At 40.2% G+C, this 121,896-nt stretch overlaps 3 protein-coding genes across 16 annotated transcripts; 2 read left to right on the top strand and 1 right to left on the bottom strand.

Moving 5' to 3' along the window:
* Positions 1-1,086: 1,086 nt before the first annotated feature.
* Positions 1,087-42,873, top strand: SCYL3 (SCY1 like pseudokinase 3). 6 transcript variants are annotated; one of them, XM_036097972.2, is made up of 14 exons: positions 1,087-1,324; positions 6,182-6,396; positions 15,346-15,531; positions 17,474-17,587; positions 19,505-19,561; positions 20,740-20,842; positions 22,056-22,167; positions 23,978-24,055; positions 26,410-26,549; positions 27,922-28,106; positions 37,317-37,488; positions 39,956-40,114; positions 40,998-41,695; positions 42,221-42,873. In XM_036097972.2, exons 2-14 carry the CDS (start codon positions 6,232-6,234, stop codon positions 42,278-42,280), a joined length of 2,229 nt encoding a protein of 742 aa, XP_035953865.1. In that variant the 5' UTR covers positions 1,087-1,324; positions 6,182-6,231; the 3' UTR covers positions 42,281-42,873. The 6 variants fall into 6 exon arrangements, with proteins under 6 accessions (XP_035953865.1, XP_077934065.1, XP_035953863.1 ...); XM_078077939.1 differs by having other exon boundaries at positions 1,087-1,456; XM_036097970.2 differs by having other exon boundaries at positions 1,088-1,542.
* Positions 42,874-91,726, bottom strand: FIRRM (FIGNL1 interacting regulator of recombination and mitosis). Of its 6 annotated transcripts, none has more exons than XM_036097964.2 (24): positions 91,516-91,721; positions 89,354-89,393; positions 87,545-87,633; positions 85,564-85,668; positions 84,931-85,071; positions 83,346-83,511; positions 81,733-81,817; positions 79,487-79,625; positions 74,301-74,381; positions 72,748-72,812; positions 69,179-69,327; positions 68,786-68,915; positions 67,481-67,667; positions 66,666-66,748; positions 66,263-66,314; positions 64,898-64,987; positions 59,593-59,778; positions 57,439-57,561; positions 56,262-56,357; positions 54,470-54,583; positions 52,609-52,713; positions 51,848-51,928; positions 50,739-50,858; positions 42,874-43,207 (listed from the first exon to the last, which is right to left on the bottom strand). In XM_036097964.2, the coding sequence occupies exons 1-24, from the start codon at positions 91,624-91,626 to the stop codon at positions 43,019-43,021; spliced, it is 2,727 nt and encodes a 908-aa protein (XP_035953857.1). In that variant the 5' UTR covers positions 91,627-91,721; the 3' UTR covers positions 42,874-43,018. The 6 variants fall into 6 exon arrangements, 5 of the variants coding, with proteins under 5 accessions (XP_035953857.1, XP_035953859.1, XP_035953860.1 ...); XM_036097966.2 differs by lacking the exon at positions 91,516-91,721 and adding an exon at positions 91,066-91,433 and having other exon boundaries at positions 89,354-89,381; XM_036097967.2 differs by lacking the exon at positions 66,666-66,748 and having other exon boundaries at positions 67,575-67,667.
* On the top strand, positions 91,705-94,344 carry METTL18 (methyltransferase 18, RPL3 N3(tau)-histidine). 4 transcript variants are annotated; one of them, XM_036097977.2, is made up of 2 exons: positions 91,705-91,826; positions 92,990-94,344. In XM_036097977.2, exon 2 carries the CDS (start codon positions 93,179-93,181, stop codon positions 94,289-94,291), a length of 1,113 nt encoding a protein of 370 aa, XP_035953870.1. In that variant the 5' UTR covers positions 91,705-91,826; positions 92,990-93,178; the 3' UTR covers positions 94,292-94,344. The 4 variants fall into 4 exon arrangements, with proteins under 4 accessions (XP_035953870.1, XP_035953869.1, XP_035953871.1 ...); XM_036097976.2 differs by having other exon boundaries at positions 91,729-91,915; XM_036097978.1 differs by lacking the exon at positions 91,705-91,826 and adding an exon at positions 91,835-92,197.
* Positions 94,345-121,896: the final 27,552 nt, after the last annotated feature.

Here is a 121,896-nt window from a genome sequence, read left to right as displayed (position 1 = left end):
TGAGGCTGCGTCCCTAATGGTGCTAGCTCTACCACTGGTCTGGAAGATTTCTGGTTGCCAGATACTGACTACACTGATAACAGAATCCTGCCTCTGGAGCACTGCTCTTCTGGTTCTCAACTTTCTAGTGCAAGGTGGTGGTCACTCTGCCCAGAACTGTATTCTACCCACAAGTGACTACAGAGCATTAAAATATGGTTAGTCCAAATTGTAAAAAAATACATTATCAGATTTGAAGACAGTACCAAAGTGTAAAATATCTCAACAATTTTTCATATTGAATGCATGTTTAAATGACACTCTTCTGGATAGATTGTGTTTAAATGTGTTAATAAAATTAACTTTACCTCATTTTTTTTTCTTTTACTGTTTTTAATGTGGCTACTAAAAATTTAAAGTTACATAATGTGGCTTGAATTCAATTTCTATAGGACAGTCCTGACCCAGAACAGAGCGCTCAGCCTTTGTCAAGCTTATCCAGCGGATTAAATACCGTATGTCGGCTTCCTAATAAACATTTGTTCAATACATTTCTGAATAAGGAGCAAAATTTGGCCTATTTTCACTTAACCGCATGAAGAAACTGTGGGATGCTTATCCATCTTAAACCTTTTCAGCTACCAGAAACCTTTCAGCTACCAGAAAGAACCTAAAAGTTTGGGATGATCAAATTATTTAGGTCAGCCGTCAACAGTGAGGTTGTAGAGCATTAAGTAGTAGCGATGAGAACAGGGAAAACTCAGTTTACTTTGAGTCAAGTCGTTTCAGAACTATTAGGTATATTCGCTTTATTCTCACAACATCCTATTAAGTAGAAACCATTAATATTACTAATAAGTACTATTAATATGATTAGTCCCAATTTACTCTTCGCTGAATTAAGCGTAACTTCAAACTTCCCGTCTCAATGGCTTAAGCCGGAACAACCTCCACCACCGCCAGCTTCGGGCGGCGTTCCGCACGACTTCGGCCCACGCAGCGCAACCAATCGCGGCCGCGGGGGTGAGCGACGTCACTCTCCTAAAGGTCCAGGCCAATTTCCATACTTCTCTTCTGCGCCCCGCCCCTTTACTATTTGTTAGAGGCGACAGCGGCCATTTTAGGTTCGGGCGGATATCAAATTAGAACTGCGCGTCTAAAGGCCTAAAAATTGAAATCAAAACAAACTTGCGAGTTCAACTGAAACGCCAAGAAAGGAAACAGCGTCACAGACAGACCAGGCCGCTGGGAGCAGGGAGTCAAGCCGCGACCGGCCCCCCGCGCCCACACGCAAGATGGCTTCGGCCTGAGAGTCACCTATGCGGCCGCTCTATCTCGGTTCCGGGTTCGTTCACCTCAGTGGTGGCGTCGGAGGGCTGGAGGCTGGCGTTCTGTCCGGTTTCCGGACCCATCTCTATGGTGTCGGAGGGAGCATACCCCCCGAAGATTGTGGGTGTAGTGGCTACAGCCTCACAGGGTAGGCGAGGGTGGTTGGTGTCAACAGGCGGCGAAGAGGGGACCGGAGCCAAGACCCTCGGCCGCCTCCCCGCCGCCCTCCCGCAGGTAACAGGGAGCCCTGCGCCGCTTCCTTCGTCAGTGCGGGACCGGGCCGCGGGGGAGGGGCCGGGCCGGGAGCGGAGGCGGTGGGCGCGCGCCCCACTCGCGGATCCGCGCTCGGCGCGGCGCCGCTGCCGGTTGAGCTGTGCCCTCCGCCTCCGCTCAGTCTTCCCCTGCTTGTTACGGGGCGCCCTTCGGAACTGGGCTTGGCGGGCGACCCCCGCCCGGCGCGTTCTTGGCCGCCGGAGCTAGCGAAGGAAGCCGCGGAGCCGGGCCTCGCGGGCAGGTGTGGAAGGTGAGGGGCCAGCGGGCGGGAGCGCCGCCCCCGCCCACCCCCGCCCTCCCGCGGCGGTCGCGGTGGGACCCCGTTGGCCCCCGGGCCGCCCTCCCCGCCGCGGGTCGGGCGAGTGTGCGCGGCGAGACGGAGCCGGGCGGCGCTGCCGCCCTGGTGGGAACCGGGGGGCGCACCCGCCCCGGGAAGCCGCCGGCGTTCTTGCTCCAGGACGAGTACCGGGCCCCCGGAGGCCGAGCTGGCTCTGTGCTTGCATAGTGCTTTTTATTTAGAATAAAGATGAAACATTTCTTGGAAGAGTGTGTTTAGGAAACCATGTGAATACTGAGTCGGGTCCTGAATTCCGGAATCACCGTTCGCTGTAGTTAAGGACTTGTGTGCATATCCACGTAACATCTCAAATCCTAGCTGAAATCATACTTAGTTCTTTTGGTCCATAAAGGCTTCATTATGTATTGCTGGTCAGCTAGCAGTGCTGGACTGAGTTCAATACAGGGAATATGTACTTGAAACAGATCAAAGTAAAGGGCCAGGGTAACGTTATCACCAGGTAACAAAATATCAATCAGTATAGGGTGTCCTTAGAACTCACAGTGCAAGCCATTGTCTTTGGAACCTCCAAGCAGACACTGCTAGAACCAAGATCATCTCGATTAAATTTTGAGGAAGAAGAGTTCCCCAGATGACATGGATTTCTTAGTTGAGTGTGAGTTGCCCGGTGACCTAGACAAGGGCTTGCATAATCCACAGGTGGCCCAGAAATGTGATGTGCTGCCCAAGTAAGCAAAAGGATGGAGGAAGATAGGTGAAGCAGTTTTTAAAGAGAAGACCTTGATGCCTATTCAAGTCGGAAACTGCCTACCCAACATTTTATTATAGAGAGTGGGGATGGTAAATTCTACAAAATAACCATGCTGAGATCACAATATTAGACTATCCTTTTCTGTGTTTTTGTGAATTTTTTTCTTGTGACTTTTTTATTTCAAAGCAGTCAACACATCTTTTTATTGTCACCTAATAAAGTTTGCAATGGACGTAGGCTGTAATCCCTTCTACTCTGAGAGCATTGCACTCCTGGTACGGGTAGACTTCTGTCAAGGTTAATCGTGCTTTCAAAACAGTAAAATGGCATCCTTTCTCTGAAGAAAGGGAGTCATTTCTTTCTTTTTTTAAGTTGTATTTCTTAGTGTCTTAAGCCCAAAATATACACTGCTAAGAAAAATTACTGGTTTGAACCTCGTAAAGCTTTCGTAACTCTAGATGTTGAAAAGCCCAGTGTTTCTACAAGGATGTATTTTGCTATTTAGAAATGACTAAGTTGGGCGCCTGGGTGGCTCAGTCGGTTAAGCGTCTGCCTTCAGCTCAGGTCATGATCCCAGGACCCTGGGATGAGCCCTGCATGGAGCCCATATTGGGCTCCCTGCTTCGGTGTGTGTGTGTGGGGGGGCTGCTTCTCCCTCTCCCTCTGCCACGCCCCCTGCTTGTGTGCTTGTGTGTGCTCTCTCTGTGTCAAAAAAAAATAAAATCTTAAAAAAAAATGACTAAGTAAATGTCCATTGCTCTACCTCTGCTGACTTCCATTCATTCCGCCAGAGCATCACTCCTCAATCCTGGTGACCATCTTATCTCCTTTGGGGACTAATATTAAAATTAAACAAACACCATGATATTCTGCCAAGAGGATTTTCATTTTCTTGCAGTTCCTTATGTGTTGATTTTGGAGAGCTGTATTTTGTGGCAAAGAGAGAACGAAGTTAGACTAGCCTCAGGTACACACTTTTCAAAGTAACCCTTCTCTGACTAATTCCTCTAGTCTGACTGGTTTTACAGACGCAGGAGTTATAGAGTAGATTTTTCTGCTGCTGAAATGGCAGTTGGTTTCAAAGAACATTGACCCTTTCGAGCTACCTCGGGTGGACCTCTGGCTCCCCCTGATTGTAGGGGTGTCAACGAAGCAGGGAGGAAATGGATTTGCAGCTTTGCGTCCCGAAGCCTCAAGATGGAGGGTAGTAATGTGCCCCTATAAATCTGACTAACCTGCTCCCAGCCTTGGCTTTTCCTTCTGCTGTCAGCTGCCTTCCTCTGCTTGCCAAGCTTCTGCTTCTTCGTGGCTTTGGCTCACCATAGCCCTGACTCTACCTCATGGCATCCTTTTACCTTCAGCTAATGGAGTATCTCGTTCATTCAGATTCCTGAGGCAGGCAAGGATCTGGCCATTAGCTCTTCATCCAGGCCATGGGTCCTAGGGATGGCTCATGTGTGCATTGACTGGCCTTTGGCCCAAGGAAGGCGCCTGACCCATTAACTGTGCCCTAGAGGAGAGGAGCAAGACCCAAGTACTGACCGTGACCCTCGCAGTTCAGCGGGGGGATTGTCACCGTAGGGCAGGCACCACACCATCTCCAGAACAGGGGACTTAACAGTAGTTGCTTTTCCCCGTGAGCCTACATTAACACTAATTTTATTTATTTGTAGTCCTAATAGAGACTGGGACATATAGTTGAGATACATGGCATTTTTAATACTGTTTTTTTCCTCCTACTGTTCTTAAATTGCAGAGTAGGTAGCAGCTCAGCAGGTTTGTTACAAAGACGACTTAGTTCTTATCCTCAGAAGTATTCTTGGATTTTGAATAATTTCAATTTTAGATAGCTTTAGCCCTCGTACGTTTGTGTTCCTTATACAGCGATGTATGTGGGTCTGTAGGCACTTGGAATTCTCTGTGTTAAGTATGTGTCTTGAGCAGCATTTCATACTTTGGTAACACAGAGTGTTGTGTGGAACTTCACTAAAGTGGAAAAAAAATCTCAGTAGCGGGTCTGTGTATGATTGTTGGGTGTATATTTATTTAAAGGATGGGATTTGTTTAACTGAAATTTTTAAAGCTCTTTGTAGAATGTTTGGCCGTGTTATTTAGAACTAGCAACTTCTTGCTACATTGCCAGTTATTTAAGAACCCTCTTTAAGTTTTATTTTTTTACGCTATGGTAAAGCCAGAACACATTTTGTAAACATACATAGTTTGGCCTCTACAGGTTTAAAAACATTTGACCCAACATTGAAAAATAGGGAAATTTCCACGTAAATCTTCAGGCTCTTGGATCCTTACGGTAAATGGCATGGCCTGGCAGCGCTGTTCGGAACCTGGGAGGCTGCGCGTCCTCCTTAGGTGCCTGCCACCCTCAGTGGGCAGCCCTGTGCTATTCTACGGACGCCGCGTCCGCAGTCCTGCCGTAACCATGGGAATTTGTATCCCCCTTGCAGAGAAAGATATGTTTTTGTTGTAATAGACTGGGGAGGTGCAGGCACGTGTCTGTCTGTCTGCCTGGAAATTGCCCGTGATCTGACACCTACCGCAAACCTCTATTAATACTTGAGCATGTTTTTTCAAGGCTTTCTGTGTATGTATCTGTATGTATCTATGTAGATACTTGCATAGATGGAGACATAGATCTATAACATTTCTTTTTGAAACAGAGTTATTGAGGTGTAATTGATACATAATAAACCAATTTTGTAAGTTTTGGTATTTATAATCACCCTTTACCATAATCAAGATAATGACTGTTCCCCCCAAAGTTTCCTTATGTCCCTCCGCAACCCTCTCCTCTTCCCCGGTCCCTCTACCTGGGGCCCCACCCCAGGCAACCACTGATCTATTCTCTGTCGTTGTAGGGTAGTTTGCATTTTCTAGAATTTCATGCATGTGTGGGTTTTTTAGCATTTGGGATGATACAGTTTTGCACTGTCCCCTTTGTACTTAGCGCGAGCGTGAGGAGCAGTGAGGGTGTACTCTCTGTTATGGTCACTGCCCTTTGTGTTCAGTGAGTTGTCTCTTTCCTTTCCTCTTGTTCTGCTGGTGTTCGCACTGCTTTGCTTGGCCTGTATGAGCTCTGCACTTGTTAACATGTTTTTCCTCATTGTTAGAAATACTCTCTAGGTTGTAATGTTCTTTTTATAATTTTAAGCTATTGTTTTATGTATTATTATACAGAAGTTTTCTCACTGATGAATTATCAGATTTTGTAACCCTTTCCTGTGAGGCAGGGTATGTGCGTGGGTTAGGGAGCATAGATGATCTTACCCTGGTTTTGATCGCCCTCGCACTCTGGAAGGGTCTCCGTGGGAGGGGAGGGGGGTGTTTAAGTGCATTTTCTCTAGAGCTGTTGGTGGTTCCTTGACAAGCATGGCTGCCAACTGGCTGAGCATTTGCCATTTTTATTGCCAAATGGCCTAGTTGATGAGGGTCGGAGAAACAAGTGGGTTTGAGTGGCCGGGTCTGGGTCCCTGGGATTTCCAGCACGTGTTGCAGACAGAGACTCATGTTGGACGGTGTTTTCTGATTCCTTTCAGCTCTGCTTGGCTTTGTGAAGGAGCTGCAGCACCACCTCACTGCGTAAGGGATGGGATCAGAGAGCAGTGCTCTGAAGAGCTATGCGCTGAAGGAGCCACCTTTCACCTTACCCTCTGGGCTTGCCGTTTACCCCGCTGTTCTGCAAGATGGCAGATGCGCTTCCGTCTTCGTGTATAAGAGAGAAAACGAAGACAAAGTTAACAAAGCTGCCAAGGTACCGTGATGGGTGACGGCTTCATAGTTAGAGCTTTCTACCCTCTCGTTTTCTATTAAAAAATACGAAATTGAAATTACTAAAGGTCAGAGGAGGAAGATCATAAGGAATACTGTTTTTATTCATATCCTTTAAGAACATAGTTGTCCGTCCTTCATGGGATAATCTCCCAATTTGCGTGACACAGTCAGATACCACAGATATAGCCAAAAGGCTTCATAAAACTCAGTGTGGTAACTTTTATCATCATTTTTTTTTTAGTGAGAAGTTCAGAAGGTAATTTTCCATGGCTAATATGAGGTAAAGGAAGTTACTCTAGCTTAGCAAAAACCTCTGAGTATTGACATTCTGGGAAGTATATTTTTTAATTTGCAAGATCTATTCTTTTATTTATTTTAATTTTTAACTTTTTAATTTTTGTATTTTAGTTTTTAAATTTGAATGTAGTTGACACACAATGTTACATTAGTTTCAGGTGTACAACATAGTGATTCGACTTCTCTGTGCGGTATGCTGTGCTCACCATTAGTATATTGATGATGGACCTAGAAATAAAATATTTTAGAAACTGTGACTACTGTTTTTTCTTCTCCCGAGGTACTGTGAGTCCCCAGAAAGATTGTTGAGCTGGAGTGTTGGGCTGGACACCCCAGAAAGAACGTTGGGCCTGGGCTCTAGTTCTTGCTGAGGGGCCTTAGTCAGATCATTCACTTTTAGAGGCTTCAGTTTCCTCTTCAGGGAAGAGGTCCTCCCAGCTTGCACCTTCTGGCCGCTGCTCCTGGAAGGGCACCGTCAGGGGACCCCAGCCTTTGTACCTTGGAATATAATTCAATAGAGCAATCCTAAGTGTCATTTTGAATTAGAGAAAACAAAGGCATTAGTTGGTATTTCCTTGGATATTGAGCCATTCAGATTATCTTCGGGAAGGTTCTTCAGGGGACACAGAGTTGTGGCTGTTCATTGTTAACGGCAGGCACGCTATTTACAGATGGACCTAGAGCTTTGTTTTGTTAGAGTTATGATCTGTATTACCGTGAGTCCCTTCGTGCTAGCAATAAGTAGGAGACAGGGATATCTATTTCATAGGTCTTTTTAAATGGCTTTTACCTTTTTTAATGATTATAAAGGGTTTTAGTATGTATCTCTATTAGTAATACAATTTCAGCATTTTATTGGTCACATCAGTTCATTATTTGATGTTATGTCTTTGATCAGGCATGAAGTTAACAGTTATGGTGCCTAAGGAAAATGTTCCCCTTGGGATGCATTTTCTGTTAATTGTGGTAAAAAAGATAGCTGGCTATTTCATTGCTAAGTAATTTTGCTTTTTGGTAAGACCATGTTTTGTCTTTTCCATCCCATCCAGGTACTATTAATACTTTTTATTGTGATTTTGCAAAAGATAAAATGCTTTGCTTCCCTGCCATATTCTTATATGCAATTCATATCTGACATACTTCCAGCTATTTTCATTTAATGAGATTGCACGTTTTTTTAAGTAAAAGAATTAGAGTGATTAGGATGATTATTGCTAGTGAAATACTAGAGATTTATCATCTTTCTTAGTTTTTTTTTGTAAGACCATAAGATTTTTTAATATTATATTACTCTTTATGGTGTATGTACCAAGAAAGTTTGAAAAACCCAGATCATAAAGTTTTTTTGTTTTGTTTTTTAAGTAGGCTCTGCGCCCAGCATGGAGCCCAGCACAAGGCTTGATCTCACGACCCTGAGATCAAGACCTGAGCTGTGATCAAGAGTCAGATGCTTAACCAACTGGGCCACCCAGGCGCCCCCAGGTCATAAAGTTCTTAAAGGAAAAAAAGATCTGTCAGTGTTTGAGGACTTCTGGGCAGGAGGAATTTCAGAGCTTGAGAAGGAACATTTTTTCCCCCCTTAGTACCTACTCTTCTAAACCATGGCTGAGTCTTTTCCAGTAGTTCTTACTTGTCTCTTATGTTCTGCAGGCCATATTGTGGCTTTGAATACCTGCTACATGAATCTGAGGAATTTGAAATGGCAACAAAACGATACGGAGTTTTGAGTTAGATCCCAGTACTTGAAAAAATATATCACGTTTCATCAGGTTTTAGGACCTTGATTTTCCTAGATACCTGAAATATTAAAACAGTATAGTTAGCTCACCTCAGTTTCTCTAGAGTTGAGGCTCCCTAGTCCTCCCTCTGATAGTTTTAATGACCACTTCAAGAGGATATACAATGTTTTCCTTGCAAATATTGTTAGGTTGTAAATGTGCTCTTCCTCTAGTGTTACAAATAAAAAACAACAGTCACAGTGCCCTGTGACCTCTGGAATAAGACGAAACGCAGGCATAACCTTTGGCCACAAAACAGTATTAGAAATTCTTCGAGTCCCATCAGATCTTCTCGTTTTATCTTGAATTCATTAGCTATAATAGTAAGTTTTCTCCCTGGTGGTTATGACTCATTTCTAATGAAGAGTCAATAAGGAATGGTAACTCCTAAATCAGAATTTGGTTACTGTGGTTTGCTGTCATCTGAGTGCTTCGTTAGGGCCTCACGGGAAGGACAGACTCACAGACTGACTCCTGACTGTCTTCATGCTACCAAGGCAGCCACACTGACTGCAGGAATACGAATGTGGATGCTGTGCACCTGCCTTGGGAGAAGGATGCTCTTCTTCATGATGGATTCAGCTGCTTTCTGGAAGGGCCAAGCAGCATTTTTGAGAATGCACATTGTGTGGTGATGAGCAGAGAAGAGATGACTGCTTGCATTAATCACTTGTGGAGTGCTCTACCGCTCTTCCTTCTGTTGACGTGTTCTTTTTGTTCCTCTCCTCCTGAGGCCTTTTCTGTGCTATTTACAACCCTTATTCCGGTAAATCAACTTCCCTATATTGTCAGCTTTAAAAAAAATAATAATAATTCCTTCCCGTATAATCAAAATCTGGTTCTCTTATAAGTCCCCTGAGTATTATCCACTCAGAACTTCAGAAGTACCCCCTCCCCCATCCCTCAGGTATGTTGGGCCACCTCCAGATGGCGCAGGCCCCTTCCCAGCCCCCACAAGTTTTCAGACTTCATTTTCTCCTCCTTTCCCTCTAGTGCTTACAACCGTCTGGCCTTCTGCCCCAAGTGAAATATCTGCCGAAAACTTCTTCTCTGAGCTCCAGATCCACATTCTCACTTGCCTGTGGAAATCTCAGCCTGGATATTTCATCAGCACCTCAAATGCGGGCTTTCCAACATAGGATCTTTTATCCCTTTCCCTTCCTGCATTTTATTCCTTGTTTCTCATATAACCTCTAGGTGTTGGCATTTAGAGACAATGTACTTCCATCGTTTCTCAGGTTTGCATCTTAAGAGAAGAGGGAAGAATATTTCTCCCTGAAAATTCTTGCTCTTAGTTTAGGCATCTTGATTATTTTGTCATATTTCTTCAACAGAGTGAAATTATGGCTTGCTTCCTGTCTAAAAACTTGCAAGTGAATTTGAGCTAAATAATGAGTATGTTGTGTAGTTCTCAAAGTGAAAGAGCAAACCGAGGTAGAATGGTAATGAAAAGCTAAGCCCCTAAGGCTTGAATTACTCTGCTATAGCTGAGTCATAACCCATTCCTGAAAACTAGAGTTTATATTCAAGACTTGACTTTCACACTTAACATCTCTGTGTGGGCATGGATAAGTACAAATATGGACAGATTATCCAGTGCTACTCATTTTTTTTCCTGAAGATTTTATTTATTTATTTGACAGAGAGAGGGACCACAAGCAGGGGGAGTGAGAGAGGGAGAAGCAGACTCCACTGAGCAGGGAGCCCGATGTGGGGCTTGATCCCAGGACCCTGGGATCATGACCTGAGCTGAAAGCAGAAGCTTAACTGACTGAGCCACCCAGGCGTCCCTAGGACAGATGATACTTTCAAGGCACTCCTTCCACAAAGTCCCCCTTCTCCACCAGAACAAGAGTCATTTATCTCTTTGGTTGATGTTAGTGAGAAAAATCTCCTCGTTAAATTTAGCAGGTGCATCTTGTCACGCTAATTTTCCTGTGAATCTGTATGCATAATTTATGCAAAATATTGTGCGTGCTGAAGGGGAGTAACAAATGAAGTTATTGCTGCTAAGTTAAGTGCCTTGTTCAGAATCATGCAATGAGTTATTCCTTCCTTTCTTCTTCATTAAACAAACAAGGCACTGTGGACCAAGAATTCTGCTGGGAATGTAGGGTTAAAAAAATAAGCTAAATGAAATTTATTATTTCATTTTTTAATGGGGTGAAATTTACAACTCTGTATTTTATGCCAGTACTCAACCAGGTAGTATTTCTCCTGATTTACTAGTCTGCCCTGAGTATTAGAGGAATAAAAGAAGGCACATAAAACCCAAGGAAAATAATTAGAGCCCTAAGAAATAAAAGCTGAATGAATATTTTTTTTCCTGAGCAGGCAAAAGTGAAAAGTTAAAAAGTATTTGATTTTTGTTTGCAAATTATTTAAAATGATTCTTAAAATGCAAAAATATGAAAGAGGCTGCATAATTTTACTCAGAAACCATAGCTCAAAAGATACTTGAAAGAAGTTCTCTCCACTTAACTCTAGTCATTCAGCCAGCTCACTAGCACAACTCATGGCTCCTCTGGGTCTTTGCTGTATTTATATGCATAAGTATGGATTATTTTAAAGGCATATGCACAGATTATTAGTTCAGAATTGCTAAAGAATTTTCTTAATTATTTTTTATTAGAGTAACCCAGGGGAGGGTAACAGCTTTCTTCTTAAGAACAAACAAAAAATCCTATTGAAGCTATTCCTAGAGTTGTCAAAGTTTGAGATTATTTTAAGAAAAGAAACTAAACAAATCCATCTCCTCAGAAGATTCTCCTATAGTTTTACCTAATAGACAAGTTTGAAGCGACTGATAGAAAACTTGTATCAGTGCTGTGTTATGGGCTCTTGTACGATCTCATATTCTTCCAAGAAGGTATTTTGGAATGTTCCATACTGAGTGCTTATTTGTGAAAATGAAACCTGATGTTATATTGAGGATTTTTCTCCAAGTGAAATCTTCATTGGTCCCCCAGTTTGATGATTGATTTACAAGGCTTCCGCAGTGTCCAGTGGATTGTGCAGGACAGACTCCAGAGATTTAAGGCCATGTAATTTCTTTTAGAAAAACTGGGTGATTTGTAAGGAAAACCATCATTCTGGCATTTTAAATTTTGTTGTAAATAAATGATACAGTTATTACTACCTGGGTTGGGAATTGTGGACTATCAGTCTAATTGGAAAGTCTGCATCTGATAGGGCTGTTACAAAACCAAGCGAGGTAGGAAAGAAACCCCGCAGATTTAACCTCTCATAGACACAACATTGTCATGTGTTTGTCATCCACCTTTGTATACTCTGTGTCTGGTTAGAGAACAGGATGATGAGAAGAGGTATGTATGGGGAAAATACTGTATGTTAGGGATTTCTAAAGTGGAACATCCATAACCTCGGGATTGTGCAACATGATTCATTGCAGTTTTGGGGGAGAAAATCAAGAATATCTGTTTAAATTCACTTTTAATCTTTTCTTTCGGCACGTTCTATTTTATGGGGGTTTTATGGTATTTGTATTTAATTTATATATGTAAATGAAAAATGTGTATTATAGATACATATATGAGCTACTTATCTAATGTTTCTACTGGTGTGAAGCGTGTGAACAAAAACATTTAATGCTAACTTTTCTAGATTAATAAAATGGTAGCAGTTGTAAAGATGGTGAAACATTTTTAAGGAGATTAAGTTCTTGATAAAGAGGTAAATGTAAGAAAACAAGATCAACAAAAGACATCTAAGGTACTCATCCATTTAAAATGACTTTATGGCCCAGCGTAGAGTCTGTTTCTGGGATTCTTTCTCCTGTGAAGAGTGTGTTCTGCAGTCACTGGGTCTAGTGTTTTCCAAATGTCAGTTTGATTAGGTTTCCTGTGCTTTCATTTATTTTTTGTTTGTTTGCTGTTGCTAGTTCTGTTGGTTGCTGAAAGAGGAGTTTTAAAATCTCCACCTGTGATCCTGGAATCGTGGAATTGTTTCTCCCTTTCATTTTTGCTCCATGCATATTTTGAGGCTCTGCTGTTAGGATCTTCCACTTCATAGTTGTGATGTCTTTTTAATGAATTGTCCTTTTATTCTTTAAGAAATGTCCCATTTAATCTCTTGCAGTACTCTGTCTTGAAGTATATTTTCTCTGATAAGAATATATTCACTCTAGCCTTCTTATGCTTACTGTCTTAATGGTATATCCTATTCTGTCCATTCAGTTTCTATCCATTTACCTATCTCTGTCTTTATATTTAAAGTCAGTCTCATAGGCAGCATATTGTGGTCTTCCTCTTTTCTTAATTGGAATGTTTAGATATTAACATTTCATGTAATTATTAGTGTTGTTGACTTTATTTGTTATTTGTTTTCTATTTGCTCCCTTTTGAATTTTGTTCTTCTGTTCCCCTTCTCTTTTTTTTTGGTTTATTTAAATAGCTCTTAGTATTTCATTTTACCTTCATTTTTCAGCTACATTTCTTTATACTTTTTAATGGTTGCACTAAGGATTTCAGTTTAATAACTAGCTCTTAATCATCTATCTGTGGTTAGTATTGTACCAATCACATAAAACGTAGATGTCTCCAGCCCCAGCCCTACTGTCCTTTTGTTACATACACATCAACTGTCTACACACACAGATACACGGTTAACCCTTGACCAACACTGGGGTTAGGGGTACTGATTCCCCGCAAAATTGGAAATTTGTGTATAAGTTTTGACTCCCCCAAAACTTAACTACTAATAACCTACTGTTGACTGGAAGACTTGTTGATAATATAAACAGTCAATTAACACATCTAATGTGATACGTATTATATACTGTATTTTTACAGTAAGGGTAAAGAAAATGTTATTAAGAAAGTCATAAGGAAAATCCATTTACAGCACTGTGCAGTGTTTATTGAAAAAAATCTGCATAGAAGTAGATACACAGTTTAAACCTGTGTTGTTCAGGGTCACCGGTACATCACACACATTATAAACCTCACTCAGCAGTGTTGTGGTGTCTGCTCTAAATAGTCATACATCTTTTAAATAAGAAGTAAAAATGTAGCCTTCGAATCGATCCTGATATTTACCATTTCTAATGCTCTTCCTTCATTTCTGGAGATCCACATTTCCCTTTGGTATCATTTCCTATTCAGCTTGAAGAGCTTCCTTTAGCATTTTTTAGAGAGCAGGTCTTCTGGCAATAAAACTTTTCTGTTTTCCATGATCAAAAATGCTTTTTTTTTACTTTTTTTTTTTCCTGTAGGATATTTTTGCTACATTATTCAGGGTTGATACTGTTTTTTCTGCCAGTGCTTTAAAGGTGCTCCCCTTTGTCTTTTGGCCTCTGTGTTTTCTGATGAGAGATTGTCATTCCCCTCCACATAATATGGTTTTTTTCTCTAGCTGCCTCTGAGATTTTTTATTTATCTGATTTTCTCCAGTTTGATGATAATGTGTATAGATGTAGTTTTCTTTGATTTATCCTGTTTGGTGTTCAGTGAACTTCTTAAATCTGTAAACTTAAGTATTTGGCTGAATTTGGAAAGTTCTCAGCCATTACATTTTTTATGTCCCGGTTCTTTTCTTCTCTTTCTTGGGACTCCAGTTATATATGTTAGACCTTTTGTTATTGTCACACAGTTTCTTGATGCTATGATCACTTAAAAAAAATAAAGAACTTTTTCTCTTTGTTCTTCAGATTGGTTAACATAGCCAGGTTCACTGACGCTTGCCTCTACCATCTGCATTCTGTTATTGAGTGCATTCATTGAATTAGTTTCTAATATTTTATTTTTCCTTCCTAAGACTTCCACTTATTTTAAATAACATTTCTTTCTCTGCTGAGAGCTTCTTTCTATTTATTTCCTGTTTTCCTTTACCCCTAGGGAAGAATGGTTATAATATAATGGTTAAGCTGCTTTAAATTTTTTCTAATAATTCTAATAGCTTGTCAATCTTGGGATTGATATTTGTCAATCTTTTCACTTTTTTATGGTTCTTTGTTGAGTAAAACTATTTTGGATTGCATCCTGGACATTTTGAATGTCACGTTGCATAGACTCTTGGTTCTGTTAAAATCTTCTGGAGATTATTGATGTTTTTGATTTAGCAGGCGGTTGATCCCCTTTGCTTCAGGCTTCAAGTTTTCTAACTACTCTCCTCCCACCCTTCCTTCCTGAGCGTGGTAGTTCAAACCTCAGTTCATTTCTCAAAAGTTTGCTCCGCTGGTTTGGGTCTGTTTTGTCCAAGCTTCCTTGGTTCAGGAGTTAGTCTGAGACCTGTGTGGGTATACAGATAACCAGAGCATCTCCTTCTCCAGTTCTTTCGCCTCTGGGATATCCTCATACTCAGGCTTGTCTTGGCTCCTTTCTGTCCTTCTTCTGGCCAGAAGGATGGCAAGGTCTCTGTCAGAGTTTTAGCCATCTTTGCTACCCTGCTCTGCGAGTGGGGCCTGCCTTCAGTTCACAACTGTGAGAAGGGCCAACCTGACACCAGAACACGTACTCCCACTGCTGTCTCTTCTCCTAACTTTGACTCCGCTGCGTAATCTGCGTGCTTTTTTTACTTTGCCAAGTTCTCGGGTCATTGTTTTTGGTACTTTGTTCAGAGTGTATGGCAGTAATCATTGGGAGGCCTGGGCTCCTAGGGGCTTACACTGTCGTAAGGGAACCGGAAGTCTCTGTAGATTTATTTAAATGTTGGTAAAGTGAATGAAGTCAGAACAGGTCGTAGATTTTCCTGTGCCTTATTTGAAGTTTAGGGGGGTAGGTGAGGAGCTGGGAGGGACCTTGAATGCAAGTATACATGTTCAGACTCTGACCGCGATATGTTAGTCTGGTTCTGAGTCATTAACTCTACCAACCCTTCCATTTGTATTTTTAAAGCATTTGAAGACACTTCGTCACCCTTGCTTGCTAAGATTTTTATCTTGCACTGTGGAGGCAGCTGGGATTCATCTAGTCACTGAGCGAGTGCAGCCTCTGGAAGTGGCTTTAGAAACGCTGTCTTCCGCAGAGGTCTGTGCCGGGATCTACGACATACTGCTGGCTCTCATCTTCCTTCATGACCGAGTAAGTAACCCGGACACTGTCTGCCTCACCAGCCTTGCTACAGACCGGAGGGTTGATGTGTGTGGTAGTGCTTTTAAGGTATGGGAGGTACAGAAATCATAAGTTGCTATTCTTACTTGAGTCTTCCGGAGGAAAACAAGCACCTTGGAAGGCACCAGAAGGGCTCCAGACAGGTGGTTTGTGGAATGGGCAGGGGCTTCTCCAACCCTGGGCAGTTTTTTATAGAACTTTATTTCGGTTTACTATTGTCTCCCTCTAGTTTGGGGGAGTCTTTACCTAAAAATACCTGCAGCTGGTATTACTGTTCTTAAGACAAAGATAAAGCCTTGACACTGATGTTGCTGTGGACCAGAGTTCCTATTTGGTCCCAGTTTTGTTACATTTTAGATTTTGAAGGAAGAAATGACCATTTCTTAGAAAAAGGCAGAGCTTCACACACCCCTTCTCATTTGAGTGGGTGGTGCTACTGAGGGCAGCGTCTTTTTTTTTTTTTTTTTTTTTAAGGTTATTTATTTATTTGAGGGAGAGAGAGCGAGCACTAGTGGGGGGAGGAGCAGTGAGAGAGAGAGCAGCAGGAAGCTCCATGCGGGGCTGGATCCTGGAACCCCAGGGTCACGACCTGAGCCACCCAGGCGTCCCAAGAGACAGCCTCGTAACACTGTGGTCAGGTTTGCTCTTAAGGGGTAAGGGTAGAGTGCCTGTGTTTACTTCTGGCCCATTTCTTGACAGTATTATTGAGCTATTTCTTAATGGAGTACTAAGGCCTTTGGCAGCCCTCCAAGATTAAAAATTACTGGTCACAAGTTAGAAACACTTGCATTTGACCCATCTCAGTGTATGTTTTTTTTTTGTTGTTGTTGTTTTTAACTTTTTCTATTAATGGGAGACCGATTCCAAATATCACTTTGGATTTATTGTCTCTTAAAAGTATGTCTAAGATTCATACAAAGAAGAATTAGTGCTTCACATGGAGGACTATTTTCCTTGTTGGAGAAAGTACACGCACATGGTAGAAAGTTTGACTAGTGTGAGAGTGCATGTAGGGAAGAGTAAGCCCCCCACCCTGAATCCAGCACCCCACCTCTCTCCAGAAGCAACCATGGTGATCAGCCTATTAGTCCAGAGATGGTCGGTGTGCATATAAACCAAATGTCCCTGTGCTTATTCTCCTTTGTTTTTTCTCAAATGTAAAAACACCATACATACTATTCTGAACCTTACTTTAGAATATATGTATATATATACAATATATATATATTGGAGTGTTTCCTATCAAAATTTGTACATACTTGATCTAATGAGTAGAATATTTAAAATGCCCTTGTCTACTGAAATGATTTCTGGTTCAGGAAAAAAACACACTTCAATCCTATTCTCATTTTCTTCTTTCTTCTCATTTATTTGACTATTATTTTTTATAGTTTTAAATTTTGGCACTTCTGTGGTCTGTGGGGTATTTCTGGTGGTCCTTATTCCATTTTCCTCTTCTCTGGGCAGGATTTTTAAATGCCTACTGACAAGATTTCAGGTGAAGTGGATCTGGGTTCGTGATAGAATGTAGGTGAGGAAGAATTTAGAGGAGAAAAGTAATACAATAACCTATGGGAGCAAAGGTAAACTTTATCTTTTAAAGGATGGAAGCAAACGATGTAGGCTATAAAGACTTGTAACCTCACACTTAAGGAACTGTCGGTTCTCCTGATACCCATGGAAGCGGGGATGTGCAGCCAAGGAAGAGCCCTTTCATTACACTTCCCTGTTCTCCAACCTCATAATGCTTAAGCAGGCTTATTCAGTCTGTCATTCCTTAAAGTTGTACTTCCATTTATCATGCCACGAGTGGGATGACTTGTCCTATCTCTTTTTGGTGTTCAGTATTTAGTTTTTTAAAACTCCTGCTTCAAAATTTCTAGTGGCAGCCTCCTCCTGTTCTTTTTTCCAGGGACACCTAACACACAACAATGTCTGCTTATCATCTGTGTTTGTGAGTGAAGATGGGCACTGGAAGCTCGGAGGAATGGAAACCGTCTGTAAAGTTCCTCAGGCCACGCCCGAGGTAAGCCAGGGGATGGGCCCCCTGTGTCATGCAGAATTTTTGATAGCATTTTGGTATGTGGTTTTTACCTGGGGATTTTCCTTCAGTGTTAGAGTGATCTTAGATTTGGAGACTTGACTTTTTTGTCAGTGCTCATATTCGCAGAACGGTAGGGGTTTATTCTTCAGAGGGGCCCCAGCCTTCATTTCTTCTTGTCTCCTCATTTGGTAGCTGAGGAACTTGAGACTGAGAGGTAACCTGGCTCGGTCAAATTTTTAATTAAATGTTCCTGCCTTCTGCTCCTCTACTACCCTGTACTTAATCACACCACTTAATGTTTAATATTGAAATTACCTTTGTGTGTCTATTTTTTTTACCACTGTTTGACTTCGTGAGGGTGTGAGAGTCTCTTATATTTGTATCTTTACATCTCTCCCTAGAATAGTGCCTGGCATGCATCAGGTACTGAAGAAACGTTCATAACAACCGTCACGTTGTCCAAAGTCACACGCTGTGTCCTGACAGCTGGAGTTAGGACCCGTGCAGCTTATTAACTCCTCCCAGTGGGCTGTGTTGTTGCTGCCTCTGTACCCCGAACTGGTTTTGTCTGACCAAGATCTACAAATTTCCCTCCTAGGTTGATGAACCTTCCTCTTCTGTTTTGTTTCTTGTTTTCACCATTTTGCATGTTGCCACTAGACTTGCTCTTTCTGAAAAACAGAACAAAACAAAACCAACCCCATCCCGGCAGCTCTACTGAAGTGGCAGCTCGCGACCTGCTGGCTCTGTCTGGTTTCCCCTGTTCTCTTGTGGGGCTTCCACACATGGGCCATGTTAAGTGTGCACCTTCCTGGGCTCTTGCCCAGTTCAAATGCTACTTCCACCACAGAGATGCTCCTGTGGTAATATTTCTGCCCTAGTCGATCCCTTTCTTCTCAGAATTCACCTTACATCTAATTAGTATAACAGCACGTAATTCATCCTGTGACCAGTGTTCCAAATTCTTTACCATGGCGTGGAAGGCCTTCCGCAAGCTCTTCCCCAGCCTCCCTTCAGCGTCACGTACCACTTCCAGTTACTGAGCTGCACTCTGGTCTCCCCGAGTTCTCGCAGGGGTGGTTCTCCCATGCCCTCTTCTTCCCTTGTGTGCCCTTCTGTTGCTGGGATGCCTCGCTTCCCCCGGGCTCTCCGGAGAGTGGAAGATGAGCTGAAGTCTCAGATCTAGCTAAGTCTCTTTGTGAAGCCCTCCTCGGGGTATTCCCTACCCAACGAAATTCGTCCCTCCTTCTGTGCTGCCATGGCACTCAGCACATCACTGAAATTCTTAATTTACGTTCTAGGTTGTGAGCACCCGGCTGGGGGCAGGGAATTTACCATATTCCTTTTGTATTTCTCGTGCCGTAAGTGGTGTTTGGGACATAGAAGCTCTTGAAAAATAATCTTTGAATCAGTGAATGAATGTCCTTGATCTGTGGATGTCATCTCTGTAGCTAATAAGGTCCTCAACTTTGGTATCTCACGTGGCAGTGAGCCTTAAGATTGACTTGATTCAGTCGGAAGATTAATAATAGATTTGTTCTATGCTAGAAAAGCCTTTTATTTGTTAATAACTAGGCAGGATGAGAAAGACGTATTCCTAAGTACTAGTGGAGGGAAGTGAGACGCAGAGATGCCTCTGAACAGCAGAGGGCGCCCTACCCGGCTGAAGGGGAGAGGCAGGGAACTAACCTGTCTTCCACTGAGCCTCCTGCTGTGCCAGGTACTGTATTCACGTTTTTTAATGAGCAAGATTTCCCATGTGCGTATTTAACATGTGGCATTGGTGTGAAGGCTTCATGCTGCTGTTTCCATTGCTGGTTGCTTCTGTAACTTGCTGTAAGAGATTGGTTCACCAGACCTGTGTATGAATTATTTTCCTTAATTTATTTCTCTGTCTAGTTTCTGAGGAGTATTCAGTCAGTCAGAGACCCAGCATCTATCCCTCCTGAAGAGATGGTAAGATGACATGCTTCAGCTGTAACGAAGGCTTCTTTGTGTAACTGAGTGTGCAACTTAAAAGAACCTTTCGTCTGCCCCCTCTTTCTTGGCCAAGCTGCGGACGCCTCAGAATGCCTTTGGCTGGACAGCTTCTCAGATTAATCTTATCACCACAGCAGGGAGCCTTTTCCCTGACAGTCCGCTTACATTTTTGGTGGTACGGACACCTAGGATACCGTGTAAAGACAGGGTTGGTGCTTCAGACCCATTTCAGGGTCTTTGTATTTTGCTGGAAGCCCGAAGAGCTGGGGACGCAACACTCCAGCCCTTCCTTTGCTTCCCCGAAGCCATTCATCGGCCTGTCGGTTATTGGTTAGGACGCCACGAGACCTAGAAGAGTGATGATTGGCATTAATAATCTTGAGTGACAAAGGTTCCATCCACAAATTTCCCTGGTAGGTCGATGAACCTTTCTATTCTGTTTTGTTTCTTGCCTTCACCACCAGCTGCTGGTGAAGATTGTATTTACCAGTAAATACGAAAGAAGTTGCTCCCTCTAAATTTGTTTTTATAACTGCTGGAAACAGACTGCGATCCCCAAAGACATATTTAATGTGCTTTACAGGAAATACAAACCCAACTACAAACTTGAGTCTAGACCTAAGACTTGAAATAAATCCTGTTGATCCAAATCAGCACTATGTGTATGTATTAGTGTTTTTCAGACGGATTTGTGGTTTTAAATCAAGTTGTTAGAGGTTCTGACAAGCATTTTGAGAAAAAGGAGTAAAATAGAAAATATCATTAAGTGCTGTAGGTAGTAAGGCTAAGTATTGTTTTATGAAACTTTTGTTTCTGTTACGTGGGTCTTTATGCATATGTGTGTATATTACCCCCACTAACAGTAATCATAATAATAAACGTTTTAAAAATCTGGTTGCAGTCAAAAATATTTTTGAAAGCCACAGACATATATCCTATTTAGGCCTTTTGTTTTCTTTTTGCCCTTGTTTGATATTTTTAAATCTTTGGTAAATTCCATTCACTCATAGTGTAGAAGCCTGTAAGCGAGTGGATGGTACTGTGAGGTTAGCTTGGAGTCTCATAAATGCAAACATGGGAGAGTGCTTCAGAGAAAACTTAGATCTGGTTTATAAGGCAGATTCTCTAGGTTTAATGATCTTTCCTGCTTTCAGTCTCCAGAATTCACAACCCTGCCTGAGTCACACGGACATGCCCGGGACGCCTTTGCGTTTGGGACATTGGTGGAAAGTTTGCTCACAATCTTAAGTGAACAGGGTGAGTCGGAGTTGTACTATTGCATCCACAGAATAAGTAGGAAGGTCATTCGCAGCCTGTTCTGTGTGGATTCAAAGGACCGCAGTCTTTGATCACAATAAGGAATCTGTTGCTTACCACATAACTTGTCTAGGGCAGATCTTAACAGCAGTGAGGAAAGAAGCTCTGATTTCTTTATTAAAAGCATTTTAAGTAGGAACCACCTTCAGCTCTGACTCTTAAGTATCCCAGGTTACTCTCGTGATACTTACTGGGATTGGTTCTTGTGGTCTGAAGCCTCTGTTCCTTAGTCAGCCACGTAAATGAACACTGTTAACTGATTGATGTGGAACCATCTGAAGGAAAGAGGAGGATTCAACATTTTTTATTAATCTAAATCAAGCTTAGCATTTCTTTGTCTTTATTCTTTCCAAGTCCTTTTGATATTTTTCTTCTTAATATAATGTACTTATTGCCTTTTCTTTTGTTGCCCCGGAGAGCCCAGGCTACTGAGCACATTGTTTTCTTCTCTTTTGAGCTCTCCAGAGGCACGCCTGGAGCCTGCTTCACTCTGCTCCAGCACCGCCAGCCTTCAGGTGCCCGCCTGCCGCCTGGCCGGGGGTGCCTGCCCCGTGAGGCCCCTTGCTGCCCGGGATCGCACTGGGCCCAGGCTTCGTGCAGCTCTAATGCAGTTTCTTTCACCAGGTGTCTGCAGTGTTCTGAAGTTACAAGCATCATTCAGCTGCTGGCTCTAAATTGTCTCAGCCTAAAAATACTTGAGAATTACACCCTTAAGGCCCTAAGGCCGCCCTTGTGGGGATGAACTTACTACCCAACTGTGTCTGGAATGGTGGCAATTATGTACCATCCTTGGGAGATTAGAAAATACAGTCATTCCGATAACTTTTCGTTCTATGGATGAGGAACCCTGGTGGGAGAGGCCCGCAGACCTGCCACCTATTCAGCCGTCTTTAGGCCTGAGCTGAGCTAACCCGGACAGCCGGCCTGGACGTGAGGTGGCTCCGCAGGGCAGCCCCGGGGGGTGGGGGGGTCGGCTGTGTGAGCAGGTGAGTTTTCTACACCTGCCTTGGAGTCTGGCTTCTGCTTAGCAACAGCCAGGGCTTTGTTTGTTTGGGCTTTTACAGGTTGGTTTTTGCTCTCGTCAGTCTCCAGCTATAGAGGTCCTGGAAAGAGGGAGAAGGCATTGGAAACTAACTGTAGCTCTGGATTTCAGTTTCAGCGGATGTTCTCTCCAGCTTTCAACAGACCTTGCACTCAACCTTGCTGAATCCCATTCCAAAATGTCGGCCAGCGCTCTGCACCTTACTGTCCCATGACTTCTTCAGGTGAGGGCATCTGGCGGCCTTGGCTGGCTGTTTCCCTGCGGCTGGCCTGCTCTCGGACCTGGCGTTCCAGCCGTGGGGTTTGGGGGCCCCGGTCACGCGGTCCCTCCTGTGGTTGCCGTTCCCTGTCAGGAGAGGTTTAAATCACGTCCACGTGGGAAAACAGAGGGCAAAACTGGGCTGCCTCGGGTTCTTCTCACAGGAAGTTTGAGAAATCTTTAACTCTGGTGAAGGCTTGAGTTTAGAAGTTACAGCCAGGTCCCCTTAGGACTTGGGTTGGCTAGCGGTTTGCAGCTGTAAAGGAATTGAGAAACTCTCTACTGCCATCGTGTTCTTGATAAGAATTTGTCATTGTTGAAAATTTTTCTTGCTGTGGGGAAAGGAGCTCATTTTTCTTCAGGCAGAAGATTGTCTTCTTGGTTTAGTAATACATGATGGAAGAGAAGCACAGAAGTCTAAAGGGAGGGCACGATAGAATGGTAATACTGTCGCTGGATTCAGAGATGTTTTTGAACCTCTCTTCAAGGTCAGTTTTAATTATGTGTCCTCCACCTTTTCATTTCCACGACCCAAAGGTTAATTTCACAGTCGCAACTTTTATTAGCACAATTGATCTTATGTCCATTTTGAAACGAAAGACCCTTACTTGTTTGCAGTTGGAGAGCTGAGAAAAACCAGAGTGGAGGGAAAGCTAACGTTCTCCTTGGAGGGGGTGAATTACCTCTAGGGTAGGACAAGGGGCCATATTATTAAACAGGGCAGAGAGGTAGTTTCACTATAGCTATTAGGATTTTATTTGTCATTTACATTTCAAAGAAACTGTTCAAAACCTTGCCCATTACAAGATTCTTCTAACCAAGGCATTTCTGTGTCCTTTTGGATAATATCGTACCAGTATTTTATTTACCTTGATATAAGATCTCTACAAAGAACAACCCTTTACAGTAAGTAGATTATCTCATCACTGTGTGGTAAGAGTTCTTTAGTAAGAATTGTACTTTAAGCAGAGATGGGAGAGAAAGCCAAAGCCCACACCAGCTACCTCTTCCTGAACTCTGATGGTTACCTGTGAGACAACTTGATTAGACGTCAGTTAAGACATTTGTGTTTTTTCTCTGCTGCTAAGCCAGAGGGAAAGAAAGGGGTGTCTATGTAAGATGTGGAGACTCGGGGGGCTGCGTGCGGATGGCCCAGCAGCCTCGTCCTGTAGGACGGGAGCACGGGAGCAGCACTCCCTTGGAGCTGAGCAGTGTGCAGCCTCACAGGCCCTGTGGGGAACCCACAGCCCCTCCCCCTCCCCCCTGCCTGGCTGAGAAAATGGCTTCACGGCTTCGGGCAGGAGCAATGGGAAGATTCCAGTGACTGGCACGAGAGATGCCTCTTTCTCCAACCCTCTCAGAGTTCTTACTTCACTAGAGCAGACTGGAGATTTCAACGACTGTTTGCAGTGCTTGATCACCCCAATACCACTGCTCCCAGGACAGTTCATTTCACCACATCCTGTTGCAACAAAAGCTCAGACGACTCTTGATTGCTCAAACCACCGGGTTTGTGGGTGTCTGTTTACACACCGTGTGCGTTGAAGCATGTATCCTCTTCACAGATCTCTTTGCTGTTCTTAAAATGCTGGTTTCTCTGGCTGGTTCATAGCATTTGTCTCATGAGCTACTTAGTTATAATAGTCTTCTAAGCGGCCCGGGAGAATGTTTCCTTGAATATTAGCATAGTGTGGTCTGTGCTTTTGGCTTCAGTATTTAACATGCCTTCTCTAATCTATTGTCCTGCATATTTTTTTTTTCTCTTTGGCATTTAGGAATGATTTTCTAGAAGTTGTGAATTTCTTGAAAAGTTTAACATTGAAGAGTGAAGAGGAAAAAACTGAATTTTTCAAGTAAGTTCACAAAGTGAAGGGCTTAAAATTCAGTAACTTGGATTAAGTCTGTGTAATCACTTCGGGTGTTCTGGAGAGATGAGTCAGACGTTTACTTTCTCGGGCCAAGGTTATTGGATGTTTACTGTGTGTTGGCTTTCTGCTAGGCCCTGGGATGGACAGATGGTTCTGGTGGGGGAAACATGCAGACTGGTAGTCCTTAAATGGTGATAGAGCTTGCAGGGGGCGTCCTGAGACCCCAGAGGAGATAGAGGAGGTATTCTAGGCAGTGGGAACGAATGCACAGAGGCAGGGCGCGGTGCGTGCTGAGCCTGGCACACCTGGCAGCTGGGTCCTGTTGGAGGGCAGACTCCAAGGCAGGGGTGGGTGAGAGGTGGGCTCCCTCGGGTGGGGCAGTGAGAACCAGTGACACTGTTGGTAGGCAGTGGGCTTCAGGCATCGAAGCCGTGGCAGCGGGCTGTGAAATGGTTAAATCTGCCGAGGCGGATCGCTCTGTGGTCTGTGGAGGGCACGGATTGATTTCTTAGGGACCTGGATTGGTTGGTAGACCGTGGCAGGCGTCGATGGTACAGCGAAGACACAGACCAGAAGGACTTCCACCGTCAGATTGGCAGGCCCTTAGGGTGATCCCAAGAGCGTTAGAGAATCCTGGAGGAGAGGCCCCAGCGCGCCCGGAACGTGAAGAGTTTGGGGTCAGGGTGTCCCTGCCCAGTGTGCGGGGGGCTGTAGACGGACATGTGCACGGGCATTTGGCCGGGTGGGCCTGAGGCCCGGGAGAGACAGCGGCGGCCACGGAGCCAGCAGTGAGGACCAGGGTGCACAGCCTGCCGTCGGCGACAGTTTCCCAGAGCAAGCGGAGGCGTGGGGAAGACCGAGCGCCCAGACTGTAACCCTGGGGCCGCCGCCCAACCTCGTCCGGGGGTGGCTGACCAGTGAGACAGCAGTGGTGGTGACGGGAGGTTCGGAGAATGCCCGGAAGCCTGGTGGTCCCGGCAGAGGCACGTTCGGAAAGGTCGGGGGAATCCCTGTTCACTGAGGAGTTGGGGGAGCAGCGGCGGCCTCATCTGAGGAGGAGCCGTTGGAGCGGAGGGAGCCAGGCCGCAGTGAGCTCAGAAGTGAACGGAAGGTGAGAAAGTGGACTGGGTAAAACCTCCTGAGAAGTTCGGAGAAGAGAGAACACAGAATAGCCGAAGAAGGGAGTGGAGATGGTAAGGACGTGTTTAGGACGCAAGAGATGTGAGCAGGGGTGTAGGCTGAGGGAGCAGGGCTTGGGGAAGAGAGCTGTGGCCCCGGAAGAGGTCGGGCTGTGGGGTGACAGTGGCTGGGCGCAGTGGGAAGTACGAGGAGGCCCCGCGTCCCGGGGACCTGGGGAGGAGGCGGGGACGTAGACCCGTTAGGTCACGGTGGCCTGTTTGCTCAGGCAGTAGGAGGCAGGACGGCCTGCTAACGGCGACCGTGTAGGGGGAGGTTACCACTGTTACTTCTAACACCTGGGTCTTTTTTTCTTTTTTTTTTTTTGGAGAGAGAGAGAGACAGAGAGCAGGGGTTGGGGCAGAGGGAAAGGGAGAGAATCCGAAGCAGACCCCCGCCCTGCAATGCAGAGCCTGACACGGGGATCTGTCTCATGACCCCGAAATCATGACCTGAGCCGAAATCAAGAGTCAGCTGCTTATCCAACTGAGCCATCCAGGGGTCCCAAATATCTGTGTATTCTTTTTTTTTTTTTAAAGATTTTATTTATTTATTTGACAGAGAGAGACACAGCGAGAGAGGGAACACAAGCAGGGGGAGTGGGAGAGGGAGAAGCAGGCTTCCCGCGGAGCAGGGAGCCCGATGCGGGGCTCGATCCCAGGACCCTGGGATCACGACCCGAGCCGAAGGCAGATACGTAACAGCTGAGCCACCCAGGTGCCCCCATCTGTGTATTCTTAACAGAATGCTCTTACATGTGTTATTTTAGGAAGTTTAGTAACAAAAGCCTGTATTTTTTTTACTGTGGGAACTCTAGATAATCTTATATCCTACATTTTTTTAAATTTGAAGTAAGTCCTTTTAACTGACTAGGAAGCTTCTGGCTTATTGGGGAAAAGGAGGACACTGGTGCTGCAAATAAGGGGCAATTTGTTGAAACCTTTCATAACTCAGATCGGAGCTTGTCTGTGTGCTGGCAGCCTGGTCTCACACCCGCTGCATTTTTCCTAAAAACCTTGGAACCACCTGTTCACCTTCCCTGGCCACATTCCACAGTGCCTCACTGTGACAGAAGTCGGAGAGGGCTGTGTGTGTCTGAAGTGTACAAGGAAGCGGATACAGTGTCACCACCAGGTTCCCAGGCTCTTCTTCTGTGCCCTCAGATTCCTGCTGGACAGAGTCAGCTGCTTGTCAGAGGAGTTAATAGCCTCACGGTTGGTGCCTCTTCTGCTTAATCAGTTGGTGTTTGCAGAGCCGGTAGCAGTTAAGAGTTTTCTTCCTCATCTGCTTGGCCCCAAAAAAGGTGAATTTTTTTCAAAGGATTATTGGTCATTAAGGAGTTTGGGCATTATTAGTCCTTATTTGAGCCGAGTGAGATTACTGCCTGGTGTAGTTAGATATGTCTCTAAAAACAATTGTTGGCCCCTCAGGTGATCATTTTGACTCAGACCTGGTACCAGAGCCCACTGGGTAAATAAGGAGCATCTCCTGGAGAGTCAGATTTACTGTAGAAGGGTAGCATATTGAAAAATACACACACACACACACACACACACACACAGGTAGGACTAGAATAGGAGATGCACATGATGGAGTTTTAGGATAAGGAATCCATCTTCACAGGACTTGCATTTGCAGTTAGGCCTGTGCTTTCTGACTTCCCAAGAGCAACCCATTTATTTTGTATTTTCAGTGGAAAGATTGAAAAGCATGGAGATCACTTTCCTACTTAGAACTTCTGTTTTTTTCTGAATGTGAAATGAGGTTGTTATTCTGATACTCTAACTTTATAAGCACTGCAGATGGTAACACCTCAGGCTAGACAGGACAGCATTAACAGTCTGTAGGATCTCGTGTTAGGTGGAATTCTGCCTTCAGAACTTTTCTTTGAAGATCTTGATCCAACAAAGAAGCATTATAGGTAACTATTTTACAACATAGAATTTCCTTATATTCTTTGTCATTCCCCGACTTGTTTTTTTTCATCGACGTATAGTTGACAGCGTTACGTTAGTTTCAGGTGCACAGCACACTGTCCAGTCCCTGAATTTTTCTTTATAGCTCAGTCATTCTCTTACTCAGTAGATCTTAGAGGGGGTGCTTCTGAATCACCTGGGGAGCTTTTTACAAATTTTGCCTGCATGACTCTGGTAGCGGGACAGAGCCAGGGCAGGACTCTATCGATATATATTTGTAAGGGTCCCCAAATGATTATGGTGGGTGTCTCTGATAACCACCGCCATAACTAGCAGGAAGAGAGGATCACCCAGCTTCAAGTCCCGTTGTGACACTTACCACCTCCTGGTTTAGCAGATAAAATTGAAGCAGCAGTATTGATCTAATCTAGTGTATGAAATTCCTCATTGACTAAACAGAAACATATACAGAGTTACTGATTCAGGAGTCTATTAAAATATAAGCTTTCTTTGTTGCTGATTAAGTCTGGTAGAGTATTTCAAAAATATTTCTACAAGGTCCAGTGTATTGAAGATAATTGAGCCTTGAGTAATTGGGGTCAACCAAAAAGGTTTCCTTTGGTTTGGGGCATAAGAATTTAGAAGAGTACTTAGACTGTGTGTCAAGCTGTGGGCTCAGTTTATGAATTATCCTTTGTGCTCCTTTCATGGAAATGACAGTTTGCCTTTTCATCTGTAACTACCTCTGATCTGGGGTAGACAGCGCACGGGGAGACACCCCTTGCCTGCTGTCGCCGGCCCTGTTCCAGTCGCGGGTGATCCCTGTGCTGCTGCAGCTGTTTGAGGTGCACGAGGAGCACGTGCGGCTGGTGCTGCTGTCTCACCTGGAGGCCTACGTGGAGCACTTCACTCAGGAGCAGCTGAAGAAAATCATCTTGCCACAGGTCAGAGATGGCCGGCGAGGAGGGCTGGGGAGAGCGGGCACGGCTAACGTGGGGGCTGAAAGGAAGCCAAGGGTTTGGAGCAGGAAGATCCTCGCTTCGGAGGCTCTGAGCAGCAGCTGGGTTTCAAAGCTCCTGGCACACAAAGGGCTGGAATCAGATTGCATTTCCATTCCCCTCACACAGGCAAATCAACTGAACTAACATATTTGGTCTTAACCTGGGAAAACTAATTCTGTTTGCTAATTCTTTGGGGAAAAGGAACAGGAATCCTTTGTGGATGCTTTGTGACAGAAACTGTTAAGTGTCCACAATTAAATACCATAAAATAAATTATAACTGGGGAGCATGAGATGATTCGGACTCGTGGTTTCCAGCCTATTTCTTAGCCGCTGGGGAACTGTGTAATGATTCCCCCGCGCGGGGGATCCAGCTTTATACTGGTTTGCTGGGACTCATAGAACAAATTACCACAAACTGCCTGGCTGAAAACAATAGAAATCTGTTCTCTCCGGGTTCTGGAGGCCGGAAGTCTGAAATAACCGTGTCTGCGGGACTGTGCTTCCTCTGAAACCTCTAGGGGAGAAGCCATCCTTGCTTTCTTCCCCCTTCCTGGGAGCTCCCGGCAGTCCTTGACTTGGCTTGTAACTGTGGGTCATGCCAATCTGCCTCTGTTGTCATGTGGCCTTTTCCCCTCTGTGTCTTCACTTGGCCTTTTTAAAAAGACACAAGTCATTGGATTTAGGACCCACTCTAACCCAGTGCAACCTCATTTTAAGGTCACATTTTGGGTGGATGTGAATATTTAGGAGACAGTATTCAACTCAGTAGAAGGTTTTAAAAGATTTTGTCAGCCGTGTAGTAACTTTCAAATAATTTGTTTGCCTATGAGATTAATTGATTTGCAAATTATTCGTAAGACCTGGTTTTATGCCACGTCTTATGCTTGGGTCCTGGGGCCATAGAGGTCTATAACACCTTGCTTTCAAGGAGCTAGGAGGTGGGAAAGATAGGTGTTTGTTATCTGTTGCTGTGTCACAGACCACCCCAAAACTTAGTGCCTGAAATCAACAGTCATTTTTGTCTCACAGTTCTTTGGATTGACGGGCTCAGTTTGGGGATTCTTTCGTTGCACATGATGTCAGCTGACGAGCAGTCCCCTGGCACCTTGGAGGGGATGGCTGAAAGGCTAGGTTTAGCCGGGCCTCTCTTTCCATGTAGTCTCAGGACGTGTCAGGGCCTCTGTTCCCCTTTGTCATATCTCTAACAGTGTAGGTGGACTTCATACCCGGCTGCCCAGGGCTACGGGAAGCGCCAGAGCGGCCTTTCTGAGGCACAGGTTAGGAATGGACAGTGTCACTTCTGTTCCAGTCTCTTGGTTCAAGTGAGTCGTGCAAGTCAGCCCAGGTTCGTTAGGTGCTGGTTTACACAAGCACATGGGTACTAGGGGGACCATAGAGCGGAGGGGCTGGCTTTAGGGCCAAGCAACCACAAGATAGCACGTTGTGTTACTGTTACCCTGATGTAGTTGTGTCTGAAAATGTCGAAGAGAGACGGAGCACTCTCACTCTGAAATGGAGTTCTCGTAGGTCTCCGAATTGACACTGAGCTGAGCCCAAAGATTGAGTCAGCAGTGTGTGAAAGACAACGAAGGCTCTCCTCTGTAGGGGAATAACTTGGCCAATTTTTAAAAAAAATATTCTGTTTGAGAGAGAGAGAGAGAGTGCGGGCGCAAGTGGGGACGGGCAGGGAGAGAGAATCTGAAGCAAACTCCACACTGAGCGTGGAACCTGACCTGGGGCTCGATCCGACAACTGCAAGATCACGACCTGAGCCAAAACCAAGAGTGAGATGCTCGACTGACTGAGCCACTAGGCGCCCCACTGGGCCAATATTTACGTGCTACAAAGTTCACTTTGGTAGCAGTGTGGAAGATGGACTGTAGAAAGGGAGATCAGGTAGGAAACTATTAGAACAGTCCAGCTAAGAGAAGGCAAAGTCTGGGGAGGATGTGGGACAGTGGTTATGGGAGAGGGACATAAAAAGGGTAGAAGGGTAGGACTCAGCTTCTCATGAGAGAGGCAAGGTTTGAGGATGACTCTTGGATTTGTGGCTTGGGTGGTTTGTTATTTTATAATTACCTTAGTGGTTGGAATTCTAATCATTTTCGAAAGAAACACACTTTATTTGTACAGCTTTGTTTTGAGAAAGTGCCTGATTTGTTAGCATTGGACCTGATAATTATCTTATTGAGTCTTGTTGGAAATCTTGATCTTAGATAAATGAGGTAACTAGACCAGAAAAATTAAGTGATGAGTCAAGTCATAATGAGAATTCCTAGAAGGAGCTGGCGCCAGCACCCAGGATTCCTGGTGCCCATGATGCCATGCTCCCGCCACTGGGGGGGCCGGTTACCCTGGCCCTCTGTCTGTCTGGCCGGTGCAGGTGCTTTGCACGCCATCTTCCTCACACAGGTCTTTGCCGGTTCAGAGCAAAGCTTCTCCTGAGACCTGCAAGTGACTTGTCGTAGTTCAGTTTCTTTTGGTTGCAAGTAACTGAAGCCCACTTAAACGAGCTAAAGCAAAAAAAAAAGACTTTAATAAAAGGATGTCAGAACTGCCTTACATGGAAATCAAGTGCAGCTGGGACTCAGCCACATGCTCTTCATTCCTTTCCTTTCTCTTTTGATCTGTCCCACTTTTGACTTTCCGAAGACTAGCTTTCATTGTTTGATGTACACATGGCCAAACATGGTTGTCCCCATAGCTTCCAAGTTTATTGTCCATAATTATAGCAAGCCACAGGTAACCAGTTTCTCCACATTCCAGTTAATGCTGGAAAGAGATCATAGTTGGCTCAGTTTGGGCAGGTGTTATGTGCATCAGATACAAAGACAGTTTTCCAAGTCCTATCCTTTTGCATGTGTAAAGCTGGGAAGAGGGGCAGGGGCTAGGGACGTAAGCGTGAGGGACGTAGACAAGTGGTTCTAAGTGTGCTCAGTAGACACCGCCGCCTGTCTCTGAACTGTGTTTATGGTCCTGCAATGACGTGCGTACAGATAAGGAGAATGAACATGTAAAGCGGTCTTTTAATTGAGATATAATTTACATATAACCTATTAGTTTCAGGTGTACCACATGATTCAGTATTCGTACATATTGTGAAATGATCACCACAGTAAGACTTGTTAGCATTTGTCACCATACATAGTTTACTAAATTCCTTTTTCTTTGATGAGAACTTTTAAGATTTATGTTCTTAGCAACTTTATGCAATACAGTAATATTAGTGATAGTCACTATGCTGTATATTCCATGCCCATGACTTTTTTTTTTTTAAGATTTATTTATTTACTTGAGAGAGAGAGTGAACACGGGGAGGGGCAGAGGGAGAGATTGGCTTTAGCGGACTCTGCTGAGCGTGGAGCCTGACACGGAGCTAGATCTCACAACCCTGAGATCATGACCTGAGCCGAAACCAAGAGTCAGACACTTAACCGACTCTGCCACCCAGGGACCCCTGACTTATTTATTTCATAACTGAAAATTTGTACCTTTTAACCCCTTCACCCATTTTGGCCCCTCCTTACCATCCTCCTTCCTGTCTCTGGCACCACCAGTGTGTTCTCTCTATGAGCTTGTTTTGTTGTTCTGTTATTTTATTTTTATTTTTAAAGATTTTTAAATTTTGGGGGCGCCTGGGTGGCTCAGATGGTTAAGCGTCTGCCTTCAGCTCAAGTCCTGATATTGAGCCCTGCGTTGGGGCTCCCTGCTTAGCTGGGAGTCTACTTCTCCCTCTGCCCACTGCGCCCCCTCCCTCAGCTCATGCTCGCTCGCTCTCAAATGAATAAATACAATCTTTTTTTAAAAAAGATTTTAAAATTTTAATTAAGTAATCTCCACACCCAACATAGGGCTTGAACCCACAACCCTGAGATCAAAAGTCGCACGCTCCACTGATTGAGCCAGCTAGGTGCCCCTGTTTTGTTCTTTTTACATTCCACGTATAAGTGAGATCATATGGTATTTGTCTTTCTCTCACTTATTTCACTCAGCATAATGCTCTCAAAGTCTATCCATGTTGTCGCAAATGGCAAGATTTTGTTTTTTATATGGCTCAGTGATACTCCTGTATGTATGTGTGTATAAAATCACATTTTCGTTATTCCTTCGTCCATTGATGGATACTTAGGTGTCCATATCTCAACTGTTGTAAATAATGCTGCAGGGAACATGGTGGGGGGGGTGTTAAGTGTAAATTAAGTATAAGTTAGTGTTTATGTTTTCTTTGGATAAAATCCCAGAAGTGGAATTGCTGGATCTTATGGTAGTTCTTTTCCTTTCTTTTCTCTTTCTTTCTTTCTTTCTTTTTTTTTTTACTTCTTGAGGAACCTCCATGTTGTTTTCACAGTGGCTGCACCGGGGCTCCCTCTTCCCACATCCTCACCAGCACTGTTACCTCTTGTCTTTTTGATAAAAGCCATTCTCATAGGTATGAGGTGATAGCTCATTTGTCCTGATACATCACTTTGACAATATCATTGACTGTACTCCGCATGCAGTGCCTGTTATTTCCATGACTTACTCAGGCCGTAATTGGAAGCCTGAGCCTCCCACTGGCCTTCCCCCCTTGTGCCCAACCTTGTTCGCCCTCCCCTCTGGCAACCATCAGTTTGTTCTCTGTATTTACAGGTCTGATCCTGCTTTTAGTTTGCTTATTCATTTGTGTGTTTTTTATTTTTTTATTTATTTTTAAAGATTTTATTTATTTATTAGAGAGAAAGAGTTCAAGCAGGGGGAGCAGCAGGGAGAGGGAGAAGCAGGCTCCCCACTGAGCAGGGAGCCCAACGTGGGCTGGATCCCAGGACCTTGAGATCATGGCCTGAGCCGAAGGCAGATGCTTAACCGACTGAGCCACCCAGGCATCCCTGTTTTGTTTTTTAGATTCCACTCATGAGTGAAATCACATGGTGTTTGGCTTTCTTAGTCTGACTTATTTCACTTAGCATAATCCCCTTTAGGTCCATCCATGTTGTCACAAATGGCATATCTCATCTTTTGTTATGGCTGAGTAGTATTTATATATGCTGCATCTTTCTTACCATTTGTCTCTTGATGGACACTTAGGTTGTTTCCCTGTCTTGGCTATTGTAAATAACATTGCAGTAAGCATGGGTCAAATTAGTGTTTGGTATTATTTCTTCTTTGAATGTTTAGGTATAATTCACTTGTGAAACCGTCTGATCCTGGACTTTTGTTTGTTGGGAGTTTTTGGATTATTCGGTCTCCTTACTAATAATCAGCCTGTTCAGATTTTCTGTTCCTTTATGATTCAGTCTTAGTAGGTTGTATGTTTCTAGGAATTTATCCATTTCTTCTATTTTTCTAATTTGTTGGCATGTAATTATTCATAGTAGTCTCTTATCCTTTGTATTTCAGTGGTATCGATTGTAACATTCATTTCTGATTTTATTTGCGTCCTCCTTTTTTCTTGATGTGTTTAGGTAAGGTTTGTCAATTTTGTTTATCTTTTCAAAGAACCAGCTCTTGGTTTTGAATTTTTTTCTTTTGTTTTTTAGTTTCTATTTCGTTTTTTCATTTATTCTTTTTCTAGTTCTTTGAGGTATAAAGTTAATGTTTGAAATTTTTTTGTTTCTTGAGGTAGGCATTTATCACAGCGAATTCCCCTCTTAGAACTGCTCTTGCTGCATCCCATAAATTTTGGTGTGTTGTTTTTCCATTTTCATTTATCTCATAAGGTTTTTTTTTTCTCCTTTGATTTCTTCTTTGACCCATGGGTTGTTTAGTAGCATGTTTAATCTCTATGTAGTTGTGAATTTCCCAGTTTTCTTCTTATAATTGATTTCTAGTTTTATACCATTGTGGTTGGAAAAGATGCTTTGATATGGTTTCAGTCTTCTAAATGTATTGAGACTTGTTTTGTGGCCTAACATGTGATCTGTCCTGGAAAATGTCCCGTGTGCACCTGAAAAGAATGTGTTTTCTGTGTTTGGATGGAGTGTTCTGTGTGTATCTGTTAGGTCCATCTGGTCTAATGTGTCATTCAAAGCCCTTGTTTCCTTGTTGATTTTATGTCTGATTTATCCATTGATGTAGGTGGGGTGTTGAAGTAACCTACGATTACTGTTACTGTCAGTTTCTCTAGGTCTGTTAATACTTCTCTATGTATGTGGGCACTCCTGTGGTGGGTACATAGGTATTTATTAATTATTATATCCTCTTGTTGGATTGATCCCTTTATCATTATGTAGTGTTCTTCTTTGTCTCCTGCTGCAGTCTTTGTTTTAAAGTCTATTTTGTCTGATACAAAGTATTGCCTCCTCAGCTTTTCTTCACTTCGAGGTGCATTGAATATCTTTTTTTAGTCCCTTCCCTTTCAGTTAGTATCTGTCTCTAGGTCTGAGTGTGTCTCTTGTAGGCAGCATATTGTGGGGTCTTGTTTTTTATCTATTCAGTCACCCTGCCCCTTTTGATTAGAGCATTTAGTCCATTCACATTTAAAGTAATTATTGATAGGGCGCCTGGGTGGCTCAGTTGGTTAAGCGACTGCCTTCGGCTCAGGTCATGATCCTGGAGTCCCTGGATCGAGTCCCGCATCGGGCTCCCTGCTCGGCGAGGAGCCTGCTTCTCCCTCTAACCCTCCCCCCTCTCATGTACTCTCTCTCTCTCTCATTCTCGCTCTCTCAAATAAATAAATAAATCTTTAAAAAAAAAATAATAATAAAGTAATTATTGATAGATATGTACTCACGGCCATTTTTAAAATTGTTTTCTGGTTGTTTTTATAGTTCTTCTCTGTTCCTTTCTTCTCTTGCTCTCTCCTGTTGTGGTTTGATGGTTTTCTAGTGTTGTGCTTGGATTCCTTTCTCTTTTACTTTTTCTGTATCTATTACAGGTGTTTGATTTGTGGTTACCATTAGGTTCACATATAAAATCTTATGTGCATAGCAGCCTATGCTAAGTTGATGGTCACTTCAGTGCTTTCTTTAGAACGTTAAGTTTGAACTTAATTTTTACTCCCCTTTTATGTATATGAGGTCATATTTTACATCTTTTTTTGTGTGTTCCTTGACTGATTTTTGTAGATCATATTTGATTTTACTTCTTTTGTGTCTTAACCTCCACATTGGCTTAAAAGTGATTAATCTACTGCTTTTACTATATATTTGCTTTTACCTGTGAAATTTTTTCCTTTCATAATTTTCTTTTTTCTTTTTTTTTTTAAGATTTTATTTATTTATTTGACAGAGAAATAGAGAGCACAAGTAGGCAGAGTGGCAGGCAGAGGGAGAGGGAGAAGCAGGCTCTCCGCTGAGCAGGGAGCCGGACGTGGGGGTCGATTCCAGGACCCCAGGATCATGACCTGAGCCGAAGGCAGCTGCTTAACCAACTGAGCCACCCAGGCGCCCCCCTTTCATAAGTTTCTTACTATGGATTATGTCCTTTTCTTTCCACTCAAATAACTCCTTTTAACATTTCCTTTAGTAGGAAATGTAAAAGGCCAGTTTAGTAGTGATGAACTCCTTTAACTTTTGTCTGGGAAACTCTGTCTCTCCTCCTATTCTGAAAGATAACCTTGCTGGGTAGAGTATTCTTGGTGGCAGGTTTTTTCCTTTCAGTATTTTGATTATCATGCCATTCCCCCTGGCCTGCAGAGTTTCTGCTGAAAAATAAGCTCATAGCCTTATGGGATTTTACTTGTCTGTAACTGTTTGCTTTTTTCTTGTTGCTTTTAAAATTCTCTCTTGATCATTACTTTTTGTCATTTTAATTATAATGTGTCTAGGCATGGATCTTCTTAGGTTAATCTTGTTAGAGGGCCTCTTTGCTTCTTGGACCTGGATGTCTGTTTCCTTCCCCAGATTAAGGATGTCTTCAGCTATTATTTCTTCAAATAGGTTTTCTGCTTCCTTTTCTCCCCTCCTGTGGGATTCATGTAATGCCAGTGTTACTATGCCTGATGATGTCACTGAATTCCTTTAACCTATTCTCATTTTTTATTATTTTTTTCTTCTTGCTGTTCAGTTTGGGTGCTTTCCATTACCCTGTCATCCAGGTCACTGATCTGTTCTTCTGCATTCACTAATCAGCTGATATTTCCATTAGTATATTTTTTATTTACTGAATTCTTCATCTCTGATTTTTTTTTTTATATTTTCTACCTCTTTGTTGAAATTCTGCATTCATCCATTCTTTTCTCAAGTCCAGTGAGTATCTTTATGACCATTACTTCGAGTAAGGCATTTTGCTTATCTCCATTTCATTTAGCTCTTTGGTTGTGACTTTGTTCTTTCATTTGGGACATAATCCTTTGTTTCTTCATTTTCTCTCTCTTTCTACATATTAGCGTAGTCAGCTACATCTTGAAGGTAGTGGCCTTGTGTGGAAGAGGTCCTGTGGTGCCTTGAAGTGCATTCCCTGCCAGGTCATCGGTCGCAGGCGCTCCAGGGGTGTCTCCTGTGTGGGCTGTGTGTACCCTACTGTCGTGGCTGAGCCATGTCTGCCTTTAGCCCAGTCAGCTCTAGTGACCCACTTTGCCTGCTGTGGGCACACTGGACAGTGCGGTCCCTGCACTGTTGAGAGGCCGGAAGCTGCTGTGGGCTCATTGGTAGGTAGGGCCAGCGGTCAGACTACGTATCTGCAGTTAGCCCCTCTGCCACAGGTATAGGCTCTTGTCACTCTGTCTTTCGATTGGAGTATTTAGATTCTCCAAGAATTTGGAGAGTCCTCTACAGCCATAGCATCCTGAACCACCCTGTCTCAGCTGATCCGACACTAAGCTGGGTCAGGCCCGGTTAGTAGTTGCTGGGAGGTCTCCTCGGAATACTGGATGCTGTCAGCTTAAAAGAGCTGAGATCTCCAGAGCGCTCAGCTGCCTTTGGTCCTGGGGCAGGAGCAGACCAGCATCATGGACAAGTCTAGAACCTTTTATAGCAGTTTAACAGTAATTTTGTTATTTCCAGTGTATTTATTTTTGTTACTGTATCTTCAACAATGTATCAGACCGTGATTGATTGGGAGGGGAAAATACTGGTTCTTGACCACAGACAGATGGAGAGCTACTGACCTTGGACACCTATGTAAGAAACAAAGTCATCTGAGCAAGCAGTCTGATCGCAGCCCAGCCGCTTGTTTATGGGGAAAGAAGACAGGCAGCATGGCTGTGTACACTTACTACCTGATTTGCTCCTAGGTGTTACTGGGCTTGCGTGATACCAGCGATTCCATTGTGGCAATTACTCTTCACAGCCTAGCAGTGCTGGTGTCTTTGCTTGGACCAGAGGTGGTTGTGGGAGGAGAAAGAACCAAGATCTTCAAACGCACTGCCCCAGGTTTTACGAAAACGGTCGACCTTTCCCCAGAAGGTAAAAATGATTAAAAAGTATAGCTTTTTATTTTAAATGTTTAGATTTTTGACATTATACAAATAATGCAGGTGGGTTGTCTTCAGTCAAATGATACAGAGAATGGTAAAGAGTAATTTCCCTCTCCCAGTTCCTTCTGGGTGTGTAAGGTAACCAGTTTTAATAGTTTAGTGGCAATCTTTTCTTCCCTTTTTCTTCCCCACAAAGACACACAGATGTATCTTTATACACACATGCCCATATATAGGATTTTTTAACAAAACAATGAGAAAATACTATGTGCAATTCTGCAACTTAATTTTTTTGTGTAGTGGCTTATCAGGGACTTGTCTCCAGGTCAATACATAGAAACAACACCTTTTTTGACAGCTGCCTAATATTTCATTGAATTCATTCAGTGGTATCCCTATTGATGGATATTGCTTTCATTTCTGGATGTTACATTGCTGCAGTAGAGGTCTTTTATGTACCTGTATCTTTATGTAGTTTGGCTTTTATTGCTAGAGGATAAAATCCCAGAAGTAGACCTACCAGGTCAAAGGGTATATATTTAAAATTTTAATAGATACCATCTGGCACGTTCTAAAAAGTTTGTAGCAACTTGTAACACTAGACGTTTAAGTTTTTCTGATGTTGATGGCCTTTTAGGTAAAAAGCTGTTGATTTTTAAGTACTTCAAGAAATCCTGATTTCTGGTCTGTTCTCATTGGATGTTACATGGGATGGAGCAGTGATTTCTGGTCTTTGTAGGCTGTAAAAGTCAAGAATAAGAATTTTATATCAGAGTCATTGCTTCCTTGGTCCTTGGTTTAACCCTGACTAGGATGGTGACCTTGTTAGGAAACGCAGATCTTGGATTCAGTTCTCATGGACGGTGAATTTGATAGCACAGAAACAGTCACAGTAGAAAAGAACTATCAGACTTTTCCCTAATTTTGATCCCAGGAGAGTCTTTAAAGCAACACTGGCTTCCTGAAGTTTTGATGAGTCCAGTTCTTCTTGGTGCTAATGAAGTCAGTGTCAGTCAGGAGCTTGAAGAGGGTGAAGAAGAAGCTGTGCCCCCTCTCCGACCAGGCTATGTTCATACTACATTGAGTGAATGAAGTCTGTGTGTGACTGGTTTTTCTCGTAGCAGAGTACACCAAACAGCAAATGAGAGATGTATTTATATTTCATACCAGAGGAATTTGGGGGGGGATGGTAGTAGTGGTATGTGTAGTTTTGAGATAAGACTGGGGAGTCCATCTCTGCGGGCGGCTTTGCATGTTGAGTTAGCAAGAACCCTGCTCCTCATACCTGTTGTATTTATTGGATGCAGTTTCCTAGTTCTGGACATTTTATATACTGTTGACCTATAATCTTAGTAAGAAACCAAAAGACACCAAAGCAGGAGTACCAAATGAATTTTTATTAAAATAGATGTTCCTGAAGACTTTATAAGACAGAATAAGGTCTAATCCCACTGACTTCCCAAATTAGTTAAGCTCTTCATCCAAGATGGCTGTTGAGCCCTGGCGGCAGCCTGCACTTCCCAGTTCCCAGTTAAGAGTGGCCCTTCTTCTGAGGGATGTGGGAGAATGCTGGGGAGGGGGCACGTATACAGGAGGGTACCCTTGGACTTTTTTTTTCTCCTTCTATTCTTCTGCAGTTTACCTATATGGTCAGACTTAATATGGGATAATACTAAAGCTTATGAAAAGGGTACCTCAGGGAAATAAGTCTGCGTGGAAGAGCATTGGAGAAGGGGACACTGGATAAGAGACATCGGTAGGCCCTCGGCAGGGAGGATGGTGGCAGAGCAAGCACGAGGGTGCAGGGCTTGCAGAGGTCAGGCCGTGGAGGGCAGGCAAGGCCTCCCTGTGATGATGTACCCCAGGCAGAGGAAGTATTAAGCCAAAAATTTTGCTGGAATGTTTTTGACCAAAGCCCACTGTTGAGTATAAGCTTTCTGGTAAACCATTAAAGACAACATTTTTTTTTTTTTTTGAAACAATTTCCCCCCCAGCTGGGAGTTAAACATCTGCTATAACATAAAATTTATCAATTTTTAACTGTACCGTTTGTGGCATTAAGTACATTCACATTGGTGTGCTTGTACTCTTAGACTTTTTATTCTTAAAAGTAGAATCAATTATGATTTTAAATTGCCAAAATGTTCAAAGCCATTAACTTTTGTAAGTAGGTATCCTAAAGGTTATATCTAATCAACTCCTCAGCTAATGCTTGAATCCTTTCGAGTCCCTTAACATCATGTAGACACTCACCTGCCCTGAAACACCTTGAGGACTGGCAGTCCACTGCGTTAACAGGTGTGTTTCTTCAGATATCTGAAGATGCTGCTCCCTGCAACTTACCTTTTAACTGTGTTAAATAGACCCATTTCCCTTAACTGTTGCTCACCTACCCTGATAGAGCAAGAAGCAATTTACTATCCCTTTTATTTTGGGGGGTTTTTGTTTATCTTCAGATTCTCCCCTGCATGTCGTCTGTAGCCAGCAGACTCAGATGGCGCCAGTCGTGGAGAAGCCCTCCTCTGGCACATTCCCTAAATGTTTCTTTTCTGGCAGCATGCCCGTCAGCAAGAAGCACATACAGCAAGATTGCTACAATACTCTTTTACAGACAGGTAGAAATATTCAATTTATGTAGCTTTTCCACTGTTTAGATGAATGTTTTCCTGAGTACTGAGTTTTAAATTCTGAAAATTAAGGGCACTTTGGGAGTATTGAGGCTGACTTCTGTTATCACTTACAACTCTATAGTCAGCTGGGTCTCTTCTGCTTTTCCTGGACAGGGCATAGACCTTCCATTTTTTCATAACTGGTGAGGAGAGCTGGCTGACATTACTTTGGTACTTCTGATGCTTTAGTGTAGCATTTTCCAAATTGTATCAGAGGATGATAGTTCTGTTAGATGGCAGTAGGTATGCCATGAAAAAGAGAGTTGTGTGGTTAAGTAAGTTTGGGGAAATGTTAGTAGCAGAGTCCTGACACATTGCACAAAATTCCAGGGCCGTGACTACATTTAAGGAAATCTGTTTAAAATGAGGGTATGTTAGGGGCACCTGGGTGGCTCAGTCGGTTAAGCATCTGACTCTTGATTTGGGCTCAGGTGAAGAGATCAAACCGTGTCGGGCTCTGTGCTGGGCATGGAGCCTGCTTGAGATCCTCTCTCTAAAAATAAATAAATAAAATTTAAAAAGTAAAATTAGGGTATATTGGGTTAAGACAAACTTATTTGAGCACACAACACTTCTTGGGGTTAACACTGCCTGGCTTAGAACATTTCTATATTTGTTTATAGATAATTATGCCAATAAACAGTATGCTTGAATATTTAGTGAAGGACTGTATGCTCCAGTTAAAGTATTTGAATAACTTATATCACATCTTTGTTCTGTTCTGCTGGGATATCTCTTTTGTAGGTACAGTTTAGTAACCTGTGTTACCCTTTTCCTTTTGCTTGCTCTTAACACTTCATGAGAGTAATTTTTGTATATATCCCCACAGGTGATCAATTTCCTCAGCCTATTAAATTTCCCATGAATGGACTCTCAGATGTGAAAAATACCTCGGGAGATAGTGAGAACTGCCCACCAAGTTCTAAAAAGTCTGAGGAGTGGCCTGACTGGAGTGAGCCTGAGGAGCCTGAAAACAAAGCTGTCAGCATCCAGATTTGTCCCACAGAAGCCTACGATGCCTCCACATCCCCACTCACTAATGTGAACGCGGAGGAGGTGGTGTGGGATGACTTTGAATCCAGCAGCTTAGATACTGAAATAAGTGCAAGAGGTGGAGTCTCAGCTGTCAGCCAGGGTACCTCAGGGGAACAGGAGGCTATTTCTACTTTGGTTTCACTCACTGAAGAGTCCAAGCCTTTGAAATTGAGTCTACCCCAAAAGACCAATCTTGCACAAAGTGAGGATGACCCAGACCAAACCAAGCCACCAAAAGTGTCATCCCAAGAAAGGCGCCTTAAGGCTCCATCAGAACTTGGTTTAGGAGAGGAGTTTACCATTCAAGTAAAAAAGAAGCCAGTACAAGATCCAGAGTTGGACTGGTTTGCTGATATGATTCCAGAAATTAAGCCTTCAGCTGCTATTCTTATTTTGCCTGAACTGAGGACAGAAATGATGGTTTCTGACAAGGATGACGTCTCACCAGTGATGCAGTTTTCCTCAAAATTTGCTGCAGCAGAGATGACTGAGGTGAGGCTTAGTAAATCGTGCTACTAGTTTAAAGGGTGCCCTCGTACATACCGGTTGCAAGGTCTCGTTGATAACAGACTTGCTGTTTTCCTGGTGAGGGAAGAGACTAACGCACACATTTGCTTACGGTGATGGGTGAAGCACAAAATGAATATGATCAGTTTCTATAAATGCTGTCTTTCCTTCCCCAGAAAGAAGTAGCAATGCTTAGACTTAGGTGTTTAATGGGCCGCTAGTTACTATTACAACCTTTTTACTTAAAAAGGGGTTAAACCAAGAATAGGGTATCATCAGATAGATTTTATTGTATTTATATGGTCCTTGGAAAGTTATTTTCCAGTGTTTTGGTCTTGTAAATCTGGAACCAAAGTAATCCTCCTCCTCTTCAGCTTCCTGTTGCAGTAAGTTATTTTACCTAGCGAGAGGAGATCTCTTCCAGCATCGAAAGGCAAGTGTTAGGCCTCTTTAAATTCAGAAATGATTTGTCTCAGCAGCCTGCCCTTGGTTTGCTTTATCTTGCTGCAGGGAGAGTCTGAAGGCTGGGGAGACGAAGGGGAGCTGAACTGGGAAGATAATAACTGGTGACAACGGGTATAACTTTAGGGAAAAGGATTTCTTTAAAAAAAAAAAAAATCAAACTAATACCTCAAAGTGGGCTCTGCAGACAAGAAAACCCAGAAGCATCTGTTTTTCCCATCTGTGCCAACTGAAGCTTGAGCCCCCGAGTGCTGGCTGGTGTCCCGGCAGCGAAGAGCCCCAGCGCTGGTTTTGTGGAGGAGGAGCTCGTGTACGTCTGACAGGCCAGTTTCTGTGAAGAGCAAGTAGCTATGGAAAGGTTGAATTTACTGCTTTTTTCCAGGACAATTCCAGAAGAAAATAAATACAAAAATTCAAGCTGATTAGCTTAATTTTGTGCCATTTCTTTAACAGAAGAGTAAGCTTTATTATGAAATACAACTTACGGAAAAAGTTTTAGCTGTAAAGTATATAAATGATTTTAAATTGCTAAGGTTTCCTTCGGCAGCTTATTTATTTGTTTACAGTTGTACTGTCTGGCCCTGTGGGTACCTGGGCAGTCCCTGACTGTTCCATATGTATTCCATGTACCAAAGTTCTTCACAAGAAATCTCCCCCACTACCTGTTCTCTAAACATCCAATAAAGACTATTTTCACTAGATTCAACTTTACAAAAGTTGTTTTATATGTGTTAGAAAACGCATAGTTACATCAATATATTCATTTACAAAGTATCATGTAGGATGGTAAAAATCATACCCCGTTCTGTCTAGTGGTAACACAGTCTAGTCCATTCAAGGGCCACCCTAGAGTACATGTCGTTTCAGCTCATCAATCCTTTCTTGGAGCATCTCCATTTTCAGTAGAAGCCACTCTGGAGCAGGAGACTTTTGGAGTAAGGACTCAATTGCCTCCAAGGCCCCTGATGCTGCTTGCAGTGCTGACCTGTACTCTTCTTCCAAGGGGAACTCCCGACGCGGTCTTTTTGCATAAGGCTGGCAAATGAGAAAAACACGGGATAAGTAATGCCATGATGCCCATTCCCAAGATGATCATTTCTAAAACTGTAAAATTTTATGTGCAAGTTTTATTTTGTCAATGGCTCACAAGGGCAGGAGGGAACGACCACCCCGTATCACCTAGAAAAATATGTGAAGGCATTTCTGGTTTGTCACAGCGATTCAGGGTGCTACTACCATTAGGGTCGAAGGAAACTAAGAGGAATGCTGCCTTGTCCAGCAATTTCCAGAGTATTCTTTGGAAATATCTTGTCCTGACAAAAAAGCCCCAGGTATGCGTTTTCTAAATGGTTCCAGTTTACTTTTTAACGTTAAGTGCTGTGGTCTTTCAGATGCTTTTCAACCCAATTCAATAAATTGTCAGGCTTTCTAACATCACTGCACTGGGGTGGGGATCGGGACCAGGACGTCTTTTGTAATCACGGTCTTCCTAAGGAATGTCATAAATTCTTGAGGGCTTATTTACAGCAATGCTATGTAACTTTTAGGCCTGAAATCTATAAAGTTAAATAGGTCTTGAAAACAAGTTATTAACATAAACTTTCTTTATATAAGAGTTGTAAATCGGGCGCCTGGGTGGCTCAGTCGTTAAGCGTCTGCCTTCGGCTCAGGTCATGATCCCAGGGTCCTGGGATCGAGTCCCACATCGGGCTCCCTGCTCTGCGGGAAGCCTGCTTCTCCCTCTCCCACTCCCCCTGCTTGTGTTCCCTCTCTCGCTGTGTCTCTCTCTGTCAAATAAATAAATAAAATCTTTAAAAAAAAAAAAAAAAAAGAGTTGTAAATAAAACTCAACAGAATATTGTTCCTCTTAGGGATTGCTATTCTAAATACACTATCAGAGGAGGGGGGAAAGATGGCGGAGGAGTAGGGGACCCTATTTCAACTGGTCCCCGGAATTGAGCTGGATATCTACCAGACCACTCTGAGCACCCACGAAACCAGCCTGAGATGTAAGAAGATCTGGATCTCTACAAACAGAATATCGCAGGCAGTTGGTTTTGAGGTACGAAGCGGGGAGCCGTGATTCCGCGGGCAGATATCGGAGGATAAATGGCAGCGGGAGGGTGCCTGGACGTGGGGATCCTACACCGTCGGTGAGTGACAGCCTTGCACACTGGGGACAGGGCACAGACTCACAGACCGGTAGCAGCGAGGAAAGGACTTTAGGGCAGCCCCCGGGGCGGAAACCTGGAGCGGCGGGGTCGCGCACGCGCAAACTGGGAGCAGCTGGCGGTTTTAGAGGCACAAAGGGCAGAGACGTGCACCGACCTGGAGGCAGGACTGGGAGCACTGTGGAGGGGTGCACAACCCAGGACACTGCAATTTATAGCAGCACGGACAGAAACAGAGATGGTGTGGCCTGGAGAGCTCACTGAAGAACAGACTGCGATCTCTCTGCTCTGAGGCAGAGGGTTGGAAACGGTCTCTTCTGCTCTGACTTGCGGAAGAGACACGGAAAGCCGCCAGAAAACAAAAGCCCCAAAAACTGATTCCCGCTGAGCCCATCCCCTTCCACAGGGGGGCAGGGCAACTCCACCCAAACAGGGTTGCCTGAGTAACAGCACGGCAGGCCCCTCCCCCAGAAGACAGGCTGGGAAAACAAGAGGCCAGCAACCCTAAGGTCCCAAGAAAACAGGTGCATCTTCCTTGGGTTCTGGTCAATAATTTGGACTCTATACATTCCCTCAAACACCCATCAACAGAATGACTAGGAGGAGGAGCCCCCAAAATAGAAAAGACTCAAGAGATTATGACTTACGCTGCAGATTTACAAATGGATGCAGATATAACCAAGATGTCGGAGATGGAATTCAGGCTAGCAATTGTGAAGACAACAGCTAGAATGGAGAAATCAATTAATGGCAACATAGAGTCTCTAAGGGCAGAAATGAAAGGTGAATTGGCAGAACTTAAAAATGCTATGAATGAGATCGAATCCAATCTAGATAATCTAACAGCTAGGGTAACTGAGGCAGAAGAGCGAATAAGCGACCTGGAAGACAATATAACCGATAAAAAGGGAAAAGAGGAGGCCAGGGAAAAACAACTCAGAATCCATGAAAATAGAATCAGAGAAATAAGTGACACCATGAAGCATTCCAATGTCAGAATAATTGGTATCCCAGAGGGAATGGAGAGAGAGAGAGGACTAGAAGATGTATTTGAGCAAATCATAGCTGAGAACTTCCCTAATCTGGGGAATGAAACAAATGTTCGCGTCCTAGAGGCAGAGAGGACCCCTCCCAAGATCAAGGAAAACAGGCCAACACCCCGGCATGTAACAGTAAAATTTGCAAATCTTAGAACCAAGGAAACCATCTTAAGGGCAGTTAGGGGGGAAGAGATTCCTTACGTACAGAGGGAGGAACATCAGAATAACATCAGACCTATCCAGAGACCTGGCAAGCCAGAAAGGCCTGGCAAGACATATTCAGGGTACTAAATGAGAAGAACATGCAGCCAAGAAAACTATCTGGCAAGGTTTTCATTTAGAATGGATGGAGAGATGCAGAGCTTCCACGACCGGCAGAAACTGAGAGAATATGTGACCACTCAGCCAGCCCTGCAAGAAATATTAAATATTAAGAACTTAAATATTAAGTTCTATAAAAGGAGAAAGACCCCAAGAGTGATATACAACAGAAATTTACAGGGACAATCTATAAAAACAAGGTCTTCACAGGCAACATGATGACAATTCATATCTTTCAATAATCACTCTCAACGTGAATGGCCTAAACGCTCCCATAAAACGGCACAGGGTTGCAGATTGGTTAAAAGACAGGACCCATCCATATGCTGCCTACAAGAGACTGATTTTGAACCTAAAGATACATCCAGACTGAAAGTGAAGGGATGGAGATCCTTCTTCCATGCCAGTGGACCTCAAAAGAAAGCTGGGGTAGCAATTCTTGTATCAGACAAATTAGATTTTAAACTAAAGTCTAATTAGAGACACAGAAGGACACTATATCATTCTTAAAGGGACTATCCAACAAGAAGATCTAACAATTGTAAATATCTATGCCCCCAATATGGGAGCAGCCATCTACATAAGCCAACTGTTAACCAAAATAGTCATATTGATAACAATACGTTAATCATAGGAGACCTCAATACTCCACTCTCAGCAATGGACAGATCATCTAAGCAGAAAATCAACAAGGAAACAAGAGCTCTGAATGATACATTGGACCAGATGGACCCCATAGATATTTACAGAACATTCCACCCTAAAACAACAGAATACTCATTCTTCTCAAGCACACATGGAACTTTCTCCAGAATAGACCACATACTGGGTCACAAATCAGGTCTCAACCGATACCAAAAGATTGAGATTATTCCCTGCATATCCTCAGACCATAATGCTTTAAAACTGGAACTCAACCACAAGAAAAAAATTGGAAGAAATTCAAACACTTGGAAGCTAAAGACCACTCTGCTCAAGAATGTTTGGGTCAGGGGCGCCTGGGTGGCTCAGTTGGTTAAGCGACTGCCTTCGGCTCAGGTCATGATCCTGGAGTCCCGGGATCGAGTCCCGCGTCAGGCTCCCTGCTCGGCAGGGAGTCTGCTTCTCCCTCTGACCTTCCCCCCTCTCATGTGCTCTCTCACTCTCTCAAATAAATGAATAAATAAAATCTTTAAAAAAAAAAAAGAAAAAAAAGAATGTTTGGGTCAAACAGGAAATCAAAGAACTTAAACAATTCATGGAAACCAATGAGAACAAAAACACATCAGTCCAAAACCTATGAGATACTGCAAAGGCGGTCCCTAAGGGGGAAATACATAGCCATCCAAGCCTCATTCAAAAAATAGAAAAATCCCGAATTCACCAACTAACTCTACACCTTAAAGAACTAGAGAAAAAGCAACAAATGATGCCTAAGCCACGCATTAGAAGAGAAATAATTAAAATTAGAGCAGAAATCAATGAATTAGAAACCAGAAACACAGATCAGATCAACAAAACTAGAAGTTGGTTCTTTGAAAGAATTAATAAGATCGATAAACCACTGGCCAGACTTATCCAAAAGAAAAGAGAAAGGACCCAAATTAATAAAATTATGAATGAAAGGGGAGAGATCACAACTAACACCAAGGAAATAGAAACAATTATTAGAAATTATCATCAACAACTATATGCCAATAAACTGAGCAATCTGGATGAAATGGAGGCCTTCCTGGAAACCTGTAAGCTGCCAAGACTGAAACAGGAAGAAATTGACAACCTGAATAGGCCAATAACCAGTAACGAGATTGAAGCAGTGATCAAAAACCTCCCAAAAAACAAGAGTCCAGGGCCTGATGGATTCCCTGGGGAATTCTACCAAACATTCAAAGAAGAAATAATACCTATTCTACTGAAGCTGTTTCAAAAAAATAGAAACAGAAGGAAAACTTCCAAACTCATTCTATGAGGCCAGCATTACCTTAATCCCCAAACCAGGCAAAGACCCCATCAAAAAGGAGAATTTCAGACCGATATCCCTGATGAACATGGATTCCAAAATCCTCAACAAAATCCTAGCTAATAGGATCCAACAATACATTAAAAGGATCATCCACCACAACTAAGTGGGATTTATCCCCGGGATGCAAGGGTGGTTCAACATTCACAAATCAATCAATGTGATAGAACACATTAATAAGAGGAGGGAGAAGAACCATATGGTCCTCTCAATTGATGCACAAAAAGCATTTGACAAAATACAACATCCTTTCCTGATTAAAACTCTTCAGAGTATAGGGATAGAGGGAACATTCCTCAAGTTCATAAAATCCATCTATGAAAAACCCACAGCGAATATCATCCTCAATGGCGAAAAGCTGAGAGCCTTTCCCTTAAGATCAGGAACATGTCAAGGATGCCCACTCTCATCACTATTGTTCAACACAGTACTAGAAGTCCTAGCAACAGCAATCAGACAACAAAAAGAAATAAAAGGTATTCAAATTGGCAAAGAAGAAGTCAAACTCTCTCTTTTCACAGACGACATGATACTTTATGTGGAAAACCCAAAAGACTCCACCCCCAAATTACTAGAACTCATCCAGCAATTCAGTAATGTGGCAGGATACAAAATCAATGCACAGAAATCAGTTGCTTTCTTATACACTAACAACGCAACTGTAGAAAGAGAAATTAGAGAAACGATTCCATTTACAATAGCACCAAAAACCATAAGATACCTCAGAATAAACCTAACCAAAGAGGTAAAGGATCTATACTCTAGGAACTACAAAACACTCATAAAAGAAATTGAAGAAGACACAAAAAGATGGAAAAATATTCCATGCTCATGGATCGGAAGAATAAACATTGTTAAAATGTCTATGCTGCCCAGAGCAATCTATACCTTCAGTGCCATCCCGATCAAAATTCCAATGACATTTTCCAAAGTGCTGGAACAAACAATCCTAAAATTTGTATGGAATCAGAAAAGACCCCGAATCGCCAAGGAGATGTTGAAAAAGAAAAACAAACCTGGGGGCATCACGTTGCCCGATTTCAAACTATATTACAAAGCTGTGATCACCAAGACAGCATGGTACTGGCACAAAAACAGACATACAGACCAATGGAACAGAATAGAGAACCCAGATATGGACCCTCAACTCTATGGTCAAATAATCTTTGACAAAGCAGGAAAAAACATGCAATGGAAAAAAGACAGTCTCTTCAATAAATGGTGCTGGGAAAATTGGGACAGCCACATGCAGAAGAATGAAACTCGACCATTCTCTAACACCATTCACAAAGATAAACTCAAAGTGGATGAAAGACCTCAATGTGAGACAGGAATCCATCAGAATCCTAGAGGAGAACATAGGCAGTAACCTCTTTGACATCGCCCACAGCAACTTCTTTCAAGATACATCTCCAAAAGCAAAAATGAACTTTTGGGACTTCATCAAGATAAAAAGCTTCTGCACAGCAAAGGAAACAGTCAGCAAAACAAAGAGGCAACCCACAGAATGGGAGAAGATATTTGCAAATGACACTACAGATAAAGGGCTGGTATCCAAGATCTATAAAGAACTTCTCAAACTCAACACCAAAGCACAAATAAGTCAAAAAGTGGGCAGAAGATATGAAAAGACACTTCTCTGAAGAAGACATACAAATGGCTAACAGACACATGAAAAAATGTTCATCATCATTGGCCATCAGGGAAATCCAAATCAAAACATTGAGATACCACCTTACACCAGTTAGAATGGCAAAAATGGACGGGGAAAGAAACAACAAATGTTGGAGAGGTTGTGGAGAAAGGGCAACCCTCTTAACACTGTTGGTGGGAATGCAAGTGGGTACAGCCACTTTGGTAAACAGTGTGGAGGTGCCTCAAAAATTTAAAAATAGAGCTACCCTATGACCCAGCAAATGCACTACTGGGTATTTACCCCAAAGACACAGATGTAATGAAAAGAAGGGCCATATGGACCCCAATGTTCATAGCAGCAATGTCCGCAATAGCCAAACTGTGGAAAGAGCTGAGATGCCCTTCAACAGATGAATGGATAAAGAAGATGTGGTCCATATATACAATGGAATATTACTCAGCCATCAGAAAGGATGAATACCCATCTTTTACATCAACATGGATGGGACTGGAGGAGATTATGCTAAGTGAAATAAGTCAAGCAGAGAAAGTCAATTATCATGTGGTTTCACTTATTTGTGGAACATAAGGAATAGCATGGAGGACATTAGGAGAAGGAAGGGAAAAATGTGGGGGGTGGGAATTGGAGGGAGAGATGAACCATGAGAGACTATGGACTCTGAGAAACAAACAGGGTTTTAGAGGGGAGGGGAGATTGGTTAGCCCGGTGATGGGTATTAAGGAGGGCACGTACTGCATGGAGCACTGGGTGTTATACGAAAACAATGGATCATGGATCACCACATCAAAAACCAATGATGTATTGTATGGTGACTAACATAACACGATAAAATAAAAAAAATAAATAAATAAAAAATAAATACACTATCAGTGCTCAAAACAATATTTTGAGTATCCTTGGTGGTATCAGATTTCTGCCTTCTAATAGGTAGATGTGATTTCTAGACATTGGCAGAAGTCATTTAGGCTGGTTTGATGAATGAAGCAAGGGATCAACCGAAACATTTTGGAAGGTGATTTCATTCATTTTCTTCGGTGGTTCAGAAACTACATTTATAGCTTCACTGATACAGATACGTAACTTTCCTAAAAGTTACTATAAAAAATTGAAAGTCATAGTGAAAGAGTACAGTCAGTATCATGTTTAAAACTTGTATTTTTGTAGTCCCACCTCTGTTCTATGTATTGATAACCTTTCAGGAAGAAGAAATGCGATTTTTAAAAGAGGACAACAGGAGAATTTTACATGTCTAGATCTATTTGATTATATTTTGACAGTCAGTATGAGGCCAGGAACCATACTAGTTTTTTCACTTTTATCAGTAAGAAGAGGAGAATTTCTCCTAAAAGCTTGACCCATACCAAAATGCAGTCCATACCTGTAGAGATGACCACTTTGCTTCTTCTACAGCAACTTTAGCCAAGTGTTCCCGGAAAATGCCTTTTTCCTGTTTCACACGTTCCACTCTGGCAGCTGCAGTTTCATCTACAAACCCAGTCTGCCACGGATCATGAAAAATCAAGTAAACACCAAGCATTCTCTAATAGATGGCAAACAATGTAATCAGAAAATGAGAAGACCAGGGGCTCTTGGGTGGCTCAGCCGGTTAAGCGTCCGACTCTTGATTTCGGCTCAGGTCAGATTTCAGGGTCGTGAGGTAGAGCACAGCATTGGGCTCTGCGCTGGGCGTGGAGTCTGCTTAAGATTCTCTCTCTCCCTCTGCCCCTCCCTACCCCCCACTTAAAAAAAAAGACCATGCACGTGCGTGTGTGCGCGCGTGCGCATGTGTTTAAGCACCCAGTGTTAAACTATTCTGACTTAGTCTGTGAGCTAGGCAAATTTTGGAAATTGGACTCATCTGTAAATGCATCCTCTTCGTGTAATTTGGATAAAATTACTGTATAGTGTTCTCCTTCCCTACAGATAAGTTGAACTGTCGTTTTTCCAGGAGAAAAATGATAGTCTGCAAACCTTCATTGTGTAGGGTAAGAAACTGGCAAAACATGTTACACACACATACTTAATCCAGCTTCTGTGTAACATATACATGTATATACATAGCCCAGTTTAATAATGGGTGTAGTATAAAAAAAAATAAGTAGTTAAGCATAATTCACTTTCTCTCGGTTTTCTAAATTTGTGGTTTAACTGTTCTACTAGTGCTGCAATTAGCCGTTATATCCTAAAACTACCCCCATATAAGTTGCAAGGTGTGCACAAACATGGGAGCCAAATGATGGAACAGTTTGGTTCTAACTATAGAAATGAGCAGCACTACCAGAATCCACACTGTGGGCAGAGGGACTCCAACTGCCCCACCGCGGTGCCTCGTCATACGGGCCCAGTTGTTCAATGTGCGTCACCTCGGTGCTGAGCACTACGAAAAATTTAAGCTAAGAAGATACTTGACTTGGTTACAATCCTACAATTTAAAAAAACAATGACAAAATCTGTGATGCCGCTATTTTGATCTATAGAAATAAATACCTTCTCCAGAAAGGATACAACTTTGTTCTTCGTATCTTCAGAACGGAGACATCGTGGAACTATCTCTTCATGGTTTGTTCCCTATTAATAAAAGATAGATAAATGAGACCAATTTTAATGTATCTCAACAACTTGCAAAGACAACTCCAAAAGTTTTAAGAGCTACCTTAATCATAAATGCATTTTAAAAGAAAACAGTGTCAGAGGATACTCAAAAGACCATCAGCTCCTTAGTTCCTTTGGGGAGCCTCGGGACCATGCAGCGTTCTGCACGAGCACAGAGCTGGCGGCTTTCATTACTTCTGCCCGGTCATACTAATGTCTGTGGGCCCCTATGACCAAAGGTGTGACTGCACAGCTCCAGGCGAGAGAAAAGGAGCATCCCACAGGAGGCTCCCCTTCTCCGTGGCCCCGAGCTCACATGTCCCTGTGATCATCAACCTAACTCCTAAATGATAGAGATGAAATGCATTATTCATTTCACACTCAAAAATACTGTCTGGAAGACAGTGCCCAAGTGAATAGACCTGGTCTGAATGCCTGGTTCTGGTTGTTCCAACTCTCCTAGGACCTTAGGAAAGTACCTTCATTTCTCTATGCTCCATTGTTAGATGCTGCAAAAGAGATCGTTGGTAATATCTCCTCCAGTGGAAAATTTTAATGACTAAGACCAAAAGCTCAATAAATGTTTTTGGAATGTTTTGGAAAATCTGAAATAATACTTTCTGGCGATCACTGTGATAGGTTGGTCTTATAATTACCTCGGCGAACTGAGTAAACGCCTCCAAGGTATGTTGTTCTACTATCCAATTCCTGTCAGCTAGCAGTGAGGCAAAAATAGAAGACAGGCTGGGCAGAATTTTGTCCTAAAAAGAGAACCAAACCTTATTAAATAGAGGAAAACCTCAGTATTCTATTCTTAATGTTGTCAAGTTTCCCTAATTCTGTCCCAGTGAGCACATATTAATACATGTTAGGGCATGTCACTCCTTTGCTTAAATGCTTCCAATAGCTTCTCACTTCATTAGAGTAAAACTCAAAAGTCCTTAAGATGGCCGGCAAAGCCCCACTGTTTGAGTGTGGCCTCTGCCGGCCCCCTCAGTGGATCAGACGCCCTCTCATCTCACTACTTACCCTGCGTGTGGGATACCTGTCTGGCTGCCTCCCTCAGCTTCAGGATTTTACTCACAGATCACCTTGGTGAGGATGCCACTGCCCATATCCCGTTTCAAACTGTACCCCCACAAGCACACTCTCCCCCTATTTCTCTCTACAGCTCTCACACTAACATGCTATATCATGTCTTTATTCGTTGCCTTCCAGAGGCTGAGGGTGGGGATTGATTAGTTTGGTTCATTAATGAATCCCCAGTGATTAAAACAGCACCTGACACATAGCAAAAACTCAGCAATTTTTTCTTGAATAAATCAATCCATCTCCTGGCTTTAGAGGCCTCTTATATGCTGATAAATCCACCAAACTGTTCAGGCCTTAACTTCACTCCTGGGAATATGTAATTTGCTCCACAGGTTCTGGGCCCATCAGGGTCCATAGTTATGCATGAATGAAACAGTACTCTGGAATTTATTTTATGCTAAAAAGAAGACAGCTCAAATGCAAGTATCTCTGGGTACTTTTGTCCAGAGTTGAAAAGCTGTCAACCTCTCCATTTCTTTCACGAAAACAAACAGGATGGTATCATTTAACTTTAAATAAATAATAGCCCTTTAGAAACTAGCCAGTTGTTTTTTATTTCAAAGTTTCTAATATCTACTGAGAGAACATCCATCATGGTTTTGTTCCAGTTACGTGAAAAGGTTCTCATTGGTGAGTTTTTTTTTTTTTTTTAAAGATGTATTTATTTATTTATTTGAGAGGGAGAGGGAAAGTCCAGCAGACTCCTCGCTGAGCACAGACCTTCGATCTCAAGACCCTGAGATCATAACCGGAGACAAAACCAAGAGTCAGACACTTAACCAACTGCGCCACTCAGGCGTCCCTCAGTGAGCTTTTTATAGTCTCTTCCATGGAGGTGAAAAAGAAAAACGTCAACTATCTAGAATTGCTGGATTTGACCACAGTAATAAGAAAGGCAAAATTCAATTTAGGAAGATGATCTTTCACTGTAAGGTGTGTCTGAAAATTCAGAAGTGTATTGCAGGCCTGTACAGTCAGTTTTATAAGTAAATATCCATTTGTCAATTATATATACTTTGCAACACTTTCAAAAATACTGTCTTAAAAATAAACAGCTCCCTTTCATGGATATAAAACCAAGAGAACAACTTTGATAAGTTTCCTCATTATATACTCTTTCCTAGAAGACATAAATGTTTTCTTCCTCAGGGACTTTGTGTGCTAAAGCCCAACTGGAAGGAGACTCTCAGACTACAGCCAACTCTAAATTATTTGTATGTCAAATATATTTTTCTTAAAAAAAAAAAAAAAACTTAAAATGAGTTCTATTTTGACAAAGTCACCATCTCTTCACAAAATACATTTCCCCCCAACTTTCACTGTCAACAATCCACAGAATTCCAGAAATTAAAAGCCTGAAAATTTTAGTCAGTAATTCTTTCACGGATTTTGTTAACACGGGAACAAAAGAATTAAGAGTATTACCTGGAAAGCTTGAGGTATAAAAAATTTTCCCAGAGAAGATACAAAATCAAGCACTGCCAAACAAACATGGTCAGGAGGCTCTAATTTAAGCAGTGAGGTCTGCAAAGTTACTACCTAAAGTGGCAAAGATCAAAGAATAGTTATAAATGAAAACAAATATTCCATTGAGACATAATAAGTAAGATTCGGATGGGTATGTGGGGAGGGGAAACACAACAAAACCCAGAAGAGACCAACACTCTACAATGCCTAATCTTCACACGTGGAATTTGAATAAAATGATCAAATGACTGACTCAGTTATTACAGAGTTCATCCTATCAACTGCTGTAAAGAAAAAAAAAAAAATGTGTTCCTGAGAAACTATATACCAGTGCTCTTCTTTCAAATCCTTAAAAATTGTTTTGTATTTTAAATTCTAGTGAGGGAAGTTCATTATTTAAAGCAGGGATTGGCAAAGTTTCTATGAAGGGCCAGACAGTCAATATTTTAGGCTTTGTAGGTAATATGTTCCCTACTGCATATTGCTTTTTTATTTTTTAATTTTTATTTTATAAACCTTTGAAATGTAAAAATCCTCCTTAGCTCTTGTCCTATAAACAGAAGGGCAGAATCTAGCCAGGAAGTCAGAGTTTGCGAACCCCTGATTTAAAGGAACACAGAAAGTCGTCTATAAAAGAAGCAATGCCTAAGTTAAAATTTTACTTATGTTGAAATTTTAGAACTTTAGTTATTTGGGGTTTTTTAAAGGTAGGCACAATTCTATCAAAATTATCCATATTTAATTTATCAAAAAAGATTACTAGAACTGTCAGAATCCACAAAGTTTGAGTCAATTATTTTACTGCATTCTCATTCTCTATAATTTAGTAATTCATGTTACACATACAGTAATTTAAAAATATACCTAATTAGAAAGTATTTGTTAATGCTAAGTTCTTACTGTACACAACCACTAACCAAGCTACTAAAACAAAGCGTTAGTAGTCTCACTTTCCGGCATATAGCTCCTATGACAGGGTGTTATTTCTTCCATCATCTTCCTAAATAGGAATTAGTTTTACCTCATAACTGTTCATTTCTAACCGTGCCTTTAAACTTAGGCCAGCTCTAGCTTTGTGGGGTCAGTTCTGCCCAGTATGGACTAATTCCAAAGCCTCTCAATCACTTCAGAGAAGTGCCTTTTCCTTTTCCTTTTGCCTTTTACTCTACCGGCTTAGAACCTCCAAAAGCAAGCCATAACTAGGCAACATCAAAAGCATCCCCCCAACAGTGACCTCTGTTCCGCCTGTCCCAGCCATGCATGCTGGGGGCCAGACAGAAAACTCAGTAGTCCTCTCACTTCAAAATAATTTTATTTCCTCAAAGAAACAATGAGGATTATCCTTAAGTCCACATCAGTTATATTCCATACTCCCAACAGCTGCTGGAATGCCTTTGAAACTGTTTTGAAGGAGGGGTTCACACATGAACTATGACTCCTAACCTCAAGGATGTTCTGGAGCAGTTGAAGAAAAGGTTTTGACTATTCAGTATCAGGGAGAGAGGAAGGACAGCTACAGGCTGAATCAACAGCCCTGTATACTAACCGGTTATACTCTACGGGAAGAGCGAAAGAGATGAGACCTCCCTAAGACAAGCAAATCTGTGACATTTAAGTTTAATTCAACAGGAGGGGTAACAAGCAAATTGAGCAACAAATCATTAAAAAGGACTGTTTGTAGAAAGCTATTTTAAGTCATGTTAGTTCAACAATTTCCTCAGCCAAGTATTAACTTGCTTATTGTTCTTACCTGACTTATCAGATGAGGATCTAGAGTTTGAACGAAAAATCCCAACAGTGGAAGTAAAAGACTAAGTGTCTGCTGAACATAAGGTTGGCCTGTTACCTTAAATAAGAAACACAAAATAATTTTGGTGAAAATTTTCAATTACATGAAAATAGCAACCTTTTAGTGAGCATTTATTATATACCAGGCAATATGCTAAGTGCTTTATATTACCTCACATACACCTTATAACTTTATGAAGTAGATCTTTACTCACTTTACTAATAATTAAGAAAAAGGGGCAGAGAGGTTAAATAATTTGCTCAAGATCACATGACAAGGAAATTTAATCGGATGGAGATCTAATCACTTTTGTTTGGCACTGAAAAACTTGTGCCTTAGTGTTCTTAAAATTCCATTTCTCTTCCCCGTAACTGTTGTTTCTATCATGATATTATAAGCTACATCACCAGCAGAGAATCCTCAATGAATACTTACTGAATGATTCGTGAGGACTGGGGGAAAGCACTCACTGAAGTCACAGTACTACAGAAGGGAAATTTAACTCTACATAAACTTTAATGAAAAAACATTATCTGCAAAACCATCTCTATGATTTACCAAAAGTGTGAATGTTGCCTTCAGCTTCCAGTGGCTGACACTACTTAGTCAAAGAAAACAAATGTCATATTTAAATTTTTAAACTAAATGTCATTTGTAAACTACAATAATCTGTGGGACACACATCATCCTAATTCTAGCCCGATCATCATCTGGTCTTCTGCCATTGCTGGGGAAGAGGAACATGAACCAGCCAGAGCCACTCATGTGCCCCTGCCACCTTTAAGCCGAGTCACTCTCCACTGCCCAAAGGATTGTATGGAAGACCGCGGAATCCCAGAAACAGGCCACACTAGCCCAAAAGAGGAGAGAAACCATAGGGGAAGAAGTTTGGTTTCTTTAAATAGGGTCCAAATGGTCATGAAAATAGTTAACTGAACTATCACTGTCACTGTACTAGGTTCTGGTTCTATCACACTCAAAGAGAACTGGCTGGAAGAGTACAAATAGGTATTTTAAGTTCTAACCGCAAGTTCTACCAAGCCCCTAAAGAAATTACATACATTTTCCTCTACAGGGGAAATTTCGGTATTATTCTCTTTTTTCAATGTTTTATTTGTTCTTCAGTTGCTTTCCTTACCAGTTTAGTGTTTAACAAAACCCAAAGCTGACTCCCAATTTCCATAATCGCAGTTTGCTGTACAATATCCAGAGCTTCACTGGCACAATTACATACAGCGAGCAAAGCAGAGAGCAGCGTGTTCTAAAGGGGGAGAGAGACGGAAGAGTCTCAGGTTAGATCCCAATCGAAAGGAGTTGAGGCCCCAGAGGTTAGGAGTTACTTATAACTCTTCATAAAAACCCATGTCGGATTTATATTCTGAGACCCAAAGCCATCTTTTTCAGCTACTTTAATACAAATTATTTTATTAGAACTAATTTTCCTTATACACAGAAACATTTTTTTCATTTTCTAAATAAACATTTTTTCCTTTTAGGTTAAAATTTAGTATTAAAATGGAAACAGCATTGCATTTTAATAAATAGGTTTGATACAGACTGTATGATCAAGCTAATTTATAATGTTCATCAACTAAAAAGTCTATTGTTTTTCACATTATGCACCTAGCAATCTTTTAACATTATTAGATTTTTATTTTGCTGTTGTTTTATAATCGGTCTTTAAAATTCCTCAGCAACACTGCATTCAATAAGCAAATAAAAATTTGAGGAGTACACTTATCTAGAATTTGAAACTAAAAACCACCTTTTCTAGATTCACTCTCCTTTACATATCGAATGTCTCTCTGGCCAGGAGCGGGGGTGGTTGGGGGACAGTGGGAGTAAAGTGAAGGCCATGTGGGAATGTAACGATTAGTAACAATGCCTGATTAATCCATTATACTTCAACAACAACACTTAAGTTTCAATGATTACCATACAGCTTTTTATTTAAGATTTACCCATTTCCTCCTACAAATAAGCATGTAAAATGACCTGTTGGAACTAAAGTTTTGGTCAGGGCAAAGATATATTCAATTTTAGAAAATAGGTGCATTATTTTACCTTTCAACTACAAAAATTAGTGCACAATAAATGTAAAACCTGAACAATTTAACCTACTCCTAACTAGGTGGTATAATAGTTTTCTCAAAATAAATGCACATAAAAACTTGTATTTCCTTTGGGTATATGTATATGTTTTAAATTATCTTGATAATTATCCTCAGGCGCCATTATGTAACAGAGTATCAGAACATTTATACTCAGTGTGGAGAAAATAAGCCTTGAGAAAACCCTGACCTTCTAATTTAAAATTGCAAATAGGCCCCTAACACTTTGAATGCCCTGTCCCCATCCCTGTTTTTCTCCACTTACCACAAACTGATACAACATACTTACATATGTATTTATTACTTATTTTACCATCCACAGCTGAGCTACAATGCAAACTCATGAGAACAGGAATTTTTGCCTGGAACAGTGCTTGGCACATAAGAGCACTCAAAACATGTTTGCTGGATGAATGAATGAATGAACCAACAAAGGAGGAAATGAAACTAAACTGGAAAATTCAACCACATGTACTACAGTCAATTTTTTCAGTCAATTTTAAAAAACCATGTATTTTTTACTTCTCACAGATGAATTTCTTTTATATTTCATTATTTTAAGAGGGAGTATTCTAAATGGAAAGCTACAGAAAGGCTCAGAATAGATGTGTGTAAAATGGGGGTTGTGTTTTGTTGAATAGAAGAATATACATATCGAAGAATCATGTCTGGGGTGCCTAGGTGGCTCAGTTGGTTAAGCAAGCAAGCCTTTGGCTCAGGTCATGATCCCAGGGTACTGGGATTGAGTCCCACATAGGGTTCCTTGCTCAGGGGGGAGCCTGCTTCTCCCTCTGCCTGCTGTTTCCCCTGCTTGTGCTTGCTCTCTGCCCCCACTGTGTCAAATAAATAAAATCTTAAAAAAAAAAAATCATGTCTGCCTAATCTAATGATGTGTCAGCAAAAATACTACAAATAAAATATTTCATAATGGGTTTCATCTTGGTCCAGTATGTCTTGAACTACGGTCTCCCTGCACCCAATATAATTTAATTTACATAAGTCAAGATAATAGTAAGTTTCTCACAGACCCCTTTACAATGTAGAAATCTGAAAATCCTGCTAGTTTCTAACCTGAGGGCAGAGACCGTATCCATCTTATTAATAGCACATCACTAGTACCTTGAGCAGTGCTCAGTAAATAGCTGCTAAATGAATCAAATCCATTAAAGCTCTTATTTTACCAGAGATTCAAGTTCTCCCAAAGTCCGACTACTGCTTAGCCATTCCTGACACCGTGCAATCCCAACTCTGGTGACCTCACGTGCAGCTTGTTTCCTGAGCTCGGCGGGTAATGCCTGGAGGGAAATATACTGCCACAGAGGCAGATTTTCTGCTGCTTTTGGGGAAAATTTCTGGATAAATTCCACCTGAAATAAATTGAAGAAGTAAGAGTAACAGAAGACAATCTGATGAATGGATGCACAAAAGCTAAGTATTAGCTTCCATGTTTTATATTTTTAAAAAGTTTTTAACTGAGTAATAATATCACAAGTACCAGACCAAGGTAACTCAAAGGAACATGCATCATTATTTTTGCTGTTGTTGCATTTGTTTGCAAAATGAAAAACACAGTTTAAGTGGAACGTGATATAAAGACACTGAGAGGGCGCCTGGGTGGCTCAGATGGTTAAGCGTCTGCCTTCGGCTCAGGTCATGATCCCAGCGTCCTGGGATCGAGTCCCACATCAGGCTCCCTGCTCAGCGGGGAGCCTGCTTCTCCCTCTGACCCTCTCCCCTCTCATGCTGTTTCTCTCTCGCTCGCTCTCTAAAAAATAAATAAATAAAATCTTTAAAAAAAAAAAAAAAAAAGACACTGAGAAATGTTAAAAATAATGCATTTCATTATTAGTCAATCAGCTATTTTATCCTGCTCTTATTATTTTCCTAAGAACTAGTGTGCTTGTGACCTTGTTCAGTTAAGTCCAAAGTAATATTCCAAAATATGCCAAAAGACTCATTCGGCTCGCCCTGGCGGCTGTTATCTCAGCTGACTAGAACAGAGGACCTAAAGAAAAAAGCAAAGGTCATCGGTTCGATTTTCCACCGGGCTAGCTGGCTCTGCTCTCGGACAACACACAGAATTGGTGTCACAAATCTAAGCCACCAGCCCAGAACAGTGTGGCTGGCAAATCCATTCTACTACTGAAATAATTCAAAGCCTTTGCCAAGTTAACAGAAAAACAGCACTGTTTTGTTAAAATGAGGCATCAGCAGATGGACTAAAAACAGAACACAAAGTTCTAAAAAAAAAGAACCAGTTAAAATGTTAGTTTCCAGGGGAAAAACAGAAAAAATAATAGTGTACTTAATTACTGAATTACATATAATTTAGGAAGTATAGTAATGTAATTTTTTAGAAGTATAAGAATTCAAATTACAATATCCCAAATCTGCTTGATGAATAAAAAATTCCTATGTTAAGAAAAAACCCACTGTATTAAATTTGACAAAGAAACCTTCCTATGTTTTATATACTACATTTATATTCAAATTTTGTTAGCAGAAAATATTTAGCTGTCCGAACAAGGGAGAAATTGTGTGGCTATCTACTGGAATAGCTGTTAGAGCCAGAAAAATGGATCCCTTGATGAGCTATGTGTCTATTATAATAAGCAGCTTTATTCAGGAAACCAAACTGCTTCAGGAAAGCCAAGAGAATTGTGCCAATTGATAAACATCAGTTGAACATGACCTTTCTTTATAATAAAATCCAATGAGTGAATGAACTAGTTCCTTCTCCAAAATAGAAATTATAAATAATTACCCCCTGGACAACATAAAAGGGTAGGCGTTGACAAATTTGTTATGTAGAAAGAGTGATCTATTTACTATTCTGAGTTTGAAAACCCTGGTCCCAACACAATTTTAAATATTTAAAACGGCCAGTGCTAATAACAGTTCATAAGGAGTGAATTATAAGTGAATAATCTGCAGAGAATTAGGACTTCTCTCCTTTAAATTGAGAAGAGAAGAAAAATACAACAGTGGGCTTAAAATGCAAATAATTATAGTACTTTTTACTTTACATAAAAATGGTAGCACAACTATCAGTGTGCTTACCAGTACTTAAACCAGGTATATTAAATCCTTTCCTCTTAGGTAACCCTATACTTTCGTTTCTAAAAACAGAAATATTACCAATAGTTACACACTAAAGAAATAATAGGATATTAATAACTACTCTCTATATTGAAACAGAAACACATTTTAATCTCCCTATTCCCTGGCATTTCCCCCAAATTATTACCACACTTTGGTAAAGTAAAACATCACTGTACTGGGATTAACTATTTTCATTTATATTAATGCCGCATCACGGATACAAAAATCTGGGTTTTTATTTCCCTTTTTAAAAAGATACCATCTTGTGTGCAAACGAGTAATTATTTCCAGCTTTGCCACTTGCCTCTCCTTTGCCCCAGCCTATGCTCTCTCCCCACACTCCTGCCCCAGCCTCCCCTCCACCTCCCCCCAACCTATAGCCTGCATCGCAAATGCCTCTATCTCCAACAGCTTCCTCTGTTCCTACCTGTTTCCACCCTGCACCTCCCCAGAAACGATCTTCTAAGCTATGAACACCCAACACAACCTGATTTGCGCCAGTCTGGGTGCTTATTATGTACCACCTTTCACTATGAGCACGTTTATAAATTTATAATTTCTACTACAATATGTTCTTTCTGGTATCATGACATAGTACAGTGGTTTCCAAGTTTTTTATTTTAAACAACAAAACGCTATTAAAAATGAATGAGCGAGCTTTATACATCTAAAGAAGAAAAGCAGCTTTCATACGGTTCAAAGGGATGAGGCAGAGCCAATACCCCTCAGACAGAGGAGGCCCCCAAAGCAGCTGAAGGCAACACTGGGGCAGTGGGAAGTGCAGCTTCTGGACTAAGAGAGATCTGACTTGGATCCCAGCACAGCCATTATCACAGTGAGTTTGGAGACTTTCTTTTACTGCCGTAAGCTGCTGTTTCTTCATCTGTAGATGAACGTAAGCCACGTATCCCACAAGGCTGACATAGGAACTCCAAGAACTGAAGTGCCTAGAACACAGCCCAGTCCATACTATTGTCTCAACAAAGGTCCGTTCCCTCCCTTCCAAGAGGAGGGATCATGTCTTCAGGAAAAAGGAGAAAGAGCAGAGCCTAGCAGAAGAATGAACACTTGTGCAGTGCTCCCTTTGAGCAGCTTACATTCCAGGTCTCCCCAGGTCTCAGCCCTGCCGTCTAGGGAAGGTTAGTATCTCAGTTTTAGGATAAACTAACTCCCAAGGACTCCCAGACAAGAATTCAAATTTAGGTACATCCCTTTAAATTTTAGCACAGTAACGTGACCAGGAAATCAGTATTTGATTAACTGAAGGAAAAAATTAAAGGACACCCCTCAAAAATCTATAACTTACATATCTGATAGCCTCAATTATTTGGAAAAACTCAGAAAATTGAGGAGTATCTAAGAGATCCCTAAACATAAACTAGAGTTTATTTATAACAAAGTTTCTAGATCTCACTTAGAGGTCATTCATTCTGAGTTGTATTATTCCAAAAGTTAAAATTTTACAACACTGGGAAAAGGATAATTTTATTTTCATTTAATAAATAAGAAAACTGAGGTTAAAAGACACTTTCCCTCCCAATCCCACTTCTTTAGGAAGGGCCTCTAAGTTAACAGGGCCTCTATGAAGGACAGTGTACCAGGAACCAGGGGCAAGAGCTTTGAGAGGAGAATAAAAGGTGCTAAAATTTGAAGGGACACAGAGTAGACAACTCTTCTGGAGTTTTGGAGGGGAGAACAGCAACCCTTACGTATTTTCTAGAGGGCTAGTAGGTTGGTCTGGTGTGCTTTCAGCATCGGAACCACTTGCAAGGAAGAGGGCTGGGAGGCTGGCATGGTTCCTCTGGTGCCTGGCTAACCTCTCTCGAGCAGAAAAGCAGACATGGACTTGAGGCACTCTCTTCAGAAATAACTCCCGGGGCTCCTGGGTGGCTCAGTCGGTTAATCGACCGACTCTTGATTTCAGCTCAGGACATGATCTCAGGGTTGTGAGATTGAGCCCCGTGTCAGAGTCTGCACTGGGCATGGAGCCTGCTTGAGATTCTCTGTCTCCCTCTGCCCCTCCTCCCCCTCTGCACACTTGCTCTCAAATAAATAAAAATAAAAGAAAGAAAGAACTCCCAATATTTACTGACCACCCTTCTAAGCATGGCTCTATGCTACGTATTTTGCATATATTACTTCTAAGTCCTTACAAAAGTTTTCAAAATAGTTAACACACGTCTGTCACTCTGTAGACAGGGAAACAGGTTCAGAAACTTTTCTGACGTCACAGTATGACAGGATTCAAACCAGAGGATTCAAACCCCCTTCACTAACCTAGTGGTTCCCAAGCTTGCAACCGTGTCAGAATCATGTAGGAATTTAACAACAATAAGACCAAAGGAAAATGACTGGGCCCCTCTGCCAGCCACCATGCCATAGCTACTCTACTCACAGGTAAAGGTCCAGGAACCTGTATTTTTTAAAAAGCTCCTAAAGCAGCTGCCAAGTGACCAACCCAAGGGCTACACTGGGCTACAGAGGTTTCTGTGACCAGAGAGTCTCCTTTATCAGGGCAAAGCTTGGTTTCCTCACAATAGCAAACAACTAATAAGGCTCATCATACTTTCAATTTTCCCCAAAAAGTTCAACTTATTTACTGTAAAAAATAAGAGACATCATTAAGGGCATACATAAATAACATTCTAGCTCTTCAAAATAAGTTAAAAGGGGCAGGCATATAGAACCTTCTCGTGTCAAGTATCTTAAAGGTATGAGAAACAAGGGGAGAGATATAGTTCAGGAAGACAACGACTGTAACTTGCAGCAAAGAGAGTGACAAAGACTCTCCAATGACCAAACTTTAGTCAGGCTCTTCTTCCAAGGCCTCTTCTCAACTAGTGTTGCACATGGGATTGTGTCCATCCTTGGGCCTGCATCATCCAGTTTTAGCAAGAACTCTGCTTGCTGAGTCAATCTAGAAAGCACCCCTCTGTCTTGGTATTTGATCACCTTGGTCTGTGTTCAGCAAGAATCTTACTTGTCAGTTTAGCAAGAACCACCTCCTTCCCCCTGACATTTTCCTCTTAGTAATTTTCATCCACTGACCTACACCTTGCTCCTTCATTGTGACAAGTCCCTACTAGGCTATGCTATATTCAGACTTGAGCTCAGTTCTACACTGAGGCCTCTTTTCCCCTACAGCAACAATCTCCAGAATAAAACCCACTTTTATCACTTTAACTACTATATGGCTCTGGTTTTTCTTTAACAACATCAAAATCTAAACCTATCTAAAAGCAATAAGCAAAGCTATTAGTAAGTCAAAAATTTATGCTCAGATCATATCAACATTTAAAAAATGGGACAGTGGGAAGCCTTCAAAGAGTCTGAATCCATTTCTCAGCAGCTGCTCAAAGACCGTGACTAAGAAGATATCCTTGCCTGTTGGGGCGGGGCCATGAAGAAGAAGAGTCGCCTCAATAGTACTGATAGGTTGGTGAGCTGATAACATTCTCCGGGGCAAGATTTTATCTGAGAAAAGACAGGAGAGGAGAGACTGATTTAAAATCATGGCTTTTATAAGCTTTTATATGCTAAAATAAACAGCAGCTCTTTCTGGGACATAAGATTATAAGTAATTTAGATTTTTTAATTTAGAGCTTTTCTTTAATTTTTCTTCCATTAACCTAGATTACTTTTATAATGAGAAAGCAATTTTGACATTGTATTTATAAACAACCCTCTGGAATTTCTATTTTTAATTACCATTTGGATGGTAACTTGGTATGTTAATCTTCCTACTCAAAGACAATTCATGGAATTTTTTTTAAGATCTAAGTACAATATTGCAGAAGTGGATATAACTTTAGATATTAGTTCCATTAAAGATTTAATGAGCTCAATTTTCTGGAGATCAATTCCTATCATAATACACGAGGAGAGCTTTTACTTAATTAAACGAATGCTTTTATTTGAAGAAGATAATCTAACATAAAAATTACTTTGGATCTGTCTTGTGCAAACATGTTAAGGATTCAGAAGTGGGTACGTGCTCTAGACGATTAGCCATGGAGACTACGTGCCGGCTGTGAAGTTATTACGCACTTCCCTGGCTTTAGTCTATAACGTCTTTAAACAGCAAACTAAGAAATGTATGACATAATAGCTACTCAGAAACAAAAGACACATGGACCCACATGAGATCTTTATCAAAGGCCAGGGACAAAAAACCGAAAACAACATGACCATATTGTATGGAATATACCAAACATCTCAGAATTTAAAAGCAAAGAAAGGTCAACATTGAAAAGATTAAAATAAATCATCACTAAGTCATTTTCTCTTTGTAGCCATTCATAAGCATGACTTCTTTCCCCAAAGGCATCAATCACTGTCACATTTAGTCCCTCTCAAATCATTCTGAGAAAACAAAATCAAGAGGCAGCTTGTCTAAGTCACTTTAAACAGAGAAAGAAAGAAAAAACAACCCAGTAATCAATATTACAACTCTCTTATTTTCTACTATGCATTCAATCTTAAATTTACTCTCCATTAACCTAGTCTTTCTTATCTAGAACAATTAACAGAACTCTGTAAGATTTCAACAATATGAAACAATTTCCCCAGTTTGACAGTTTCTAGCACATCTTTCTCAATAGCATTAGCATTAAGACACAGCAAAGAAAATGTCGAAAGAATTTAGCTACCTACTATCTCTCCTTTTGACATTCACATTCTTCAAGATTATCATATCCCTAAAGGAACTGCTTGGAAAGTGAGTGTTTTAGACCTTGTAATTGTACTCACCAGATGAGCCACTACGGTGACATGGTGTGCACAGAGTTCAGCAGTCCCATATCTGTGATATAAAAGAAGATTATCTTTCCGAAATAATTTTTACAACTGTTCAGAAAAGCAAGGAGATGAGCTTCCAAAAAGCACTAAATATTCTAAGCTGTAATTTCTCCATGGCCAAGGAATACCACAATATACAAAACTACCTAAGCAACAGTTATCTACTGACTTGAACCGTAGAAAGAAAGAGGGAGGCTGGTTCCCGATTTAGTGCTATGATATCAAATCAAACCATGTTGGGGAGCTACTAAAGGATTATCAAGACAGAATTTTTCTATAAACTTACAAGTATAACATCATTTACTATCAGTTACTACTATAAATCAATCCAAAAACCAAAAAAAGTACATTGTACCGGGAAAGGAAGCACCATGCATCCATAGCTAACAAAGAGGTGATCATATTAGCACTAAGCACAGCATTCAACAGAGCAACATCCTAATGAAAAACAGAAAGTTCATGATACATTATTATTATTACATTTCTCAAAATAAAACAAAACACCATCACAATCCAAATAACAACAGATCCTCAGTGGGAAGGCTCAACTTTCTGAAAGAGTATCTGAAAGAGCCTGTAACACCATTCCCTCCACATTTACTGAGCACCTACTATATATTAAGCATTGTGCTGGGCTATGGAGATTCAAGTGATTTTAAATGTGGTAGCTCAATCATTAGGATCCACAAAGATCTTAACCACTGTAAAATATCTTAAAGGATATTGATCCTTATGTAAATTCTAAGAATTTTTTCCCTACAATTTTCTCAACATCTTTTCTACTTTAATTCCATTAAAAAAAAATCAACATTATGCCTAAGATCTATAGGAGATTTGGTGCTACAATCTACTATTTACTTCTCCTCTTTATGAAATTGAATCAGGTAAAATCCTAACACTTTTCCTCTTTTCACTCTATCTTTCCATATCTTGCCATCCAAAATGCTTTCTCAAATGTTTTAGCTAGCCATTACATCTGAGTACTGCAAGACTCTAGGATTACCATTTCCTAAGATATAACTGAATTAAAAGATAAAATGTGCAAATTGAGAGAATGACATTCAAAAAGAATACACATTAACTAGTCTTTCTTCTGTATATAAATCAAAATTTCAATGAAAAGAAAGCATAGGGGTAACCTCAGTTTAGCCCAGCAGCTAACAAACTTACCAGTTCAGGGAACAATGAGGGATGAAAGGAGGCGATAAAAGTACATAGATGAACACAAACATGCTGATACAAGGTGACAGCAATTTCCACTTGCCCTTTACTCTTTACTCCTTGTAAATGAATAGGCAGAGAGAGTTCACCAGCACACTGCTCAAAACTGCAGAAAACGGCTTTGAATAGAGATACCCTGCAGGGAAATGGAGAACACTGAACCCAACAATCTTTACATTTAACATTTAGAAGGTATAATAATAATATGGCATATGGAGGGTTATTTTCCCAAAGCAAAATGTCTCAAGAGGTATATATCAACGACAGTTTCCAATATGTGTGAATATGTAACCATAAAAATAAAATATAGTCACTGTTAGAGAAATTCCTCAAAGGAGAATTTTCCTGTACCTTTTTTTTTTAATCATTTACCAAGTGTTTATCATAGTACTGAACTACACAGTCAAAGACAAAATTCATCAAGGAACATGAAATTTAAATATACATTAGGTATTATATAGAAAATAGAAAATAGGTGTAAGTCAGACAGAGAGGGGTCACTTTAAGATTGAAATCGTTTAAGAAATCTTCATAGAGGATTTAAATAACAAATTAGAAATCGGCAAAATATAAACAAGCAAAGATGACAAAGCATGAGGAGAAGGCAGGTATGAACAGCCAGTCTGACCAAAGCGAGGCGTGTGTGCAGAAAACGAGCACACGAGTGACAGGACGAGGAGCAACACTGGAGAGCGGTGGCAGAGGGACGGACTTGGAGCACAGAGCTGGGCCAGCCAGCGTCGGGCTTGCATGTCTGAGCAGGGAGGGGCAGGAGCTGGGCTCCAGGAGATGACCTGCTACTGCACACAGAAGGCGCTTAAGGAAAGGGTGAATGCTACAGCCCAGCAATCACACATGCAGTAAGATGCTGCAGACTGGTAGTGGTGAGGAGAATGAATACGAGTGAAATTTCCCAGGAGAAAACTTACAGAATCCAGCATTCTATTTATCAGAGCTCATCTTGAAATGTTAGTAAATACATCTACCCTACTACACTCAACGTTTATAACATGAAGTCTTAGGCAAAAGCTTCTAAAACACCAAACAAAATTAAAATATTTTTAGCATCTGTTATAGATTTATATAATTTTTAACTGTATTTATAAAGTAACAATAAATATGAGGTCTACACAGGAATTATTAACTAGAATATCTGATGTAACCAAAAACTTAAATTTCAAGATCATTCCAAATGACAGGGCATTCTAAACCATCTGTAAGACGACTGGGTAGAAACACCACCACGTTCGCTACCTGGTTGTAGCTTCTGAGAGCCAGCTCTCTGTGCACCACAGGGCCTGCACATCCTCAGGCTGAGACGGCAGCTTATCCATGATGACAACCAGCAGAAGACACTGTGGGAACTGTAGTTCACATGGCAGCTCTTACAGGTAACAAAAACATATTCATTACGTTACAACAACTTGGTAAAAATATACTCTCCATATTTTCAACAGAAATCTGATTGTGATGTGTAAAGAAGTCAGAGACATAACTGTTTTCTTGGAATGTATTTTTCATTTAAAGAAAAATAGAAGGAATTTTAAATAAAATCTTTAAAAAGGATAATTAAGTAAGGGAAATAACCCTGTCTTAACAAGTCAGAATTATTAGATGATTTAAAATTAAATCTGTATTGAAGCTTACCTAATTTACCATCCAAAACCACTTGCACGAAAGGTTGGAATGTGAGAAGCTGACTGATGAGTGGATCCAGTGTAACTAGGAAAGTGCCTGCTATTTCCTCCTGTTGTGCTTTAGAGATCCTGGCAGCATACAGACTTGGAGGAAACTTACTGGAAAGGGAGGGGAAAAAATTCATCCATTAACAGGTATCTTCTAATTTTAGGTAGACTGATGTTCTTCCAAAAGTGAAAATATGTAAAAAATACATAGCATGTATTTTATAAAACAAAATTCTAAGTACTAAATTGATACCACATTATATGAAGGCCTCCAAACTAAATAACATGACTATAATTCCACAAAATTAAAAGTTTATAATCTTAGAGAAATTTTTGGTATTGTTTTGATGCATTTTAATACCATTTTGACAGCAGTGTACTTAAAAAAAGACCATGAAGCGGTGCCACCTGGGTGGCTCAGTTGGTTAAGTGTCCGACTCTTGATTTCGGCTCAGGTCATGATCTCAGGGTCCTGGGATCAAATCCCATGTTGGGCTCCATACTCAAGAGAGGGTCTGCTGGAGATTTTCTCTTTCTCCCTCTGCCCCTCTACCTGCTTTCTCGCTCTCTAAAATAAAAATGAATCATCTTAAAAAAAAAAAAGACCATGAAAATATGAATATCTAAATAACAAGTAAAAACATTATATATAGAAAGATATTTCTGATAAATTCTGGCTCAGTCGCTTCTATTAGAAGTTGTTTTAAAATAAAGCAGAATGCTGAATTTACTATGAATTAATGCTCAGAAACAAGGGCTTTGCAAGAATTAAACTGTATACTAGTCCTGAAGGAAAATGCAAAGACTTTTTCATGGAAGATGTCTCAGTAAATAGAGTTGAAACGAAACTTGAGTCAAACCTATGTGAAGTAAGTAAGATGTGTGTATTCGGTACTTTCTGCCATGTTATTTTAATTGAGGATATTTAATTTGTTATTTAACTTGAGGATACCTGAGAAAAGCCTGTCTAGCAAGGGATAACAGCATTTAAAGGGATGCACTTAAGAGAAACACTTGAGGCCTTTGTAGTGTGATGGAAAAAGCAACAGTCTGTCAGTTATTAGTTGCGTGACTTTGGTTCATTCCTTTGACCTCCTTGATTCTTCATTTGTGATGTTGATTCAGAGTTGCTGTAAGAATTAAGTTATAAGTAAGGTAAAAGATTTATATAAATAAGATACAGGTAATGAGACTCGATAGACTTGAACTAAAGCTACTAAGCATCAAAGCAAATATTAGTTTTTCAATCAAATGGTGTATTTTTAATTTAGGTTGACAAGTGTTTATTAAATGCCTGTGTCTACGTGCCATGCACTGTTCCAGGAGCAGGTAATAAAGTTGTAAACAGAATGTACAAGGTCACTGCCTTTATAAAGTTCACATGCTAATGAAGGGGGGCAGTTAGCAAACAAGTAAGCAAGTAAGACCTTAATATAAGAGATGTTAGTAAGTGCCATGGAGAAAAAAATAAAACAAGGTTAAGGTGGACAAGAAATTCTACTGAATTGTTTGAATACTGAATCATTTGTGGGTTTGTACAGAGAAGTTCCATGATCTCATTGATGTCTTATCACTCACTTTGACTACCGTATAGCCAATAGACTAGAGGAAGGCAAGGGAGGAGGCAGACAGTGGGTAGGATGCTCTCTGTGGAAACCCAGGCAAGAACACAGTAGTGGACAGCATCAGATGTGAGCAGTTCTGGTGGTGAGAACTGGCTGTGTTGGGTATGCATACACACCAAACACACACTGAGTATGTCTATTTATACTGGAGGTGATACTGATGATTTGCTAATGGATGACATGTGGATACAAGAACAAGGAAAATACATCAGAGATGATGGTAAGGTTTTTGGCCTGATCAATCTGAAGAATGGAGCTGCCATTTATTTATTTGGGGGGAAAGGGGAAGAGGGAGAGGGAGAGAGAATCTCAAGGAGACTCCCCACTGAGCACGGAGCCCGATGTGGGGCTCAATCTCACAATCCTGAGATCATGACCTGAGCCGAAACCAAGAGTCAGATGCTTAACTGAGCCACCCAGATGCTTGGAGTTACCATTTAAACTGAAATGAGGATTCTACTAGGGAAGCAGATTTTGTGGGGGGGTGGAGATGGAATGGGTAGGAATCAAGAGTTTGGTCTGGGTGAATGTCAGTGTAGACGCCCTGATGGCAGAATTACACATTAAAGGGGGAGACGAATTTAACATCGTGAGACAAAATGACCAGAAAGAGAGATCAATGAGGCCTGAGGACTAGCCACTGAGGCACACCCAACTTCAGCTGGGGAGACAAGGAACCTGCTAAGGAGAAGCAGCCAGTGAGGTTAGAAGAGAGTAAGAGGGAGAGGTATCCTAGAAGCCAATAGAAGAAAGAGTTCAAGAGGAAGGATCAAGTGCTGGCAGACAGGTTACATAAGATGAGGCTGAAAACCAACCACTGGATACAGCAATGTGGATGTTACTGATGACCTTGACAAGAGCTGTTTTGGTGAAGTGGTGGAATGGAAAGCCTGATTAGAATGGTCTCAAGAAAAAAAAGTATGGACAGTGGTAAAACAGACGACTCCTAGGAGTTTTGTTGTAAACAGAGGCAGAGAAGTGGGAAGGCATTTGGAGGAGGATATGGAACTGAGAGGTTTTGTTTTGTATTCTTATGATGGGAAAGGTAATAGCATGCTGGTATACTAACGAGAAAGACCCCCATAGGGAGGGAAGATTAGTGATGAAAGAGAGAAAGGGAATGACTGCTAGAAAAAGGTCCCTAAGCACCTGAGGGCAGATGAACCAATGCACCCACGGAGAGGCCGGCCTCAGGCAGGCGCGCACAGAGAGCTCATTCACGGGAACAGGGAACACATGGACCAAGACACAGGTAGAACAGTCAACGTGTGGAGGAAGTCATGCTTCCATTTTTCTCAGTGACATACACAGTGAGGACATGAATTGACAATGGGGCATGGGGAGGAGGTGTTAGAGATGTGGGAAGTTGAAGGAGGGAGAGGTATGGAAAAAGTTGTCTAGGAGACTAGAGAGGACTGCTGGACAAATGAGAAGACAGAGTATTTTAGTGTCAATTGAGGGCTCCTTGGAAGTTAACTGTCAATTTCACATATCACTAGCCCCTATCTAAATTAGGACACTTTTCTGTAATTCACTTTTTTTTTTCTGAGATGGAGTTAACTACCACTCGACTTAAATCTCATATAAGTAAAATAAAAAGTTACAAAGATAAAAAAAATATATCTATGTATATATAACCTCTTTTTTTTTTTGGCCTTTGGTATTTATCACCATACCAATTATTCATCACTCAGGTATAAGATACTAGTTAAGAATACAAGGATAAGTAAAACTCATATGGAATCTACTCTTTAAAAGCTTCCATCTTCAATTATTTTAAGCAGATAAAAATTTACTAAGACAGTAAAAAAATTACTCTCGTGTTTTATTTTAAATGGCATACACTTAACCTTTGCATGGTTCAAATGGCACTGTTACATTTTAATAATAATGGCATTCTTCTTACCTGTGTATCTGCAGATAAAGCTGGTGCAATGTACAGCAAGAATCAGAGAGTAAAGGAAGAAATTCCTAAAATAAAACAACTCTATTCATTCTTTGTATGCACTATGCTTTTCTAACCCATATCCTCCCACAAAGGCATGCAAAATAAAATAAAATCCTGGATATGCCACATTAAAAAAAAAAAAAGAAGGTTCTTGCATGAGAATAAAAAGGAGGATAAGGCTAAGCACCTAATTTGCCACTAAAACTATCACCACAACCACAATTAGCAGCTATCACGTACTGAGTACCTACTAAGTACTCCCGTAGACATGTAGCAAATGACCTTAGGTATATCACTTTATTTCATTTTAGTCCTCTCAAAAATCTTATGACATATTATTATCACCATTTCACAGAATAGAAAGCTAAAGAATCAAGTAACTTGATCAAGTCACATAGCAAAAAACCAGTAAGGCTAGGATTCAAGTACTGCTGTGACTGCTCCATCATGGCTAGGCTATCTCTTAGGAAGTAAAATAAACAGTTCTTATTGTATTATAGGATATAGAAAAAAGCTGATGGTTAACTTTTAAAAAATCAAAGATTCCTCTGATAGAAAAGGACTGATTAAAAATGGCATAATTAGGCATAATTTTGCCTCCTACACACCAAACAAATGGGTATGGGTATGGTAACTCCCCATCAAGTGCCATTGGTGCCAGGACCCTCCCACCAACGGGCCTCTGCCACTGACGTACACGTCCTGCAAGCGCAGGGAGCCAGGGTTAGAGCAGCCAACTACGTAAGTGGCGGCTGCCCAGCAGGACCAGTTCGGGAGCACCCGAATAGGCTAGCAATGTGTCAGTAGTCAGTGTGCCTGCCACGGAATTTCGACTATAATAAAGTCATTGGAGATCCTTATCTTTTCCTCCAAAGGGAGGAAGACAAGGTTAAAGACAAATTCAACTGGGACAGAGTTTTTTTTTAGTCACCAATATGTATTACTAATGATATTTCTTTGGCTGTTATAAGCATTCTCTGCTCTTCTCTCCAAATAATCTGCCTTGATAACTTATCTACTCTATTCATATTTCTTCAATTATCACTGCTATCCTGATGACTCCCCAGTATGCAAGTCTTCTTAAAATTAGTATATAATTTTAAACCTTTGAACATTTCAACTATAATAATTAAAAAATTTAAAGATATGGTAGAAGTAATTTATAAACAGTATTCAAAGTCAAATTGAATTATCATCTGAAAATTGACTTGCGCTTATAGAAGTAATTTTATTTATATTTATTTATATTTATAAAATAAAATTATTTATACTTAAAGAAATAATTTTTCCAGAGAATTTCATAAAAATAATAACATGATGATGGTAGCAACTTAAGTATTTAAGTTGCTACCATTAAATGCTCAACATTTAATATTTAAAAAAGAAACCTATAAAATATATTCCTGACAAAATAACTTCAGAAGATTGTTTTTGGCAGTAATGACAAAAGCAGGACAATTTATAACTTATTGTGGATTTCACATTTACAAATTATAAAAAATAAGCCTTACCTTGGTATAGTGCAAAAGAGAGTTGGCAAAGAAACGACACAATTTGAGTGTTTTCTGAAATAATCTATATTCAGCATTATCCTGTTCCAAAAAAGGAAAGAAGAAAGCATAATAAATAAGAATATGAAATCAGCTAAACTTGTAAATGAGACAATATTTTCTAAAAAGATCTCTTAATAAACAGAGTATACACATTTTCCAAGCAAACATAATTCTTCTCTGAATTGTTGTTATAAGCAACACAAACACTAAATGACAGAGATTTTTCAAAAAATTAAACTCTAAAGAAATTTTAAGTTATACAGCAAAAGAGGTAGGTGATCATTCCTGGTTGATCTGAAAGTTAAAGAAATTTAAATACCTTATTGCTCTTTGCTATATGGAGACCAACAAATGGTCAAAAGAAAAAGTCTCAAATCAATACAAGAATGAGATATGAAAGAAAACAGGGAAAAGGTATGAGAAGGCAGTTCACAGAAAATACAAATTGTCAATAAACTAATACTGAAAAAATTCAAATTATAACCTAATTACGTATCTTTTGAGGGAAAAGGGGGGAGGGCTTTTTAATTAGCAAGTATGAAAAAAAACTGGTAATATCCCAAAGTAGCTGAAGAAGTGGGGTAACAGGCACTTTGTTTTACCATTCCTGGGAGCAGAAGATAATATACTCCTTGCATTATTATTAAAAACTAAAGTGTTGAATCCCCTTGATCCAGTAGCAGTTCCACTTATGGAAATATATCCTATAGAAATACTAGCTAGCACAGAAATGCAATGCAACATTTCTATATAGTGAAAACTGAAATGAATGAAGTATCCGTCAACAAATTCAAGGTATTTTCATAAACTGTAATCACAACAGAACTATTAAAAAGAATTGGGTAGATTTATCTTCACAGACACAGAAAGCCCTAAGATAATTCAGTAAAAAATCAAGCTGCAAAACAATATGTATATAATCCTCTTATTATTTAAAAGTGTGTGTTGTGAGGGGTACCTGGGTGGCTCAGTCAGTTAAGCGGCTACCTTCGGCTCAGGTTATGATCCCAGGGTCCTGGGATTGAGCACCACGTCAGGCTCCCTGCTCAGCGGGGAGCCTGCTTCTCCCTCTCCCTCTGCCTGCCTCTCTGCCTACTTGTGCTCTCTATCTCTGTCAAAAAAATAAATAAAATCTTTAAAAAAATAAATAAATAAAAGTCTGTGTTGTGTTAATATTTGCTTCCTAACCCCACAAAAATAAGTCAAAACTTGACCCGTGGCTCTCTCTAGAAAATAAAAGTAGGATTTCACTTTCCATGTTAAATATTTCTGTAATGTGTGAGGGTTTTGTGAGTATGTATTACATTTGTAAACTGATAGAACAGTGGCTGTGTGTATGCAGGGGAGGTAGAGACTGGAGTCATCCTACCTGGATTGAAATCCCGGCCCTACTACAACTACTACATACCTTGGGAAAGTTATTAAACCTCTCTATAAGATTGCAATGTGTGGCTTATACTACCGTTTATTGTGAGGTTTAAAGTGTCTGATACTTAGGCACCTAAACTCAATAAATGTGGGTTGTTTTGTCACTCCAATATGCTAATACACACCATAATCCAAAAAGCTTAAATCAGTACCATAAAATTAAGTCAAATAGATACCTTACTGTCTTTTATTAGGAGAATAATTTCATATGAAATAACATATCTTAGCTTTAATGTTAACTGACTATGATTTCTTTCCAATATAGCAAAATCTTAAATAAACCAATCAAAACAGAACTGGATGATCCATTAATTAAATATGACCATTTTGACCTTTACTAACAATATTTGGAAACAGTTAATTTCCTCACCAGAAATAGTTTAGATGAAAATTCACCTTCTCTGATAATAATAAACATGAATTTTCTTATAGAGTGCTGCAGAAGCTTAAAAGTACAGAGATTAAAGATGAATCTACACTGACCGTATAATATACTCAGTAAGAAATCTTAGGCTTAGATGTCATATCACAAGAAATCTTCCCTGACTTCATGATTGGATTCCTACCTTTACTCCCATTAGCCAACATCCAGTTCTCCAAAGATCACACCATTCTCTAACTACCTGTTTATTTTTCTCCCAGCCTAGACTGTAAATGGTTGAGGGCAGAAAATTTTACTTACACAGAATAAGAACTCTGGAAATGCTTATTAAATGAATGGCTCATTCATAATGGCTCATTCAAAGGAAAATTGCACAAGGTTTGGTTGAAGGATCTAGTTTTACTTCATTACTAAGCATACTGATTAAATCTAGAGCTTTTATTTTGACATTTTCAAAAATCAAGTGTATAATTTATAATCCCATCTTGATATACTGAATAATTTAAAACAGAAAGTATGTAGGGGTACCTTGGTGGTTTAGTCAGTTAAGCGTCTGCCTTTGGCTTGGGTCATGATCTGGGGGTCCTGGAATTGAGCCCCACATCGGGCTCTCTGCTAACCAGGGAGCCTGCTTCCCCCTCTTCCTCTCTGTGCACGTGCTCTCTCTCTCTCAAATAAATCTTTTAAAAAATTTTATATTTATATATTTATAATAAGCTATATATTTATGTAGAAAAGTATATGTTTATTTTCTAAATATCAATTTCTACAAGCATTATATGAACAAAGGTAACAATTACAGTGGAAATTAAATTTATATTAATTGCCCTACAAATAAATTTCCCTTTTTTTTTTAAGATTTTATTTATTTATTTGAGAGAGAGAGAGACAGCGAGAGAAGGAATACAAGCAAGAGGAGTGGGAGAGGGAGAAGCAGGCTTCCTGCTGAGCAGGGAGCCCGATGTGGGGCTCGATCCCAGGACCCTGGGATCATGACCTGAGCCGAAGGCAGATGTTTAACCGACTGATCACCCAGGCACCCCAAATTTCCTTATCTTTATAGAAAAACTGAATCACTGGTGGTTAAAAAACTGTATGTTAAAAAACCCAATACAATATTCTCTTTTTGAAACCAGTTTCAAAACTTAACAGAGAATAAATGTCAATCTCAGAGCTGCTAAAGGTTGAATTGTATCTCCCAAAAAGATATGTTATAGTCTTAATCCCCGGTACCTCAGAATGTAACTTTATTTGGAAATAGGGTCATCACAGATATAATTATTTAGGTAGCAGCTACACTGGAGTAGGGTATACCCTCACTTCAGTACAACTGGTGTCCTTATAAGAAGATGATGGGAAGACGCAGGGAGAGAAAAGCACATGATGATGGAGGCAGAGAATGGAGTTCTCCAGCTGTAAGCCAAGGGATGCCAGGGACACCAGAAACTAACAGAATGGCATGGAGCAGACTCTACCCTACAGCTTTAAAAGAACATGGTCCTCCTGAGACATTTCAGATTTCTCTCCTCTAAGCTGCGGGAGAATAAATTCTGTTGTTTTAAGGCACACAGTTTGTGGTAATTTCTTATGGCAGCCCTAGGAACCTAATACAGGGATTGATACATCTGTATGCTTTCATACTTAGCATATTAGCTATTAAATCTGGTGGTTTTATTTTGATGTTTTTGAAAACAAAGTGAGAAAACTTTGCTTGGAAGACTTTTAAAAAAATGGTTTGATTCCTCAATAAATATCAATAGTGAACAGCAGAGGGCGCTGTGACTCAGAATTTAGAGTTCAGAAAGGAGAAACCAAACAGACCATCTCAAAGCTCCATTTTAGGCAACGGACTGTGAGTAGTGCTAGTCACTTTACCAGTCCCAAATTTTCACAGGGAAAAACATTAAACAGTTAGAAAAGTTTATAATGTAAATTCTTTGATTTCTGCATACAAGCGGTTTATATAAACTGAACTTTGTGTACAAACAGCCACCCTGGTCAGGCACCCTCAGGACTTCTCCTTTCTCTTGCACTATACTGTTGCTTGGGCTCGCCCCATGTGTCTCCCGTCCGAATCTCTTCTAATCTTCCTCTCCCAGCACTCCCTGGAGAGTCTGTGGGCTCAAGTTAAGCAAGAAGGAAACTGGGAAAAGAGGAAGTTAGGATTGAGGATACAGATGTATAGGATTGAAGTGGAGAAGGAACAACCTTCCTGCCAGGACACAAGATACTCAACCAAATGCCTCCTTCTTCCAGGAGGGTGAGGGGACTGCAAGGAGACCGATGGAAGGAAGTGGGGATGGAAAAGAAAAGGGGAAGAGAAAGGATGTAAGGGGAGAACAGATAAGAGAAAAAGAAGAGAAACAAGAAGGAAAAGGTTAGCCCCTTCCTAAAGCTACTCCTCAGTTCCTTTTTACCCACTTCAGAACTGCTTTTCAAATTTCCATCCTCCCCATGGATCAGTCCTTCCAGATCAGCTCTGCCCCAGGAGTTGCAACCAGTCTTTAGGAAAGGGAGGAACCCTTACACATCCACCCCCCAGCTGCTGGGTGGGGAAGAGCCCAGATACAAAGGAATTGCCTGTAGCCGCTAGCAAGTTCACAATGCGAAGGGAGGTTACAGGAGAAATATTTCATTCATTTTCCATTGAAATTACTACATACAACTCTTAGGTCCTGAGTACTATTAATGCTATAATTTAGGGCCATTATGAGTTAAATAAAACTTAAAGGGCTAGTCTGAGAACAAAAGGCACTATGTATAAAATTGTTATAGGGAAATAAACTATTAATTCCCAATAAACTTGTTATAAATTTTTATAATACGTTTCATAAATGGGATGCCAATTCAACACTATAACTTTTTGAAATCAAAATAAATGTAAGTAAGTGCGCATCAATTTGAGAACACTGATACATACACACAGTTACATATACCATCACTACAGGTTGCAACAGATTGGTGAAGAACAGGCCAACTGTGGCTATATGAGACAACCTTAGATAAATAAAGGACTAAGGAGTTAGATTTTTGACCTAGGGTAGAAAAGAATGAAAGGATTCTGAGGAGAATGCTTCATAAACATGCCCCCTCACATAAAAAGAGGGGTGGGCAGGAGACAGCTAGTTTCTAGAGGGAATAAGAGCAGGTAGGAGTCTAATGCAATGTTTGGGGTGAAAAGTAATTACGGGCTGTAAATAATCTTAGATTGAAAAAACAACAACAAAAAATTAGAACCCTTTTAGGTAAACTGATCCACAGATTCAAATGAGATTTAGTAACTGCTAAATGCATAAAGAGCTACTGTTCAATGTGCTATTAGACCATACTTTACCTGTGCATCTGACTGTGTCATCTGCTCAGCTAACTGTAAACAAGAATGGAAGGAAAAAAGAATGTCTTCACACAAGCTGGTGATTATATCTCTGTGTTTCAGCTGACTCTTTATAACCGACTGGTGCTTAAGGCTCTGCCTAAATGAATAAAAAGAATACAATCACAAGTAACACATCAAGTAACACAGGACCATAAAAATACGACTTGAAGTAACATGTAAAAATCACAATGCATCATATATATTAGACATGACATAATTAAGACATGATGATATCACCTCTGAAGCTGTCATGTTAGCTTATTAAGTGGCTAACTTTTTACTTCTCCTTATAAAATATTAATTGAACTCTTACTAACGTTCCAGGTATTCTGCTAGGCCCTAGGGATGGAGAAGTGAAAGAAGTCACTCTCTGCTTTGTCTGCATGGAACTTCTGGTCTAGTACAAGAGAGAACATTAAATAATTTTAAGAATAATTAATTACAGTTGTAATAAATGCTAAGCTAGAAAACTCCAGGATGCTACAGCAGAGAGATCTAAAATAACTTATTCTCAGGGTAAGAATATCAAAGAACACTATCACGAGGATGTAACACTTAAGCTGAGAACTGAAAGATAAGCAGGAGTCAGCAAGGTGTAGAATATGGAGAGGGGCATCCCAGGCAGAGGGAAAGAGTGGTGAGAAGGCCCTGGGATAGTAGAGTCTGAGGAACTAAGAGCAGGGAGAGAGCAGCAAAGATGGGCTGGTGAAGAAGGCAGAGGCCAGAGAGGATTAGGTTGTAACTCTTAGTAAAATGGGATGGATTTTAAGCAGTAGAGTGACATGCCCTAATTGACATTTTCAAAAGATCAGACTGAACACTGACTAGCAAATGAATTGGAAGAGGACAAGAACAGAACACATTCAATGGTAATGATGGTGACGTGGTAATTCACTGGGCACTCACTACATGCCATGCAGAGTTCTTAGCATTTCATATCGATAAACTCAATTAATTCTCACTATAAACCCACCAAGAGACATGTGGGTGGCTCAGTTGGTTAAGAGTCTGCCTTTGGCTCAGGTCATGATCTCGGGGTCCTGGGATTGAGTCCTGCATTGGGCTCCCTGCTTAGTGGGGAATCTGCTTCTCCCTTTCTCTGTGCCCCTTCCCCCGGCTTGTGCTCTCTCTCTTTCTCTCAAATAAATAAATAAAATCTTTTTAAAAAAATAAATAAAATAAACCCACCTAGAAAGTGCCATTTTAATTACTCCCATTTTTGGATAAGCAAATTAAGGGTCAGAGAAAATAACCGAATTTCCCAAGTGTTCAGGAAGAGTAAATGATTTCAAAATGAATTCAAGCACATGCAGAATGGCTCTGGGTTAACACTTTTAACCACTGCACTATTACTTGTTGACAAGTTAATGATATCCTGGTGGTGCAAGAAAAGCACCTAAGACCTAAAAATATTACATTGACCTTTAATTTTTATGCATGTATATAAAGCAGAGGTTCTTAGCCATTTTTACATCTCAAATCTACCTCTTCCCACCCCCAGGAATCTGATGAGCACTATGGGCACTCTCCCTGGCAAACTTTCATAATGCTCTAGCTAAAATTACTTTATAAATGGAATTAAACTTGAACAACTCAAAGGCATATAATAAAGGGATTATATTCAGCTCTAATTATAACTATTAATTTATCTAAGCCTGGAAATAAACACCTGATGGGTTAAATAACAGTAGTAGTAGGCAAGTGGTTAAGGCCCATGGCCCATTATTTCAAAAGTACTAGTGGGAGGCAAACCATAAGAGACTAATTCCAGGGAACAAACTGAGGGTTGCTGGAGGCGAGGTGGGTAGGGGATGGGCTAAATGGGTGATGGGCATTAAGGAGGGCACTTGTTACGAGCACTGGGCATCATGCAAGTGATGAATCACTAAATTCTACCCCTGAAATGAATAATACACTGTATGTTAACTGACCTGAATTTAAATATCTTGAGAAAGAAAAAAAAAGTTTTAGTAACAAAGTAGAGCTTCTTTTTTAAATTTTAGAAGCAGCGGAGTAAAGAAGTCCAATTTGGTTTGGGAGCTACATGTACAATATCTGGATTAATCAGACAGCAGTGTGAGGAAACATTTATACACACCCATACAAAATGTTTTAAATGCAATCTAAAAAACTTATGAATAATTTAGATTTTGGATATGGAAAATATATTACAAAAAGTAAAAAAGCAAAGGAAAAAAACTTACTTAATTATAAATTTCCAAGTATTGGCATGAAACGCATGGTCCATACTGGAAATAACAGAGCAGATATCCAACAATGAATGAATAACTACAAAAAAAGATAACAGAACTCTTAGGACATTCAAATGTCATATGGGGTGAGTTTCTCCTATATTTAAAACTATCTACTGATCAATTCTGACATTTATTAAAATAGATAATGCAGTTAGAAAAAAACTTTTCAAAATAATTTTTAAAAATAAGTGTCATACTTTTGATTTATGGTTTTTACAAATTACAGAAAATTAATTTTTGATGTTTACACCTACCTAAATAAAACTAAATGACCTAAGTAAACTAAAATGTTCAGTAGAATAAAAGTTGTACCCTATTATAATTGAAATATTCTATAGATATTCTAATCCAAAACGACAAAATAAGCGGCAAAGGAAAAGAATACCAAACAAGGAAGAATTAAAGCAAATTGGCACAGTATTTATGAAAGGCTTCTACTCTTTCATTTTATTTGTAAAAATGGCCAGTGACTTCCCTTTCTGTGTCCACACTCCTGGGCAGTTCCCTTCCACACTGATCTGGGGCTTAGTTATATGATTTGCTTTGGTCAACAGGATAATAATAACTATAAGGCCAGCAAAGACTTAAAAAGTGCTTGCACACTGGGGCTTGTCCTCTCCTGATGATGACCCTGAAGCCGTCATCAGGTGACCGAGCCCAGGCTAGCCTCCTGGATGATGTGCCACACGTGGCCAGCTCAGTGCTTCTGCCTCTGCCAACAGCCAGATGTGATGAGGTCACTGACTGCAAAAACACGAGTGAACAAGCAGTTGTACCACGGGGAGCAGAGAAAGCTGTCCCAGCTGAGCCCAGCCTAAACTGCTGACTCACAGAATCGTGAATAAATAAAGCAGTAGGTGTTTTAACCTGATAGATTTTGGGGTGGTTTTTACAGAGCAAGAGGTACCTGATATACTGCACAAAGCAAACTTAACTCTTTATACAGAAACTATAAATGAAATTTTTGTCCTTATACATTACTGTTTTTCAAACTCTGGGTTATAATGCATTGGTGAGTGATAAAATTATGAAGTAGCAATCAGCAATTCTTTAAAAATGAAACAATATAACGGAGTACATTACATATAAAACAGGTATTATTTTACATATAATAAATAAATGTATATATTACATAATAAATAAATACATACACGTTCACGAACATACACATACATATGCAACTATATGTGCTCTGGAAAGAAATGCAAACTTCATTTCTTACTGAATTATGGTTTAAAAACTCTGAAAGCTACTGCTTCAGAATCTGGACTACTTTAGAAGGTATAAAGTTGCATGACTTTTTTGTTAATCACTGTGGAAAAATAATGTATGGTGAACTTTAACTGAATGTACAAATCTATGTTAAGGCATCACATATCAATTTTATAAATTCTAAAATTTAGAAGATTAAAAATTTATCAGGTAGGATTTAAATTTTTTTATACATAATGAGTGAGTAAAATACCATGAAGCGTTAGAAACAATGTTGGGTTCAATAATTTAATGGATATACAGTTTAGTCAACATATGTCACATACTAAATAGGAAGTTTTCTCACTTACCTATTACCATATTCAAAATATCATCATTTTCATCTACTAAAGGGTCCATGCAAACCATATCCAGTAGTTCCATTAGCTGTTTTTGAAGAGAATAGGCCTCCTTGAAAAGAGCCTGGAGAAGGTCTGAAACTAGGTGTAAATGCCCAGAATAGACAGATTCACTATCCTGATCACAAATAAAAATGAGAGAAGTAGCAAATCATAAAGATCAAGAGCCAAATTTACTTTAACTCATTCCATCAAAGCTTATAACTTCAGTGCTTTCTACTGAATCACATATTTACTCATTAAACAAATGTTTAGTGACCATCCATTATATATAGTGTACTTCAAGAGACGGAGGCATGTATAAAGCATGATCTCTGACTTCCGAGACTTGCAAATATAGAACTAAAAGGGAGATACATAAGGTCTGGTCAGGTACATGACTTTTAGCACCCTATCACCAAAGAGAAGCATTAGTTAAACCAGTGATTTTATTCACCCAATGAATACCAGTACCAAAACTCCCTGTGATTCACAAATCCTAGGCCAGCTTTTATGGTTTAAAGCTGCCTCAGGAATGTAGAGATGGACTACAAAAGGGCTGGTGTCCTTTTATAGGCACCTAATCATTAAGGAATTCATCTGATCCACCAATACCATGACAGAACAATTTCAGGATTCCTGTGACTCTTCTTTCTTTATAGAAAAGAAAAACAATAAAACAACAAAAACAAAACCGCAAAAGCCCATTTTAATCAGTTCCTTATAACCACTTATTTTGAAACAAATATTTACATACAGGCACACCTCAGAAGTATCTCAGGTTCAATTCTAGACTACTGCAATAAAACGAGTTAAAGTTTTTGGTTTCCCAGTGCATATAAAAGTTATGTTTATATTACACTGTAGTCTGTTAAGTGTGCAATAGCATTATGTTCGAAAAAAAATGTATATATGTTAACAAAAAATATTTATTGCTAAAAAATGCTAAGCATCATCTGAGCTTTCAGCAAATCATAATCACTGATCCACAGATCACTATAACAAATATAATAATGAAAACGTTTGAAATATTGCCAAAATTACAAGACTGTGACAAAGAGACACGAAACAAGCAAATGTCGTTAGAAAAATGGCACCAACAGACTTGCTGGACACAGGGCTGCCAACAAGACTACAATTTGTAAAAAACACAATATCTGCGAAGTGCAATAAAACAAAGTATGCCTGAGGGCGCCTGGGTGGCTCAGTCGTTAAGCGTCTGCCTAACTTTAAGCACCTTAATGACCCTCCCCAGGGCCCTGGGATCGAGCCCCGTGCCGGGCTCCCTGCTCCGCGGGAAGCCTGCTTCTCCCTCTCCCACTCCCCCGGCTCCTACTCCCTCTCTCGCTGTGTCTCTCTCTGTCATATAAATATTAAAACAAAAAACAAAAAACAAAAAAACAAAAACACCAAAGTATGCCTGTACATGGTTCTTCGTTCTACTTTACTCCAGTAATACAGGCTAATATGTAAAATCTTATGTGCAAACACTATTTTCCTCAGCCTTTTTGCCTGTGGATTTCAGGCCATTTAAAGTATACTTAGACTCATTACTTACCTTACAATGTACAAATGTACTTTTGATTACATGTAGGACTGAGGAGGGAAGACTATGAATGTTTTCTAGAATGATGGATTCCTGTGTGACACAGACATGCTGAACACATCCTGTAAGAGCTGCTAAGAGCTGAACCATTGTCTGGAAATAAGGAGAGAAGTTTCATTCACAGTATGTTTTTGTTCACAAACATAGAAAGGTATCAGACATGCTGGGTACCAGGGACACAGCAGTGAACAAAATGGACACTCTATTCCTTCTTCATTGAACTTTAGTCTATCAGAACTACAAATATTGGAACAACTGGCTAGCCATTTGGTTTTAAAAAAAAAAACTCAGAATCCTAACCCACACATCAAAGCACATAGCAGGTGTTCTACATATAAGCTTTGAAATTATAGGTAGGGCAAGATATCTTGATCACTTGTCTTATATAAGTTTGGTGTTTACTCAGCATTAAACTGTATAAAAAAATACAAAATTTATTTTCTTGCATTCATATCTTTAATTCTATAAATTTAATTCCAGCATTGGGTCACTACATAAAGGATATATAGCTAATTAATATCAGTATAAAAATTCTTACACTGTTTAAGCTCTTCCCCTATACCCTTTCTAATAAATTTGACATACTTGTAAAATATTCCTTAGAGTGGTCTGGATTTCTAAATTATGGCTTGATAGTCCTCTGGCTTGACTGGTTAACTCGTACATCATGTCATCAAATAATTTCACAGTCTGTGAAAAGCAAGCATGTTATAAAGAGGAGTAACAGAAAACACTAGAAAGGGAAGACATATCTTTAAAGAAAAAAAAAATCAGACATTTTTTACTAGTAATAGCCATGGGATATTATCTAGCTTAACAACTGCACGTAATAATGTAAACAATATATATGTTTTTATATATATAAAGTAGTCATATAACACAATCTTTTAAAAGCTTCAGGTTGAAATTGATTTCTTTTCCATTTCTGTGGTTTGACTCTATTTAATAACATCCATGTAAAAAATCGCTCGAAGTTCATTTTTTGGTGCTGTAACAAAGGTAAGTGCTACTCCACACAATAAAAGTTGATGGTCTTAACCAATCAATATTCATATAGGTATTTATAAGGGTATTTTCTGGGAGTGATGATGAATTTGTGCTGAATTACCTATTTACTTGCGTTCTAAACAGTTCCACTTTTTGATCAACTCAAAATACCATTTCTGGGTTAGAGGTACTCTATGTGACCTTAGAACTAAGTTTTTTTGTCTGTGAAGTTAGCTACCCTAAGATCTAAATACTCAGATTTTTCTAAACAATTTAAATGGCCTAAACACTGCAAGAATAACACCACAATGTAATTAAAGAGGATATTGTTTCCCAAAGGCAAGCTAATACTCAACATCCTTATTTTAATCTATATAACAGCTGGATCTTTTTCTGGTGGTCAAGAACAAATTCTAAGATACTTTTAGATAGAGAACAATCAAATGAATATGAGTAACAGGAATTCTGATGATTATCTGCTTCAAAGCTAAACTTAAAAACCATTAAAAAAATGTTTCATTTTTTGCACAAAATACCTTTAATTCCTTCAAGTAAAAAAAAATTCGCCTGTGCTTTTCAGAGAAAAAGTATACCATATATATCTAAAAGGTAATAGGAACTACGTAGAGTAAAAGATAATGTAGTTGGTGAACTTAATGTTTTCTCTTGGTTATTTGATTTTACCAACATTCCAGCCTTTTTTTTTATTCTAAGGCTTCTTTAATAAAATTTGGCTCCAGGGGTGCCTAGATGTCTCAGTCAGTTGAGTGTCCAAGTCCTGGTTTTGGCTCAGGTCATGGTCTCAGGGTTGTGAGATCAAGCACTGCGTAGGTCTCTGCACTCAGCAGGAGTCTGCTTGGGATTCTCTCTCTCTCTCTCTCTCTCTCTTCCTGTGCCCCTCCCCTACACTCCCTCCTGCACTCTCTAAAATAAATAAATAAATCTTTTTAAAAATTGGCTCAATTTTTCTAAACAATTAAATTTAACAATTATTAATAAACTCTACAGAGAAGATCTTAGCTAACTTCATCACTCATCCAAGATATTCATTGAATTGCTTTAAAATACAGAAGTACTTAAAATTAGCTACAAATAATGTAAATTCAATTAGTAAAGGATCTATACTACTTAAAATTATAATAGTTTTTAACCACCTAATGATGACACTAACACCATCATGTTCTCACATGAGATCTATTTCTTACTAAATTATTTGTATTTCAAATATGTCTGATACATTAGGAAAAAAGGAGCCACAGTTAATAAATGATCTAAAACTGAGGCTAGATTTAGGGTACCTGGGTGGCTCAGTCGTTAAGCGTCTGCCTTTAGCTCAGGTCATGATCCCAGGGTCCTGGGATCGAGTCCCACATCAGGCTCCCTGCTCGGCAAGAAGCCTGCTTCTCCCTCTCCCTCTCCCCCTGCTTGTGTTCCTGCTCTTGCTATCTCTCTCTCTGTCAAATAAATAAATAAAATCTTTAATAAATAAATAAATAAATAAATAAATAAATAAAACTGAGGCTAGATTTAAACAGCCTTTATAACATGTAGACTGATTAAGATGATAATAGGACTATACCTTTGGCAGCACTTGTGAGAAGAAAGTCTCTTCCAGTGTCAGGTGGTTCATATGAGGTAAAAACATCTCCACAATAATTTTCAGAATTTCTATAAAGCAAAATAGTAACATATTTTATAAGAATATTAAGTCATGTCAGCCAACAAAGATCACTGCCCCTTCCCCAAATGCAAGAATATGTAAGTACTACCAATCTGAAGCTTTGTAAAATTTCAAAATGCCATTTTCTATGTAAAAAAAACTATGTTTATTAAAAGATTTTATTGGGACGCCTGGGTGGCGCAGTCGGTTAAGCGGCTGCCTTCAGCCCAAGTCATGATCCTAGGGTTCTGGGATCAAGTCCCACATCGGTCTCCTTGCTCAGCAGGGAGCCTGCTTCTCCCTCTGCCTGCCACTCCCCCTGCTTGTGCGCTCTCTCTCTCTCTGACAAATAAATAAATAAAAATATTTTTAAAAATTTGTTTATTTGAGAGGCGCCTGGGTGGCTCAGTCGTTAAGCATCTGCCTTCGGCTCAGGTCATGATCCCAGGGTCCTGGGATCGAGCCCCACATCAGGCTCTCTGCTCTGCGGGAAAGCCTGTTTCTCCCTCTCCCACTCCCCCTGCTTATGTTCCCTCTCTCACTGTGTCTCTCTCTGTCAAATAAATAAATATTTAAAAAAAATAAAAAATAAATAAAAATTTGAGAGAGACACACACACACACACACACACACACACACACACACACGAGGGGAGGAGAGGGAGAGGAAAAGGGAGAAGCAGACTCCCCACTGAGCAGGGAGCCCAACACAGGACTCGATCCCAGGACCCTGAGATCGTGACCTGAGCCAAAGGCAGACACTTAACCTGAGCCACCCAGGCACCCCTATGTAGAGAAACTATTAAGTACCTGAAATAATAACAAGAAAACAAAAACAAAAAAAATCTGTATGTCCAGCCTTTGAAGACCACTTAAAGGATGTGGGTACATCTACTGAATAGGATTTGCTTTCATTAAAATTATTATTCAAGATCATTTAAAACCATGAAAAAATATTCACACAATACTTTAAGGTTAAATGACCAAGCTTCCAAAATAGTATAACCCCAATCTTAATATATATAAACATGTATATACAAAGAATAATAGATAGCCTGGCACGAATGTATAGAATTGAGATGAGAATGTTCTATACCAAAATCTTAACCATTTCAGATTAATGGATGTTTCATTATCTTTTCTGATTTTCTGCACGTTTCAAATTTTCTACAGTGAATATGTATAAGTATTCACTGTAGAAATATATATACTCAGGATAAAAAAAAATTATTACTTAAAAAAAATTAGACCCAACAGGCAACAGATTGAAAATTATAAACATCCACAACCAAGTGAAATGTAAATAGAATAAGGAACTCAAAATATGAGTAAATTGTGTAGTCTAGTCTTAATTCATCTCTTCTCCTAACTAAATAAGTAAATAAATAAGCCAAGTAAGATTAAAGAACAGAGAGAAGATGAGAAAGTCAACCTGAAAGCAGACTGCAAATTATGTTTTACATGAGTCTAACCAGTTTAACAACAAACATTTAAAATTTCAATGCGCTTATATGGACATTATCAATAGTTCTGGTATCCATCCAAAATAGAATTTAAAACTTTAAGTACTACACCTTGAAGGAATTTGGTCATTTTAAGTAACTGAAATTTACGGAGGCTGTAACACTACTAGAACACACTTGAAGGGAATATGAAATGTATCGATATACATAGACTCAGACCTTAATGACATCAAAGTAAATCAAACAATTAAGATAATTTTACTTACGAATATGCTCAATCCAGTTGTCAGAATGCTGATACATAGAGTAAAAAAATTAAGGAAGATACCAGTATTACAGTAATAGGATATTCACTGCTAAGAATAAATCTAAAAAGCAGCCTTCTTGAAGTTTAGGCAATGATCAGTAAGAAACTGAAATTAAACTCAAATTACTGGCTTAATTTTACTTTTAAAAATTTAATGTTCTTAGGTAAACAAACTATAATATAATGAAAATACTCCAAGGAAATACTTTCAAAATTGAGCAGGGATAAAATTGTCTTTTCAAACTATGTGTAGTTGACATTCTTTTGACAGAGGAACAGTACTATAATAATCCATGGATTTCTGGTTTCTAAAACAGGAAAGAAATTTCTTCCTCCTTCGAACCAACCTCTCCAGTATTTTATTTGCACCTGTATTAAGTCACTCAACACTTTCTATCTTCTTTTCACGTTACTTGTGTGCCTCTTATGAAGCTTATCAGACTGAAATTCTTCTGCACATAGCAGACACTTAAAAATGTGACAATAAATTATCCTACGTCCATTACAAAAGTTAGCAGTAATCACATTATAAACTGTACACTTGTATACCACCAAGAATTGTTAGAAATTTCTTATTGTAAAATAAGTATTAAAGAATGTGTCAGCAAGAAAAATGAACAAACTGTAACTCCATCACAGTAATACAAGAACTGATTCTTCTTCTGACATCTTACTTTGCATATATTAATTTTACAGCAGCAATCAAAATGAGGTATAGTCATTAACTCATTTTATTTAGTTCAATAGGGTTGAATTTGTCTTACAGAAAAATTTCAGCAAAGGTCAAAAAAATTCTAGCCCCTTCCAAAATTAAACCTAATTTATGATTATGTAGACATGCAGGTAAAGACTGGAAAAGAGTATGTAAAAGGCAAAATATAAAAATAATGCTTGGGTGATGTGACTATAATTTATTAAAAACTTATCTTTCATCTGTTGAAAAGTGTTGAAAACTGGCGGAAGAACAGCTTTAGTTTCTTTTGAATGTTAAGTCTGAGATGCAAAACCAAGTGGGAATGTTGACTTTCAATTACTGAAGCTCCCCATAAGCTTGGGGGGGAAAAGAGGAACCATGTTCCTTATCTTTGTTCCCCCAAAGCCTAACACCCTGCCTGGTATGTATTATGTGCCCAGTAAAGGTTTTGGAGTAAGGATGCTATGTGTTTTCCAAATCAAAATCCTTGAGGACAGCGATTCCGAATCTGCACAATGACTAAGAAAAGCCTTTGGAACCTAAGTGGGATTTTGCCAATGCCTATGCAAGAAACTTCTACATAACGGTAATATGTATATTTGCCTTTAGATGTAAAAAATTATTTGAGACTCTCTAAAGTGAAGGTCATTTTTTTCTTTTAAGTGTGGCTTTATGTTGAAGGTGAGCTCAAAGGTGTTAAAGAAATAATTACCTTTTAACATGGAGGGCTGGGTTCCAGGCACATTTACAACAAGAAAAACAGTATGCACTTGGACAACGGAGGCATTAAGTAACTCAAATTCAGCAGGTGACAGCCAATTACAAAAGGAAGCAACTCCTTGTAACCAACAACAATGGAAAGAGGTCCGAGAAGAGGAAGAACATTTTTATTTACTGGACATCTTTTACATACTTGGCACCATGGCAGACCTACGTCCTTTAATTCCCGTAATACTGAGAAAGGTATCTATACTCACCATCCGTCCTAGAGGTTAAGAGCTCAGAGTACATCTCTTTACCTCATCCAGCTATTAAGGAGTCAGAGCTCACCTCACAGGTCAGGTCTCAGTGCTTGCCTCCCCCGCTATCCCAAGCAAAGGTATTTACACTTAATTGCACGTGACGAGTACAGAAAAACTCAAAGGCACAAAGGAATGGAAGAAAATGCCACATCCACTGCCAAAATCAGGGCGGAACACCAGTGCGAACCCTTCCAGTGCCAAAGGGAGGCATGCCTTCGGTCCGGGCAGCCATGGTCCCCGCTCGCCCTCGTCTCCCTCGCTTACTCATCCCGCCCATCAGAGAGAAAAGGAGGGTTCAGGCCTCAGGAACACTACACGGCCCGGCGGCGAGTGTGACGAGACCGGAGAAAAGTTGGGAGACCTGCCCCACGGCCCTCTGTGGGGGGAGGTGACAATGAAGGATATAAGGAGCCGGGGCAGGACAGACGGCAGTTCCCGGCGGCACAGCTCCTCCGGCCAGCTACTTAATTCTTCCAGAGGAACAGCGCTCGCCGGGGCCGCGCTTTCCTGAGACATGTTTCGCCAACCAGTGCAGCTTCAAACCAGTCCCGCCACCGCCAAGACCGGAAACTCCCGCCCTCCCGGCAGGCCTTGCGAGCTCTCCGCCGGCACCAGTACCATAGAGAGGAAGCGGACTGCGTTCCTCGTGAGCTCGAGCCGCGCGCGGCTGGGAAGGGAGCCGGGCTTGTCTGGCCCGCGGAGGACTCGACTCACAGGTGCGCGCTTTCCCTTCCGAGGGTCCGGCGTGGCGCGTGGTTTCTCAGCGCCGGGCGCTGGGACCTTCCCGGGCTGCGAGCGTTCTCAGGTCTGGATCGCTGGAAACGGTTGCAGTGAGGCGCTTTGGGGAGGTGAAGGCGGAAGACCCCAGATATGCTACCGTCTGTTCCATGGGGCTTTGAGATTGAGCATCTGGGGTCACGGCTGACCTGGGACTTGCAGCCAGAAATGAATCCAAGGCCCAGGGCGCGGTTGGGTAGATAGAAACAGGCACCTTTCTACGCACTTCACTATGCGACCCGACTTTGTACGTCTCGTGTAATGGAAATAAAGACCCCGCCTGCCAGAGTTGTGCAAATTGAAGCAAATGGTATATAAAGTTATCTAACACGATAAATACTGTGAAGAGTTTTGGTAAAGTTGCTTCTACTTTCTAGGGGACTCTCCAGTCAATGCCCTTATTTTGTTTCTCTAAAACCAAATTAATCTTTACTAATTACTCCAAAATTCTCCTACTCCCATACCCTTGGGGCTGCTGGTCTTTGCTAAATGTTTGTAGCTAAGGTCATTTGGATGAATTACGCACACCATACCGGTGCTTGTTTTTAAAGGGATTGTCATTTACCAAAATAAAATCTTGAAGGCCTGTTACTTGAAACAGTAACAGACTGAAGTGAAGAGATTCTGGCAGTTTTAGGAGGTAGGTATGTTTGGGCAAGATCATGATAGGTGAAAGACTTAAGTCAGGCTCGTCTTTTCCTGCCTGGCAATTTTGAACTTTATGTTTTTTCGAGTTGTTGTTCTGTTGTCCTTTTGTTTGTTTTTACAGTTTATTCTCTTCTCCATTTCTTGAACCCTGAAGGGTGTGTGTATATGTTTCTCTTTCTATCCCTCTGCCTTCACAGCTTTTACAGAAAAACCAGCTGTATAGCGGAGGGGGGGAGGGGTGCTATTTAATGTTACATTTTAGTGAAATATATCATTTTACCTTTTTTAAAAAATTTTTTTATTTCATTTGTTTATTTATTTTTAAGTAAGCTCTATGCTCAATGTGGGGCTTGAACTCGGGACTCCAAGATCAAGAGTCACATGCTCTAGCAACTGAACCAGCCAGGTGCCCCTCATTTTACTTTTTAATAACAATTTTCTTTTTTTTCTCCAGAGCTAATTTGAAAGAAGAGCGAAGACCTCTAAAAAGTCATTTGGAAACTTCTCTAAATATTGTAAAGAAAAATTAATCCTCAACAAAACTAACTGAATAATTGAAGCAGGTTTATGTGTGTCATCAGTTCTATCCAGAAGTTGAAGAATCTTCCTTTGAATTTAAGGATTGTGTGCCTTTAATGAGAGGATGACTTTTCAATTTAATTTTACTATAGAAAACCATCTGGAAAATGAATCAACACTGCTTGGAGATGGAGCTTTGGCCCTAGATTCCTCCAAAGGGCCTTCAGTCTCAGAAAGTAAAAACGGTAAACATAGGGACAGAAAATGTTCTACAGAACAGTTTGACTGGCCTCAGGATCATTTGTCGGAACATAAGCCAGTGGGAAATGCAGCTGCCTCGCAAGACACCGACCGCTCACTCAGTGCAGCAAATAGCTCAAGTAACTTGGAGCCACATGAAAAACATCCCTGCATGAGTGTTGCCAAAGAGCATCCTATGCCTAAAGATTTAAAGAAAGTGTTAGAAAACAAAGTCGTAGAAACATTATCAGGTCCCCAACATGTTAATGTATCAATAGTGAAAACCATCTTGTTGAAAGAGAACTTCCCTGGAGAAAATATAGTTTCACAAAGCATTTCTTCTCACTCTGATCTGATTACTGGTGTTTATGAAGGGGGCTTAAAAATCTGGGAATGTACCTTTGACCTGCTGGCTTATTTCACAAAGGCCAACGTGAAATTTGCTGGGAAAAAAGTGTTGGATCTTGGCTGTGGATCAGGGTTGCTGGGGATAGTTGCATTCAAGGGAGGGGCCAAAGAAATTCATTTTCAAGATTATAACAGTATGGTGATTGATGAAGTAACCTTACCTAATGTAGTGGCTAACTCAACTTTGGAAGGTGAAGGAGATGACATAAATGAACCCGATGTGAAAAGATGCAGGAAATCAAAAATAACACAAGAATTATGTAAATGCCGGTTCTTTTCAGGGGAGTGGTCTGAGTTTTGTAAGCTTGTACTAAGTAGTGAAAAGTTCTTTGAAAAATATGATCTCATTCTCACCTCAGAAACCATTTACAATCCAGATTATTACGATACTTTGCACCAGACATTCCTTAGATTGTTAGATAAGAATGGACGGGTGCTCTTAGCCAGCAAAGCACATTATTTTGGTGTAGGTGGAGGTATTCATCTCTTTCAAAAGTTTGTGGAAGAAAGGAACGTATTTGAGACTAGAACACTCGAAATAATTGATGAAGGACTAAAGAGATTCCTAATTGAAATGGCTTTTAAGTAACTGAGTTATTGTCCACTGAGTGTCCTAAGTGAAATAAAAAGAATAACCAAAAACTTTTGAATGTTTGATTTCTGCTTTGCTATTATTATTTTTTTAATTATGATGTTTGTTTGTTTATCCAAATAATATCCCAGCTATATTAATAACATGTACTTGCTAGGGGAGCTAGATAAATAGTATTCTGAGCACTTGATGAGATTATTTTGTGGAAACGTTTTCTGCTCTCTACCTTTATTCTATTTGGCCTTTCTACCACCTTTGACATTAAATAAATTTTTTCTCAGGGAAACTTGACACTTTCTATTTCTTTTTTTTTTTACAGAGAGTGCACAAATGGGGAGCGGCAGAGGGAGAGGGAGAAGCAGGCTCCCTGCTCAGCAGGAAGCCCGATGGTGGGGCTCATCCCAGGACCCTGGGATCATGACCTGAGCCGAAGGCAGACGCTTAACTGACCCAGGCGCCCCGACACTTCTTATTTCAAGTTTGAATTTCTTCTCAGTCTTCTGTTTATATGAAGTGCCTAGTCAGATGATCATGCCATTAATTCTAAGGGCATACGTATGCATCACTAAATGGTACGAACCTAAATACTAGACTGAAGACCTTAGGTAACTAGGAAGAAGCTTTTTGTTTTATTTTTATATTCATTTATCTTATATAAGAATAAGAATTCTGAGCAACTGAATTCACCCTGAGATGGGAGAAATAAAGGGGAATCATGATAGTATAAAAGTTACACAGAAAATCCAATAAAAAAATAAACACTAAAAAAATCACCAATCGATAACCTAAATTTTCACCTTAAGACACCAGAAAAAAGACGAGCAAACTAAACCCAACAGAGGCAGAAAGAAGGAAATAAAGATTAAAGCAGAGATCATGAAATAGAGAATAGAAGAACAATAGAAAAAACTCAACAAAACCAAAAGTGGGGTCTTTGAAAAAATCAACACACTTGCCAAATCCTCAGCTAGACTGATCAAGAAAAAGAGGTCTCAGATTATTAAAATCGGTAATGAAAGAGGGGGTATTACTAGTGACCTTACAGAAATGAAACAGCTTTTAAGGAAATTACACAAGATCTAACTAAGCGAAAAGACACTGTGTTCAGGGGTTGGGAGACTTAGTATTGTTAATTCCCCACACTGATCTGCAGATTCAATAGGATCCCTAACAAACCCTCACCGACACACAGGTACCAATATTTGTTATCTCTTGTCTTTGTCATGGTAACCACTCTGTGGGCACCCATGCAACTTGCAAAGTATCTTTTACAACCTTAAAAAGCACAAAAGCCAAGTGTTGAAATATATTGAACTTAGAATTAGGCCTTTGGATCTCTGTATCGCAGTGTTGAAGCCAGATTTTAAAAATTAAACTTTTTAATTTTTTTTAAAAGATTTTATTTATTTATTTGAGAGAGAGTGAGAGAGGGAAGCAGACTCCCCCGCTGAGCAGGGAGCCCGATGTGGGCTCCATCCCAGGACCCTGAGATCATGTCCTGAGCTGAAGGCAGATGCTTAATGGACTGAGCCACCCACATGCCCCTAAATTTTTTAATTTTGATAACTATGAATTCATATGCAAGAAATGTATGTGAAAAATAATACAAATAGATTTTGTAGAAACTTCACCTGTTTTCTCCCAATGCTGACATCTTGCAAAACTATCGTACAATATCACAACTAGAAAATTGACATTGATATTGTCAAGATATAAAAGAGTATCATCACGACAGAGGTTCCTTCTGTTGTCCTTTTTTTTTTTTTTTTTTTGGCTACACCCACTTTCTTCTCTGGTTCCTTCCTCTCCTAACCCCAGAAACTACTGACCTGTTCATCTCTATAATTTGTCATTTAAAGTATGTCATATACAGGCGCCTGGGTGGCACAGTTGGTTAAGCATCCAACTCTTGGTTTCAGCTCAGGTCATGATTTCAGGGTTGTGGTTTCAAGGTGGTGAGATCAAGCCCCCCATCAGGTTCCGCTCCATGCAGAGTCTGCTTAAGACTCTCTCTCCCTCTCCCCCCTACCCCTCCCACCCCGCTCTCTCCTCTCTTGCTCTTTCTCTAAAATAAATCTTTAAAACATCCTTTAAAAAAATAAAGAAAAATAAAGAATGTCATACAAATAGAACCGCACAGTATGTCACCTTTGGAATTGGCTTTATTTCGGTCAACATAATCTATAGATTCATCTACTTCATTGCATGCATCAATAGTTTGTTCCTTTTTTCTCTTTTTGTTATTGAATAGTGTTAAAAAAAAAAAAACTTATACTACTTATGGTTAACCCCTTGTAGCCAAGGAAGTAGGAGACCCTAGGGAAAAAGAATAGCAAAGGAAAATCTCAAATTCTGGGGAGGATAGACTCCTTACTAGTTAAATAGGAAAGAGGAGAGGAAAAGGTTTTGATTCTAGTGTGAAAATGTTCACATTTGACATACCGGAAGTTGGGATCTGCCTTCCTATCTACAGCTATAGCATAATTGGAAGTTTTTTGTTTTTTTTTTCTTTCTTGGAGGTACCTAAAATAATGGTACAACTTGGACTCAATGAAATGTGCTATTTACTGGACATCAGGTTGGCACTTTTTATATAGCATCTTGCTTAATAGGACCTTGTGAAGTATATATCATCCCCGCTTAATAAGATTATAATAGCTAACAGTTTTCAGCATTTACTGTATGCTGGGCAGAAGAGCTTTACATAGGCTAACACTTCATATTCATAACGGCCCTCAATTAGGTTATAATTGCTATCTGCATTTTATAGATAAAGAAGTTGAGGCTTGAGGAAGTGGGTGATTTGATCCCAGTCACATCCTCCCCTAGAACCAGAATCTGAATGGAAGTCTTTTTAAAAGCTTTTCTCTTTCCACCAGCCCAGTGGGCTTAACCTTACTAATGCCTGTTTTTCATCACAAATATTTCCTAAAAAAAAAAAGATTTTATTTATTCATTTGAGAGAGAGAGCAAGAGAGAGAGAGAGCACGAGCAGGGGAGAGGGGCAGAAGGAAAGGGAGAAGCAGACTCTCCACTGAGCAAGGAGTCTGATGCGGGACTCAATCCCAGGACCCTGGGATCATGACCTGAGCCGAAGGCAGGAGATGCTTAACCGACTGAGCCACCCAGGCGCCCCACATCACAAATATTTCTTAGTACCCTTTGATTATTATGAAATGGATGTCATAGTTAAAGAAACTTCTTACACATATCATCAAAAATTATACTGGGGGCGCCTGGGTGGCTCAGTTGGTTAAGCCTCTGATTTTGGCTCAGGTCATGATTTCAGGGTCCTGGGAGCCTCAAGCCCTGTGTTGGGCTCCCTGCTCGGTGGGGACTTTCCATCTCCCTCTGCCCCTTCCCCAACTCGTGTGTGCTTTCTCTCTCTCTTTCTCTCAAATAAATAAAATCTTTTAAAAAATTATAATGTATATAAATTCCTAATGTATATGTAATCATGTATATCATATATATGTATATAAAACTATAATGAAGAAAGTCATAAATAATTTTTATCTCATCAGGTCAATGCACAGGTGTAGCGACAGAGAAGACATGTAGTAGTTGGACACTTGTACCTAGGGTACCATTACTGCAAAGACCACAACACAAAAGACTTAAGATACAAATTACGGCGACAAATCCAGGAGAAGGATGCATAATAAGCTTTCTTGTGTAAAGAGTTTACCTTAATCATTTAAAGAGGCATATGAGTTAAAACAATGAGATTTGGAGTCCAATACCTTGGGTTAAAATTGTTTCCCCACCTGTAAAACAAGCCTTGTAATAGTATCTCCCTAACAGATTTCTTAAGGAAAAATAGTTAATACTGAGCACTTATCATGGTTGCTTCCAGATGGTTCCTTTGTATAAATGGAAATTAGTATTTCCAAGAATTCTCATAATATTTAGTCATCCTGTTTGCTCAAATAGGAGGCCTTGCTCTTTTTTGTTAAAAACGGGGTTTGTGCCTTTACAGGTTACAAATCCCGGTTCAAAACTTGGAGAAACAAGTGAATTTCAGACCTCGCACCCAGCTCCAACCTCCGTTTTCTCCCTTCACCCCCCTCACCCCCTTCACCTCACAGTTTCTAAGTTGCTCTTTTTGGATGCTTTGGCGTTGCAGATCTTTAAGGATGAAGAAGTATGCATCTTGTAAATTTGTTTCTAAAATATCAGTTCCATATGTTCTGTGTCTGCCTCTAAATTGCCCATTTCTCAGATGTGCCTGGATGATTAGGTCCAGTTCCACTGCTTCACAGGTGTCTTTCAGCCCGATGCTCCGAATCTGGAAAGGATGGGAAATGCCTCCACGCTGACCGGGAGCGGACACACTGCCCCGTGTTAAATGATACAGGTGCTGTAGTGATTTCAGGGGAGGGATGAGCTGTTCAGCTAGAGAATGCACTTTTTGAGAGGAGAAAATATGTCTTCACTTCTCAGTACCCTCCATGGTGTTTCACTCAGGTGCTTAATAAATAGCTATTTGAAAAAGAGGGATAGCGAGGAATCTGTGACACCATGGACTTCATTCTTTTCCTCCACCTCAGCCAGAATCTCCAGAACTATACTGTGATGTGGTGGCTTTATGCTTGCTGATGTTAAGGCTTTTCTTTGGGTAAAAGTGCACATTTAAAATCACCATCATAACTTGGATGCAGCCCAGTGGAAAAGGTGCCATGTCACAAAAGTATCCTTTACTATGGCCCAAGGCTGGAGCTCCTAGCCAACCAGGATGGTTAGGGGAAGCCACCATGCATTTATCACTACTAGGTGTCCTCTTACAATTCTGATTTCTGTCTTCTTAAGGAACTCAAAACGAACTCAGACAACCTTAAACGTAGGCCCATCATCGGGGCGCATGGGTGGCGCAGTCAGTAGGGCACCAGACTCTTAGTTTACGCTGCGGTCGAGATCTCAGGGTGGTGATCTCAGGGTCGTGGAGTCAGCCCTGCATTGGACTGTGTGGGCCCCACCTTGACCTTGCCTGGGGCTCCACACTTGGTGAGGAATCTGCTTGGGTTTCTCTCTCCCTCTCTTTCTGCCTCTTCCCACCCCCACTCCTGCTCTCTCTCTCTCTGGGTTGGATGAATAAATCTAAAAAAAAAAAAAGTAGGTCCATCATTTATAGAGGAGGTTGTCAACGGTTGTGCTTTTTCAGAAGGATTAATACCCCATTTGAAAGAAACTATGTAAAAATTATAATAATAACAAACAGCTTGGTGACCCAGCTATTACTAAAGACAGCAGGGCATTTTACCCCTCCCAGAGCAGGATAAGTGGCCAATAAATTTATGATCTCCAAAAAGGTGATGAAGAGGATGCTGTAGCTACCCTTTTCCATGGTGTCCACTGAAGGAATGGAACAAGACGGGAAGGCTTGCCTTCGGGAATACATATCTTAGGCCTTTGCAGTAGAATCAGAGGTACTCAGTCTCAGGGAACCCCAAATGCCTCAGCCATGCTGCTGCTGAACTGTGCAGTGCCTTCGTGCAAAGAAAAAGAAGCTCCGTCCTCCAGGCAGATTCAGCTCCCCGTTAGGGAGCATGATGGGGCAAGCGGAACAGGGCTGTTTTCAGCTCCGTTTGCCTCCTCAGCTCTTCTTAGTAGCCCAGTGGCTTAGTCCTACAAACTTCCACAACTTTCCAACTGATGAGATATAGGAAAAGGGACAATAAACTGAGGAGCATCAAGAGACCGATGTGACACTCACCAAATGCAGAGAGTGGACACTGGAAGAGATGGTGACTTACAGCCTCTCTGCTGGGGGCCAACCTGCAAGGTGAGATGGAACAAGGTCTTCATCATCTTATCACACAGCATGTGAACTCGAGGGAAACGTTTGAATTGGGGGCTAGAGCTGCAGAGGCAAGTATTCCCATGTGACCAACCCCTGGACACTGGACACTGCGGTGTCAGTGATCAAGGGGACACTGAAGCCTGTTCCTATTGTCTGCCAGGAGTCTCAGAGGTTCTTGGGCTGTCCAGCAGCAGCAACACAATTCTGGAAACCTCTTACCATATACAGCTAGCCGTATAGGACGCGTGTAGCTCTAGCAATTTCCTCAGCCCACTCTGTCATCTCCAACAAGCCCCCCCACCACCAACAAGGTTCGACTCCTGCTCCTGGTGTAACAGACATCCTTCATTCAACCATCTCCCAATCTGAGGCTACAAAGGACAAGTCAATATGCCTCAGGAACTGACAATAAACTCAGCCACTCTGAGAAATTTATTTCGTCAAAGAGATATATATATAAAAAATTATCAGCCTTGCTCTGTTCATGGAAATATGAGGCAGGAAAGGTCTTGGCTCATTCAAATTCTTTATTGGTGTCTACAATGTCCTAGAACTCAAAATTCTTCTAGGTCTCTCTCTGCTAGTCTAGGCTAAATAACTTCTGGTGGATTTCTATGAACTTGATTCTGAAACTTGTCTTAAATAACATGAAAAAGACTGTTTGGGGGACATTTTTTAGGGGAGAATTTGTGTGAAAAGATAGAATAAAGCCTACAAACTCAAAACACACCCAGTTGGTCAGTGGCACACCACATTCTCATTAACCCATCTCTATGCCAGCTTTTCTATTATCTGGCCTCTGTGTTTTAAGAATCTTCAGAGGGAGCTGCATTTTCAGTGATTTGCTTGTCTTTTCAGAGCTTTCCACAAATTGAACTCTGTTTCCTGTTTCCATTGCTGTTTTCAAGTTTCTCCAGGATTTTTACAATAAGAACCAGAACAGATTCCCTGTTCTAAGGAAACTACCTCAGAAAAACATTTTCTAGGAAGAATGGCACAGATGTTTCTAATGCTCTCAATTTTAGTTCCTTTAACAGGAAATTGTGTTCAAACCTGTGTTTTAAACATTAAGCCACCACGCTCTTCACTTTGTGACTGTTTTTCATTTTTCCACAGTGGGAAAAAGGCTTATTCTGTGACCTCCCAACAAAATACTTCAGAAATGCTTCTTCCCTGTCTCCTATAGTCCTGTTAGTTTAGCATAAAGAGAGATAAACTTAGAGTGAAAATCATTAGAGATTTTTATGTCTCTATGAATTTTAGTTTACTATCATCCATTATTACCATATAGACATTTTACTCAATTGCTTAAAAATAAGTGACAAAACCAAATGTCCGAGCCTGAATATAAATTATTTTTACCCATGATTGATCTAAAGAGACATCCTGAATGGTGATATGTAAACATGCACGCAAAGGTTTCTGTCTCTTGGAAATATTTTATCTTTTTTTTTCTTCTTTCTTAGAGATTTTATTTATTTATTTTTCTGAGAAAGAAGGAAAGGGAGCATGAGCAGGGGGTGGGGTGGGAGCAGAGGAAGAAGCAGGCTCCCCGCTGAGCACCTGATGTGGGGCTCCATCCCAGGACCTTGGGATCATGACCTGAGTTGAAGGCAGATGCTTAACCAACTGAGCCACCCAGAAGCCCTGGAAATATTTTAGTAATAGGAAGAATTGAGCCCCTCCCAGGTGCCAGCCCCTTTAGTTGAATTTTCTTCAACACTTGCAAATCACATAGAATTCTGTCTTACTCTAAAGCCCAAGTGTGTTCTCATTCCAACAAGAATTCACCAAGTACTTACTTCGTATTGAGAAAACAATTTGTGTCTTTAGAAATTTCTGTTAAAGAAATATACTACTTGTAAGAAAAGTTTACTGTTGTGTTGTGCAGTAACTGAACACACTTCTAGTTATACCCCATTTCTCCTGGATCTTTATAGAAGTGATGTGATGAATAGACAGATCCTCAGATATATTTGACATTTGTGTACCCCTTTTACTGTGACTTATGCATTTCCTTTGCTAGTCAAGGGACTTCGTCAAATTTAATTTATGAGATTAACTAACAGGAAACAGAACAATAGGTAACTGATAGTTTTGGACCCGAGCCTCAGAAGAAGAGAAATGCATGAGAGCAAGCAAGCAAATATACAAAGCCAGGGAAGGTAGGAAAGAGAAGAGAGAAATGAAGAATGATAGTGAGACAAACAAAGAGTTATATCAATTAAAATTTAGAGCAGCAGAAAGAGTTCTGGGAAAGGTAAAATGGCGGAACCCAAGGAAAAAGACCAGACAACCAGGGAGTCAAGGGTAGCCTGGAATTTGCACAATAGTTGAACTTTTAAACAAATGACTAGAGGAGAAATTGCTAGTGACTCATGGCAGAGAGGAACCAATCAAGGGACAGGGTTGTGTGACTAAGATAAGAAGCCAATGAGAAGCATTGAAGGCCAGCCCAAAAGACCTTGTGGTGACCGTAGCATTTCATCCTAGTCAGTTTTGGTTTATGGCACGACACTGCTGAGCTTTATACCTAGAATGACCATACATACCAGTATGCCTGAGACAGTCCCGGGTTATGACTATTGTCCCATCTGGTTTAAAATTCCAGCACTCTCAAAAGTTTACATCTCATAAGGGAAATGTTAAGGGGATACTCCCCTTCTCTCTCTAGTTAGAGTCTTTCCCCCCATTGCCAATCCTAAAGGCCAGGGGTTTTGTTTTATTAGGGGAAATTACTAGTTCCCTTACATACATATGCAAGCAAACAATTCACATGCAACAGGAGAATGCAAAAATGGCAGTCAATGTTGAGACAGAGCTAGCAGAGGGGAGAAATTCCCTTGGGCCAGTGAGGTAACACTTGACCTCAGACTCAAATATAAGTAGATTTTCATCAGATTGATAGAAGAGTGGGGTTGGAAGTGAACTTAATATCTTACTCTCTGCCAAGCACATTTCTAGGTGCTGGGGCAGGAGGAGAGTCGCCATTTCTAATGAGCCTCGGGTGATGCTGATGCTGCTGGACTCTGGATGGTACCCTTAGAAGCAGAGCTCAAATCATGGAGCTACATGACCCATTAGATGTGAAGCTGGCTCAGAGACTGATAAAAGCTTCTAACGTCAATATTTTTCCTGTTAAAATTTGCCACCAATTAAATTTCTTTGAAACTTCATCTTACCAATCTAAATTATATGTTCTATGGGCATTTTTTTAAAAATGGCATTCTTTTAAAATAATCTTTCAGTTTAGTACTTTAATTTTAAATTGTATGACTGAGAATGAATTTTTTAAAGAGTGAGTTCAGTCTTTTAAAAAGCTACCCCCAAGATTTAAGGAAAATGCTACCCTTCCTATCTGTTAAACCAATAACAGACCTCTAAGCATAAAGCCTTGGATTTCACTTACCACACGTAATAATCAATCTGTGGAGTCAGACAAACCGGAGTCCTAGACCTGACCCATGCCCTCATTAACTGTGAGCATGCCCTTCATCAAATGACTAGGATCGCTCTTATAGTTTCCTTTTCAATCAAATCTGGATATTTGTTCTGTTTATCCCCACTGAGTTATGAGTTTTAAATGTAATTTGTATATTAAAGTTTCCTATGAATCTGTGACAGTCGTCTTATTTAAAACTGCTCTTGATTCCTGTTTCCTCTTTCTTCTCATATTTGTTACTAAAACAAATATCTCTAGTGCTGCCACTGCCATTATTTAGTTAATTGTTTCCTTTGTTTATCTCTCTCTAATCAAGGATCCCCAATTCACCCAATGCAAATTCAACCAATGTTAATCCATCCAACCCATACCCGCACGTAACAGTTTTCATAGCACACCAATTTCATCTCATCTCTTCCTTCATTAAAATCTTTCATAGCTTCCCATTCTCAAAGACCATGATCTCCGAAGTGGGAATATAAGACACCAAACTGTCATGCAGGAAGAAAACATTAGACCATACACTTGTACTCATTTTTTATCTAAAACATAAGAAGAAATTAATTCTTGATTTATCTCCATGGCATAAGATGCACCAGGAGGTTCGTACCATCTCTGAATACTCCACTCATAACTGTCTCTGTCTTTATTTACATTACCTCCGGACCATAAGGACCATGTCTACATGAAGTCTTCATAAAGAAGGATAAAAGTGGGGTCACTATGGAAGACTTCCCAGGAGAAATTTTAAGAATGACTTGTACTGGTACCACTGATTATTCCAAGTGCAGCCTGCTCCAACAGACTTCTAGAGAAAGGTCTAAGTGCCTGAGAAAAGGGCCAGTGTCTTTTAACTCTTTTACCTAAAAAATTTTAGTATCTCTATTATCTCAAGGATATAGTTCTCATCACTTAGTCTGCATTCAAGACTCTTCTAATGTAGCCAAAACTACTATTTCTATCCTGTCTCTACAACGTGGTTATAACTATTCCACCCAAAGCAATCTTTCGTTATCGAAAGTTACTCACCCCATTATGAACCACCTGCACTTCCTTTCTCTCTCTCGTTAATTTTTTATTTCAGTTTTAATGAGACATAATTGACATACAGCACTGCATAAGTTTAAGGTGTGTAGCACAGACTTGACTCACATACTTTGCAAAATGATTGTCACAAGTTTAGTTAACATTCATCATCTCATATAGATACAAAAAAAGAAAGGAAAAAAAAAGTATAGTTTTTCTTGCGATGAGAATTTTGAGGATTTACTCTCTTAGCAACTTTAAATATACCATATATCAGAATTAACTATAGTCATCATGTTGTACATTATTACATCCCCAGTACTTATTTATCTTATAACTGGAAGTTTGTACTTTTTGACCCTCTTCATCCAATTCTCTCAATCCCTATGCCCTGCTTCTGAAAACTACAAATCTGATCCCTTTTTCTATGAGTTTTTTTTTTATTCCACATGTGAGATCATACAGTACTTTCTTTTCCTGTCTAACATTTCACTTAGCATAATGCCCTCAAGGTCCAACCATGTTGCAATGGTAGGATTTCCTTTCTTCTTTATGGCTGCATAGTATCCGTGTGTGTGTGTGTGTGTGTGTGTGTGTGTGTGTGTGTGTGTGTGTGTGTATACACAGCACATTTTCTTCCATTTATCTGTTGATGGACACTTAAGTTGTTTCCAATCTTAGCTATTATAAATAATGCTGCAATGAATATGGGGGTGCAGATATCTCTTTGACACAGTGATTTTGTTTCCTTCGTATATATACCCAGAAGTGGAATTGCTAGATTGTATGATAGTTCTATTTTTAATTTTTTGAGGAACCTCCACACTGTTTTCCTTTTTTTTCTCTTTGATTTTAACATTTCACCCCTCATTTGAGGTCTACCTTAAGCCCTCCCTCTGTGGAGCCTATCCTAACCTTTTGATCCACTAGGTTGGCTCTTTCCTCTGAACCTCTCTATAATATGTCTTTGTAACTCCAAATAAAAAGCTTTACAATCATCATGGTCATATAATTTATCACCCAAACTGGGGCACTTGAGAGTGGGATGAAACAGCTTTAATAAATTTTCTACAACATCAGGTGTAAACTAAGACTATTTGGGGCACAGCAGGATAGGTGGCCCCTGGTTATAATAATGCTTATTACTCTCCCAGTGAAATTTTAATGTCTTCAAAGTGAGAGCTACATGTCTTAAATTCTTGTATTAGCTGTGTTTTATCCGTAATAGGAGTTTGGTAAATATCGAGGGATGGTTTCACTGATTTGTGGAAATATTCAGAGTCACCAAATTACATATTATTTCTTTCATCACTAACATTAACATGCAAGAAATCAAATTTGAAAAAACATACCTTCTCATATAAGAAAGCACAAAACTTGAACCATGGCACATAAAAATCCTCAAACAGCCATCCTAATGTCAAATTTTGCTCTAAAGTTAGCAAAAGGCTAAGATATATGAAAAGCTGATGAGTGGAAGTTTGAATAATTTTTTTTTTGTTTATCTTATGGTTTATGTGGGGTTCTCTTGACTTGGTTGCATTTTCAGTGGCGTATAGGGAAGCCATTCTGTGGTCAACAATGAACCTTCACCTTAAGCCAACAGACACAGGCACCTGATGCAGTGATTCGGGGCCTTGTTCACCTCTGGGTCTTTGACCCTCAGATTAGTCAGTTGTGCCTGGTGTAGACCGTCTCAGCACTCTTTTCACTGTCAATTCTCAGGAGATATTCCCAAAGTTGAAACAAAGGAAATCTGGCCTATTCTTCATGATGCCCCTTTATTGTTATTTTATGCTGAATCAAATAAAGCAGCACGGCCCCTTTCAGGAACTGCCATCTCTTACTGGGCACCACTGCTTCCTTTAAGACCCTGCTTTCCTTAGTGGGTACTGTCGGTGCTCTCAGTGGGCACCACTGATTCTGGTATCTCTTATGAAGCACCAACATTTTCCACAGGGCACAGCTCCAAGATGTTCTGATGTGAAGTGCACACAAAACCTTCTGCCCCTTTTTTTGGGGGGGAGATTACATTCTATTAGTGCAAAAGCTTTTTCAGATGTACTTAAAGTTTAATTCTTTCCTTTAGCAAGGCATTCACCTCCACCTCCTCTGAACTCTCTCATGAGTTCATTACAGATCTGGGCAGATACAAAACCAGGAGGAAAACATCATAATTAGAAAACAAACCTTCTTCCCATCACCTAAGGATTTACTACAAAATCAAGCTCTTTCTTGAAAATAGATTAGTCCTGTCCCAGGTAGAATTGTCAGATAAAATACAAATATTTTACTGGACATATGTATACTAAGAAAGAATTTATTGTTTATCTGACATTCAAATTTAACCATATGTCTTGTATCTATATTTGCTAATTCTAATAAACTTACTCCTGGGGGCTCTTCAGTCCCTCATAGTTGTCTTTTGATGAGGCCAGTTAAGACTCAAGCCAAAAGGGTGGTTCAATCGGTTAAGTGTCTGCCTTCAGCTCAGGTCATGACCCCAGGGTTGAAGAGTTGGTCTCCCGGCTCAAAGGGGAGCCTGCTTTTCCCTCTGCCCTGGTGTTCCCTCTCTTTCTCTCTCTCAAATAAATAAATAAATAAAAAAGACTCAAGCCAAAAGTCTAACTATATTTGTTTATACCAATGCAAATGTTTGTCCAGTTTCCTTCATGGTAGATCAACTGACGTAAAGGAAAGAGCCAAGAATATGAAGGATGACATAGAAGAATCACATTGGAAATAAACAAATGCCCTGTGATGGGAAGGAAATCACCTTTATCCTAATAAAGGAACTCACCACTTAATGTCTTAAGGGATCATTGCCTGTCATCATTCATGCAGCAAAATGTAATACTACCTCCAAACCTGCAAAAAAGCCCGAACCTGGAAACATACGTTAGAGAGGTAAGAGGGAAGACGGGACAGTGTGATGTCCTGGAAATGGACAGATGAATGGAAGGCGAGATTGACAGTGTCAAATGCTGTCAATTGTCCAAGTAAGATGAATGCCACTGGATTTAGCAACATGGAGGTCAATGGGGATGTTAATAAGAGTAGTTTTGGTGGAGTGATTGAAATGAAAGCATAAATGGAGTATGTTCAAAAGAAATCAAGAGAAGAGTGACGAGGGATAGAAATCACATACAACTAGTTTGAGGAGTAGGGATATAAAGTGACAGCTGGAAGGAGAAGTGGGATTTAGAGAAAGGTTTCTTAAGCTGCAGGGGGGGGAGGGGTGGAAATAAAACGTAGGATATTTGAATGATGATAGACTGATTCCTCTGAGATGGAGGACTTGATGGAAGAGAAGGAAAGAAAGAAAACTGTTGGAGCAATGGTTCTGGTGGGCAAGGCCATGTGGAAGGGTTGGCCTGAGAAGCACAGACAGACAGTACATCCATGGTAATAAGAGGAAATGCAAAGTATATGGTACAGGGGAAGATGAAGCAGTGGGACTTTCTAGAAGTCTTCATCTGATGGTTTCTATTTTTTTTCAGTGAAATAACAAACAATGTCATCAGTTAAGACTGAGGGTAGGGAAGAAGACCCTGGAAGTCTGAGGAGAGAGGGAATGGTTTGAGCAGTCATCCAGACAATAGGCAAATGAATGGAACTTGGGGAATATGGTATGATTAGTAGGTGACAGGGTAGGGACCACTTGAAGTTCATAATTATGAATTTCAAGGAAGACCAGTGACCAAGGTTTTGTGGCTTTTCAGCAATCACGATCGGCTGCAGGGGTGGAGATGCAGAGTAGGCAGAGAGTGAGATTTACACAGCTTTGGGATTTGGCCAAGAGAAATCAATGACACAGAGTCCATTGACTCATCTGTAAGATAACAATGGTAAGTCCTTATATGAACTGTGAACTGCCAACAGACCCTTGATGGTAACATTTAATAGAATCCTTGCACTGTGTGTGTTGCCTGAGGTAAAAGATTAGTGTAAACATACATGTATGGTGCCTCCACTTGTGCTAAGAAGGTGATCTGGTCAAGATACAACCACTCACAAGAAACCCTTCTACTCATATCCACTCATGAGCCCTGCATATCTTTTTGCATTTTGCCAACTCAGATCAAGATGAAAAAAGGAGGTTGGCTTCAGCTGGGGAGATTTTTCTATGCCGTATTTCAATGCTTTGTGCTTTCCTATATTAGAAAATTGCTGTTTCCTCAATTTTGATTGTTGATGAGGATAGAAATAATATATGGTCGCTGGTGGCTCTGAATATTTCTGCACATTGATTAACCCATCAACAACCTTTGCCAAACTCTATCCAGGCCCTGTCTGATGTAAGAGTGTGAGACACATAGTTCCTGACTTTGTAATGGGTAGGTAGTAAGCACTAAAAACCTTTTCATCTAGATGGTGAGTGAGAGTAAAACATTTTCTAGGAATTCAGAGAAAAGGCTAGAGTCTGGGGGGTGAGGCAGGCTTCAGAGAGGAAGGTCTTGAGGTATAGAAACAGCTAAATTGAAAAAGAAAGGGAAGCCATCCTGGGGAAGGTATTGGTGTGAGGACGATTTGTTAAGGAAAGCTGAAGGTAGCGTTCTTGAAAATGGTTGAGCCAAATCCTAAAGTCTTACGAAGTTTTCTTTTATGGAAAACCATTTCAGGTTTTAGCAAAGTGCTGCGAAACACCAACTCTCTATTGCTACACTCCTCATGGTGCTAGGGCATTCTTACAGAATGTTGTTAGGGCAGGCTATATTTTGAAGAGGGGTTGGAAATTTTAAAAAAAGGCTTTATAATATAAATTGAATGATGATGCCACAATTTACAGTCTCAGTCCATATTTTTAAAGCATTTGTATCTTCAGCATTAAAAACAATTCCGCAACAGATATTCTTGTGTATAAACCTTTGTGCACTCTCCTAATTATGCTGGCTGAATTTTTAGGTCAAAGTGTATGAATATTTTTTAAGATTTCTGATCTATATTGACAAATTACCATCCAGAAAATTTGTACCAATTACCTGCCCAACATTTGTGTGTGAAATATTTTATTTTTTTCCAAAAATACAGCTCAATATTCTTACATATTTTGCCTATTTGTGGGAAAAAAAGGATATTTCTTTATTTCAGTGTTTATTTCTTTGCTTGAGAATGAGGCAGAACTTTTCACATATGTATATGGATAATTTGGATTTTTTGGTTGTAAATTTTCTATTAGGACTATTCATTGTTTTCCAACTATATTTATGTACATACGTATTTACAAATATATATATATATTACAAGTATATGTAGGTCATAAATGCTGGAATTTTTTTTTCTATTTGTTGCTTGCCTTTTAATTTTGTTTGTGGAAATTCTTGTTATAAATTCATTTTTAAAAAATCAATATTTTAAAAACTTCTCATTTTATAGGGTGCCTGGGTGGCTCAGTTGCTTAAGCGACCAACTTCTGATTTCAGCTCAGGTCATGATCTCAGGGTTGTGAGATGGAGTCCCCCCCAGTGGGCTCCACACTCAGCATGGAGCCCACTTAAGATTCTCTCTCTCCCTCTCTCCCTCTCTCTCTGTCTCTCTCTGTCCCCGCCCCAACATTTGAGTGTGCATGTGTGTACACTCTCTCTAAAACACAAAACAAAACAAAAAAATTTCTCATTTATGGCAACTGTCATGATGTTAAAAAATGTCCCATCAAAGATTGTATGACTAATAATCAATATTTTTTCAGGCATATTGTGGTTTCCATTTTTTTTTAAAATTAAATCAATCCATCTGGAATTTATCTTAGTGTAGGATGTGAGGTAGGAATCTAATTTTACCCTTCCCCTTCCCATCCAATGATTAGTTAGTTATCCTAACCCTACCTAGGGCTATCCTTTTATTGATGATTTGAAATGTCTTGTTTATCATATTTTAATTCCTTATGTATAAATGGATTTTATTCTGGATTTTCTATTCTGCTTTATTATTTTGGCCTATTTTGGCAATAGTATCAAGCTGTTTTAATCAGTGTAACTTTATAATGTAATTTTATATCTGGCAGGCGAGACTTTCCTTTCCAAATCTATTCTTTTGTAGGGTGGGGTGAGATGTTATTCACTATTTATATATGTTTATTTTTCCCAGGTAAATGTTACAACCATTCTGACAATTTGTAAACAATTCCTTTGGTATATTGGTTTATGGTATATTAAATGTATGGATTCATTTGGTGAGAATTGGAACACTTAGAATATTAAATATTCTAATCCAGTATTGTGGCACATCTCCCAACTTACCCAATTTTTTTTCTTAAGGCCCTATTTATGTTTTTTCATTTCTTCACAAGTCCTACAAATTTATTGAATTTATTTCTATATATCTTCTATTTTTTTAATTGTTAAAGCTTATGGAATTATTTCCATTACATTTTTAAGCTAGTAGATTCTGATAAATAGAAAAACTATTTACTTTGGACATTTCCCTTTTCTTGAGAATTTGTCTTCCATTAGCTTTGTCATACTTCTCTTTGCTGGAATACCTCAGATCTCACTCACCTAGAGAAGCAGCTCAGAGAGATATAAAAAGCTTCATGTTGAAACCATGCTTTGACTCTTAGTTCTGTACCTTAGTAACCATGTGACTTTGAACCAGCTAGTTAACTGGATCTGAGCACCAGTTTCTTCATCTGTAAAATGAGGATTATAAAACTAACCTCATGGGGTTTTTTTTGTGAGGATTAAGTGAAATAATATGTGCTAAACATTTACTAAGTTCCAGTCCATAGTAAGATGCACTTAGAACATGCTCAATAAATGTTTGTCAAGTAAATATTGTCAACGGAGGGTCATGATCCCCCAAAAGTCAACTGTGGGTGGTTTTCCCTGGTATTTTTTCAGAGAAGGTAATCAAATAATAGATGAAGAGTTATCAAGCAAGCTTTGATCTAAAATCTGGTGCATGGAGATGCCTGCACACATCGTATGATAGGAGGGGACCCAGGAACCCCCATTCATGCATACTTCCTAACCCTTTGTCCAAAGCATTTGAAATGGAGTGGAGAGCCTGCTGTTGCATCAGTATTCTCTTCTTGGGATTCCTTTGAAAATATAATTACATCAGGACACTAGTACTTTCATGTAAATTATTTTATTAACTCATTGTGTGTGTGTGTGTGTGTGTGTGTGTGTGTGTGTGTGTGTGTGTGTAGGTGAGATCCCGGGACAATGATACCTCTCTGGTGGCTATGGAAGGAGAAGACACACACACAAAGAGGGACTCCAAAGATTAATTTTGCTTGTGTGACATTTTCCCCAGTAATTTCTCTGAGAAAGGGAACCCATTTGCAAATGAAAAATTCTCATTTTCAGTTCAGGGTATTTCCTATTACTCAGTTATGGCTTATAAATCTGCCCATTGTAAGTTTGCTAAGTATACAGCAATTCTCCAGGGGCTGTTCACAGTTTCAGGAACAAAGGGTGGAGAGATAAGGTACCGCAAGGCATGAGTTTGGGGGAAACAGCTTACATCCTTTGTCTTACCATGTTAGTCACTGAGGACTATTGTTCAATTGCTATGGAAAGTGTCTTTTTAAAACAAATCTTGTTTGAGAATTATTTTTCCATCATCTAGACCAGTCAAGTGTATTAGCAATTTTCTTGTTACTGATAGAATTTTGGAAAAGGTTAATCCTAAGGACCCCAGTGAACCTTGGACCTTTCTAAATGGGGCTTCAAGCTTTCTATCCTGAACAGGAAGCAACTTTGCAAGATATTAGCCACAATTAATGAAATACCAGATTTTCCACTAAAAACATGTCAATACTGATCACATTTTAAAATTCTAAGCAAACAATGTATCCAATTTCTTCCAGTTTCTTACTTTCATGTTTTACTGACGTGGAAGTTAGAATAAAACTCTTAAAGCCTCCTGCCTACAATGTTGATTTATTTTGTTTCCAGTGTCTCTTTTGTGGCAAATCCCAAGTATCCATCCATCCACCCATCCTGTCATTCAGCCAGTAAGAACTGAGAATAATGAGCATAGCTAAATGCTGGGGAGTATAAATGTATAAAAAGATACTGTTCCTTATCCCAAAACATTTACATTTCCCATGGACAAAGAAGATATGTTAAGACTCCATGTCTTTGTTCCCCTGTATCGTCTCTACTTACGGTTCATATGTTCTTATTTTTCATCATTTCCTTAATCTATTCCAATTGAGCTTCTGTCTCACCATTTCACTCAATGGACTCATCACTTCATATTTCCCAATCCAATGGTACTTTTCTGTCCTTATATTATATTATACAACTGCCCAGGAGTTGACGACTGCCTTGTCAAAACCCTCTCTCCTCTTGCCTTCTATGATGCTGTACTTTCCTGGTTTTTCTCCCGTCTCATTGCCTGCTCAGTCTCAACCACCTTTGTCAGTTCATATTGCTCTGATAACTGTCTAAATGCACCCAGAACTCTAAGGCCTTCATCACCTCTTTATCTTCACTACTCTGAGTATCTCATCTACTCCCACAGCTTTAAATACCACGCATGAGCCAATGACTCTCAAGTTATTTTCTTTGGCCCTTTCCTTTCTACTGAGCTCTGATCATATGCAAGCAGCTTCTCGAAATCCTCACTTGCATGTCTAAAAGGCCTTTCATGATAAATTTGACAAAACAAAGGTTGCGATTCTTATTCTCTTTCTCAACCTCCTTATCTTGACTCATAGCAACCATTCATTCAGTTGCTCAGGCACAAACATAGGGATCACTGTTACTTTCCCCCTTTCCCTACTCCCACATATGATCCATAAACAAATCGCATGAGCTGTGCCTCCAAAAGAGATTTTAAATATGTGCCATTTTTATTTATTTCCTCTACTACAATCTTAATCCAGTCCTGGTCTGGGATACTGAAATGGGCCCTAATTTATTTCATTCTTGCATCTTCATAATTAATTATACATAATTATCTTTTTAAAATATAATATAATATGTTATATTATAAAATATGAAATATAATATAATAAAATATAAATCAAACCTCCCACCCGAGCTGAAAACCTCTAATAGTTTTCAAATGTTGTTAGAATATAATCTATGAAAAATTTGTATAACTTCTCTTATTTTGCTCTATAGGGGACTATATTATTCTGCTCTGCTCAACCTCAGCATATCCCATTTTTCCCCTCTTTGCTTACTACACACACTACAGGCATACTGTCATTCTTTTCGTTGCTTGAACAGGCCATGCTTGTTCCCACCTTAGGGGGTTTGTACTTAACTATTCACTCTAAACTTCTGTCCCCACATCTTTGCACACCTAGTTTCCTTCCGGTCTGAACTCAAATGTGCTCACCTTCTCAAAGAGACCTTTTCTAACCATTCCAACCTAAGTAGACATTCAGCCTTGTTGGTGTCCATAACCTGCATTTTATTCACAAAGAGATATCATTGCCTGAAATCACTTTGTTCAATCATATGTTTACCTATTTATTGTCTATCTTTCCCTCTCTGGAATGTCAGGTCTGAGAGGTCTGGGACTTCAGCTGTCTTATTCACTGCTGTATCCTTAGTGCTTGGAATGGAGCCTTGCACGTAAAAGGCTCTCAATCTATGTTTGTTGAATGGATGGGTGAAAGACCTTTCAGCTGTTCCCCACTGCATGGAGGATAATGTCAGGTACTTACTACCCAGGGCTTCCAAGCTGCTCATTGCTCCCTTATCTGTCCAGGCTTATCTTTCACTACCCAGATCCCCTCTGAACTCTTCTTGGCTTTGACTTATGCTGTCACTATTCACCTCTCTGCATATATTGTTCTCTGTCCTTGGATGATCTTCTGCTTCTATATCCACCTTTGCCTGCCTCATTTCCGCTTACCTTTTAGGTCTTAGCTGGGAGACTCCATTTGCTCTGTGGTCATGGTTGGTAATTTTGCCAAACTTTTTGCATTCAGACCAGAAAGCTCGGAGTCCGCATTTAGAAAGTTCAGAGGTCTCCTTGTCTTCTTGGAATTGGGTGTTTCCATAAATGTCAATAACAAGACAAACGCTGTTGGTTTTGACCGAGACAATGGTGTGACAATTTCTGATGAAACCTTGTTTTATTTATTTATTTATTTTTATGTAAGCTCTACGCCCAGTGTGGGACTTGAACTCATGACCCTGAAATCAAGAGTCGCATGCTCTCCTGACTGAGCCAGCCAGGCGCCCTGAAGACTTACTTTAAAGAGTCTATTACCATAGCAATCAGAAAATAGTCCTAGTGACTAATATAGTAAAAAACAATTTTAAAGGTTAGGTTAAGCAAGGTGTTTCCTATGCAAACCAACGGCTTTTACTTCATTACCCTTCTGCCCATGGGTCCCTCAGCTCTTTGCTGCATGTTTCCTAAGTGATCATGTTGGGGAATTGTTCTGTCTAATCACCAAATTTCATGAGCATATTTCTAAGTCAAAGTCAGACATCTGATTAATTTAAACTGGACAATATTCTTGAACTTGAGAATGGAATTTGTCATTTATAAAGGTTATTTCTTTCTTCAGGGCAGATAACTGAAGCAGGAAAAAAAAAACAAGTATCATCATATATAGATGTTCACTGTGATCTTGCAAGTTACCTTTCCTGGACTTTCAGACTGGATTAAGTTTCTCCTGTTCTGTGCACTAACACTTCTATCACAAAACTTAGTACATTATAATTGTTTTTCTACTTGTAAATTAGCAAATAAAATCTCAAACATGACTGTAACATACTTAGAGGCAATCATCTCATTCTGCTTGGCATTTAATAAATATTTGTTGAATGTGTTGAATGGTTGGATTACTGAATGAAAATTAAAAGCAAATAAGTTGGCGTGGGATATCACAAGATCATCTGTGAATAAATGTGAATTGAAGAGTCAGAAGAATGTCCTGAAGTGCAGAATAGGTAAAAATCACTGTGGGTTGGGGCACCTGGGTGGCTCAGTCTTTAAGCGTCTGCCTTCAGCTCAGGTCATGATCCCAGTGTCCTGGAATTGAGCCCCGCATCGGGCTCCCTGCTCTGCGGGAAGCCTGCTTCTCCCTCTCCCACTCCCCCTGCTTGTGTTCCTACTCTCGTTATCTCTCTCTCTCTGTCAAATAAATAAAATCTTTAACAAAAAAAAAGTCACTGTAGGCTGAAGTAGTTGTGGGGTGTTTTGTAGGGAGTGGACAAGAACATGGCATTGGAGGTTGGATATAGTCAAGTAACCAGCTGAGTAACAGTTGAATAACTGGATACAGTTGAGTAGAGGATACTACTCTGGCAACAGTCAGTGGCAGAGAAGACTTAGGCAAGAGGCACAGGGCCAGTGTGTGGACAAGTGCTGGGTAGAATTAGTTCCATGCAGTGGGGTTGAGGTCTAATGAGGGAGAGCTTTGATGCCCAGGCTAAGGAGTCAGAACCTTTTTTCTATAGGTAATGGGAAAACATTAAACACCTTTAATTGTAAAAGTAATATGCTGCAAATTCAATTTAAGAAAAATGTATCTTGACTTGGAATGCAGAATGTTTTGGATGGAGGAGGAAATGGAGATAAAGAAACTAGTTTAGAGTCTCTCATGAGGTGTGAAGGGAAGGCTTAGATTCGGCAAGTGGCTTGGAGAAGGATGGAAGACAATGGTGGTGATACAACAGGTTAGGGAAAAGATGATCCACAAGTGTTTTTCTTCAGAGTAGGTGTGTGCTTGAATTCCTGGTAGCCTTTGTGGACTTCTTTCCCTATATTCTTTATATGCAACAAGTTTCAATGTCCTTCATCAATTCTAAATCAAGACCTTAAAATCCTTAAGATTAGGAATTTCCTTCCTTCCTTCCTTCCTTCCTTCCTTCCTTCCTCCCTTCCTCCCTTCCTCCCTCCCTCCCTTACCTCCCTCCCTTCCTCCCTCCCTCCATTCCCTCCTCACCTCCCTCCCTTCCACCCTTCCTCCCTCCCTCCCTCTTTCCTTCCTCCTCTCCTTCCTTTCCTTCCCCCCTCCCTTCCTTCCTTCCTTCCCTCCTTCCCTCCTTCCTTCTTTGCAGTACAACAGATGTATTCTAGTGAACTGGAAACTCAGGCAGAACCTGATGCTGTAGTCTTGAAGCAGAATTTCTTCCTTTCTGGGAAAAAACAGTTTTTGCTCTTAAGACCTTCAACTGATTGGATGAGGTTCATCCACATTATTGAAGGTAGTTTCCTTTACTTAAAGTCAACTGATTTTCTATAACTATAGCTCAATTTTAAAAGTTGGATATTGACATTGATACAATACACAGCTTTATCAGATTTCACCAGTTTCATATGTGTGTGTGTGTGTAGTTCTATGCAGTTTTGTCACAAGAGTAAACTCATGTAACCACCACCACAGTTACAAGACAGAACTCTTCAACCACATGGGTTTCTTTTGCTATTGCTTAATAGTTATACCCTACACTCATCCCACTCTCCATCCCAAATCATAGGCAACCACTAATCTGTTCTCTGTTTTTATTATTTTGTTATTTTTAAATGTTTCATAAATATAATCAATATATAGCATTTGAGATTTTTTTTTATTTCACTCAGCATTAATTCCCTTGAGATCATCCATGTTATTGCATGTATAAATCAAATTGTAGCTTATAACTACATTTCTTTTTATTTCTGAGTAGCATTCCATTCATCTGCTAAAGGACATTTGAGCAGTTTCCAGTTTTTTATGAATGAAGTTTCTACAAACATTGTACAGAAGTTTCTGTGTCAACAGATCTTTTTTTCATTTCTCTGGGATAAGTGCTCAAAGTTCAATTGCTGGGTTGCATGGTAAACATGTTTAGTTTAAGAAAGTGCCAAACTATTTTCCAGAATGTCTTTACCATTTTATAGTCACATCAGCTTTAGGTTATGCTTCTCTCCTAAGCTCCAGAACTGTGCTTCCAATTACCTATTAAGTAATTGACCTGGAAGTCTCATATCCTCAAACTCAGCTTGTTGAAACTTGAGCTCATTATCTTCCCTTACACACCGGTAATCCTGTATTTTCTTTGTGGACTAACATAACCCTTTACTACCCAAACCAAACACTGAGAGCCACCTAGATTCCTCTCTCACACCTATATACCTGTGCTAAATCCATCACTTGGGTTGGTCCATTTTATCTTTTTACTCTCAAACAGAAGGGAAGACAGATCATCATCCACCAGAAATTATGATTACCTGTGTTCACATTAGGATGTCCTAACTTGGGGTATTTTTGTCAAGTTAAGAGCAGATATTTTACAGTTGGTAAATGCTTGTCGGTAAATGTACAGTTAATGCTTGAAGCAAAGAAAGTGAAAAAGACTAGCTGGTCACCTATAAGTATGTCTAAATTGCCAAGTGAATTCAAATCCCTCTATATGGTAGCAGATTGGAAAACATAGACTTATTCTTGGCAGAGCTCTAGCTTCAGGCTTGGGTAAAACTGAAAATGAATTCTATTGTATTTATAAAACAACTTATTTTAGCAGTGTGGATAATCAAGCGTGTATAGCATAGTCTGCTGGCTTGGATCCACTGTCAGTTATAATCATTTGTAAAACAGTCCCTAAAATAATCACCTAAGAGTTTAACTAATAATTATTGTGTTTTGGTGACATAGTTACTAAGTGTCTATATTTAAGATTTCTGAAGGAAATTTTCAAGTGGTTTGTGAGATGGGCCAGAGCATGCTCATTCCTGCTCAGCACTTGGGGCATTCAATAGAATTTGAGAGTCATTACTCACTGCCGTTACCAGCTACACTTACCTGGAGTCAACCACATGACTCCAGACCCCAAACTAGATCGTCCTTGTCCAAGGGACAAATTATCCTTGGACCAAGCCTCAGAGACATGACTTAATACAAATCAAGTTGATATTCTGAAATAAAGTCCTGCTGAGAAGTAAAATAAGGAAATACACAACACAGAGTCAGGTGGCAATCCACTTAGTGGCTTCCTAGAGATCACCCTCTTCCAGTCTTCCCTTCTAGTTGCATAGCCAATTTCACTCCTTGTGGAAAAGCTATCAACTCTTTTGCTCTTAGTATAAATGTCTATTAAGAAGTTGATTATGTTGAGAGAAATCACTAATGTCCCTAGAGACGGTGTAGTGTGACTGCTTGGCATAATTATAGATGAGGAAGCCAACTCAGCTTTGTAACAATAGGGAATATGTTCAGGAAGTCCCTCATTTAAGCTCATTTCCAACTGGTTTTGTTCAACTAGTGCTAAGGGACTCTGGAGTCCTTGGAAGTTAAGCCATTATTACTGTTATATCCTTCCTTATGAACAGGTTCCATCAAGCTGCCGTGACTGCAGCCTAAGACCTTTGAGAAAATAAGCCAGTTTTCTACCACTTATCCTCCTGCTTGAAGCATAACTCATTTCCAAAACCATTTTTCTTCCTAGCCACTCAGGGTCCAGCTTTGACTTTCCTATGGATAGACTGGACTTAGAGTGAGCCTAAGAAAGTGAGGCTGCAGGTCTGGACATAATAGTTTTCCATAGAGCCAGCTAATCTTCGAGAAGCTTGTCTAGCCATAACCCCAGATATCTACAAAATTTTCAGGAAGAGCTCACTATCTGAATTCTTTCTATACTAGCTTTCCATTGCTGCAGTAATAAGTTACCACAAATTCAGCAGCTTAGTACACAAATTTATTATCTTACAGTTCTGTATGTCAGAAATCTGACACAGGTCTCACCTGGCTAGAATCAAGGTGTTGCAGGGCTGCATTTCTCTCTGAAGGCTCCAGGGAGAGATCCATTTCCTTGCTTTTTTGAGTTGTTGGAAGAATTCAGTTCTTTGAGGTCCCTGCTTTCTTGCTTGTCAGCTGACCACTTTTCCCAGTTTCTCAAAACTATCCACATTCCTTGGCTTGTGAGCCCTTTCTCCATCTTCAAGGCCAGTAGTAGTGGGTATACTTATTCTCTCACTTTGAATCTCTTCTCCTTTTTCCTCTGTCTCATCTCTTTACAAGCTAGGTAGAAAAGGTTTTCTGCTTTTAATGTCTCATGTGATTAGTTTGGGCTCACATGGGTAATCTGGTATAACCTCACAATCTCAGGGTCTGTACCCTTAATCATATCAGCAAAGTCCCTCTTGTCATGCAATACAACATATAAGATTCAGGGATTAGAGTTCGGGTGTTTGGAAAGGGGGAGTCCATTACTCTGCCTAACACGTTATCTAAAGGTAAGGACTCATTACTGATTTATTCAAGAAATCTTTATTTAGTGCCTACTATATACAAGATAATTTGCAAAGCACTGGATGTTCTGTCTTATTTCACTTGTGAACTGTGAGAGGTGATAGAGAAGTTGTGCACTGAGAAAATTTACCTACTGAATTATCTCTTGAGCCACACTCACATCGTCCACAAGAAGAAGAGGGCTGGGAAGGAACTGATGACATAAGAGACTCTCAGACAACCACAGTAGTTGTGTGTGATTATCTATTTCTAACTCCCATGCTGATCCAATTCACTTTTCACAGATTAGGGCCTGGGTGTGAAGTGAGGAATTAATGATGTAGAAGTGTTACTGTGGAAGTTATCTTTAATTCAGAAAGAATCAATTCATGTAACAATACATAAAAGCTTCCATGTGTGCCACAGTGTCACGCTAGCATGCATACGTATAGGTTTTGTTCTTTGAGAACTTACAGTGCAGGTCAGGAGACATGGCACTAAAGCAGTTTGATACCAGTGAAGAGCAATAGTTCATTTAATTAAAGCAAAAGTCATGCTTCAGCTCATTTACAGATTGAAAAGGACACAACCAGTGCAAGCTAGTGACACAGGAAAAGTTCTTTTCCTTCTTGTGCATGTCAGAGGTGGGAGTGGTGGAGGGGTGAGGAGAGGAGGATCAGAGTTAAAAATACCAATTGTGGCCAGAGCATCTCATTAATTGATGGACTTTTAATAAAAGACAACACTGTCATTATATATCTTTTCTTTGTTATCTGTTACCTTTTCTGAAAAAAAAAATCTAGGAAAAATTACGTTAAAATGTAATACTCAAAAACTGACAATAGCAAATGCTGATGAGGATGTGGAGCAACAGGAACTCTCACTCATTGCTGGTGGATGGAAGTCATTTTTCAGGATAAACCCTTTTAGGTCCATACTCTCTGAACATGGAATGTGCCAGTGGAGTTAAACCAACAGTTGTCCTATCATCTCTCAGAATAATTTTACCAACATAATGACAATAGCAATTTTCCTGTGTTTGCGTTGTAGACCTTATGAACCCTTGAGAAGCAAGTAGGGTATGGATTAATATTCCCATTTTACAAACAAAGAAACTGACGTTCAGAGAACACAAGGATCTTTCTCAAAGTCACATTGTAAATGGCAGAACAGGAACTTAAATGCAGATTTACATTCCGTTGACTGGACAAGGAAGACTGAAGGCAGATTAAGCAGCACAGTAAATAGCTAGGAGCAGGCCAGGCTGCCTTTCCTCTGCCTCCATTCATGGAAGGGTAAGCAAAGTACAGTGAAAAGGGAGACCTTGAGTAGGAAGGAATTAGCAAATAGTTCTTTCTTTTTTTTTTTTTGAAGATTTTATTTATTTATTTGACAGAGAGAGAGAGAGAGATCACAAGTCCGCAGACAGGCAGGCAGAGGGAGAGGGAGAAGCAGGCCCCCCGCTGAGCAGGGAGCCCGATGTGGGGCTCGATCCCAGGACCCCAGGGTCACGACCTGAGCTGAAGGCAGACGCTTAATGACTGAGCCACCCAGGCACCCCGCAAATAGTTCTTTCTGATGGAGACATCAGCTCCTGAATTCTCAGGAGAGAAAGATCCTTTCTCTCCCAGGGGCTGGTGTTGCCACCTCCACTTTGGACCTCCCGGCGGGCACTGATCCCTCCTTGCCTTACCGTGCTTGGGTATGAGAAAAAAAAGTTGATAACCATTTATTAACTATCATCCATGTGACAGTGACTGAGCTAGATTCTTTAATATCATCTCATCAAGACTGGAATTAATGTCCTCATGTTACACATGAGGAAACTGCCAGCACTAAGGAAGAACAGAATAATCAAACCTGGCTCTTTTTCCCTTGAAGTGATCAATTCTTTTGCATTTTAAAATAAAATGGTGCATCAAGTATTAAAGAAAAAAATCAACACAGCAAAATCAACCATATTTCCTCATTCTAACAACTACCTTTTGTGTATCATCTTATCTTTGTGTGCACATATTATGCTAGAAGTTGCAAGTGGCATGCATATAAATTTTATGTTCTGCTTTTAAAATTTATATCAGAATTATCTTCCACATTACCACGATCTTCATAATAAACATTTTAGTGGTTGCATAGTAAATTATTTCCTTAATGGACATTTAGGTTCTTTCCAGTATTTGGTTTCCAAATCAAATTGTTATGTT

The sequence above is a fragment of the Halichoerus grypus genome, chromosome 7 (assembly GCF_964656455.1).
Source record: "Halichoerus grypus chromosome 7, mHalGry1.hap1.1, whole genome shotgun sequence".
NCBI classification, from domain to species: domain Eukaryota; kingdom Metazoa; phylum Chordata; class Mammalia; order Carnivora; family Phocidae; genus Halichoerus; species Halichoerus grypus.
Note: the sequence above shows the minus strand (reverse complement) of the source record. Positions and strands in the feature narration are given on the sequence as shown.

Coding starts and splice junctions, on each gene's coding strand:
- SCYL3 (XM_036097972.2), top strand. CDS start 6,232: ATGGGATCAGAGAGCAGTGCTCTGAAGAGCTATGCGCTGAAGGAGCCA. Junction 15,532..17,473: donor TCATCTTCCTTCATGACCGA/GTAAGTAACCCG, acceptor TCTTTTTTCCAG/GGACACCTAACACACAACAA. Junction 41,696..42,220: donor CTGCAGCAGAGATGACTGAG/GTGAGGCTTAGT, acceptor ATCTTGCTGCAG/GGAGAGTCTGAAGGCTGGGG.
- FIRRM (XM_036097964.2), bottom strand. CDS start 91,626: ATGTCTCAGGAAAGCGCGGCCCCGGCGAGCGCTGTTCCTCTGGAAGAA. Junction 68,916..69,178: donor GGTTTTGGATGGTAAATTAG/GTAAGCTTCAAT, acceptor GTTACCTGTAAG/AGCTGCCATGTGAACTACAG. Junction 66,749..67,480: donor CCTCATTGTTCCCTGAACTG/GTAAGTTTGTTA, acceptor GTTTTTCATTAG/GATGTTGCTCTGTTGAATGC.
- METTL18 (XM_036097977.2), top strand. CDS start 93,179: ATGACTTTTCAATTTAATTTTACTATAGAAAACCATCTGGAAAATGAA.